This window comes from Equus przewalskii, chromosome 10, assembly GCF_037783145.1.
Source record: "Equus przewalskii isolate Varuska chromosome 10, EquPr2, whole genome shotgun sequence".
Classification (NCBI taxonomy): Eukaryota; Metazoa; Chordata; class Mammalia; order Perissodactyla; family Equidae; genus Equus; species Equus przewalskii.
This window is the reverse complement of record NC_091840.1, coordinates 44,027,855-44,170,324: the sequence shown is the minus strand read 5'-3', so window position 1 is coordinate 44,170,324 and position 142,470 is coordinate 44,027,855. Positions and strand designations below refer to the sequence as shown.

Here is a 142,470-nt window from a genome sequence, read left to right as displayed (position 1 = left end):
CACATCTCCCAGTGGAAAGGCTGGGAATACAGGCCCACAGACCCGCGTGCCTATCACGTGACAGCATCACGAGGCGAGAAAACCACACCCTGCAACTAACTCATCTTTCTCACTGGTTTGAAGCCTAGTGGTCACCATAGCAACAGGCTCCCGCTCCAGCCTGCCAGGCGGGGCTGATGCAATTCTCAGGGAGTGAGCAACTCCAGCTCAGCTCATACAGCTCCATTCCCACTCAGGAGTGGGTGAGGGGGAGAACAAATGCAGAGGGAGGAGATGGGCACACACCCCACAGAAATCTCTGCTCTCCCCCCAGTGCTGCTTCGAGGGCTGGACCTAAGGGATGTGGGCCCTGAAGCAAGCAGTGGATTCCCCCAACAAATAAGGTGTCGCTGCAGTGGCTGCCACTTCTGGGTGATTCATCTCCAAGGCCTTAGGAGATGTGGAGGAGGCGGACAGAGACTGCACCATGGGCCTCTACTACCACGTGGCCCCTTCCCTGCCTTCTGAGCCAGCACCCCACCAGCTGAGCACCCCCGCTTCCCTCAGCCCACAGGCAGCCCAGCTCTTCAGAATTCAACAGGTGCAGGTTTCCAGTGCTCTGCTCAGTTACGTTCTCCACATCAGTGGCACTAAAGCACCTAGAAATCCAGAACTCCCTGCAAGCTAAAACGTCCCATGAGACCATCCTCCCAGCTCTCTATCCCCCTCGGCAAGGGTTTCTGGCTGCCCTCGGGAAGTCTTATTCACCGGCTGGAGTCCATGTGACACAACAGTCCTACACCCAGGACATATTGGCCAAGAGCCACCTGACCTCTTTAAGCATCCAAGTTCCCTGACCTCATGGAACAAGCACGCAGAAAGGAGGGGGTCAGGTCACCCACTCCCACCCACCCACCACACACACACTAAGGACACTGGAAAGGAGCCATGTCAGAATGAGAGCTTGGCAATGCTGGTGGCCCTCTCTAGCCCCCCAGGCACCTACCCATAGATGCAGGGCTCTCCCTCCCAAGGCTGCTGTCCTGGTGAAGATGCCTCTAGTGCCAGGAACGCTTCCCTCCTGAGGGCCCCGCTCCCTTCTCCATCCCAACGGCCACCTCCTGCAGTATGCTCCCTCCTACCTGGCCCGCATCAAGGGCATCCACCCAATCAGGAGCTGGGCACAAACAGGCCCAGCTCTGGGACCTTGCACCCAGATGGATACGGGCAGTGATTAACTCCAGGGGCCACCTGGGAGATGGCGTTCAGCAGTGGGATGTCCCGGTAACGCTTCCTGCGGGAGCCTCCAGGACTCCGAGAGCAGGTGGGCAGAGACAGTAAACTGTTAGAGCTGGAGGTAGCATTCTAGATACAGAGGCCAACAGAGCAGATATGAGAGTCTAGAAATAAACACATCTTCCTATGGTCAACTGATTTTCAACAAGGGTGCCAAGACCATTCCATAGTTTTTTCAACAAATGGTGCTGAGACAACAAGATAGCCATCTACAAAAGAATGCAGTTGGACCCTTCCTTCACATCATACACAAGAATGAACTCAAAACGCATCAAAGACCTAAATGTAAGAGCTAAAACTATAAAACCCTTAGAATAAAACAGAGGCAAAGTTCATGACCTTGGATTTGGCTAAAGATTCTAAGACACCAAAAGCACAAAAACAAACGACAACATAGATAATTTGACATCATCAAAATTAAAAGCTTTTGTGCTTCAAAGGACACTATCGAGAAAGCGAGAAAACCCACAGAATGCGAGAAAATATTTTCAAGTTATATATCTGATAAGGGACTTGTAGCTAGAATATATAAAGAAATCTTACAGCTCAACAGTGAAAAGACATGTAACCCAACTAAGAAAGAGGCAAAGGATCTGAATAGACATTTCCCCAAGGAAGGTACAGGTGGCTTCCTTCATTCAATCAGCAGATATCTGATGTGGACCTACTATGTGCCAGGCACTGTGCTAGGTGATAGGGACTCAACTGGGAGGAAAGCAGACTCAGGCCCTGTCCTCATGAGGTTCACCTCCAGTGGACAGACAGCCCACATGGATTATGTGCCTGGTACATGTAGTAACTCAATCCTCACAATGTGGTAGAGACTCTGAGAGCCCCCATCTGACAGATGAGGAAACTGAGGCAGAGAGAGGTTAGGTAACTAGCTCAAGATCACACACCTAGTAGGTGGTGGGGCTGAGATTCACACCCAGGGCATTCTTCTTCAGAGTCTGTGCTCTGAACAACTACATGATATGGAGCAGCATCAAAAGTGAATTCATTCCATTGGGAGTCAGAGAGGGCTGCTTGGGGAGGTCATGGTGAGCGGGGTTTGAAGGTCTTCATCAGGCAAACAAATAGGGAAGGAGACTTGCAGAGGCACAGAGGCAAGAGTCAACACGGAGCTTGGGGAACACTGAGGGGGTCGGCCATACTAAAGCAGAGCAAGTGCGAGTGGGGTTGGGGAGCGCGATGTGGCTGGAGAAGCTGGCAGGCTGTGCTAGGTCGCAGGAGGGCAATGGGGAGCCATGGAAGGGCTTCAAGCTGGAGGGAGACCTGATCCGATTTTGTTTTATTTATTTATTTATTTATTTATTGGTGGGGAAGATTGGCCTTGAGCAAACATCTATGCTCATCTTCCTCTTTTTTATATGTGGGACGCCTGCCACAGCATGGCTGATGAGTGGTGTGTAGGTCCACGCCCAGGATCCGAACCTGCGAACCCCTGGCCTCCAAAGTGGAGTGTGCAAACTTAACCGATGTGCCACCGGGCTGGCCCTGATCCTATTTTGTTTTGCGGACACCCTAAGGTGGCTGGGAGGGGGTGTCCAGGGGAGACAGGTGGTCTGGCTGAACAGCTGTGGAGGTTTGGGGAGAGATGATGACTCAGGCGCATGTGGTGGCCAACAGTGACCTGGGAACATCCCATCCCATCCTCCTCCTCTTGCATCCATGTCTATAACAAGAATGGGGTGGGTGGGGTGGGCATCTGCTGGCCATCAGGGGACAGGAAAGGCATTCATTGTGGGGTGCTGCCTGTCTTGTGCCCAGATGACCCTCAGGTTCGATTCCAACATGATCCTCACTGAGGACAATGGGAGCCCTGTGGGGACCCGAATCAAGATGTCCATCCTTCCCAGCTGATCCCAGAAAGAAGGCGAGTATTCTAAGGTGCACACACTCTGTGAGGGGAGAGCCCAGGCCTCCGACTGCAGGGGGCCCAAGAATGGAGCAGTTCCAAGAAATGAGCCTTCACTAAAGAAATCTGGGCCCAGGTGGCTGCTCCCTTCAGATGGGGTAACAGCATCCTGTGAGAAGACAAACACCTTTTCACGTTTTAAAAACAAGAGCCATCTCCTGAGTTTCTGGCTGGGTAACCAGGTAGAAGGTGAAGCCAGATACTGTGCTAAAAGCTTCATGTGCCTTATCTTATTTAATCTTCTTAACGAGCAAGTGGTAAGTTCTATTACGGCCCCCATTTTGTAGATGAGTAAGTGGAGGCACAAGAAGGTTAAATAACTTGCTTATGGCCACATGGCTAGTTAATGGTGCAGCAGGGATCTGACTACAGTCACGCATCGCTCAATGACGGGGATACACTCTGAGAAATGCATCCTTAGGCAATTTCATCGTGTGTGAACACAGTAGAGTGTGCTTACACAAACCTAGACGGTCTAGCCTACTCCACACCGAGGCTACATGGTACTGATCTTATGGGACCACGGGCATACACGTGCTCTGCCATTGACTGAAACATACAGGCAGCCTGAGTCCAGAACCAGCTTTTCTATCCACCTCCAACTTCCTTTGAACCGAGCGCTTTGATCTCTTCCCAATACAGCCATTGTGTCCAGAGAGACTAGCAAAGAATTAGAGAGATTTCAGGCCCTGACTCACAGTTGGGCTCAGTAATAACAATCGCAGCCCACACTTACACAATAAATTAACTCATTTTATCCTCACACCACCCCATGAAGTAGGTACTATTAATAGCTCCATTTTACAGATGAGGAATCCAAGGCACAGAGAGGTCACATGTCTTGCCCAAGGTCACACAGCTGCTGAGTGGCCAAACTCGGAACCCAGACAGTCTGGTCCCAGACCCTACTCTCTCTCTTGCTCCCTGACTAAGTCAGTAATGCAACAGTGCATACACTTCTAACGTGCCCAGGGGTCTAGTCTCTCAGGCCACAGCCCGTGAGATGCAGCAACTGCAAAGACACGGCCACAGCCAGAACATGCTCAGTAGGAGCAGGGAGAAGCCAACAGTCAGGACAGATGGAAGGGTGAGAACCAGCAGGCACAGTGGTCTTGTGCCAATGGCTGTGCAGGCAGACAGCCCTGGCGAGAGCAGCAGGGCACATCCAGCCACTGCAGGTTGACCCGTGAGTGGACCTGCAATCCGTTTGGCAGGTCACCTCTTGGAATGGATTGAAAAGGGGCCTCACATACAAAAAGCAGGTATTGTTTTCTGAAGCTTGTCTCAGGGATATACACATATATAAAGCATGTGAGCCATGTTGTAGTGTAAAATGACTTTCCTACTATGGATTTTGTCCAGAAACGTAGGAGTACCATTGTTACTGCTAAGTAAGCTGTAGTTTATTCCTATGCAGCTTTGACAATGAATAATCTAGAGCTACAGGCAAGAACAAAGACGAATCTCAAAAACATAATTTTAAGCTGAAAAAGGCAAGTCACAGAAAAATACTTACACTATGATTCTACGTATATAAATTGTGGGAAAAAACTACACAGTTATATTATTTAGGAATACATATCTACGTAGGAAAACTCTAAAGAAAAGGAGGGAATGATTAACACAAACTTTATGATGGTGGTTACCTCTGTCTGCCATGGGGGGTGGGGGGGTGGGGGCACTGAGGGTGAGTGCGATAGGTTGAATTGTGTCCCCCTAGAAAAATACATTGGAGTCTTAAGCCCCAGTACCTCAGAATGTGACATATTTGGAAATAGAGTCTTTATCGAGCTAATCAAGTTAAAATGGGTCATTAGGGTGGGCCCTAATCCAACATGACTGGTTTCTTTATACAAAGGGGAAATTGGGGTGCAGAGACACAGGGGGAGAACGCTATGTGAAGATGAAGGCAGATGTCGGGTGATGCATCTATAAAGCAGGGAACGTCAAAGACTGCCAGCAACCCTCCAGAAGTAGGAGAGCGGCACGGAACGGATGCTTCCTCAGAGCCTCAGAAGGCAGCAACCCTGCTGACACCTTGATCTCGGACTTCTGGTCTCCAGCACTTATGGGACAGCCCGTCTCTGTTGTTTAAGTCCCCCCACTCTGTGGCGCTTTGAATTAGCAAACTGACACAGGAGGTGCTTGGCAGCTTCTCAGGACTGGCAATGGTCTCTTCAGGCTTAACCGAGGGCAGATGGTGTTTGTCTTATAAGTCTTTATTAAACCAAACCCAGGCATTTTATGCTTTTGTATATATATTTCACATATAAAATAGAAACTAAAACCATGTAAGGGTGGTCCAATCACTACATTGTACAGTTGAGGGCACTGAGGACCTGCCTAAGGTCGCACAGCCAGGTAGTGGGTGAGCTAGGAGAGGGGCCCAGGTCTTCCCCAGCCAGTTCAGTGAAGGCCACCATCGTAGCCATGCCCCAGAGTGACCCAGAAAAGGCCACATTCTGTTCAGAGTGCAGGACACCTGGAACTCGCCATCTCCTGGGAACAAGCAGGGACCTTTCACTCTTTTGTGCCATGGGTCCAGGGCAGTCTGGTGAAACCAATGGACCCTTCTCTGAAGAACGTTTTGAAACACATAGAAGACATAGGATTACAAAGGAAATCAGTTACACTGAAATGTTACTCTAGCCATAGGGACTCTGATGAGTCCAAGAGAATTAACTGATCCATGCCTGTACACAGTAAGCACTCAGTAAAAGTCAGTGATGGTTATTACTGTTATTATTAGGAGTTGCGTCCATGTCCCTGGGCCTGGGTCAGTGATGCTGGAGGGAGACCCAGGGGTCTGTGCCTTGGAGCCCGGGAACCACTGCAGGACCTGGACCCAGCTGAGGGATGAAGGATGCTGTCCCTGAACTGGAGGCCCCTGTGAGTGATGTCACCACCAGGGAGACGGGTGCTGTCCTGAGAGAATAGGTCCCTCAGAGCCGAGAGGAGAGGGACCCACAGCAGGCCTTGCCTGGGATCAGAGGCAAGCACAAATACTCCAGGAACAGAGCCTCGGGGGCCTGTGTCCACAGTGCCTCTGGTCACGTGTATTGCTAAAGGGCAGAAAGTGACACTTCACGGTGTCCCGATGGGCCTGGCACTCCCCACACATTATGTAATTGAACTTAACCAAATGCCAGTTTCGCAACTGCAAGGTACATATGAATTATACCCCAAATTTAAAAATGAGGAAACTGAGGCTCAAAGATGTAATGATTTCGTGGAATCAATATTCACATCCAAGCCTCTGGCTCTAAGGAGAGCCTTTAGTGCAGACCAACAATCAATCATTCATTCACTCAACAAATCTTCAGTTATACAGAAATCTCCCAAAGGGGGACACTTATCCAGTGAAGACACTGTCACTTGATGGAGTTGTCCTTGACCCTTTCAGCCTCTAGGGAATGCTGCTGACAAATGCATTGGCAGAGAGAAAGGGGCAGGCGTCAGGAGGCCTCACTGCCTTCTGGAGAACCAGGCGGACCCCCAGCGCAGGTACACATCCCTTCTCAGGTGCACAAAGGCTGGGGCCCTCAGACCTTGCCTCCTACTCAGCACCTACCCTGGGCCTTTCAGAAAGCCCCACTCACCCACAAGTCACGTCTTTACAACTGGGCTGAGGACGCCTCCACTATCCACTCCCCACGCAGTTGGCTAATAGTAATGACAGCATCCATTCTCCTCTGAACCCCAAACCAGCCCAATGAGGCACATTTCACAGCAGAGGCTCATTAAATGACTCATTTGATGCCACACAACGATTAAGCAGGGGCTCTGGGATTCAAATCCAGGCTTTCGCAATTTTGCAATTTCTTTTTCCTTTACCCACACATCCTCTGAAGATTAGTAGTTCCCCAGCAGAAGTGAGAATGTGTAAGACTCATTCTGTCGGGGGTACCCAGCAAGCATTTATCAATAATAGCAATTATCCCTTACTCTGGTATAAAACAGTATGATGAACACACATCCTCACCACTCATCATCTTAGCTGATTTTTTTTTTTTTGCTTGAGGAAGATTAGCCCTGAGTTAACATCTGTGCCACTCTCCCTCTATTTTATATGTGGGACGCCTGCCACAGCATGGCTGACAAGTGGTGTAGGTCTGCGCCTGGGATCTGAACCCACAAGCCCAGGCTGAGGAAGTAGAGCGAGCCAAAACACTAGGCCACTTTGACCACTAGGCCACAGGGCCAGCCACCACCTTTGCTGATTTTTACAACAACCCCAGGACATCCATGGGACAGGCATGTATAACTCTCATTCTGCAGACGGGGAAAGATTCAGAGAGAATGATTTTACCTGGACACAGGATAGTTTACCGGAGTGTGCCCCTTTGGTCCCTTCTCCCTGCTTCTCCACCCTGTTTTCTGCCCCAGCAGAGGTCAGAGGAAGGAAGGGATGTGAGGCTGAGATATTTCTACCCCCAGCTCATCCTTGTGGGCCACCCAGGCCGTGTGCTTCCATCGAAGGTTGTAGCTCCTGCCAAGAAGCCGCTCACACGGCCTCTGTGTCTCCTGCTGTGGGAACCAGAGCCTCCCCTCGTCCTGCCCACACTTTGGTCATAGTCTCCTTATAATGTCTCCCCAAACTCCCAATCTGAGTGTGCCATCTGTCTCCTGCGGACCCTGATGGACGCAGCAGTAAGTAACCAGGTTGGGAACTCCGGTGTCCTGATGGATGAACTCAGGCCTCTCTGAACCTGCCAACAAGCACTTACTGAACAGTCCCTTAGGGACCTGGGGGGAGGGGCCAGGGCAGAGAACTGGAGGGAGCCGGTAGCAGACAACAGGCCAAGCTCTTAGTCTCAGATTTTTCTTTGAAGTTAACCTTCCGAAAATGAGGAAAGACTACACCATGGAGAAGCTGGGCCTGGGGGTGGCCTGTGGTGGGAAAAGAGGGGAAGACTTGGATCGGGGCTTTGGGCCAAGCAGAATCACAAGTACATTCTGGAAATTGATCTCTGGCCACAAGCTAGGACAGGGCCGGGGCAGCCCCTTGTTAACAGCAGGCATGTCCACACTGCTCCTGGGATGGGCTGGTAGCGGGGACAGGTGGGCATGTGATGGCCTTGAGAGAGGGAAGCTGCAGGTATCTCATCCTCATCCTGTCTCAAAGAGCCAGCCGGAGAAAGGGAGATGCCAACTGTTGGTTTCCAGACCCTCTTTCCCATTTATCCTCCTTGACACAAGCATCCAGGGGTGGTGCTGGGATGTGGGGCTGTTCGAGGTTCCTGTCATGCTCTGGCCTCCAGCCTCACCTCAGCCAGGAGCACACAGTCAGGCTGCATGGCCAGACTCTGGGGCACAGAGAAGAACAAAGAGGAAGGATCCTCTTGGAGTGGGAAAGGGTACATGGATTTTCTTCCTTCTACTTTTAGGTATTTTTCTAGTCCTCAATAACTCCATGTATTCATTTTATAAAGGGGAAAAATGTCTATCCTGGAGAGTCATGAAGATTCTCAAGGAGAAGGAAGACACCACATCGTGGTACAATCATTTGGAATTAATAAGATTGAAAAGGACCTAGAATTAGGATTTGCAGGTATGGACCTCAGACAGGCCTGGAGCCAGCCTGTTAGGGACACTCACTCTATATAGTCACTCAGCAATCACTCAGGGATGCGCTGGGGTCTCTTGCACCTGGGGACAGGCTGGCACACAGCCAGTGTCACAACATTCAGGGGTGAGCGGCAGGAAGATGCAAACCCCAGTGTGAGCTCCTCATGCCTGGCTGAACTCTCTCTCGATGCGAGGATCTCGGGGCAACCCAGGAAGTCACACCTCCCTCTGGAGCACGCTGTGTTACCACCTGCTTTGTGAAGCCTTCCCTGTAGGTTTCCATGTCCTTGACCTTAAAGAAACTTTACATCTTTAACTGTGGCAGTTGGTAGGCAAGATGCAGCATAGTACCCTGTCTAAGACTGAGTACAGAGGGGCCAGATTGCTTGGGTTCGTACCCCAGCTTATCGTTTTCTAGCTATGTGTCCTTGAGCAAGTGACTTACCTAATTTGTGCCTCTGTGTTCTCATCTGTGAAGTGGAGAAAACTGCCTTCTTCATAGGATTGTTGCAAAGAGTAAGGGGATTCAAATACACAAAGTGCTTGTAATAGTGTGGGAGACAGAGCAAGTGCTAGGTAAGTGACAGCTATTATTATTGGCATTTTTCCATTAATCACATCATTCTTTCTTTCTTTTTTTATTTTATTTTTTTTAAGATTTTATTTTTTCCTTTTTCTCCCCAAAGCCCCCCGGTATATAGTTGTATATTCTTCGTTGTGGGTCCTTCTAGTTGTGGCATGTGGGATGCTGCCTCAGCGTGGCTTGACGAGCAGTGCCATGTCCGCGCCCAGGATTCGAACCAACGAAACACTGGGCTGCCTGCAGCGGAGCACGCAAACTTAACCACTCGGCCATGGGGTCAGCCCCTCTTTTTTTCTTTTTAAAGATTGGCACCTGAGCTAACATCTGTTGCCGCTTTTTTTTTCTTCTTCTTCTCCCCAAAGCCTCCCGGTACATAGTTGTATATTCTAGTTGTGAGTGCCTCTGGTGTGCTATGTGGGATGCTGCCTCGGTACGGCTTGATGAGTGGTGCTGTGTCCTCCCTCAGGATCCAAACTCCAAACCCTTGAAACCCTGGGCTGCCAAAGTGGAATGCGTGAACCTAACCACTCGGCCATGGGCCGGCCCCAACATCATTATTTATGTCAACTCTATAAAACCAATCTCAATATTTCTGTGACAACTCCACAGAAACTTCTCATCAGCTTGGCCTCCAGGGGTCAGGGAGAGCACAGAGAGCAGAAGAAAGTAATGAAATGAGCAAGGAACATCTAGATGGGTCCCTTGTTGATTGTCACATACACGCCATTTAATCTGGTGGTAGAGACACCAAATAAAACGCAAGACACCCAGTAAAATTTGAACTTCGGCTAAGTAACAAGTTTTTAGTATAAGTATATCCCAAATATTGCATAGGATATACTTATACTAAAAAAAAAATTATTCATTGTTTAAAATTCAAGTTTGACTGGGCATCTTATACTTTTATTTGCTAAAGAATTTGGCAGCCGATCCGTGGGGTTGGTGAGGTTGTTCCCATTTTACAGGTGAGGAAGACGAAGCTCAAAGGGGTTAAGAAAACTGCTGAAGGTTTCAAAGTCCGAGTTTCCTGTGAGCAGTAGGCTGCTTCCCTCCAGCTGTGCTCCTCATCTCAGAAGATGGGACAGGCCTAGAGCCAGAGAAACGAGTCCTCAGTGTCCCGCCTGCAAGCACAGCCTGCTCCTCAGCCCCTGAATGGGCAGCCTGTAGGCAAAGAGCCATTTTTCCCCAGAGGGAGGAAACTACTGCTCCCCAAAACCCATGCACCAGGGAGCCTTCCTGTGGGAGACGGGGGCGGGTGGCCAGCAGGTAGGAGGGCCCAGTCAGCCAGGGCAGCACGAACAGCCCTTCCAGGAGCTGTCCCCGCCAAGGCTGGAACCTGGAGGCAAAAATCCCAGGAGAAAACTCAGGAAGCGCCAAAGGAAACCCCTCCAGAAGTGCTGAAAAATTTCCGCAGCCAAGAGAGAAACTTTTAAAGTGAAAGCAGCTATGAAAGTGCTGGCGGAGGCGGGGAGGGGGTGCCTGGCCTCTCAGAGTTCAGGGCATGACCACAATGACCACAGCACCCTGGCCCAGGTCACAAGGCCCCCACCCCAGAGCTCTTGCAGATGGCCTCAGGCCTCCCCTGGCTCCAGAGGGCCCCCCACATCTGCCCTGGTTGGGGGGGAGGTCCCCTCCTCTGCTCTCCCAGGCTCCAAGGTAGGGTTTCACTTCAGTCATTCTCAGCTCTATTTTTACTCAAAAGTGGCAAGAAACAGCAAAAGTTCAAAGCAGGACAATTAAGTCACCTGATTCCAGGCCTCTGCAAGGCCAGGGATCATAGCTGACCCTTGCAGGGAGCAGGGAGAGGGAAGGGCGCCCAGAACCTCTGGAGGGCATCTCTCCGGGACCAGGAATCTAGGTCTAGACCACTCCCCCACCAGTCTGTGATGTCCCTAGGAGGTGACATTCAGCCTCATCAGCACCTGACCAAGAAAGGCCAAAGGGCATTCATCCAGGCAAAGAGCATATGCAAAAGACACGGGACTATGCCAGGGCAGGGTGCGTCTGGGGAACTGTGAAGAATTCAGTGTGGCAGGAAGCGCCAGGAGGTGAGGCTGGAGATGGGTTGGGGACACTATCTGTAAAGGCTCCAGGCTATGCAGGAGTTCAGATTTTGTCCTCCAGGAAGGAGGGGGGTGGGAAGATGCTACACTGGCAAGGGACTGAATCAGATCCTCCAGGAGGGCTTGGAGGAGTCTAGGTCCTTCCTGCTCAGCATGGGCATCACCTGGGAGCTTGTTAGAAACACCAAATTGGAGGTCCTGCCCAGACATGCTGGATCAGAATCTGTGTTTTCACAGGACACCGCAGCTGATTAATGTGCACTGGTCTAGAGGCCCTGAGGTATGGCTGGGGCAGAGAGGGGGTCACCGGTTTGATCTCTCCCAATCCTTTTCTGATTGCCCTTCTGCCCTCCTCATGCCCAGCTCTGCCTCTTTGCAGCCTCCCTGCTCCACAATTCTCTTAGGTGGCCCTTGTGCTAGAACAATGGGCCTCAGCCCCAGAACAGTTCCTTTCTTCGTACCCCCTCACTCAAACACAAAGCATTTAGAAGCTCCCGCACTGTAAGGAGATATCTGGTGTTATGGGAAAGAGAAGCACATAGTGATTGAGAGTCAGTCCCCAGTTGGACTGGGCACATGGAGGAGCTTTTCAAACATACAGAAGCCCAGGCCCCACCCCAGATTCTCATTCAGAGGCCCTGGTGTTTGGGCACCTGTGGTGAACAGCACAGGCTGGGCCGTCCACACAGATCTGGGTTTAGAGCCCAGCTCGGCTCTTTATAGGCTGTGTGGCCGTAGGAAAGCTGTTAAACCTCTCTAGAGTCTTGAAAAAAAAAGTTTTCTCATCCACAAAACTGGATAAAAATAGTTGGGACCTCTGCAGGAGGCTGAAGATTAAATGGGACATTGTTTGTAAAGTGCTTAAGGACAGTGTCTGGCACCCTATAAATGGCAGCCTTTGTTATTTTTCATGTCTCTAAAGAGTTTAGAGTCTGGCAGAGAAGAAATGACAAAAGGCGGGAAACACTACATAAGTAAACATTACAAAACAATAGATAAGAGAGTGCTCAGTGATGTGGCCCAGAGCAAGCAGTGTTCCAGGTTCTGAGCTGGGGATCTCACTGAGGCACGAGGGGCTTCCTGGAGGTGGTGGTAGCTGAGCCAGAGCACAGAGGTTGGCTGCGGGATAGTGAGAGGCCTCACGGACTAGAGTAGGGGGAGTGTGCTGGGGTGCCGGGAAATCTGAATGGATAGTGCGAGGGTCCCCCAGCCTGGGGGATCTTGAAGGCAATTTAGATCAGATGCGGAAAGAAAATGTCCCACTGAAGGTTTCTGAGCAAAGGCGAGGTGGATGGAAGTGGGTTTAGCGTAACCACAGCCCTGGAAAGGGGGTGGTGTCTCAGGCCAGAGAGGGCACTTGAGGACTCTCAGGCATCCGATGCAAAGGTCTGGCTGTGGTGGCAGCTGACCAGCAGTGCAGGGCCCCCAGGCCAGAAACAGCTCTTCTGACATCAAATTTGTGTCCCATCCTTCCTTTCCAGTGAGCAGGAAACAGAACCAGCTCCTGCTTTCGGTCTCTAAATGTTCTACACCCCAAAACGGCACACGGTGCCCACTGACCCATCCAGGTGGGCACCATCCAGGCCTCACAAGGGGGGAACGTGTGGTCAGGAGCTGCCATGGGGTGTGCAAAATGTTTGCCAGACAAAATCAAGGGAAAATGGCCCTTCCACCCGGCTGAGTAGCACAGCAGCTGGTCTCTCATTAACCCTCTCAATGATGCACGAGAAAATTAACAACCAAGGCATTCTGCTCCATTAACAGCCAAGTTGGCCCCCTGGGGCGGGGGGGGAGGGGAGGACACAGGTTTTGTCTAGACAGAGGCACTCATCAAGGCCAGATGCCTGAGCTTCTGCCACTCATGAAGGAGGGGGGGGGGGCAGAGGAGACCCAGTGTGTCCCCCATGGCAGGTGCCCCCCATGGTGGAAGTCACCAGCAGAGGCCCATCACAATGGCCGCTCCCTCTTCTCATCCTTAAAATAAGGGGAACAACCTTTCACAGGTTTACTGTGAGGCTTAAATGAGATCATGAATGTGAGAACACTAGCTGAAGTCTGGTACCCATTAGGTGTCCCATCAATTGCTTCATTATTTTTATTTTTATTGGGAAATGGGCTCCAAAGAGAGATGTGTCATAGGTTGCTTTTCGTCTGGCCAGAATCCAGAGTTACGGAAGGGTTTGACTGGGTTCAGGGTCTAAGGTCAGTCCCCTAGGAGTGGGAATAAAGGACCCTGGAGCCCTGCTACCCAAATCATGGTCCCTAGACCATCAGCAGCAAATTGGCATCACCTGGGCGCTTGCTAGAATGCAGAACCTCGGGCCTCAGACCTACAGAACGAGAACCTGCATCTTAAAAAGATCCCCAGGCGATTCAAATGCATAACAGAGTTTGAGACTCTGCTCCGGGAGAAAATCATCTTCTTCCCACTCCTCTCCCACCAAGGGAAATATGGGGCCCAGGGCACTGGAAGTAGAGGATGCCGATGCAGAAGGGCCCTTCAATTAGCACCTGCGTGCTTGTCATGCTGTGTTAAAGCACATTCAAGCACAAGTTGAGAAAATTGTTCCCTTCTTGATTCCTTTCAGTCTTTCCTGTTACTGAAGAAGGACTCTGTTTGATTCTGGTACGTCTTTAACATCCCTCTATCCTCTATCCTCTGTATGTTTCCCTTTAAACAAAGACACAGGAGGCTCAGATCTAGATCCTTCCAAGGGCAACAATGTATAACCAGAAGTAATAATACTGTTTAATCTTTAGTGCATTTATTTGTAAGGTAACTTTTCATTTATTGCAAGTGGTACAGATTTTCCATTAGTTTCCTTTCTAAGCAAGTTACATTTTAAACAATGAATCAAATTGAAGGAAAACATTAAGTCCCAAATAACAGAAGTGTGTGATTCTGGCAAAAATTGTAACAGTGACATATAAGGGACTGCAGTTTGGTAAATTATTATTTCTTATAGTTCATAAGAGCTCTTTGAGATCATCTCATCCACTGTTTTTCCCATTACAGGTCATAAAATCAATGTAGTAGGTCATGACCAGCACTTTTGGGGTTTGTTTTTAATGGAGTGGAGTGGAATAGAATAGGACAGAAGGGCACAAAAATATGAGTGCATTGCAAATGGGATAGAAAGGGTAAGTACTGTCCCATGAAACTTTTGTTTCAGTCTCTGTGTACTGGTTGGCGACGTAAAATGAATGTATTATGTTTGGATTGTTGTCCAAAGAGTTGGCAAGTCACTCATCTAGTCCAATCTCCCTTTGGCAGGTGCCCCCGGCCGCTGCTAACTTAATTCCAATGGTGAGGAGTTGACTCCTTTGGTCAGGCCACCCATGAGCAAATGTCCCCTAATGCTACCCCCTGGAGGCCCCATCACAGCTCTCTGGCTCCTCTCTTATGACACAGTCCTGACAACAGTAGTTACTGCCACGTGTTATTAAATGGGCGCTCCCCAGCCCTTCCGAGGTGAGGGAGGGCTCCGGGAGCTGGCACTGAGGCCCTGTTTCAACCAGCACAGAAAGAATTGTGGAGAAGCACTAGAATGAAAATATGTCCTTTTTGTAAAGAGAGACAGGATCTGCTCTCCTGGCCCTCTCAACTCTCTCGAGCTTGGCAGCCCCATTTCATTGGTCTTCCCTAAGAGATATCTCTTCCCTTGAGAGATGGGGAGAGGGAAGGAGGCTGGGAGGAAGAGCAGGAAGAGCAGGAGAAAGCTCTGGGTGGCGGAGGGGATAGAGGGCACCACAGGGTGGCACCTGGAGGATGGACCTTGTCAAGGCTGAGCCTCTGGTCTGGCTTCATCCTGGAACCACGGGGAGGGCAGGAGCATGGCAGGACAGCAGGAGGGAGAAGCCTGGCGCAGCAGGTTCAAGGTGGTGGGAGGAAGAGGTCAGGAGCAACTAAGGCCTTAGGGGCAACTGAAATTCCACAGTTGTCCACCTACAAAAAGAAGCGTAAGTGAGGGGAAGGGTTCCTGGATCCCTACTCTCAACCAAGCAGGGGTTCCTAAAAACGCCTGCAGACTCGGTGAAGGAAGTAAGCTGCCTGTGAAATTTTGAGCAGCAAAGGGAAAGGAAGAGAATGGAGTTGTGGGGCACCCTGATTCCCCCCCTTTTACTTTCCTGCTTTGGCTGTTGGCTCAGGGCAGGCTCTCATCGCCTTTATCATACCCAAAAAACTCACCACACACAAACCCTTCCTGCAACAAGCCCTCCAATATTGTTCCGGCCTTTCTGCCTCCAGCCAAAGAGGGATCTGCATTGGTGTAAGCTCCTGGGCACAGGCTTCCCCCAGAGGACTGACCTCTCTGCAGGGGACTCTCTGGGCTCCAGGCCTTAGTGGGTGTTGGGAGTGGGGCTGGAAGGTCTGCACCAAGCCACCCCATCATTAACATGCTGTGCGTGGGTGAGTTCAAATGCAGAAGCTGGATCTGCAGCCCAACTGGCCCTGGGCCTCAGCAAAGGACCTTGGTGCGCAGTGGCCTGATTTATAGCTGAGGGCTCTCTTCATTTTCCCTTGGAAACTGTGGAGGTGAATTTAAAAAGACCCGAGAGCAGGGCCAGCACACATGGGCTCCGCCAAGTCCTCTCTTCCTCCAGTGCCCACTTCCTTGCCCCTGGCCTGGCTCTGCTCTGGAAACTGGGCACTAGCTGTACCCCATCCCTACCTCCAAAGTCAGTGCTTCTTGCCAATAATCCCAGGGACACGGAAACACAGGGTTAGAGGTTCCAAGTGCCCATAAGGAGATCTCCTTGGGATCATCCTCAGGAAGAGGCAGCCCAGTTGGTGGGCCCTGGCAGGACACCTGGAGGCTGACAGCCGCCCGAATGCCATGGACGACAGTCTTCATAGTTGTCATTCTAGCTAGAGAGAGGAACCAGCTCAATCAACCTCTGTGAATTACCAGCTGCCAAGGGACCTTCACTGGCACCACGGTGAAAGTCAAGGGACTGTGGGACAAAGCACATGGTTTAGTCAGGCCAACCCTGTGCTCCATTCCTGGCTAGCACTCTAGCTCTAAGACCTTGAATTACTTACTTAACTTCCCTGAGCCTGCTTCTTCCCTACAAAATAGAAAAAGGAATTCCTGCAGAGCCGGAATAGGGGTTCTTAAGATAAGGACTGTTGAGGATAGGTGATAACACATGGGAAGCTTCTAGGACAGTGTTGACATACAGTAGGTACTCAATCGGTATTGGGTGTAATCAGTATTGCTGTCGGAAGCTGAATGGGCTACATACAGAGTCAGAGGGATCTGAGATCAGGCCCAGCTCAAACTGGGAGACCTTTGGCAATAACTCAACCTCTCTTGGCCTCAGTCTCCTCACCTATAAAATGGGATGATAACAGATATCTTGTTGGGTTGTTAGGATAATGTCAGGAAAGTACCCAGCACAGCATCTGGCACATAGTAGGGGTCGTTAAATATTTTGTTTTCTGTCATTCTTCCTATACCAAATAGAAAAATCTAATTTCTGTGAACCGAGCAGGACTGAAGAGCTTTCTTTTCATTGGGTGCAGTGGTTGTGAGAGACCCAAGGATGAAGTTTCATGCATCTTTGCAGAATCCAGACACTTTTCCCAAAGAGGTCCCAGTGCACAACTCCGGGTAGGCCACCCTACAGAACACACTGCCACCCTGGCCTCAAAACCCTCAGAACAGGGTCTTTCTCCCAAAACTGAACCTTCAACAGAGAAACTCATTCAAAAAGGTGGCCCTCAGGCTGTTTAGACGCAGGGTAACATGCAGCTGGACACGGTGACCACAAGCGAGGAAATCAATTGTTGCTGTGGGGAGGAATGTCCCCCAGCTGGGGAAATAACTGGGCTTAATTACATGGCATCTTCAGTCTCCGTAATCTTGCTCCATTAAACCCTTGCCGTTGGCCAGGAGGCAATGCCCAGGAGAAAGGGGTTAGCCCAGCACACTAATAGGATCAGCCCTGCAATCCCATGAAGGTAATTATGGCCACATCCTTCCCCAACAGCCTTGAGTAAACCCACAGATCCCTAGTCAACATGCGGCTTTTCTAGGCAGCTCTAGCTCTACTGACACGCTAGGGAAGCCGACAGCCACGCTGCCTGGAACAACAAGGACTCTGAACTCCAACAGCACTGGTCCACCTGAGGCCTCCCAGCCCCATAACCCCTTCTGGAGGCCTTGCTCACCTTAGGCAAAGTGCCTGACCACATATGCCACACCTACCTGTGGTCTAGAGGGACAAGACGGCATCAGAGGTGAGGGCAGAAGAAAGAGCATGGTACCTAACAGTTAGGTGACCACAGGGCCCACCCACCCATCTGCCCCATCTCCTGAGTGCCACAATGACCCTGTAAGGTTCTATATGGCCAGTAAACCCATACTCATCTTTCATTCTGGTGTGTGATGGGAAAGGAGGGGAAGGAAGAGGAGACAGGGGCAGAAAAGTGAGTGGGAGACCAAAATAAGGTCTGAATCTGGGGACAGAGAACTGGAAGCCCCATCCACAGTTAGTCACGGTACCAGTTGGCCCCTCTTCAAAGGGCTCTTTGCCAAATACCTTGGGCAGGGGATGGGGCTGGGCATCTATCCGCAACCCCCAGATGGGCATGCCTCTTATAGTTTACCTGTGCCTTGATTTCTTTCTTCTTCCCCATTTACAGGGTCTGACAGGTTCTCCCCAAGCTTCAGGGACAAGCAGAACACTCCCACTGCCAGTCAGGGGCATCCATGGCTCCACTTGACCCCATCCTGCCCAAATACATGCAAGCTGGGGCAGACCAAAGCCATAAGTCAAAATCAGCTTCTCCTATCCCCCGCTGGAAACAGGTAAGCATGCAGGCCTCTCCTCCTGGTACTCCGTGGAAAGTGCCAAGACCCTGCAGGTAGAATGCGGTGGGTACTCAAGCCCCACAGATCACCTTAGCCTACCAATAGAGGGGCCCAATAGAGGCAAACAACACGGAGATGACGTCAAGTTGTCCCAGAGCTGCCTAGTTCCTGGTTTGTTCCCAAAGGGCTCAAGCTGAGCCAAACAGCTACAGCACCAACACTGGCTGTGGAGTCTTCCAATCACACAATCACAAGCCCTAGCAATGCGTGGGACTCCCTTGGGGGTCTCCGACTCCACTACAAGCTACTACAATTACCACATCCACAACAGCCGGAAACTTGTGAATGGGCCAGCTAACGGGTTTCTGGGATTTCTGGTGGAGTAAAGCATCACAAGAGCCAAGAACCCAGAAGTTTTCTTCTCTCTCATACTCATGCAACCAAAAATTACCGAGGGCTTATTATGCACGAGGCACTGGGCTAGGCACCACCTGAGAACCTGGTCTAACACTCTGCTCCTGCCAGCCCCCTGCCCCTTCCCAGCCCCTTCCCAATTCCTCTGCAAGCCTTTCATGGATCCCTGTTCAGTGATGAGCTGGACAGCTGAGCAGTTCAACAACATTCCTCATCTTCAAAGCTTTATAAACGCTAATTAATCCACATGGTACCCACAAGAGACATCACAGCCTTGCCTCCCAGAGGGGTGTGTATAAGGAGTGGGCACCAGAATCGCCGGGGAAACAGACCAGACCTCAGAGAGCAGCCCAAGTCTTCCATCCTACTCGCGGGAGTGAGACAAAACGGGGTTTCCTCACCATCCCCCCATCTTCTCCCCACCTAACAGTATTCTCTAGCTAATTCTCCATGAACGTTCCTGTCATTTCTTCCTGTTTCCAAAGAACAACAACAGCAGCAATCACAACAACAACAAATTGTGTTTCTCTGAGTAGATGACAATTCTTCTGCCAGCCCCACCTCTGAGACTCCGGCAGCCATGACAACAGGGGCTGGTGTTATGCCTGGGGCTATTCCAAGGATAAGAAAACATTCATCTGCAGGTGTTCGCTAGCACATCAGGGTGGTCTGGGTGAGAAAGTTGCTCTGATCAAACCCACGCAGTCTGTCGGGTCAGTGGCTTGGTCCTTGGCATGGCTAATATAGGAACAAGATGGGAAACTGAGGCAGGGTCAGGATCATCTGGAGATGGGTTTGTATTCCCACAGCCCCAAATGCTTTCCTGGCCCTCGGACAGGGCATGGAGTCTATAAGGGGCATAAAAACATCCCAAGAGACTGAAATATCCCTTAGAAACGTTGCTTGGGGTAAGAGAAGTGAGCTCCAAAACGCAGGTTCTAGTAACAACAGACGATTGTATTCTGCGTTCTGTGAGGTTCAAGTAACTGCAGAGTTTTCCTTGGCTGGGTAGGGTAGGTATGCTTGAGGCCAGAGCTAAATTGCTTGAGACAAAAAAGAGGCTGAAATGGCAAAGGAAAAGAACTTACATGTAGCCCTCAGCTCTCTTTTAAAATAAATCCTGAACATATAAAGATTTTCTGTTTAAAGAGGTGCCAAATTATTAGCCGGCCTGGGGCACCTATACTTCTCATGTCAGATCTATCTGGAGGGCAGTCTCCACTCAGAGGGACAGAGACAGTTTCAGAGCAACCCCCCATTTTGAGATAGTTCCACAGAACTTAATTTAACCCAATCTAATCCCATGGTATAGGAGAAAACCAAGAGAAAGTCCTAAGTGTCTAGAGGAAAGGGTGGTGAAAGGAAGACACAGAGAAGATAAAATGAAGAACACAGCCCTGCAGAGAGCATCATATCAGCTCCAGGGAAAGAATCTCGGCAAGGCACTGAGGGGCGAAGTTGACGTTATTACATTAATGTCGGAAAACGAGCAGCAGAGACAGGATGTGGTGGCTGGAAGCCTCCTCTACCACTCCAGCTTATCATGGGCAAAGACCCTGCTCCCATCAGTCCCAGAGCACTGTGGCAGCTGGGAGCCAACCCATCTCCTGGAGTCAGACAAATCCCCATCACCACGAAACTTCAGGACTTCTACCATAGGGGAGAAAGGAGGTCCCCTTATCAAATGACCATCAACCTACAACGGAAGTGGGTGCACTCCTCCTGGCACAGATGCTGAAGCCAGAAAGAATGAGGTGACAAGTCCAAAGGCAGGAAGTGTGTGAGGGGAGGGGCCGGTTGGCAGTCTGGCACCTTAGGAGTAGAGAATCACTGGCCTCAGTGAGCTGAGAGCTTCAACCACTCCTGCCTTGGCTCCCGGACCAAGACCCAGTTCCTGCAAGACATGGACAGGGTGTGGTCAGAATCACTGAGGCCACTTACCCTCCTGGACCATTTCAGGGAGAACTCTGTGACAGAGGATCAAAGAGAGAGATGTTCCCCTTATTCCTTGAATAAGCTCAGACACATCCAGATGACATGCAGAGTCTCCCTGACAGTCCTAGGGTATGATCTGAATTCCAGCTTTGTCACTTATCAGTCATGGGACCTTGGGTAATGATTTGAGCTTCCTGAGCCTCTCTGCAGTGAGGAGATAAGACTACCTACTTTGCAGAGTTGTGTGGTTTGGAGGGAATAGACGGAGAGTTCCCAGCATAGTGTCTGGCATACAGTAGGTCTTCAGGAGATGCTATTACCACTCGTACCAGGAGCAGCCTCATCAGTGGGTCATCCACATCTCTAAAAAGTACACCAGCCACCCTACGCCCCGGGTATATCTCCTTTATAATTCCTGATGGATTTGGCTTTTGTGGTGACTTGCCACCCCAGGACTCTGAGCCCTGTAAGCAAACAGCTTCCAGAGAGGCAGAGGAACTTCCTCTGGGAGCCATAAAACCATGGTGCCAGGCAAATGACAGCCTGGGTATTTGTTTTAATTTAGGCTCTTGTCAAGAGGAAACTTCATGGCTAACAGCCCAAACATGACTGCACAGCACCTCCCCAGGAAGCCTCGTTCTACAGCTCTCAAATAAGCCATTTTCAAGAGAGAGGCAGGCACTCCTCACATTGCTGCCAAGTCAGCACCCTACCGCCCTACCCCTCCATCCAGGCTGCCCCAGGAGCTCAGAGGCCCGGGCAGCCGCAGCAGAGTAGACAGCTCAGATGCCAGGCTGCCCAGGTCAGGGCTGGTTAACAGGCACCCCTAAAGTGGCCTTCCGTCTAACTTCCTTTTCTGGTCTCACCTTCCTCTGGTCAGAAATTTTCAAGGCAGCCTCAGTGAATTTTGCTTCTCGGCTTCGGGGCGGAGGTGGGGGTGGGGAGGGGCTGCATTTAGGGGGCAGATGGAAAACTTGGAAATGATCAGGTCAGGGAGTCCACTTCAGGGCAATGGAGAGAAAGCCAGAGATAGGTTTCCATAGGATTCTATGCTTTGGGAAACAGGAAAACCAGTATTGGGTTTCTGCAAAGAGTCAAAAATATTCAGGAACATAAGCAGCACGTGAATATGAGGAATCGTGATGACTTGTTTGCAAATGCACGGCTGAGAGGAGGTCACTAATCCTTCCTTCGGGTCAGGGGCTGATCTGAGGCAGGGCTCTGAACAGATGTGCACCCCCATTCACACAGACACATGTGCACACACACGTCACACAGCCGTGGGCCCTGACCTTCACCCAACGATGCTGGCCTCTGCAGGGGAAAGAGCAGATGGAGCGGCGGGGCCAGTGCAGGACCAACACGGGGGGGAGGAGGGGGGGGGTTTCCAGCTTTGCCCCTTTGATGTTGAAAAACCAAAGCAGAATGAACCATCACAAGGAGAGTTCCTGGGAGGAGGATAGGAAGGAAAACAGGATGGTGGGGGGAGGGAGAAGAGGAAGAAGGTATGGTGAATGACGAGTACCCAAGGGGATACAGAGGTCAGAGGCTGGCTGCTGAGTACTGAGGAACCTCCGGGGCAAGACTTTGGGGTTCAAGGCTCTGTCCTTGTCCTAACCCTAACTCCCTTGCCTCCCTAATAGGACTGTTACTGAGGAATTTGAGCCAGGTTGACCCTTAGAAACGCCCTTGTCCCATGGCATCCAGTCTTCAGAGCCAGAACCTGGCTCCACCTGCCTCCCCGAACACCTTCCCCCTGCCTCTGCCCTGGGCTAGGAGACCCAGCAAGAGGGAGTGGGAGGGTCCCACTGGAGTGATCCGGAAGGGCGAAATCCACTTACTATCTTCTTCAGGGGCCAGCAGGACCCTCTTCCTACATCACTGAAAGGTTGGGGAAGGTCTCAAGGGAGGGGTCCGGAGAAGTGCAGCGCGTTAGCCAACCAAGCAAGGCAGGGTGGGATGGGGGCGCTCACGGATCGGCGCAAGCCCCCAGAAGGTTCAGTGATCAGTTACACATCCCCAGTGGCAGTGCAAGAGCAATCACATGATCGCGGCAGATTTGGGATCGAGGGGGTGGAGAAGTCGAGGTTTGTTTTTTTCTTTTTTGGGGGTGGGGAGGTGTGAGGGTGGGGGTGGAGATGAGGCTGGCAGGAAAGACTGCTGAGCGGGAGCTCCTCCATCCAAACGGCCCCCACGGAGATCTGCACCCACAGTCTCCCTTCCCACCAGACCCCACCCCCACCCCGAAACACACAACGGCCTCGGGGTGTCCCTGAGGTGGCAAATTCGGGCGCCAAGGACTTTGCCAAAATGGCCTTTCTGCTTCAGCGTGGACAGAAGGGCAGCCACTCGGGGTGCGGAGGCAGCACCCGACAAGGCTCTCACCCTCTTCCCGAGGAGTGTTCGCTTACACAACAGGTGGGCGAGGGGTGACAGAGCTCTCCCGGCCCCGTCGGCCCACTGCACCCACCCCCCCACCTGCTGGAAGTCCGCTCTGGGGACCCCCTTTGCGGCCGATACCGGGGGGCCCCACGCCGCTCCCCGCCTCCCGGCCCGCCGGGCACCTGGCCGGCCGTGCCCGCCGCCCCCAGCGCGCGCCCGGCTCCCCAGACAAGCCCAGCGTGTCTGCCCGGGGCCGTCGGGGCCCGTTCCCGGCCGCCCCCCGGCCCGAGCGCGCACGTACTGCTGTAGAGGGTGTCGATCCAGGACAGGCGCGGCAGGCCCCGGTGGCTGAGCGGCTCCATGCCCGCGGCTCCGCGCGGCGGCGGCGGCGGCGGCTCCGTCAGATCGGAAACCCGACCCTCATCGCACAACAAAGGAGGGAGGGCGCGGGCGGCGGGCGGGCTGCCGGGAGGGGCGGCCAGCCCGGGAGGCCGAAGTTGCCGAGCGCGGGGAGGAGGCGGGGGGGAGGCAGGGAAACAGGTAGCAGGGAGGAGCGAGCCGGAGCCGCCGGGAGGGCAGGGGCGGGCGGGCGAGGGCAGGCGAGCGCCCCCGGGAGCCCTTCCGGACCCTGCGGCCGCGACCGGCCCCGCTGCGGATCCCGGAACGGCGGCCCCGCAGCCCGCCCGCCAACTAGCAACTTCCCCGGGGCCGCGCGGCGCCCAGGGGCGGGGGGCGCGGGCCGCGACCAATCGGCGCCGGGCTCCCGCGCCCCCTCCCCCGCCGCAGCACGCCTCCGGACCCGGCGGGGGTGTGCGGAGCAGCCCCGGCCCCCACCGACGCCCGGCGAGAGGGGCTCCAGCCCGTGAGCCAGGAGTGGTCCCGCGGGGTTCTCCGGGCTGCGGCGCGGGCCCGGGCTCCCCTGCCTGCCCTCGCTGGGCTCGGCTGAATTCTGGTCACCCGCAGACTAGGTGCCGCGGGGAGACCTATGGGCCCGCAGGGGTGACATCACCTGCCACCCCAGGATCTCTAAGCGCAGTTTCGGGGGCCGGTGCGACTGCCAGGCCCCTCCCCTAGACAAGCCTGGGGGACGGCGCTGACAGGGTTAACGTCCTGCCCGCCCGCGGGAAGCCTTGGCTGCCCTGGGACTCTTTCCTTCCAAACCTTAACAGCGCCTCATCTATTTAAACACCCTTGACCTAAAAGCTCTACACACCAGGGGACGGCGCTGGAAAAAGGCGGAGGGCTGAGGGGTCAACGAGGGGCTGTGGAGGACAACCCGGGGTACAGGAGAGGCTCCAGGGTCTCCACTGGGTCCCCTCCAGGAGCCTTCTCTGGGGTCCTTAGGGGAGCCCAGGAGGCATTCCATGTATGCCTAATCACATACTACAAGTTGACAGAAGTCTGGGGTCAAGACTTCTGCTCTGAGAACAGAACCTTTAGAAACAAAATTCCTTCTAAGAGCCTCCAAGAGCAGTGAAGGGGTACAGGGGGGCTTTATGCCTCTCTTCCGGGTGCTAGTCGTGTGGGAGCTGAGGCAGCTCTGCCGCAGATTCGGTCCTGCAGGCCTCCTTGGGCCAAAGGACCCTGGAGAAGGGACTGGAGGAGAGGGGAGCGAGGCTAGGGTGGTCCAGGGCAGCAGGGGCTGAAGCTCCTCTCCTGAACCCGAGGGAAGGGAGGGAGTGGGTCCACCGAAGGAACGCTGCCCTGGGCCATTTATGCTGGTTTTACCTTAGATAGCGAGGTTTCTGATAACGGAGCAGACCCTGCCCCATCCCCAAGCAGCTTAAAGGGCAGAGCTCTCAGGGGACCCAGCTCCACAGACAGGTCTACAAGGTGAAGCTCACCTTGGCCTTTGTCAGGGGCAGTGTTGTCAGCATCCACAGAGCATGGGGTGGGGTGGGGGTGGGTGTTCCTCATCATTCATCATTCCAGACAACCACAGATCTAGGTTTTCCTAAGGGGAGGAGCAGACCCTCATCCACGATGCAGAAAGGTAGCTAGCACCCAGCCCCTGCAGCTGCTTGGGTAGTGGCCTCTAGGGCTACCCAAGGGGAGATGGTGGCCACTAGCTCACAGCAGGTCGGGCGAGCCCCTGGGAGGTGCAGGGAAGATGCTCTGGGGTGTGGAAGCCTCCCCAGGTGGCTAGAGCGGGTGTTTTTCAACTGTGAGGTTACATTGGCCGCATGGGCCCCTCCCTGCGTCCACTTTGCTCTCCCCCACTCAGCCCTCCAGGCTCAGGCTCTGGCTCTGTTTCTTGTGGCTCCTCCCTGCTCAGCTGTCACCCTCCCACCGTCTCTGACTTGCACACAAGACTGGGAGGACCAAGCAGGCACCTGGAGCTCAGCAGAGAGGAGGGCGTGCATCTCCAATGAGATGCTCCAGAAATAGAGCCAGGATGGGAGAGGGAGCAAATGGGCTCTTGGAGGAACCAGAGGGAGGATGGTGAGAGCGGAGGAGCCGAGCGGGGCCCAGGGCCTCTCTTCTTCCCACATGGAACAAGCAGAAGGCACAGAACCCAGAAGGGTGGAAACAGCAGCACTGCCCCCTCCCCAACCACCACCACCACCACCACCATCAAGGCAGCCTGGACCCTCTCTGCACTCTGCAAAGATTTTCCTGATGGCCACATCCGGGCACCGACTGTGAGGAGGCCATAGATGTATGTTTCTGTGTGAGTCACATACATTTGCATACATTTTACATTTTTATCACAAAAGCTTGAACAAGCTATTTTCAGCATTTTTCAAGCTAAAATGTTACAGTTGCTCTCCTTAGCGTTGCCATCGTTTGCTTTTTTCCTACATTCTGTCCATCCTGTCCTGGACCTCCCACTCCAGAACACAATATAGGGTAGAGGGAGCAAGGAACCCTGGAGGCAATAGGAGGAACACTTCTAATAATTAACAGAGAATGCCTGCTTGGATCTCAGCGCTTTGTTTACAAGATTATCTCACCAAGAACCTCACTGTTATCTCAGTCCCCTCCATTTTCCAGATGAGAAAACTGAGGCACTGAGCAGCTGAGGCATTGCCCAGACAGTAAGTGGAGGGCTGGGGCTTGAACTCTGGCTGTCTACTGATGCTCTTAAATGCCATGCATGCTGCCTCCACTGTCAGCTGACTGGTGAAAGCAGGGTGGCAAAGGTCTCTGGAAATCTGTGCTGGTCCATGGGTTAGAGACCACCTTCTAGGAAAACCTTCCAGCCTCTTCCAACACCATGCACCTGTCTCACACATATGTGTCCCAAGAAAGGTCAGTTACTTCAAGATTCCCTTGATGCCTTTACTGGATGGCTTCCAGTAGATGGTAACACCACACAGCCTGACTCTAACTTTGGCTACAGGACAAGTGTGTGAGCCTTTGAGCACCAGGGTTATTTGAGACTGGAGCAGAAACCTCCAGATTCCTGGCACTAAGGGTGGGGAGGAGCTTGGGGGAAACCCAATAACACATCCTAGGAAGGAAGGAGTTAAAGACTCATTCTCATCTGCATTTTGCCAAAAGTGAAGCGCTCTGCCAGCAACCCCAAGCTGTCAGGGCAGCAGCGGGGTCTTTCTGTGGACAGACCACTCTGATTCAGCTAGGTGCAGACATGTCCGTGCACCCCAAGCCACTGAATCAGCGCCCATCATGCCGAGTCCTCCAAGCCTGCACTAACCATTTGCTGTCCTGTCCTTTGGGTGAACACTCTCCACCTTCCCCAGCCCTCCCTCTGGCCTGTGCACACAGGCTGTCCTCAGCACACCCCCCCCCCACTCCCGTGGTGACCAGTGACCAGCCTGCTCCTGCCTCACCACCATATTTAAGGGGGATTTAAGGGTTGGTTGCCTTGCCGGGAGCACTGAGCTGATGATGAGGGCCTGAGTGGCAAGGAGATACATCCCATTCTGAAAGGTAGTACCCTTGCCCTTAATTCCAAGGGGTATGCTACTCCCTGCCTCTCCATCAACCAACCCTCGCTTCCACTAGCCACTTGGCCAGGATGGAAAAAGGGTGACTGTGCTTAGACCCCAAACTGGGTATCTCCACTCTTCTTCCCTCCTTGCTGTTAGCAACCCAGCTCCGCTGTGTGCCATAGGAAGACCCGGGGAGTCCCTGCTTCCTTGATCACCCAGAGGTCACTGTTGGTGAAAAGGATATCAATTCACCTCTCTCCATGCTGGGGCCAGCAGGGAGCACTAGTGTGCAGAGGCTGGATGTACAGGCAGTCGGGGGTAGGGTGGAGCCCTCCGCATTCCAATTAAAAAACAAAAAACAAACTGTGGTAGCCAAAAACCCAAGACTTTGTACCCTTGCTGGCAGATTGGCTCTTTAAAAGCTAGGACTGCATGCTTTTTCACTGGGGTATCCACCTCACTCAGCCCAGTGGAGGAAAGAAGCTCAGCAGACCCCGAAGCAGCTGTAACCACACTGTGCCCCCAGATCAGCTTTCTGCAAAAATCCCAACAGATGGGCATTCAACGATGTATATTGAATAAATAAAATTAATGACAACTAACATTTATCGAGTGCTTCTTAAGTGCCAGGCACTGCTCTATGTGCTTCATATAGATTATCTCATTTAATCCTCATAATAAGCCAAATTCCACAGGAGCAGAAAGGCTAAGCCGTTGGCCAGCTAGCAGGTGGTGACGCTTGGAAATGAACCGAGATTCTGAATCCAGAGTCCGCATGTGTCATCTCTGTATTGGGCTGCAAGGAGTGAATAAATGAATAAACAGAATGAAGTTAAACTTGGGGAGGAAGAAACTGGAGCTACAGGAAGAATGAAAGGCAGTGTAATTCTAGAACCCCCCGGGGCCACCAAATGATTAAGCAAAAACAGAACTGGCTCCCAAAGAAAACCTCGTCTGCTACAACAGGGCAGATGACCCTGGAGACAAGCCAGATGCAATCAACCCGATGGCAGTTCCCTGAACTCCAGTCTCTGCCAAAGCCCACTGCTTCTATGCCTTGGGCGTGTCTCGAGCCTTCCCACCCTCAGTTTTCACATCTGTAGGTGGGCACCCGGGTGGGTCAGGTGCATGACCTCCAGGCTTCCCATCTGCCCTAGTGGACTATAAACTTTGCTTCCTAGCAGACCCCGGGGTGGCCTGTTTCTGGCTCCTTGCTTCATCTCCTTTAGCAGCATTTACTGTTCTAAGATTCAGCTTTACTCTTTGGGCCTGGAAAAAAGAAAGTTCCCCAGGCCTTGACTGAGTCACCTCTAAGGCAGAAGGCGTGGCCTGACAATTCTGTCCTTTGCCCTCTTCCTACCTCTCTCTTCCCAGTCTCCTTGCTTTTCCAGCAAGACAGTGAGATCTACAGGCAGCACAGAGTGACTCAAAGCCCTCCCCGATTATTCATCTCTCGACCAAAGTTCTGTGTCAGTTTGAGTCATGGGAAAGATCTGCAGCCCTGGTAAGAGGTGAGCCAGAGAACTGCAGTCACCCCTTGTTGCCTCCCTTGGCACTATGGCCAGAAGGCATAGTGACATCCAGGCCCCTGAAGCCAGGAAGCTCCCCATACATTTCCCAGGGCCTGTGTTGAAGCCCCGCTCCCATGGCCAAGGACCACAGCAAGTCCAGCATCCTGGGCAGAGCCGCTGCCTTAGATTATGCTAAGCAAGCTGCAGTTTCAAGAGGGTCTCATGCCAAGCCCCAGAGAATGTGGCCAACAACATGACTCAACAACCTGGCTCAGATCGCGCCACCCGGGGGTCAACATAGGAGATTTCCTAGAGAGGATCAGAGAGCTCAACAGCAGGGTCTGGAGCCCCCATCCTAATTTACTTACCACAGCATCCCCATTGGCATTTGGAAAGAGGCCAGCATTAGAGACGGAAGGATCCTGTAAGTCCCCAAAACCCACAGACCAAGTTCAGTGGCTCCAACTTTATCAGCTCCCAGCGAAGCAGGGGCATGTCCGGCTGGAGTCTGAGCTTACAGGCTGGCCCTCTGCCTTTCTGTGGTCATCCTTCCCCTGAAGCTGGCTGTGCTTCTCGTTCTTTCAGCCAGAGTTCTGCAGATGCATCCCGGCCCTGCGTTGCTCTGCCAGAGCTCTGACGCCACCTGCCAGGCTGGCCCTGTCTGTCAGGCCCAGGAGTGGCCGCAGGGGCTGAGGGCAGGCTGTCAAGGAGACCGGCTCCAAGAGGTGGTGGCTCGACATTCAGGGAGGCAAGGACAATAGAGCATCAGAGCTTGGCCAGTGGTGCTTGTCATCAGTGGAGTCTCGCTTTGGGGTGACCGTTCAAGTTTGCGGTGTGTGGCGATGTCTCTTTAAGGACCAGGCCTCTTTAAGGCAAGTCCCGTCTGCAGTCACTCCTGCCACCAGTGGTCCTGCGGCAGACAGTGGGGGCTCCCAAGCGCCATCTGGTGGCCCAATAGAGCAGCACCTCGGCCACCAGAGGCGGTCCTGCCACCCTGGCCACAGTCCAGCCAAGAGGCCTGGAAATGCCTGCACTAAAATCTCAGCTTCACCCACCAGATTGTGCACAGGACTGTGGGTTATCATTGTGAGCAGCAAGGCTAGGGAAGTCGGGAGGAACTCCATTTGGGGTCAGGAGACAGCAGGAGCCCCCATGAGTGGTCACTGAACAAAAGCTTCCCTAAGATATTCTCAAGTGGGGGGATTTCTCCAGTCTCCCTGCTTGCCCGGTGTGGGACTTGAAGCGCAGCTGTACAATTCTGTCCCCGTAAACACTGGACCAGCGGTTCTCCATTAGGGGACGGGTAGTTTGTATTGCCCCACCAGGAAGTATTTTAAAATGTATAGGAGCTTTTTTTTTTTTTTTTGAGGAAGATTAGCCCTGAGCTAACATCTGCTGCCAATCCTCCTCTTTTTGCTGAGGAAGACTGGCTCTGAGCTAACATCCGTGCCCATCTTCCTCTACTTTATATGTGGGACGCCTACCACAGCATGGCTTGACAAGCGGTGCCATGTCTGCACCTGGGATCCAAACCGGCGAACCCTGGGCCGCCAAAGCGGAAAGTGTGCACTTAACCACTGCGCCACCGGGCAGGCCCCTATAGGAACATTTTAAAGCCAGAGATGTTAAAGTGTCCTGCAATATGCAGAAGTGTCCCAAAGAATGTCTGTCCCCAAATGCCAACAGATTTGAAAACACTACTTTGTTGGGAGGAACCGAGGATGGTTCCTTGGCAAGCTCATACTCCCTTGTTCTTTTCCCCATCATTCAGCCTTTGGTGCCTCCCTGAATTTCCCCTTTATCATCTTGGAGGTGAAGAGGGGGCATGATCTGGCCCAGGCCACCTTCACAAGGGACATCAGTGCCCCTGGCTGCCCCTCCCCAGAAGCTAGGCACACACCTGCCCCCAGCCTGCATCATGACCCTTGGAAGGAAGAGCAGACAGCCTGGCAGCCTGATTCAGACCGTTAGGAACCAGCAGATGGTCTCTGAGAAGAAATTGCAGAAGACCAGCCACCTCCTTCCCCCAAGGGACCACCCCACCCTCCTTCCCGCAAGGATGACTCAACCAAGCCCTGTTCTCTGTCCCCAAACTCTTGCAGGACACCCATCTTTTACATAAGGCACTTTCAGGTTCTGATCCTGAAACCTTGTGACTCCTAATTTCCTCTTCCCCAAGCCCACTGCACATTGTCCTGGGCTGGTCAGCTCAGTCTCATGAACACAGTCTGGCGCCAGCGGCTGCCATGAGAAACCAACACATGTGACATGTGTTCTAATGAAGGGAGAGTGGGAAAGAATGAAAATCTGGCTGCGGTGGTCAGTGAAAGGCACACAGTGGTCACATGTGAGCTGGGTCTGTTGGTCCGAGCCGTCCCAAGCTCACGAGTCTGACATCATCGTCAGAATGATCAATTGGAGGAAAAAGTTCCCCAGTACCCGACAGAAGCAGAGAACACTTCCCACTACTGTCAGAGTAAAGACCCACATCCTTTTGGTGGCACACAAGGCCCTGTGGGCTGGCCCCTCGCTTCCTTTCAGCTTCATCTGGCACATTCTCCTCTTTGCTCTCTCTGCTTTTTCAGAACTTTTGCACAAGATGATATCTCTGGCTAAAATGCTCTCCCCCTACTCTGCCTGGATATGGCCTCCTCTTCCCTCTGGTCTTAACTTAAATATCACTTCTGCCAGGAAGCTTTCCCTGCCCACCAGAGCAGGGAGGCCTGCGTTTCAGATTACTCAGTGCTCCCGTACATCATTCAATGCCTGTCTCTTCTGCTACACTGACAGCTCCCAGAGGGAGAACCACATCCCTCTTGTTCACCACTGTGACCCCTGCACCTCGAAATAATGGTTTCAATGGTTTCAAACGAATGACCAAATATGTTCCTGATCACAACGAGCCTGGAATGAGGGAGTACAGACTCTTCAGCCAGCCCAGCTCCAACAACCGTCTGGGCTGGTTGGGATGTCCTGTTGAGAATGGTCACGCTCTCCAGAAAAACTCAGGAAGAAAATCACAGGATCCTAGAACCAGATGTGGGGCAAGAGAACCACTGCTCCAATTCATTCTCTAATGGCTCACACAAAATCCCAGCTACAAACTCCCCAGTGCACAGGGCTCCCTCACTCAGCAGCCAGCATCTGAGGCTGTACTCTTTTTACCCAATCAGACTCCAACATGGAAATGGAATAGAAACCGAGAAATGGTTCAGCCGACCAAGAGAACTTTGGTCTCAATTCACAGAGTCCGTCTCCTGGGCCTGTCCCAAATTTGCAATTCAATTTGTTTTTAGAGGAGGGAGGCAAAGTGCAGCTCTCCTCTGGGGAAAAGCAGTCTTGGAGTGTGTGCCTGTCCTGTCTGTCCTCCCATTGTCTGGTAGGGTGCAGATGTTGAGAGTCTGAGAAAGAAGATGCTGGTTGCCGGCAGCAATGCTGAACTCCCCTGTCCCAGGGGGCTGTAGGCTGAAGCTGTCGCTCAGTGGCTGCCAGGGATGACGCTGGTGCCCCCCAACCAGACAGATGGAAAATCTTGCTTTCAGCTCAGTCACGGGAGAAGTATGATGGAAACTGATTCTGGGGACCTTGTCTTCCCAAGGACCTAGCTTGAGGGGGTCTGCAGGCTGCCTGACAGATGGACAGACAGACAGACAGGGCTCGAGCAGACCCTCGATGGCTGCTGCTTATACTGGGCAGGCCTGAGGCTCACCTTGTTTGCTGGGCACCATCAAAAAGAGAAGAAGGTTCCTTCTCATTTTCCCTTCACTGAAACAAAGAGACAAACAAAACACCCAATTTTTAGTCAAGGTCTGGTTTGTTGGGCCTTGAGTCTGTGATGGTCCAAAAATCACCCTAGGCCCCTAGGGTCAGTAACCCAGATGGTTAGTCCTCTAAGCTACCTGCCAGCTTCTCACCCACTGCCTAGTAAGGATGTCCTGGCATGGTTAATACTCTCAGGGTTCTCCTCTCCCCTGAAATGAAGAAATCTGGTAGGAGAAGATAGTAGTTGTCAAAGAAGGGCAGAGAAACAATGATAAAGGTGAGTGCAACACTCATATTTTGCTTACCATGCCTGGGCTGATCTAAGGACTCGGCATGTATTAAATTATTGCATTATCACAGTAAGCCCCGACTGCCCCCAGAATCCATGTCTTTGCCCCTCAACACACCACTACCTCTCTCCAACAGAAGGTAAGGAGCACTAAACTGAGCACACCCTGAACCCAGGTCCTGGTGCTGCCACTAACTTGCTGTGTGACCTTGAGAAACTCCCATTCCCTCTCTGGGTCTTGGTTTCCTCACCTTGACATGCAGGGATGAAAGTTATCCTATCTGTGATTCCTTCAGAGATAGATGACCATAAACAGCTGATAAAGGAGGGGAAAAACTTTCTTATTTCCTACGCCTCAGTTCCCCAATATATCAGGAAGTTCCACAGGTTTTGAGAGCTCGAAGTTTTTCAATAGCTCCTCAAATATTCCCTCAGCCCTATACTGTAGTCCCTCGGTAGCCAGGAGGGATTGGTTCCAGGAACCCCTGCAGATACCAAAAATTCGTGGATGCTCAAGTACCTTATATAAAATAGCGTAGTGTGTACCATGAATACAGTCTGCTCTCTGCATCTGCGAATTCACCAACTGCAAAATGTTGAACTTCGATTGGTTGAATCCGCAAATACGAAACCTGCAGAGACGAGGGCCAACTGTATAAGACTGCATTCCTTTGCCCCGGATGCTTGTGACAGCGGATTTGAGACATGCCCAGAAGTCACCAAGAGGTAAGGCAGAGCCTGGTGGGTTCCAAAAGTGGTCTGTTATGGAGGGTGGGCATCACCACTTCGAACTGAGTTGATGACTAAACGCTTCTTGGAGGAAGTGCCATTGGAACCTGGCCCAGAAGGACATTTCATTGGCAAAAATGGTGGGGTGGGAGGGCCTACCCAGTGGCGCAGGGGTGAAGTGCACATCCCACTTCGGCAGCCCGGGGTTTGACGGTTCTGATCCTGGGTGCGGACATGGCACCCCTTGGCAAGCCATGCTGTGGTAGGCGTCCCACATATAAAGTAGAGGAAGATGGGCATGGATGTTTAGCTCAGGGCTAATCTTTCTCAAAAAAAAAAAAAAAAATGGTGGGGTGGGGAGGCACATTCTAGGGGGAAGGAAAAGCATAAGCAATTACACAGGGGTAAAAATGGGGGTGAAGAAGGGAACTGGAATAGACGACCGACGCAGAAGGTTCTTCTGGAAACTGGGGGAAAATATAGATTGTTGCTAATATAATGTGTGGCCTCAGCATGAATTCAGAGACGCAACAGAATTTGCAGCTTTTCTTAGCCTGTCATTATAAAGAAGCCTTTCTGGGACACCTTCTCCCCCAAAACGCTCACAAAGGTTTAGGACCCCCCTCTCCTCCCTGCGAATTCGTGGGCGGAGGCATCCAGTTACTGAAAGCCCTTCAGTCAACATGTCCCTGGCTTCACAAATATTTGTGCTCTAGCCACTGTGTTAAGCACGTTATTTTCACTCTAACTTTTTTATTTCCAGCTTTATTGAGATATAATTGATAAATGACATTGCATAAGTTTAAAGTGTACAAAGTGATGATTTGATATAAGTGTGTACTATGAAATGATTACCACAATAAGGTTAGTTGACACATCTATTACCTCGCATAGTTATCTTTGGTGTGTGTGGTAAGAACATTTAAGAGGTACTCTCTGAGAAAATTTCAATTATACAACACAGTATTGGTAACAACAGTTGCCACACTGTTCATTAGATCTCCAGGACTCATTCATCTTATCACTGAAAGTTTGCACCCTTTGACCAACATCTCCCCATTTCCCCCACCCCCAGCCCCTGGTAACTATCAATCTACTCTCTGTTTTTATGTCACTCCAACTTTTAGTACATGACAGTTCTAAGTGGAAGACACGATCATTATCCGCACTTTATAGAAGAGGCTCAAGGTCACACCTCTGGTAAGTGGTGGAGCCAAGTTCACACTCAGATCTGACTGGGTCCAGAGCTCGTGCTCCCAACTGCTGTTATGGACTGAATGTTTGTCCCCCTCAAAATTCACAGGTCGAAGCCCTAATCCTCAGTGTGAAGGTATGTGGAGGTGGGGCCTTTGGGAGGTGATTAGGTTTAGATGAGGCTATGAGGGTAGGGTCCCCAGGAGGGGGATTATTGCCCTTATAAGAAGAGGAAGAGACCAGGGGCAGGCCTGGTGGCACAGCAGTTAAGTTCACACATTCCGCTTTGGCAGCCTGGGGTTTGCTGGTTCGGATCCCGGGTGCGGACATGGCACCGCTCATCAAGTCATGCTGTGGCAGGTGTCCCACATATACAGTAGAGGAGGATGGGCACGGATGTTAGCTCAGGGCCAGTCTTCCTCAGCAAAAAGAGGAGGATTGGCAGCAGTTGTTATCTCAGGGCTAATCGTCTTAAAAAAAAAGAAGAGGAAGAGACCAGAGTGCTCTCTCTCCACCATGTGAGGACACAGTGAGAAGTGGGCCAGCTGTAAGCCAGGAAGAGGGCCCTCACCAAGAACTCAACCATGCTGACACCCTGATCTCCCTGAAGCAGGACTTTCCAGCCTCCAGCATGGTAAGAAAGAAAGGTCTGTCGTTTAAGCCACCCAGTCTATGGTATTTCGTTACAGCAGCTTGAGCTAAGGCACCCACCACACCACTATGCCTGTCCACCAGTCACGACGCCTCAGGAAGCATCTTAGCCTTTGCCATCACAAGATTCTTCACCAGCAAGGGAGCTGAGGTCCCAGGCATCCCAGGCAGCACTGGCCCCTGACACTAATATGAATTTATCTGCAGAGCTCTTACAGCTACTCTCCAGGCGGAAGCAGCAGGGCAGAGAAGACACAGTGATGCATTTCCACCTTCTTTCTATGCACTGCAGACCGACAAGCTCTTGGATCTTCCGACTCCTCCTTGGGCATAAGGCCTGTATCTGGAGGGTTCCTGGTGTAAGGGTGGTCTCCAGGGCTGCAGGGGTCATCTGGACTCTGGCGTACAGCTCTCACAGCCCTGCCTGGTCCAGGGTGGGAAAATTATTCCTTAGCTAACCTCTCAGGGGAAGGCAGGAGAAAACGGGGTATCAGTTCTACCTCCTGCCTCATCCAGATTTTCCTGTCTCCACTGCCTGGACCCTGAGGAAGCGGACCAGTACACTCAGAACTTTCTCAAAAATTCTCTGTGCTCTGAACAGAGCTAGAGGCCCTCGGGGAAGATAGCACCACATGAGGAGGTATGAGAGATTCACTTTCCTAAGGAAGGGCCCTCTACTTCTGAGAAACATTCCCACAGAACCTCAAAGGGCAAAGACTCTGAGGAATTTCGGTTCCCCTGCAGTCCCACCTGGGCAGCGGCACTTTCCTGTGCTGCAGGGGTGACGGAATCTCTGGGGCATCTCTCCCACAAAGGAGTACTCAGGCTCAGCCGAGTACTGTCAGGAGCACTTCAAGAGAATCATTCTTTCTGGAGCCACCAGGAGCGGGGCCTGATCTCATGCCCCGGGTGGAGAGGGGGATGGCCGAGGACTCGAAGCTGCAGAAGCCCCAGCTTGATGTTGAATGATTTCTACTGTCTGCCCCTGCCCCGTTCCCCCTTCCAGAGGAAGCCCCCATGCCCAATTTCTAGTCTGACAGGTCACAGACAGGAAGACGCTGTCCCTCTGCCTCTGACCCTTGGAAGTCTCAAGCTCTAGAGACCTCCTTAGATCTCCGCCGTGGCTCAGACGAAACCTGGTTCCTCACCCTAACCCTCCTCTCACAGCCCAAAGTCTTCTAGACAAATCTTTGCGCAATCCCTTACATGCCCCACTGAGTTATTTTCCAGGTTCCTATTTCTGATTATGCAAGTTTCTTTCCTCCAGGAAGCCACGTGCTTGTCACATGAGGGTAGCCACAGGTCGCCAGCAGAGGGGGCAAGGGTGCTAGGAAGACTCCCCTTTCCTGGACCCCAGAGTTTTGGGTGGTGGCTCCCCACTCCCTGCAACCAACGTCCCAGACAACTTGGGACCACCTGGGGAGACCAGTGCAGCCCCAAATGAGATCACAACTTGGTTTTCAGTTTCCCCAGAGAGCAGTCCCTTTTGTGGGTGGCCCCACACATGGGCTCTGCACCAGGCAGCCCAAAGCAGAAGAGAGTAGCAACCACTCTGTACAGGCCAGGAAGGACACGGTGCCTCCTCTTAATACCAGCTGGACCTGGCTCCAGGCCTGCTCTGCCCCTGAGATCCCTGGCCCTCAGGGCAAATGCACCTACTGACTGTTGGAACAAAGCCATGCTAGAGGCCACCAAGACAGAAACCTTTGCTACAGCTGCACCTGGCCAGCCAGAGCCTCCACACAGGGTGTTAGTGCTTTGGGGGCCCTTAGGGAGGCTGAGCTGTTTTTTTCTGGAGGTAAGAGGGCTGCTTTCGTAAGAGACCCCATTTGCCTCCCGCCACAACTAACCACAGATGAGGAAGCAGCCACAGAGAAGCTCTGCCCCCGGGGCTCCTGCTTCCCTGCTGCTCTCTCTCAGAGGCCACACAGGGAGCTGCACACGCAAGCAGACCACATCTCCTTCCAGTCCTACAAGGAAGACTGACTTCCTAAAAAGACCACTAACCCCAACCTTAGTACACCTGTGGGCCCATCTACCCAAGGCAGCACTTCTGCCGATTTCTAATGTGGCTTTCAGGACCCAAAAGGAATAGGTTCTGTCTCACCAAGGAGAACATGGCCCAAGACACCAGGAGCAGCTGACTTCCCACCTGACCTGCCTGATCCTGCAAGCAAAGGGGCTGGCTCCCAGGACAAGGCACCATCCCCACGCAGACCCTTGTCCTCCTGAGAGAGCTGGTGAAGGTGTGGGAGCTTCGCTCAGGAGTGGTCAGAGTCACAGACACCTTGTTCTGGAAATGAGTTCTCTCTAGCTCTGCAGGCGGCAGGGCAGGAGGGGAAAACGTGAACTGTGTCTAGGTCCTGCTGTGAAGAACACCCAAGCCGTGACTCAGAAACCACACTGCAATTAGTTCCCTGCCACTTGCTCATTTGTATGCATTTCACATGCCATCAAAAGAGCCCATGGGAGGTGTGAAGCATATAGGCTGTTGAGTTGTTTGTTTGTTTTTTTTAACTATAAGTTTATTCAGCTTTTTTTCTGTTGTAAAATAAAGCCACAATAAAATTTTTTAGACAATAAAAGAGTAAATGTGATCTGTAAATGCACCACTCCATTAGCATTTTCCAGCCCTTTTTGGCAGGCGTGCAATAGAGGTCTCTACAGAGTCGTAATTGCAGCAGCTCTCCAGATGGTGCTCAGGCATTTCTCAGCCACTAATCCTTGGCCAGTCCAGGCTTCATTCTCTCCCCGTGTCCTGGGACGTCCAGCACAGCAGGTGCTACCTGCATGAGCTGTGATCTCACTTGCTCAGGGCCTCCTTGGCCCCAAATACAGAGATGAGCCTCTGGGGGAACTCTAGTTCATCATCTGAATTCATTCACCATGCAAGTGAGACGCCTCTGGTTCCTTCACCCCCTTGTCAGCCATCCAAGACACCAGAGAGAGTTTCATCTGTAGTGTCCTCAGTAGGAAGCTGAGAACTGCTCCTGACAGGCCTCAGGCCTCTTCCTTCCTCCGGGCTGGGTGACAGCTTTGAGATTAGAAGGAAGTCTTGGGGTTGGCCAGGGCTAGCCACCTGGCTCGAGGGGCTGTGGTAATGACATCGGTCCTTCAGCCGTGGAAACAGATGAGGAGGAGGGGAGGGAAGTGCAGGGAGAATTGGAAAGAGAAAGTTAGGTCTGAGTTCACTGCTCAGGGGACAAAGCGAGTGGAGGGCTGGGTTTGCCATTCCAATCTCAGAAGGGCAGGAGAGAGAAGTGCTTCCCAATCTTTGTCACGTGGTGCACATGCAGGAAATGCCAGTGTTTGCACAGCACACTGGGGTAAGCAGACAAAGCTGTCAGTGGTCAGAGGCCAGCGGGGGGCATCCCACTGCCCCATGACTTGCCCAGCCTCCCTGAGACTGAGACATCAGAATGTCCCCAGACCTTCAACCCATTCGAGGCACACTGGGATGGGGAGTGGGGAGACAACCTTCTGCTTCTAACAAACCCTCCTAAGTGGCCACAGGCTTCCTAAGCATTTCTCATTTTAGAAGCCCTCATGCTGTCAAGATAAAATCAATGAAAGCCCCTCTAAGGCAGGAATCCCAACCCCCATAGCAGATGAAATGAGGGAAAGTCCAGTTGAATTCACCTGCACACTCAGACAATGGGGGCTTCCCAGGAAGACACTCTATCTGTTGGGCACGGCTGCTGCAAAAGCAGAATTGATAGCCTGGAGGAGAACACCACGGCTTGGCCAGACATCGGCTATGCCAATCTTGTCGAAAGTTCCTGTTTCCCGGCCAAAGTGGAGACTGATATTTACTTTTACAAAAGCAGAACTACCAACACAGTAGTAGCTCTTCTCTGATGCTCCACGCTTGGGTTAACCCATCCTCCCATCCCAGGTGCCCGGGGGCAGGACACCTGCTAATTCCCCTGGGCACTGCTGCCAGGAGCTTCGGTCCCCTGCATGCAGCTGCATCTCCCAAAGCTGCTCGCATCAGCAGTAGCTTGGTGGGGCCAGTTTCTGGGCTGCTGCTCTTTCGGATGCAGAGTTTAATGGTTTAGGTCAGGATGTGGGTTCTGGAGACAGAACAGACTGGGGCTAGAGACCTGGTGTCCTTGAATAGTTTAACCTCTCTGAGTCTTGATTTCTTTCATGGCAAAATGAGGACAGTAATTCCACAACCCTTACATACCAGAATTACACACAATTAATTTCACTATTAAAACTCTTTTCCTAACTTCCTCAACTGAGATAGTTGAGAGGATCAAATGAGATAGTGGATGTAAGACACCCAGCACAGTGGCTGCTCCGCCACAAGCACTAAGGGAATGTTAGCTGTTATCATTATGTTGGCTGAGCTTTGCATGCACACACACACCTCTCTCTCCTGAGAGCCAAAACAAGGCAAAAAGTGAAACAGCCCCTTCCAGGCCGCCCCCCTCCCACACCCTGCGCAAACATTACAGCAAGCCTAGTGAAAAGATATTTTGAGTTGTGCTGAGGTTACCAAAGCCTAACCACACCCTTTGTTTTCTGTAGGTGTTCCATTGTCATTGCAGAGTTAACTCATTAGCACTTTTAAAAGAGTCAAAGCAACCCCCTCTTCCTCACAAATGTGCCCCCTCCATACTTTGCTATTCAATAGCAGGTAGAAGACAAAGAAGATCCATCTAGAAAAACAATCCACACACCTACAATTCCGGGCTCTCGTGCTTGAGAGAGGCCGCAGCTTCTAGATCGCTAAAGGTCCTTGAAAGATTTCAGGAACAATAGAAGTTGAAAGGTTGAGTACAGTATCAACTCTCTTGACAAACAGAATTTTCTCCAAGGCACCAAGCTAGAGCGCCCTCCTTGAGCACAAGGGGAAACTGAGGTCCAAAGTGTCTGTGTTCAAAGAAAAAATGATAGATGTGTAATTTTATGTAAAAATTGTAAACCTTGGATTATCCAGAGTAAATATTAAATCGAAATGTTGGACCAAGAAAGAAATTTTCTTAAAATTGGAAACCAGTGTACAACCATGCAAACACACACACTCACGCTGTATATACACACAATATATTTAGGGCTTGTCTGAGTATTCTAACAGGGACATGCTGCATGCAATCCAGAAGGACTTCTTACAATAACAGATCCAGCTCTGCTCGAGCCCCACAGCTCCCATTAAAAGGGAAATCTCCAGTCTATCTCTATTACTCATCTTGGACTTCAACGTGACAGCTCATTGTAAATTGCAAATTGAAGGGTATCCCAGCTGCCTTTTCATGTTCTCTTCAGCAAACAGTCCCCAAACACAAATGTGCCAGGAACACAGACACACACACACACACACACACACACACACACACACGTGATGAAGTCACATTTAAGGGCATTTCCCCCACAGCCAAGGAGGCCCAATTTCCCAAGCCTCTTCTGAGGGACTCCGCCACGGTGTGCCCACCAAAGTGTCTAAGGCCCTCGTCATGTTTCCGCATATTAGCCCTTGCTAAATGTTGCATGACATTCGATCCTGTTAGGAAGGGAAGATGATTCATAATCATCCATTCCTAATCCACACACCCTCGAGGAAAGCCCGCCTAGGTTTAGCGTTTAGGAACGCTGTGGCTGGAAATAGTTGGCTTGAAGACAAACAGCCCTCCCGTTTCATCGACTAGGCCCAGCTGCCTGCGAAAGGGGTAAATTCAGGCCTGCCAGCCCCCTGCTAGTTTCTCCATTAGCCCGCATGAGCAGCGGTTCTGGCGGAAGCCCCCGAGGATGCGAGGATCCGGCTTCTGACCCCAGCAGGGGTCCCCGACAGCTCCCAGGGGGCGGGCCGGATGGGGGCGGGGCCGCGGGCTCCTGGTCTCGTGACGGGGATGCAGTATTTAAATTTGAAACCGAGCCCCAGCAACCAAGCCTCGCGGGCGACCAGAGTTGCTTTCGCCTTGCACGCGTGATTAATCCAGCATCAAATCAGAAGCCCCGTAGCAGCCCACTGCTCAAGGAGCCGGGCGGGGGAGGCAGCCTCGGTTTCTGAGGTTTATACAGTTATTCCGATGCAAATGCATTCAGGGCCTGGGGCCTCGTTTCTGTGACTTGTGCAGGAAGGCAAGGCCGCAACGCTCCGGGGGTCTGTCTACACCCGCGGCACCGTGGGGGGTGAAGGGAGGCCCAGGCTCTCCCTAATACCGTGGGAAGGGACCGACCAGGGCGTGTGGCATTTGTGTGGGTCCTGCCACGCCTCAGCCAAATGACCAGAAGGAAGCGCTGGACATTCCGGGAGGCGCTGCCCGACGTGGGAGGTGAAAACAGCTCCAAGCCTTTATTCTGGCTTTAAAATAAATAAATAGATCAGAGAGTTTCCGTTTCCTGGCCTCGGTGGCGGGTCCACTGGGGAAATCCCTGGAGCGGAGGGGAGGTGAGCGAGAAAGCACAGGCCGGTCTGCTCCAGGCGTCGGGCCCGCCCACTTCCTCTTGTCTTCTTCCCCCAGCTCGTCCCAACTGAAGCCACGTCAGAGTCTCCCGGATTTCCCCTGGGGGCAACTGGGGAACCTGTTGGAGTCCCTGGCACCTGAAAGCCTTTCCTGGAGGCACTTCAGGGATGTCTTTTCACCGGGCTAAAACGTCCTAGCAAAAGGGAAGACCTGCAATCCAGAGGAGCGTCGCCTGAAACTCAGATTATCAGGCAAGGGCTTGCCCACTCAGCTCTCCGAAAGGACAGCTGCCGGAGGTGAGGGCAGCAGAGCTGAGAGCCCAGTGTTCCTTGGGACTCCGTCACACCATTTTGGGTTTGTAAGAAATACACCACTGAGCAAGACTCATTCATTCATTTAATTAAGAGTAGTGCCTCGATCTCCTGAAAAAGAGGCACTCGCTGTTTTCAAAATGAGAAATATTGGTTCAAACTTATTAGCTGTGGGCCGCTTGGCACGTTACCCAGCCGTCTTAGGCCTCAGTTGTCTCATCCATAAAATGGGGTTAATAATACTAACTTCTTATGGTTGTTGAGAGAATAAATGAAACAGTGCACAAATTAGATACACATATTTGTACCTGTGCCATAAAAGGACTGGAAGGATATATCGTCTACAACAAACTGTTAACTGCAGGTTCCTTCTGGAGAGAGGATGGAAAGTGACAGGGAGAGATGATCAGAACTGGCAAGTTTTATTCCAAAGACTGCAGTATTGTTTGCAGCTTTTATACTAAAAATACATCTATGCAGCATACAGGGACTGCTTCATGGTAGACACTCAGATGTTAATTTTTAAAACTGAGATCTTAGTTCTAACTTAATTTTCCTTTGGGGCTTCTGGTTCAAGGCGGAGGACTGAGTGCACGTAGTTTTTTGGTTTGTTTTATACCATTACGATAAACTTACAGGCATCTCCCTCTTAACCCAAATCTCTAGACATGATATAAATCATAGAGTAACATGACACCTCTGACAGCCCTGGAAGACGACCCAGGGTACTCTCAAAGACCAGGAATTCTAAGTAATGCCTGAAAGAAGGGGATGGGGCGTCAGATTGAAGGAGGAAACCACAGGCCACAACCTGCCCAGGAGAGGACGTTGCTGACGCATGGGGGGTGGTGCAGGGAAGCAGATCCTGGAGCGGAAGAGTCTCCAGGGGCAGCTGTCTGGGAGTCAGTGGGGAGGAAGCAGGAGGAACCCCCAGGGCTGTTCAGCCCCTAGATGTTCCTCCTGTCCCATCCCCATTCCCCAGACCCAGAGCCCAACAGGCTCTGGTTTCAGCTCCTTTTCACACTCGATTTATTCCATTTCTGGTTCATGGAGATGTAGATCTTACTTTTATAGCACACTTATACCTTTTTAATTTTAAAAAAAATGTCTTCTTTATCATGGCTTTGTTTCCAGCAGAGGGATCAGCTTAAAGCACAAATTCACACCATGAACTTGATCAAAAGTTCGAAGTGATTCATTTTCCAGGAAAATATAAAGTGCAAATATTGGTTTGAGGGGAACACTTGAACAAATTAACCTTTAAATACATGGACAAGTAGGCAAAGATCTAGACACGAGACCCAGCTGGTTATAAAGGCAATGGCTTCCAAACCTTTACGAACAGAAAATGCCCATATTATATAACCTGTTTCAGGGAATAGAAACAGATGGGAAGCTACCTAATTTCATGATGCGACCAGAATTCTGACACTAAAACTGGACAGAGGCAGTAAAAGGAAAGAGAACTATAAGTCAGTATTTCCTATGCCATAGATGCAAATGATCTTAATTGCAGCTGGCACGTTGAACCCAGCAATGTTTGGGTTTTTTTACATAGTACGTCTAAGGGACACTGTGCATGGTTGTGCAGGTTGTGCACTGCACAACTTGCTGCCATATGAATGAGTTGTTTAGTGCACAACTGAGCAGCCTGAAACCCTCTATATCAGGCCAAATAGGGTTTATCCCAGGAATATAAGCCTAGTTCAACATTAGAAAATCTGTTTGTGTAATTTACTACATTAATAGATTAAGCAAGACAAAAAGCATCTGATCATCTTAACATATTTGAGAAAAACATTTGTTAAAAGTTAACACCTATTTCTGCTTAAAAAGAACAGAAAAAATACTCCTGGAAGCTAGAAATAAAAAGAACAACAAGTTCCCTTAACTTAGTAAACCTATAATTAGCATACTATTCAATGTGGAAGTGTTAAATGTATTCACATTAAATCTAAAAACTGGGCAAATATCACAAAGAAGAGGAAATAGGAATAGCCAAAGAACATAAGAAAAAGATACAGTATCTTATTAGTAATCAGGGTCATACATACACTGAGATGCCATTTTTTGCCCATTAGATTGGTGCAAATGAAAAAAATGAATGTTGGTAAGAGAATGAACAGGTTCTCACAAAAAGTATGGTGAGAGTATAAAGTGGAACAGCATTTTTGGAGGACAATTTGACAATCTCTCTTTTTTTTTAAGATTGGCACCTGAGCTAACATCTGTTGCCAATCTTCTCTTTTTTTGCTTCTTCCCCCCAAAGCCCCCCAGTACATATTGTACATTCTAGCTGTAGGTCCTTCTGCTTGTGCTGTGTAGGATGCAGCCTCAGCATGGCCTGATGAGAGGTGCCATGTCTGCGCCCTGGATGCGAATTGACAAAACCCTGGGCCACCGAAGCGGAGCATGTGAACTTAACCACTCGGCCACGGGCTGGCCCCGACAATATCTATTAATATTTAAAATACACTGGGGCCAGCCCGGTGGTGCAGCGGTTAAGCGTGCACGTTCTGCTTTGGCAGCCAGGAGCTTGCTGGTTTGGATCCCGGGTGCAGACATGGCACCACTTGGCAAGCCATGCTGTGGCAGGCATCCCACATATAAAGTAGAGGAAGCTCAGGGCCAGTCTTCCTCAGCAAAAAGAGGAGGATTGGCAGCAGATGTTAGCTCAGGGCTAATCTTCCTCAAAAAAAAAATTGAAAATATACATATTTTTCAACTTTGCAATTCCATGTCTAGATATTCTCTAGAGAAATATTTGCGCCTCCGCACACATGGAGCATGTACTGTATGTGGTTTTTCACTGTGGCGTTGTGTGGAATAGCAGAAATTGGGACACCCTGCCAGGGATTAGATTGCTCCCTCCTGGCCAAAAAAATGCTCTTGGAATCACAGACCTTGTAACCATATAATTCCTTTGGCATCCGCTCTTAGAAGATCAACCGCTTTGGAGCCACTGACATGGGAGGTGGCCCCCCAGCTACAATTTGGGAAAGAAGGTGTAAGAAGACCCACTGTGTTCTGAGGGCTTCAAAAGAGAAGTTGCCAGACCCCCCAAATGGGTCCCCAGCGGTGGGAAGGAGATGATGGTGGATGCTAGAATTTGTCCCGCCCGGCCCTCCTGGGCAGATTGACACATGGGAAGCAGCTCTGTCTGTGACCTGAAGAAACCAGGAATCAGGAGCAGGTGCCCTCAGCCGAGCTTAGCACTGAGGAATCGATGTTTTCCTCTCTCCAAAAACAATGGCAGGCTGTGCTGGGTCTCCATCAGTGCACTCCCGCTCCACCTTCGTGGACCAGGGTCATCTGTGGGCCTGTGCTGGGAGAAGTCCTTACAGCCAACGAGACTCGAGTTCTCCGCCAACTGGGGTGTAGCGCCCCCAACCACTGCTCCCTCTTTGCCTCTGTAAAGGAGAGCTTCAGCAGGAGCTGCTGGACTTTCTGCTGGTGGACACGTGGGCACTGGAGCTGAAGAAATAAGGAAAAGTGGCAGAGGATGTGCCTTCGAGATGGTGGAGCAGGTGCTGCCGCTCTCATAACTACTGGTCGGCCAGCAAAGACGTGGTTGCTACTGTTCAGTGTTTGAACAACAGTGGCTGCCAACCGTTTGTAAAGACCCGCCTTGTGTCTTGTGAGCCGGTCAAGATGGCAAGCCCTTAGCATGGGTCGCTATGGTATACACATTGTGGAGTGAAGACCTGTTTATTAGCCTGGTCCCACAGGGAGCCGGAAGGCTCTGGACGCAGAGGTTTGAACCTTTCTCCTGGTGCACTGCTTGGCACAATTCAGGTGTCAATAAAGGTTGCTTTAATGTGCCTGCATCTCTTTCTCCTAGATAAGACTTTATGGCAGCCCAGAATTGATCTCTCATAGTCATAAAATCAGGCACACAATGCTTTATTCTTGGGAGCCTGCTGTGAAGTGGCAGGTGTTTCATTGTCCAGATCCTTCTCTTTTAACTTGGTGATTTAATTACTCCATAAACACCAAGAGAATTATAGTAAAGATATTTTGTTGACCTTTTTTTTTTTTTTAGGAAGATTAGCCCTGAGCTAACATCTGCCACCAATCCTCCCCTTTTTCCAGAGGAAGACTGGCCCTGAGCTAACATCCGTGCCCATCTTCCTCTACTTTATATGTAGGACACCTGCCACTGCATGGCTTGATAAGGGGTACATAGGTCGGTGCCCGGGGTTCCAAACCGGGGCCACAGAAATGGAACACGCGAACTTAACCGCTGCACCACTGGGCTGGCCCCTTGTTGACCTTTTTTATTGATCAGTTTGGAGGTTACAAGTACTTATGCTCTCCACAGTGACTTTAAAAAATAGAAGACAGGCCGGCCTGGTGGCACAATGGTTAAGTTCCAACACTCCGCTTCAGTGGCCCGGGGTCTGCCGGTTCAGATCCCGGGTGTGGACGTGGCACTGCTCGTCAAGCTGTGCTGTGGTAGGTGTCCCGTGTGTAAGGTGGAGGAAGATGGGCACGGATGTTGGCTTGAGGCCGGTCTTCCTCAGCAAAAAGAGGAGGATTGGCAGCGGATGTTGGCTCAGGGCTGATCTTCCTCAAAAAAAAAGAAAGAAAGAAAGAAAGAAAACAAGAAAAAGCTCCATTTATCAAAGTCCAGTAGGTTTGCTCAACTATTTACAAATTCAGCAAATTTACAACTCACAGCAAAGCTGTCATCTTAACTCCATGTTGATCTCTGCTTCCAAAGAAAACACACACATGCATTTCATGTCACCTACATCTAAGTCAGCGAAGGCTGATCTCTTGGAGAGAGAGGGAGAAAGTAGAGACAGAAGCTCAGCCTACCTGTGTTGGGACTTTGGGACTGTCACTTGTCACCTGGGCAGAAAGATGTGACCCCACCCCAGTGCTCTCCTTCCCCAGAGCTCAGCAGGGAGAATGAATGTGGGTGAGCATTCGAACCTGGAACCCGACATCTTCAAACACCATGATCACTATCTGGAGGCAGCAAGAAGGTCACTGACATGAGCCAAACCACCACTGGCCAAGTGTTTTGAAAGGACAGATCTCAGCGAACTTCTCTGTACCATCGTCCAATTGTCACTCAGCTTTCTGCTGCTGCTGCGTTCGCTCTCAGGCCAAAGGTCGCCTTAGGTTGCTTTCTCCCTCTGATTGCTTGCTGGCTCCTAACACAAATGGGTTCCTTTGTCAACTGTCTGGCAACTCCTATCTACTCACACACAAACTCAAAAGGGCTTCTTCCCTGCACATTTTGCTTCGAAGTACCTAAAGTTCTTAAGTACACTGAGGATTGATTTATTCACTTATTTTTGGCTTCCTTTTAATGTCAACCCTTGGGGCTGTATGCGCAAAAAAGGGGCCTCACCAGACACGATCCAGCAATTCCACTTCTGGGTATACACCCCAAAGAACTGAAAGCAGGGTCTCGAAAAGATATCTGTGCACCAAGTTCATAGCAGCATTATTCACAATAGATAAAATGTGGAAGAAAAGTAAGTGTCCGTGGACAGACAAATGGATAAGCAAAATGTGGTATGAACACAAAATGGAACATTATTCAGCCTTAAAAGGAAGGAAATTTTGACACATGTACAGCATGGGTGAACCTTGAGGACATTATGCTAAGTGAAATAAGCCAGCCACAAAAGGACAATACTGTATGATTCCACTTATATGAGATACTTACAGAGCAGTCAAATTCATAGAGAAAGAAAGTAGAGGGGGCCGGCCTGGTGGCACATCGGTTAAGTGCGCACATTCCACTTCGGTGGCCCAGGGTTCGCTGGTTCTGATCCCGGGTGTGGACATGGCACTGCTTGGCAAACCATGCTGTGGTAGGCGTCCCACATATAAAGTAGAGGAAGATGGGCACGGATGTTAGCTCAGGGCCAGTCTTCCTCAGCAAAAAGAGGAGGATTGGCAGCAGATGTTAGCTCAGGGCTAATCTTCCTTGGGGGGAGGGGGAAAGAAAGTAGAATGGTGGTTGCCAGAGGCAGTGTGAAGGGGGAATGGGGAGGTACTGTTTAATGGGTATAGAGTTCCAGTTTTAGAACATGAGAAGAGTTATGGAGACAGATGGTGGTGATGATTGCACAACATTGCAACTGCATTTAATGCCACTGAACTGTACACTTAAAAATGGTTAAGATGGTAAATTTTATGTTCTGTGTATTTTACCACAATAAAAAATTTTGGAAAAAAAGGGATGTAATGTACATAGCCTCACCTTATTTCCCATATTTGGTGGCAATTGTAATAAAATTTCTTTTTCAATAAAACAAATGATAAAAGTGCCCATGAAAAACAGCAACAAATGCCAGACATTGACCACCACCTCACCGGAAGCACTCAGCAAGGTCTGCCCAACTGTGGGGTACAGGACTGGCTGCTAGGAATCCCCCGGACTTGTTAAAAACATAGACTCCAGGTTTTGCACAGACCCACTGGGATTCCACTTCAGTGGGGCTAGGCACCAGGAATCTGTCATTTTACAGTGTTCCTGCGGAGGATTCTAACTTGCAGTTCTTTATCCAGATTATTCCAGAAGTAGAAGAATAATAGTTGAGTAATTTCCTCAATTGTTCATTTAGGTTAATCCGCAGACATGACCAAATCACCAAACATTAAGCAGGTAGACACATAAGCCACTGTGACAGATGCTAGGAAACCAGAGGGTGAACAATAGCATGTTATCAATCATGGAGTGCTCACTATGTGTCAGGCATCGTGCTGAAGGGATTACCTCATTTAATCCTCCCAACATTGCAGGAGGTAGATGCTATCAACACATCCATTTTACAGATAAGAAAACCAAGGCACAGAGAGGTGAAATAACTTTTTAAAGTCCTCACTGCTAGTAGCTCTGGCTCCAGAGCCTGCACTCTTAAGAGATTTTTTTTTTTTTTTTTTTGAGGAGGATTAGCCCTGAGCTAACTACTGCCAGTCCCCCTCTCTTTTGCTGAGGAAGCCTGGCCCTGAGCTAACATCCATGCCCATCTTCCTCTACTTTTATACGTGGGCTGCCTACCGCAGCACGGCTTGCCAAGCGGTGCCATGTCCGCACCCAGGATCCAAACCAGCGAACCCCAGGCCGCCAAGAAGCGGAACGTGCGAACTTAACCGCTGCGCCACTGGGCTGGCCCCAGAGCCTGCACTCTTTACCACCGTAAGCCAGTCCCTGCCTTCAGCAAGCCTTGTGAGGTCAGGGTGACATTGGAATCAGCATAATAAGAAGCAGAATGAAACAAATGTTAAATCGAGATAAAAAGACATGGAGAGAGTCAACATCCATTTATGATAAAAACCCTCAATAAAATGGATATGGAAGGAAAGTACCTCAACATAATAAAGGCCATATATGACAAACCCACAGCCAACTCAATGGACAAAAACGGAAAGCCATCCCTCTGAGAATAGGAACAAGACAAGGGTGCCCACTTTCACCACTCTTATTCAACATAGTACTGGAGGTGTTGGCCAGAGCAATTCGGCAGGAAAAAGAAATGAAAAGAACCCAAATAGGCAATGAAGAAGTAAAACTCTCACTGTTTGCAGATGACATGATCTTATATATAGAAAACCCCAAAGAATCCATAGGAAAACTATTAGAAATAATAAACAGCTACAGCAAAGTTGCAGGGTATAAAATCAACATACATAAATCAGTAGCATTTCTACACACTAACAATGAACTAACAGAAAATGAACTCAAGAACTCAATCCCATTCACAATCACAACAAAAAGAATAAAATACCTTGGGATAAATTTAACCAAGGAAGTGAAAGATCTATACAATGAAAGCTACAAGACTTTCCTGAAAGAAATTGATGACGACATAAAGAGATGGAAAGACATCCCATGCACATGGATTGGAAGAATAAATATAGTTAAAATGTCCATACTACCTAAAGCAATCTACAGATTCAATGCTATCCCAATCAGAATCCCAATGACATTCTTTACAGAAATTGAACAAAGAATCCTAAAATTCATGTGGGGCAACAAAAGACCCCAAATTGCTAAAGCAATCCTGAGAAAAAAGAACAAAGCCGGAGGCATCACAATCCCTGACTTCAAAGCATACTACAAAGCTACAGTAATCAAAACAGCATGGTACTGGTACAAAAACAGGTGCACAGATCAATAGAACAGAACTGAAAGCCCAGAAATAAAACCACACATCTATGGACAGCTAATCTTCAACAAAGGAGCTGAGGGCCTACAATGGAGAAAAGAAAGTCTCTTCAACAAATGGTGATGGGAAAACTGGACAGTCACATGTAAAAGAATGAAAATTGGCCATTCTTTTTCACCACACACCAAAATAAACTCAAAATGGATCAAAGACCTAAAGATTAGGCCTGAGACAAGAAGTCTTTTGGAAGAGAATATAGGCAGTACACTCTTTGACATCAGTTTCAAAAGAACCTTTTCGGACACCATAACTCCTCAGACGAGGCAAACAATAGAAAGCATAAACAAATGGGACTTCATCAGACTAAAGAGCTTCTTCAAGGTAAGGGAAAACAGGATTGAAACAAAAAAACAACCCACTAATTGGGAAAAGGTATTTACAAGTTATTTATCTGACAAAGGGTTAATCTCCATAATATATAAAGAACTCACACAGCTCAACAACAAAAAATCAAACAACCCGATCAAAAAATGGGCAGGGGACATGAATAGACATTTCTCCAAAGAAGATATATGAATGGTCAATAGACACATGAAAAGATGCTCATCATCACTGATCATCAGGGAAATGTAAGTCAAAACTACACTAAGATATCATCTTACACCTGTTAGAATGGCAAAAATATCCAAAACAAAAAGTGACAAATGTTGGAGAGGTTGTGGAGATAAAGGAACCCTCATACACTGTTGGTGGGAATGCAGACTGGTGCAGCCACTATGGAAAACAGTATGGAGATTTCTCAAAAAATTAAAAATAGAAATACCTTATGACCTAGCCATCCCACCACTACTGGGTATCTATCCAAAGAACTTGAAATCAGCAATTCCAAAAGTCCCATGCACCCCTATGTTCATCGCAGCATTATTTACAATAGCCAACACGTGGAAGCAACCTAAGTGCCCATCAACTGATGATTGGATAAAGAAGATACGGTATATATATACAATGGAATACTACTCAGCCATAAAACAGGATGAAATCGTCCCATTCACAACAACACGGATGGACCTTGAGGATATTATGTTAAGTGAAATAAGCCAGATAGAGAAAGACGAACTCTGTATGACTCCACTCATAGGTGGAAGTTAACATTTAGACAAAGAGAGCTGATTGGTGGTTACCAGGGGAAAGAGGGGGTGGGGGGAGGGCACAAAGGGTGAAAGGGTGCACCTGCAACGTGACTAACAATAACGTACAACTGAAGTTTCACAAGGCTGTAAACTATCATAATCTTAATTAAAAAAAAGTCAACATGATTGTTGATGGCTACATGGTATTGTGTGGTAATAATAAAATTTAAAAAAAAAAAGAAAAGACAGGAAGAGGAGCCATATCTGGGATGACGATTTCGACTCAGGAGATTTTTCACCCTTTTGCCAAACAGCTAAAGGAGTGTGAAATTCTCCAGCAAATCCTTGAATGGTGTCTCCAAGACTCAGCAAGAGTCAACCTATCTGACCACGAGACCGAGCCACAGAGTCTGTGCTAACATGGATCTTTCTCCAAGACATGGCACTAAACAAGTTGCCGCCCCGGGACGGAGGGAGAAAGCTGGCTACTTCCACTTCTCCGTTTCTAAAACCTCTTGATTTTGTAATGTGCCAGAGTGGCAGTCGAGTCAGGCTGGGAAGTGGTCAGACATGAAACTGCAGATTCTGGGTTCTCCTTCCACACTGTTCCTGTGACTGATTTCCCTAGAGACTGATTTGGGGGGACTGAGAAAGCTGTCAGTCAGAGAGATAATACTGAGTCTGAATTATGGTCACAGAGGTTGAAGGTCATTGTCCTAATTCATGTTTACTTCTTCTGTGCTAGTTTCCCCAGACTGTGTGAAAACTGCAGCCAAGATGCTGTCGTAACCCCACAGTGATCTTACTTCTTCAAAGACGACAGGCTCTGTGGTTCCAAAGAAACAAACTGGTTAAAAAAAGCAGGATAAGATTCTTTCTATTTTGAAGAGATGTGAAATGCTGTGTGGGACTTTTTATTATTACATTTTTTTATATTTATACATATAAATATATTTATATTTTTATATATTACACATAATATATATGTGTGTATATATGTATATATATTGTGTGATATAATATATATGTATATATGTGTATATATTGTGTGTATATATTTTATTACATACATATATATATACCCCATGAGTAACTGCCTTAACAAGTTTAAATTACCTACCTTAACAAGGATAAATGCTAAATATCTACAGTTAACCCAAATTAAAGGAAGAAAAAGGAGATTTAAGATTTGAATATAAAAACTATGATTGTAGACGTCTCTTTTCCTCTCATTTGGCAGCTATTGCAGTGTATATATAAGCACAATGGCTAAGTTGTATTTCTCGCCAGATAAGTAACTCAGGTGAATACTATTGCCCAAATCTAATTCTGATATCCTAAGTCAATGCTTTTGTGGTATATACAAATTTGAAGCATAAAATTAAAAATAAAATGGTTGTTTCTCTCCTTCTCCCCCAAATAAACCAAACGAAAAAGCAAACAAAAACAAGGCAGTCACCTTTAGAAACATTTCACAGAGTAAAAGTAGCAACAAGAAAACAGGTCCAGGGAGATGCTGATTTGGGGCTTACTTAATATGACTGTGGTGGCAAAGACAGCTGAGGGTCCACCAAAGATTCCTGCCCCAGCCCCCTCCCCAGAGTAGGGTTGTCACTGGGGAGCAGCTGCCCAGTTGGGGGCTACACTTGCCCAGACCCCTGCATCTGGGAGGGGACGTGTGCCTCGTCTTTCCCAGTGGAATATGAGCAGAAGAAAGGGGTATCAATTCTGGGCTAAGACAGTTCAGAAGCAAGCGTGTCTTCACTCTCTTATTCCCCCAGTGCCCTCTGACAGCTGAGAACCTAGAGGAGGGCAGATGCACAAGCGTGAGGAGCCTGGGTTCTGAGTGACCACAGGGAGGAAACCTGCCCACCTGGAACCCGACATTCATTGTCACGTGAACCAGATGAAACTTGGCCCAAGTCACTGACCTGCCGGAGTTGGTCTGTTACAGTGGGTAGCACTCCTCTGTTACAGTCCAAGGTGCTGAGAGGGGGGGCAGGAGGACGGAGTAAATGGTTTAGTGGGTTGAGGCACACTAGGAAAGAAATACATTTTTTTCTTCTAGGGAAGACTCTTTAACACAGGGATTATAACCTCAAATGCCTAAAACACTAGGCAGGTGGTGTAATACTAGTAGCTATTAACACCTACACAGCACTTATGATGTGACAGGCACTGTTCTAAGCACTTACGCTAACTCGTTTAGTTCTCACAAATATGTGAAATAGACTATTACAACCCCCATTTTGCAGATGAGGAAACTGGGGCCCACAGAGTGTAAGCAATTTGCCTAAGGCCACACAGCTAGTAAGTGGCAGAGCCAGGTTGCAAGGCCAGGCAGCCCAGCTCCAGGATCTTGCTCTGTTCACTAGACTATAAACACACCTCTCACAGTGTGAGCTGACAAAGGGACTAGGCAGAAGCAATTCGTGAAATCACGTCTGGGCTGAAAGGGTCAGCTATTCAGCACTAGCTGAGGATTTCTACATGTATTGTAGATCGTCCCATCTTTCAAGAAAAGCCAGAAATCTAGATTTTATGTAAAATCTCCTGATTTTAAATTGTTTCAATTTTGTTTTAACCCTCTGCAGCCCAAAACGAAGCATATCAGCAGACTACATGTAGCCCTGGGCCAGCCACTTGCCAACCCTGCTTTCAGAGCAGCTGTCTGCAAGGACCACACTGTCTTCTGCTTGTCCAAAGGCCCTGGGGAATTCTGGGTCTGGTCGCCAGAGGGGAGTCAACTCTGCACACAACAGCTCCTTCAGGCCGGCTGATAGGAATAATTAATTTCTGTTTCCTCTTGTCAGCCTACAAAGGTTACCAACAAGCCCAGCATTCAGGAAGCAAATCTGTGCCCTTCTGAGACAATGAGGACAGGCGTGGGGGATCCTGGGGGTGCTCAGGGAGCCCCATAATGAAGTCTGGCGCAGTGGCCTGTGTTCAAAGGGAGCCTGTGGATGCGGGCACGGGCCTGGCGGCCTCGGTGGGACCATCAGAGCGTCGGCGAGGCTCATTAGAGACAGGACGTTCTGTGGCTTTCCGCTGCTGTCAGCGGGAGAGGGCTCCGAATTCCACAAGATGCTTTAAAATAAAACAAAAAGGCGCAATTATGCAGCCAAACGAAGGCAAAGCAGCTGCATACAAAGCAGGGCTTTCTCCATAATAGAACCACAACCTCAGCCAGACAGTGGAGGCCTCACCTTCCTCCCCAGGCTGCAGCTGTGAGGCATCCGTAATTGGATGCTCCGCCAACCCAGCTCTTAGATTATTCAAACTGCAGGATTTCCAGAAGCCTCAGGTTTCAATTAAGGAGATGACCAGGCAACAGGATGAGCAAGATACCATTTTTCACCCTTACGGTCTATTTGAGCAACAGATGTGGCCAAACCAGTAATGACTGTGATGAAAATAACAATGAAATTAACCAACTCACACTGTTTACCGTGTGTCAGGTGCTGTTCTATATTGAGTTATTTAATCTTCGCATCCACTTAATTAGGTGTTGATATCATATTATTATCACCCTCAGTCTATAGATACGGAAACTGAGGCACAAAAAATTTAAGTTAGGGGCTGGCCCCATGGCCGAGTGGTTAAGTTCGTGCGCTCTGCTTCGGCAGCCCAGAGCTTCACCAGTTCGGATCCTGGGCACGGACATGGCACTACTCATCAAACCATGATGAGGTGGCATCCCACATCCCACAGCTAGAAGGACCCACAACTGAAATACACAACTATGTACTGGAGGGCTTTGGGGAGAAAAAGGAAGAATAAAAAAAATCTTAAAAAAATAAAAAATAAAATGAACTATTGAAAAAAAAATTTAAGTTAGCTCAAGATCACATGGCAGTTAAGTGGCAGAGCTGGGATTCGAAACCAGGCAATACGATCCTAGAAAAGCCTGCTCCCGACCACGATACCAGTGGCTGTCTACATTTACACAGAGCTTACCATATGCCAGGCCCTGTGCTGCATAGTTCCTGTATATTATTTCATTTAATCTTTACAACACCAGGTGAAGGATAATCATCTCCCTTGTACAGAAAAGAAAATAGATTTATAAAAAGGTGAAGTGACTTGGTTAAGGGCACAAAATAAACAAGCAGCCTACAGCCTGGATCCAAACCCAATTTCCTCTGATTCAAAGACAGGCTCTTAACCATTAGTCAGTAGAGCGTCCCAGCTCATTTCACTTATTGGTGCTCATAGAGTGAGGCCTGTAAAGCCATCTACTCTGATCACCTTATTTCAGAGATGAGGAGCTGCAGGAGGGAGAGAGTAAGAGTTGGTTGTGAGGGGCTGGCCTGGTGGTGCAGCAGTTAAGTTCGCATGTTCCGCTTCTTGGTGGCCCGGGGTTCACCTGCCTGGATCCTGGGTGTGGACATGGCACCGCTTGGCGCCATGCTGTGGCAGGCGTCCCACATATAAAGTAGAGGAAGATGGGCATGGATGTTAGCTCAGAGCCAGTCTTCCTCAGCAAAAAGAGGAGAATTGACAGTGGTTAGCTTAGGGCTAATCCTCCTCAAAAAAAAAAAAAAAAAAAGAGTTGGTGGTGAGAGGGAGTAGACCAACTTTGACCCCAAGAAGAGCTGGGTTCCAATCCTAGCTCAGTCCTTTAGTAGCTATGTGACTTGGGCAAGTGATTCCATGTTTCTAGACTTATTACTATAAATGGGAACACTAATACTTTGTCTCAGGTGCTGTACTGATTAAAGTATGTGAGTAATATAAACCTCTTCTCCTAAACACTAGTCAGATATCCCCAAATTACAGATCAATGGTCTCAAACTTTTGTTTACAAGCCTGTTCCTTATGATTTGAAATAATGGTGTAAATAGTGAGTAAGTTGTGAGGCTGGCCCCAAAAGCTAATTAACAAAGAACTTGGAGAATTGCATTGCACTTCCGGAACTTTTCTGAGTGTCACGCTGATTCCAAATGTGCAAAATCCCCAAGGAAACCACATTTCTCAGAGACTTGGGCAATCAGACATTTAGGCCTTCCACCCTGACAAATAAAGTTAATATGCTCCAGTACTAATAAATGACATCGCGGACAAAAAAAGGTTTCCATGGCTTTTAATTCTAGGATCCTTTTCACTACGTTAGTGATTTCATGATTTCGCCCCTGGAGCAGTGGACCGTGTTGTAAAGGCTTGTCAGGTTCCTTTGCGCAAACATCAAGATTGGTAATATACATCTGGTTTCATCTTGCAGGTTCTTAATTTTGGTTGCCATGGCTGGTGGTTTAGCAGATATGCCTATGTGACCAGCTCCCCACAAGAGTCTCAAACCCTGAGACTCAAACAGATTTTCTCTGCGGAAGACACTCCACATACGTCTTTGCAGTTTGCTAGTAGACAGAAAGCGCTCCTGTGTGGCCTCGGACAAGGAAGGACACCAAAAGCCTGGGCTAGCCCACTCTGGAGTCTGTAGATACAAAGATTTTTCTTGCTGCCTTTGCTCTGTAGCCTCTGTTAAAATCTTAGCCATGAATATAATCTGCTATTGAGTTTTATAAATCCTAGTAAATCACTGAATGAAACAATGGTGAATAATTTAGCCATTTCTAACACTTTTTTTTCACATTTTTGAGACCCACCCTCTCATATACACATACAAACAGCCATGGTTATCATTTGGCCTTAGTGAAACAGGAACTTAGAGGTTTTGAGGAAAATTATTTGATTTCTGAGGCTCAGAAGAGCCATTCTTCTGTATGAGTATGTCAGGTGTCTGTATCAGTCAGGATAAACTAGGTAATGCTGTAGTAACAAACAGCACCAAATGTTTCAGTGGCTTAAAATAACGATGCTTTATTTCTCACTCTACTACATGTCCATTGAGGGTTGACTGGGAGCCCTGCTCTGTACTGCCCTCCCTCTAGGACCTAGGCTGACAGAGCAGTCACCATCCGGAACATTGTACATTGCAGTAGCAAAGGGAAAAGGGAGCTCTAATGGGTCTCATACCAGCATTAAATGCTCTGGTCCAGAAGTTGCACACATCACTTTCATTGAAACTCATTGGTTAGAACTAGGCATATAGTCCTACCCACTTTCAAGGGAACCAGGAATGTAACCCTACCTACCATGTTCCTGGAAAGCAAAGGGGAACCAAAATATTCAGTTTACAGCCCTAAGGACTAGCACAGGCCTCCATTAGCTGGGGAGGCCAGGTTTGAAGTATCAGCCTTTTTCTGCATTGCCCACCTCAGTAAACATCATACTCCCATCAGGAAGACAGGCACAAAATGGCAAGTTCTCAACTGTCAGGCAGGCGGACATGGCAGCAAGCTAGAAGGGCACAGGTCAGAATCACCTTGAGGCTTATGAAGTTTGAAAAGCCCACCACAGCCCTTGAGAATCACAGCTCTGGAATACGTCCTATCAATTAGTCCTACTGGTCCAAAAAAAGAAGGGAATGGGGAGAAAGAGATGAAGATAAAGGCAAAGAAGGAGAAGAGGAGGAGGAGAAAAAGAAACGTTTCTTTAAAGAGACCCCCCCCATAGTCTGCCCAGGCATTCCAAATCCCACAGATTTCTTACTTGAAAATGTACAGTCATTCTTTCAATTGTTCAATAAATACAACACGCCGGCATCGTGCTAGGGGCAGGGAACGTAGAATTAAAAGCAGTGGTCCCCTTCTAACACACACACACTTGAAGGGCTTAGAATCCAGTGCGGGGGGGGGGGGGGGCGGGAAAGACAGGCAAACCATTTCAAACCGTTTTATAATTGCTCATTGAGTGCCTGTGCAAAGGTCAGGGGGCGGTCTGTGGGGTTGACGCTGGGCTGGTTTTCCAACAGCCATTCACAGGTCCCTCTCCCTTAACACTCTTTATAATAGAGGCTGAAGAGCTAAAACTCCTCATTCCCCAGTCCTCCTTGCAACTGATGATGGCCATGTGACGCGATGTTGGCCAGTAGTGTGAAAGTAGCAGTTGCTAGGTAGGGCTTGGTGTGGGGGTGGGGGCGGGGAGGAAGCTTTTTAAAGGGACAGAGAGCCTGTCCGATCACTTCAGTCTAATCTAATTAGATTTAGGAGCTGGAGAAACCACTTTGTCTTTAATGTGGGAGATAACCAGGGGCTGGAGGAGAAAAGCTGGAGGCAGAAGAATCGGTTAATGCAGTGGTTTAGGTCAGGGGTGATGAAATGACGTCTAGATATTCAGGAACATTTACGGAGTACTCCTATATGGCAGGCACTGTCACTTTCTGGGGCTACCAAGACAAACAAGACACAGGTCTGAACAGGGGACCCTCTCACCGTGCCAACCACAGCCACAGGGCAGGAAGGAGGCAGGCTTGTGGAACCTCAAGTTGGGGACGTTCTGCCCCCTGCCCCAAGTCCAGGAAACACAAAGAAGGCGGGGCGAGGCCCAGAGGACTTGAGGCCAGCCGGTTCTACAGCAATTCAAAGGGGCAGCTGGACCATCGCAGCGATGGGAAGTGACTGAAGGAGCGGATGGTCTTTTTATGTACATATCTCACCCAAACGGGCCCTGATGTTCCCCCACATCTGGTCTAATTTTTTTTTTTTTTTAAAGATTGGCACCTAAGCTAACATCTGTTGCCAATCTTCTTCTTTTTTCTTTTTTTCATTCTTCTCCCCCTAACAGATCGGTATATATTCTAGTTGTAGGTCCTTGTGGTTGTGCTATGTGGGACGCCGCCTCAGCACAGCCTGATGAGCCGTGCCATGTCCGTGCCGGGGGAACCCTGGGCCACTGAAGTGGAGCATGCGAACTTAACCACTCGGCCACGGGGCTGGCCCCTGGTCTAGTTATTTTAAATCACTGCATGTGGGAAATTAGAAAAGGAAACGGCACAGTCGTAAGAGAAGCCTAGACTCAAAAGCAGCCGCACCCCCTGCCCCATGAAAATGGTCCAAATTGGAGTGTGATGGCCGTACAACTTTGTGAATATACTAAACACCATGACTGTAGACTTTAACAGGGTAATTTTATAGTATGTGAATTACCTCTCAATAAAATTAATTAATTTTTAAAATAGGAGAAAAAAATAACCCCACCACTTTGCCCTAAGGAAACCTAGGCTTGTTAATTCACCAGTCAGAACCTTAGTTTCCTCTTCTGCAAAATGAGAACAGTAGTTCTTACTTTATAATAAGAACAGAACAGTTCTGAATATCAAATAGGATCATGGAGGTTAAGCATTAACACGGTGCCTTACAGGGAGTAGGTGCTAAATATATTCTGGGTCCTTTCCTCCTAAGCGCCAATAAAAATTTTGAAACAATCATTTTCTCAGCAGCGGCAAGATGTGACATGAGCTCTAGGCAACCTCCCTTCAGACAGTCTCGTCTCAAGCAGACTAGAGCAAGGATCAGATAGGAAGACAGGAACGCGGCCTGAAGCGGATGCTCTCTGCGGAAGACTGCAGACTTACTCTGCAGCTACACGACGCAGAATAACAAGGGAGATTCACGTGGTGTAAATACAGCTACACGGACAGAGCCATGGCCGAGTCAGCTGGGCACAGAGATTTCTGCTTAGAATTCTAGTTTGGTATACAAACAGAGCCCAGTTTCCAAAATAGCCAAATCCACCCCAACACCTGGACAAGTAAGTCCGTGTGGCTACAATGCAGCCCTGATGTTGAGAGATGACTTATGCCCCGCTCTCTTGGCTGTGGTGCCTCAAAACCAGAACGAACCAAAAACAAACCTGACACAACCGGGATTGTCTAGCACAGTACCAAGTCAAGGAATTTATTTTTTTCATTGAGTTTCTCACTTGTGACTATTCCAGAATCAGCCGGGTACTTATCAACAGCCTGCCACGTGGCCAGGAGGGAGAAAAAGAAGGATAAGCCATGATCTCTGCTTTCAAGGAGCCAGCTAACCTCTTGGTCTGAGAGCAACACTTCACAGTAAACATACAAAAGGCATCGTGCCTTGCACAGAGCAGTGGTTCAGTTGTTATTTGTTCGCTGGGTCAATGAATTAATAGACGGCACAATAAGACAATTGTGCGAGCGTGGGGCTCACTCTAAGAACCACAAGATGGGTTGTAGTAGTTGGAAAAGGCTTGTGCCAGAAGCTGCTAGTTGCCTACTCGATATCAATTCTTCCATTTTTCCTTGTAACAAAGCCTCTGTTTTATTTGAGGTGGCCCTATGCCTAGATAAAATACTACATCTCCCAGCCTCCCTTGTAGCTAGAGGTGGCTAATGAGATCTAAACAGAGATTGTCAAGAAAAGCATCCAGGAAAGTGTCTTAAAAGCCAGACCAATAGCTACCACTCACTCTCAAGTCCTTCTTCCCTTTCTTCTAATTCTTGTCTGAAACATAAATATGATGGCTGGACTTCCAGCAGCTATTTTGGACCTTGAGGCAATCTTGAGGCAGAAAAGCAGAAAGACAAAAGAAGCTTGAATTCCTGATGATCATGGAGTCACCATACTCTCCTTGGACTGCTTACCTCTGGAATTCTTTTACATGAGAGATAGATAAACCTCTATCTTACTCAAGCCATTTTTTTCAGTTTTGTCACATGCGGTAAACTCATATCTTAACCAATACAAGCTTCCACGGAAAAGCTAGGCCTTAAAGGAAGAGTTGGCTTTGCGATTGGGGAAGTGGAGGTGGGAGGGCATCTCAAATGCCAGAAAGAGCACAGGAAAAGACGCTACTAGGAATGAGCACTGATGAAAGCAAGTGGGTAGAGGGTAGGAAACAAAGAGAAGTCAGATGATGGTTTTGCAGACGTCAGAGGAGACAGTGCCTGACCGGGGAAGAACCACAAAGGACCAAGAAAGCTTGTCTCCCTCTGAGGAACAAAATATCTCTGGACCTGGAATGGGGTAAGAAAGGAGAGAAAGAGGCAGATGAAGAGGCTTGGAGAACTTCACTGGATGAAGAGACGTGAATAAGAGCTGTGGCCTGGACCGGCCGACTGAGAATTCCTGGACTTGGAACAGTAACAAGAACACCATCGAAGCTTTATTAAACACTGATTTTCCCGGCCGTGTGCTCTGCCCCTTACACACATCCTCTCACCCAGGCTTCACAAGTCTAGAACAGAGGCCTCTCATTATCACCCCCGCTCGGCAGACAGGGAACCCTGAGGCTTAGAGAGGGGCAGTAACTTGTTCCACAGAAGCTTCACAACCCTGCATGCTGGGTCACATCAACTCCATTTTTCAAATGTGGAAAATATCGTACCACTATTTCAAAGCCAGAAAAGTGTATGAAGATCCTGACTTTAAAACGTAAAGATCCGGAGTCCATTTGCTTTGTGAACAGTCTCTTAACAAGAAAAACAGACTAGAGGAGAATAGAAAAGTTTTCGGGCTTGGTTGCATTGACTACTCGTAGAGGAGGAAGGAATTGTTAAACAAACCTACCCACACCCTCCGGGCCGCTGGCGAAGTGCTCATGAGGTGTAGACGGTGCTAAGAGATGGGGGAGGGGGGAGGGAGGCACGCACGGAAGACTCAAGAAAACAGTGAGGCAACGTCCACTCCAGTTACAAATGATACACAGCCAACCACTGGCTCATGTGTCTCAAATAGTTTCTTAATATCTCTCCACAACAGGGAATGGAAAAAAATTACTCTATCACAGCTAAGGCTGAAAATTCAATACTTTGAATTAAGTTATTCAGACACATCCAGTGAACACAAGGAATGCTTCCTGGAGCCAAAATCTCATTAGTCACTACCAGGAAGGGGCAAAAACCCATCAGGATACAAATGAGCTAGGTAACATGAGTACCTCAGTAGGAAATGCATTTCCCAGGAAGATTAAAAATAAAAAGTCTCCATCTGCAACCGGGCAGAAGCTGACGGCAGGGTCTCCCAAGGAGAGAAGTCAGGAATTCTACAGCTGGCCTGGGACAGCATGATAGGCTGGAATTTAAAGAGTGTCAGGGGTCGGTCCCATGGCCGAATGGTTAAGTTCGCTGGCTCCGCTTCGGCGGCCCAGGGTTTTGTTGGTTCGGATCCTGGGCGCGGACACAGCACCGCTCATCAGGTGAGCATTCCACATGCCACAACTAGGAGGACCCACAGCTAAAATATACAACTACGCACCGGGGGGATTTGGGGAGATAAAAGCAGAAAAAAAAAAAAATTGGCAACAGTTCTTAGCTAGGGTGCCAATTTTAAAAATAAAATAAAATAAAGAGTGTCAGCTTTGTAAGACTAATCTGAGTTCAGATGCTGACTCCACCACCAGCTGTTTGACTTTGGATAAATTTCTTTAACTCTTCTAGCCTCGGCACCTTCATCTATAAAATGGGACTAATACTTTCCACCCACTGAGATGGCTGGGGCTAAATGAGGTGCTCTGCTGCTCGAGTGACTATGACTTTGATGGGACTCACATCTTTAGTGCTCTCTGCTTAACATTCCAGGCAAGAAAAGACTCTAGGAAATAAGGGAAAGAGCCTAAGTCTGGCTCCTAGCCCTGCCTTGAGGGCCATGAGCGTGTGACTTTGAGGTTACTTTTAGGGTTCCAGGGTCCTTATCTGTCTGAAGAGGGGCAGGAGTAGCCCCACTTCTCTTCTAGGCTCTCAAATGTCACTGAGGTTCTAAATAAGCCCTTAGTCACTCATTTCAGGATTTAACAAGTTACCTGCTGGAAAGTTGTTTCTTTATCTAAAAACCTATGGTTTCTACCCCAGGAGCCAAATAACCAGTGAGAACCTTAAAGGTGGGTCACTGACTTCTGCAGTTTTGGCCCCTTAACACAGACCTGGCATTAAGTAAGATCTCGATACGTCCTTGTTGAGTGGAACGGATGAGTGAATGAATTTCAAGGGCTAGCAAAAAGAGAGACCACTTGTCCTCCACTGAGCAAAGTTTAACGCAAGGAGAAAATGCTACCGATTTAAAATATTAATGATATTGACTTTGTCATCTGAACTAAAACCAGAATAGCAGATGAATAGTTGCTGCCAGTTGAAAGGATGCCTGACTCTAAAACCCACCTTTGGGCTTTGCTGGAAGAGAGCACCTTGGTCCACAAGGTGGGCACGTGTGCACAAGGAATGCATGGAACCCCGAAAAGGACATGTCATCCAACCTCTATGGCAGGCGTGGCACAGAAGCATGTCAACGTGAAAGGGAAAATACATGGTCTCTGTATGCAGACAGAGTGCCCAAAAGCACCCAGCTGATGAGGGGAGATCTAAAACCCAGCAGGCGGTCTGCTCACCTATGAGGCCACATCCACCCAGGAGCCCCATCGGCAGGCAGCTGCCCTAATGGTTGACCTCAGCAGCAGACAGACCGGGGTCTACTGGGGACTTTAGTGACAAAGAAAATAATAATGCATGCACATATGTAGACATACACACATACATTAAGTATGCACTTAATGGTCACTGTACACCAGGCGCTTAGCTAAACTTTTAAAATATTTTATTGTATTTAATCTTAATAACTACCCTGAGAAGTAGGTGCTATTATTTGAGGCAGCATAGCTTAGTATTTGAAAGCACGGACTCAGGAGTCAGACTGTCTGTGTTCAAATCCTTCTAAGCTGGTGACCGTAGGCAGGGTGGTTTAAGCTCTCTGGGCCTCAAGCTTCTCATATGTAACACGGAAATAAGAATAATGCCTGTTGCGTGGCATCAGTGAGTTAACTTGTGTAAAATGCTATGAACAGGAGCTGGCGCAAAGTAAGCCCTCAATAAGTGTTAGCTATATTCTCATTATGCCCATCTAACAGCCAGAGACTGAGGAGAGGTCAGTGGCTTGACCACACCCAGTCTCACACCCAGCGAGGGGCAGAGCCAGAGCGCACACACAGGATGTCTTCACAGCACGTGTGACCCAAACGTGGCCCCTTGTAGCTCTGCCAGCCCCACCACATTCACACCACCACCCTCAGCCTCCACTTCTAACCACACCAACACGGCCTAGTCTCTCCTGCTACCAAGGCTACAAGGTGCTAAAAGGAACATACTAAAAGAACTGGCATTCTAACTTATTTAAACTCTAACTTGGCTACAAGGGGTAGAAAAAAAAACCCAAATGTGTCTTGGGATGGGGATCTGCGCCTCATCTAAGAGAAACAGGCCCCTTTCCAAGGAGGGGAGCACCTCTGCCTCTGGGCCTTTTTATGAGAGGCCTCAGTGCGCTCTCTCCTTAAAACCCTGAGACAAACAAAGGCAAGCCTGGATTGCCCAATAAAACCTGACCTTCGGCTGAAGATCTCTGAACACAGATAATGCCCGTGATTGCTGGTGGAGAGAGAGGAACAACATCAGGGCCAATCCACCAAGAGATCCTCAAGAGCCAAGATTACACTCTGCCTCAGGTCCTGCCCTGCTGCCTGGAAGGTGCCAGAAAGAGCTGGAGCCTTGCTAGAAAAAACCACACACACCACAGAAAACCAACCCGTCTGTGATCCAGAATGACCCGGGAGGGGAAGCTCTGAACTGTCAACTCAAAGAAGACAACCTATAGTCGTGGTTAGTTAACATGAGGGGTGCTTGCTATGTGCCAGGACCTGTTCAAAGCCCTTTAGAAATAATATCCCATTTATTCCTCATGTCAATGGTACGAAGGAAGAGTGTTTATTAGCCCCATTTTACAGATGAGAAAACTGAGACACGGAAAATTCAAATAACTTTTCCCAACATCTCAAGCAGTCTAGCTTCAGAGCCCATGGTCTTTATCAGCATTTTCAATGCTTTTTGTCCAACCCATAGCAAGAACCTGTACGTAGAATATTCTACAACAGGACCCAGTATACACTCACATATTTTTGTATAATTAAACACAGATTTTAAAAAGAATAACATTCATCATTGCCATGCGCAGTGCACACTGATGTTTTCTATTCTATTCCATCCCATTTTAAAAAAGGATGTCATTCAACAAATACGTGGGGAGCAGCTAACATGTGTTAGACACTGTTCTAGGCTTTGGGGCTACATAGGTGAATGAAAGAGACAAAAATCTTTGCCCTCTTGAAGCTTGCATTTTACTGGAGAGAGAGTGAAAGAGCCACATGCAAAGTCTCAGCATCTGAGGTGGTAATTGGGTGCGTGCTTTGGAGACAAAGAATGCAGGCCAGCCACAGTGGCCGAGGAAGGCCTCACGATGCTTTCACTCCCCACTGCACTGATTTCAGTGGGCTGTCACCACCAGTGTGAAAACCCTTGCCCTTAATCCTTCTACTGTAGTGCCTTGTTGTATGTTTGAAGGCTCTTTCTCCTAGATTATGAGCACATGCACACATGTGTGTGAATATGTGCACATGTGCATACATGTACAGGCATGAGTGGATGTGTGTGCATGCACGTATGCATCTGCATGTCCACCCCCATTCACTTCCTCACTGGGGAGGTTCCGGAGACAGGAGGCGGGGCTCCCACAGGCAGCTGTCCAGAGGTTCCCTACACAAGCTTGCTCTGCACAGGGGTCCTGGAATGGGGCCTGAAACACAGCCCAGACGCTGCTAGCCAAAGACAGACATGTGCCCTGGCTGGAGTCTTCAGCCCAGAGGCGGGAGAATTTTTTTACCGTTGGTCCACCCTGAGGGGTCACGTTTTATAATTCGTTAGGACAGATGGAACACTAATTCCTGATCTGATCAACGTGCTCTGTGTGCTAGAGTGCCCTGAAGGAAAGAAGAGACAGCACAGAAATAAACATCACTCCCTAGGGAAAATCTAGTGCATTGGGATCACCTGGCAGGGTGATAGATGTGGGTCTGGGGGGAGGTGGGATTGGAGCCAGCTCGGAAGCACCTCTGGGCCACTTGGGTAGCCTCCACTGAGGGCATTTGGAACTTGGCACTAGAGTGAAATCTTCAGACTCTTCCTTTAAGTTAAAGGGGCACATAAAAATATTACTGGCATGGGCAGCAAAAGTATTACCTACGGGAAAAGCAGCCAATATCTGCTAATGAATAAGTGTAATTGATCACGACAGATGACTCAAGGAACCTTCAGAATGTGCTTTTAGCAAAATGGACAGTTTTTCATTCAAATGTAAACCCACCTAGATAAGATCTAATAATGGAGATTTTGGAACAATCCCAGCATCGGTGATTTCTTTTTTTTTTAATCTCCTTCACTGAGCAGGAAGGCATCTTAAGTTCCTGGTCATAGCTTCACCCAACCAGACACCAATTTATGCTTTCCCTGTGGCTGAGGAGGCCCTGACAGTCCCTGGGACAGCAAGGAAGGAGTCACAGGCCACCCCACATCCCTATCTGTCCTTTCCTCCTTAGCCTCATTCCTACTCCCCGACCTATGAGGAGCTGGCTGGCTGGGAGACATTCAGTTTAATGCAACCATCCATTTATTCAAGAAAAATTTATTGAGCTCTTACTATGTGCAAGTCACCATGGGGACTACCACAAGGGGATTCAAAGATGGCTAAGACCAGGTCCTGTCCTCAGAAGAGAGCGCAGACGTGAGGGGAAACAACCAACGACAGGAGCCCCCAGTGGAGGTCTCAGCTCACTCCACCAAGCACTTAATCTTTCTGAGCTTCGGTTTCCTCCTTTATCAAATGAAGGCACTGCACTAGATATGATCTCTGGGCACCAGGCCAGCTTGAAAACTCTATTCCCCTTCCCAGGCAGGCTCCTCGGCTCCTAGGAAGCTGAGGATCAGGTGCAGCCTTCTAGGAAGGGGGCAGTCAGCAAAGGGAGGGGCTGGTGAGGATGATGGACCTTTCCCTGAGTGAGAGGCTCTTTCAGCTTGACCTGCATGCAAAATACAGGCTGGAGAAAGATGAGAGAGAAGTTCAGAAAATTAAGTGCAAGATTTCGACTTCCGTATCAAGGAATCTGGGGGAAAATGGGGAGCCACTGGAGTTTGTGCACTGAAGGATGCTATCGGTGTGGCAAAGGAATCTGACCGACCTGTGGAGGATCAGCCGGAGGGGGACGGGGTGGTGATGTTGCAACAGCGCAGAAAGGCTGAGGCCTGAAGCGAAAGATTCCTTCCGTGCTCTGGTCCAGCGCACCATTCCATCACCCGTGCCAGCCGCACAGCGCTTGTTTTCATAAACTCGCCCAAGCCGAAATCACTTTGCAAGATCTTTTTTAAAGTCCCACAAGTGGCTTCAAGGTAAACAAGCAAATCTTATCTCCCTTCTTCCCAGGCGCCTGAGGTTAAACAGGACCAACAAGGTATGCCAGGGAGGGGTGTAGGAAGCGGCCATCAGCCACCGGGATGCCAAGGCAGGGATCTAGAGAGGGGCGCGCCTACCTGCAGAGGAGCCGTCCTCGTGGTCCGAGCTGTTGCGGCTGCAGTCGCTGCCCCTCTCGGGCGAGCTGTGGCTGGGCGAGTCCCGCTCCGGCACCCGCAGGAACCGCTTGCGCCGCCACGGGGGGAGGTGCTCGCGAGCCCCGCGCCGGGGGGGCTCCTCTGCCGCCAGGGGCGAGCTCCGCCCGTCCTTGGCCTCCGCCTCCAGCTGCTCCAGGTCGTGGCTCCGGCGTTGCTGCCGCCAGCCCCCGGGGAGCAGGTGCATCCAGCGATGGGGGCTGCACGCCCGCACCGGCTTTTCTGCCTCATCTCGGGTCCCGAGCCGGTAGGGGGCCACGAGCAAGTGGCTGAGGACGAATTTCTCGTTCAATTCCACCATCTCGAAGTCGTGGTCACTGCTGTCGCCCCCATCGTCCGCGCCGGAGGCGTCGGGCTCTCCCTCCTCCGAGCTCCGCCCCTCGTGGGTCCTGGAGGACAGCTCCTCGCCGGGGGCGCTGGGAACCGTGCCATCGTGGCCGGGGGGCGCACAGTCCTCCCGGGGAGTGAAGAGGAGGCGAGGCTGCAGCAGCTGCTGGTGGATGGCGGCGGTCAAGCTACGCACGGCGCCCCCTGTCCCCGCCGCCCCGGGCCAGGTGGGAAGGTCCAGGCACACGGAGGAGAGAGGCTCGGCTTTCGCGGCCGCCTCCGGGGGAGGGGGCGCAGGGCCCGGGGGGTCTCCGCCGCCGCCGCCGCCGCCTGCGGGGCCCTCCTCCCGGCGCGGTGGCGGCGCGCGCTCCGGCCCGGCAGGCGCCGGCCCCTCCGCCGCCTCTCCCGCGCTGCCGCCGCCCCCGCCCTCCAGGGGCCCGCCGGCGAGGTCCCGCTTCTCCCCGGCCAGGGCCGCCTGCAGGTAGGACACTTTGAACTTCTCCTCGGCCAGCACCTGTTGCAGCCGCTTCAGGTTGAGTTTGCAGCGCTCCAGCTCCCGCTCCATGTCCAGCACCGAGTCCAGCCGCATGACGGGGGCCTCCTCCCCGGGGAACTCGGCCCGCCAGTGGCGCTCAAAGTCCTGAGGGTCCCACATGCCGGGCGCCCCCTCGGGCCTCCGGGGCCCAGCTCGTCCGGCGCAGCGGGCTGGGGTCGCGCCCGCCTCTCTCCGGGAAGCCCGCGCTGGCGCAGTCGGCTGTCCTTCGCTTCAGCCCCAGCAGAGAATCAGAGAAAAAATAAAGTTTTTCCCCTTCCGCCCTCGTGCCTTTTTTTCTTCTTCTGGGTTTCGCCTCCCTGACGTAAGCGGCTACCCGCAGCGGAGGCGGGCGCCGGGGGCCCTGGGCCCGCCCTGGTCTGCAGCCCCCGCCGCCGGCCCGGGCGCCCCGCGGGCTCGGGCGTACGGAGAGCCGGGCGGGCGCGGAGCCTCAGGCGCCTGGCCGGGGCCCGCTGGCGCGCCTCGGAGCGGCGCCGGAGGCTGGGAGAGGGCCGCAGCGGGGCAGGCCCGCGGCGCTGCCCACCCCAGAGGCGCCGGCGACGCTCGGAGCTGGACGCGGGAGGCCCGGCTCGCCCCTTCCCGGCCAGGCGGGCTGCGCCGCTCCCGCCGCCGCGCGCTGTGGGCGCGGGCTCCCTGCACCCGAGCGCGGGCCCGCGCGGCCGAGGGAGGCGGGAGCCCCGGCGAGGGAGCGCGCGGGGGCGCCCTGGGCCCCAGCCAACCCGCCGCCGCCCGGCTTTCCGCAGCCTCGCCTGCCCGGGCTCCGGGCGGCGCCTCGGACCAAGAAGGAAAAGGTGGGGAAAGGCGATGTGGCGCGGCAACGAGGGCAGGTGTCGAAGGGAGCCGGCTGCTGACCGGCGGGGCTGTCCTTTGCCCGGATTATTGAGCGCCTTGAACTAACTTGTCCAAGATCGCAGAGTTGTCTGATCCAAAATCGAGGATAAACTTTGGCGTTTTGGAGTCCCTTTGAAGTATTCTCTCTGCTGCTCACTAGAGCTTCCCGGAGGAGAAATAGACAAGGGTGACAGATCCAAGGGGCCCTGCTAGAGGCCCCTGTGACTTCAAAGCTGATGGTACTCCCGTGTGACTGAGTCAAACCATGACTGCAAGGGCCTTAGACGCCTGGGCGTCTAAGAGGACCCTCCACTCCACCTCCTCCTTGTGGCCTGAACAATTCCTCTAGGCAGGGAAAGAAGGAGGAGCTGGGGACGGCCGTCTGGGCTGGCGCTCGCGGTGGGGTGGATGGTGGGGCTCGCGCTTCGCCCTCTCCTCCACACCTGGCTGCACCACACTTTTCCAGGATCTTGGGTGAGGTCCCACTGTCTGCCAGGAGAGGTCCTGATAAACTGTCTCGTGCTGGCCGCAAGAGGGGACCTTATCTGTCGTTCACATTTCCTTCATCTTAAGGATGAGGAAATTGATACTCTAAGAGACTAAGTGACTTGGAGCCGCATTCTTCCGGTCCACAATGCCCTTTGGGGACTGGAGCTAAACTCAGTGACTCCTTCTCTCCAGCCACCTGCCACTTGCTTTTCCCCTGAACCATCTGAAAAGGCCATCCTCCCACTTTTCAGCCCCTTTCAATCCGCCCCTCAAGGCTGGATATTGGGAAGATACCAGGAAGATATTTCTTAACCACAAGTAAGATAGTGCCTTGCTTTTGCTTAGAACCCTTCAGTGGCTTCTCATCACCTACAGGGTGGAATCCAGACTCCTCTGCATGACACAGGAAGTCCTCCCACATTAGGTCTCTGCCCACCTCACTCCCTTTCTTTTGTGCAACTCTATGCTGTCCCCAAAGACCTCTCGCTCTTTTCTGGTGCTTTGTCCTCTTCCTTGGAACTCCTGTCCCTACACACAGGCACAACTCCCCACTGCCTGGGGGACTCTAACCCTCCTTTAAAGACCCAGCTAAAGAATCTCCACCTCTGAGAAGCCTTTCCTGGCCCCTCCCCTCTTCTTTGTGTCACCCCTCCATCTTGTGTCTTAGTCTTTGCCCTTGTTCCACTTTATTCTAATTATTAGTGATATCTTCTGTTTCTCCTACTTTCAGAAGCCTTCAAGGGCAGGGCCTGTGGCTTTCCCACTTTTGTATTCCCGCTGCTTCTTGCAGTGTGTGATAGAGAGCTAACTGATAATTATTGAATGAAAGACATGAGTGAAGGAAGGAAGGAACAGACAGATGAAGGAATCCCCAGCTTGCAGTCTCAGATGTGCCTCCCACAGAGGCTTTTCAACTCTGGAATTTCCTTCCCTGACAAAGTCTGTGTTTACTCATTTTCCCAATATCCCTTTTTCCTCCTCCTTCTTTTTTTTTTTTTTTTAAATCTGGTATGCCACTGGCGTGACTCATCGCAGTGTCTGTTTTTGTGCCTGACTGCTGTGGGGGAATGGATATGTTTTAAAACACATTATTTGCATATTTCCCAGTTTGTCTGATTTCTCAATCCTTCACCTGGTTCCTTGTCAGTTTTCTCTCCCACCTTAGCATCATACTTTGTCCCTACCTCCCAGAGGCTGCCAGTCTCCTTTGTCCACTGGGAAGGACTGAGGAGCTCTCAATGCCTACAAACAGCCCGTACAGGGGTATTCCATCCAGAGGAGTCCACAAGCACCTTGGCCTCTGTTAAGATTTCAGGAGAGAGAAATGTGGCAGAGCAGGGATGGATGGCCATAGTCAACAGCATATTGATTGAAAGATGTTTCAATACGTATATTGAAAAGCACAAAGGGAAAAAAAAAACCCTATGAGTTACTATAAGTATCAATTTCTGAATTTGTAAGTTCCCTGGGAGCATAGTTTCAGCTCTGTCCTTTAATTAAAGCAGCAATATGATTCCCTTTGGTCCCAGGAAGTTGTTACCAATACCACTAATTTTTTCCATGAGGACCAATATAGCTGGAAATGCCAGCATACGTCTTCTGTGAACAGATCCCAAGAGCAAACTTCATTGTCTCCAGCTGGTGGATAGTTCAGCTTTATTACTTGGCTTTGGGTCATCACAGGGGCAGGGGCAGAGTGGCTGACAGTTATTGAGTCCACACTTCTAGTCACCATACAGTTTTGATCTCGTCTAATTCCTCACAACAACCCTGTGTAAAGAAGGTATTATTGTTGCTACTTCAGAGAGAGAGAGAGAGAGAGAGAAATGAAAGATCAAAGAGGTTAGAGGTCACATAGCTAATCTGCTGGGTGTTAAAGCCCAGCTTTGCAAGCGCTTGGCTCAGGTGCATCTGTCATTAGCATTCATTCATTCAATAAATATTTGTTGAGCACCTACTAGGTGCCAGGGCCTGGCAAATAAAGTTTAAACTTTGTAACCCAGCATGTATGACACTTCACAATGGATCCTCTGACCCCAGCCTACTTGTTCAACCCCGTTTCCTGAATTTCTTCCGCCTGCTGCACCCATTCAGCGCCTTAATCTGAGTGACCCTCTGAGCAGATGCCTTTTGTGTCCCATGCCACCTCCCTTTGGTCCATCTCGGATTTCTGCTGCAGCTGCAGCTGCATTGGACAGTTCCCATGGGCTGCAGGGGTCTCGCCTCAAGCACACCCCTACTACTCTCCACTTTTCTGTCCTAGGGTTTTTCTCAAAGTCACAAAGCTCTCAAGGGCATCCCAGATGGAAGCTTCCATGGGCACCCCATAACCAGTGGAAACGCGAGCTGGTTAGTAAGTGCCCCAGGCTCCTGTCTTCGGAGGGCATTTCTGAGGTGTGCTCTCTGTGGTTGCTCAGTGGTCTCCAACAGGAAGAGCCCCAGTTGTTCACAGTGATCGCCAATCCATAACAAGCTATTTATTGGCTTTCCCTTGTTGTCCGTCTCCCTCTCCTTCACTCCTGCTTCCTGGGATAATCTCCCGGCTAAAGCACTTGCATCAGGTCCTTGTGTCCATCCCTGCTTCCCTCTCTGGTTCCCCCACGAAGACACCCTCCAGCCTCCCCATGCCCTCGCTGACACAGCCGCACAAGGCACTTCACCATCCCCTGGTGACTCCTTAGTCTCTCATGACTTCCTTCATCGTGCTGCTTCCTCCTTTACCTGGTGAGGTTGCGGGGGAGGAAGAACATTTCCTCTACCCAGTGGGTCCTTCTGGCTGGGCTACGAATTAAATTGACATGAGACAGAATAACAGGAGAAAATCAAACAAAGCTTTATAACGTGTATACATAGGAGGGACTCAGGAAAACTGAGTACCTTGTCAAAATGGCAGAGGTTCTCATCTTAAATACCATCCTCAGCTACAGACAAAGGAGGATGTTGGGGGTGGGGGGAGTCAGTTACGGGAGATTACCAGAAAAGTACAGTAAATGAGAATAAGGTTATTATGCAGATTTAAGTCCTTGCTTTCTGCGTTGATAAGAGTTTCTAGAGATAAGGTCATCCCCCCTTCTTCCTGGTACTGAGAGAGACACCTTTACAGATGGAGATTTCCCCTACAAATGTAAATGTCTCTAACAAAGGGTAAATTCTACTTTTCAGAGCTTCTCCCATTTCTGTAGTTTTTAAAAGTAACCAGTGCCAAATAATCCTCATGCCAAAGAGACAGATTTTGGGGTGGCCAATTCTGATGTGCCACGAGATCCTTTTTCGTTTGTCAAAGCCCAGCTCACCTATGACTTTTGGCCCTGGGTCCAGTTAGGCATGCTTCTCTACAAAGGGATTCACCTTGGTTCCAGCACCAGTCATATCACACTACAATTAATTCCATGGCTCCTTGAAGAAATCCTGGCTCTGGCCAGCTTGCACCTCTCATTCCTTCAGCTGCCACAGACCCTAACAGAGTCAGTGCTTCATACGTGTCTGCTGAATGAATGACTGATGAATGAATGAATGATTAGGACTTCACCTGGACTTTTTTTTACCTCTACCTCATGCTGCCTTAAAGCTGGACCACTCTTACCCAAAGAAAGAGTGGAAAGACACCTCTGAAAGTCATGCTGCCCAGAGCTCCACTTTTTAAAATACTCCTTTAGATTAACAAGCAGCCTCTATGGAAATATAAAACTTGGCTATCAGTCATTCACACCTCAGTGTGAACTGTCCTCTCCCTCACTTTCTCTGGGGCTATCTGAGGTTAGTATGAAAGGGCTGGGGATTTGGACTAGAGAGGAGAATGGAAGCAGAGTGCAGCCAGGAGGAGGGTAACCTGGGGAGGAGTGAGCTGGCGTGGGATCTGCAACGGCCCCTCCCTTTGAGTACCTTCTCCACCGGGCAAGCCTCCTCTAATGGAGGAGTTCTCCTCACTACAGATTAGAATAACCTGGGATAGCTATTAAGACTAGCCAGGGAGCCAGCCAGGTGGCATGCAGTGGTTAAGTTTGCACATTCCGTTTGGGCGGCCTGGGGTTCGCCGGTTTGGATCCTGGGTGCAGACATGGTGCGGCTCATCAAGCCATGCTGTGGTAGGCGTCCCACATATAAAGTAGAGGAAGATGGGCACGGATGTTAGCTCAGGGCCAGTCTTCCTCAGCAAAAAGAGGAGGATTGGCTGCCGATGTTAGCTAAGGGCTGATCTTCCTCAAAAAAAAAGAAAAAGACTAGGCAATCTTGGGCTTCCTCCAATGCCAATTCATTCAGAATCTCAGGAATGGAACCCCCCATCAGCATTTTATTTATTTATTTTTTAGGTTTATTGAGGCATAATACAATAAATTTATTTATTTTAAGTATGCAGTCTGATAAACTTGGGTGATTGCAAGCAGTCGTGTAATCACCGCAATAAACAAGATATGGAACAACTCCATCACCTTAAAACATTCTCTCCTGCCCTCTTGCAGTCATTCCCTTTTCCTGACTCCCAGTCCCAAGCAACCATAGTTTTCTATAATTGCCATCACTACAGTTTTGCTTTTTCTAGAATTTTCTATGAATGAATGTAGTCTTTGGTGTTTGAATGCTGAAACTTAGCATAATGTTTTTGAGCTTCATCTATATTATGCATATTTATTTCTTTCCTTACCTCCCCCTCCCACCAGGGTCAAGAATAGTCATTTTAATGTACTTTATCGCATTCAACCTTCATCATAGTGCTGTGAGAGACCTATTATCACCATCTTGCAGAAAATCAATTATGGTTTGATGAGATTAAGAGAGTTGGTAAAGGTTACATAATTCCTTTCTTTTTATTGCTGAATAGTATTCCATACTATGAACACACCCTCATTTGTTTATCCATTCTCCAGTTGATGGACATTTGGGTTGTCTTTGTGTGGACATGTTTTCATTTCTGTCAAAGATATGTATAGGAATGGATTGTTGGGTTATAAGACAACTACATATTTAATTTTATAAGATACTGCTACACAGTGTTTTCTGAAGTGGCCGTACTTTTCTCCATTACCACCAGCAATGCATGAGAGTTCTGTTGCTGTACACCCTCATCAACACTTAATGTTGTCAATCTTTTCATTTTAGCCAATTTAGAAGATGTGTAATGGTATTTCATCATGGTTTTAATTTGCATTTCCCTGATGATTAGTGATGTATAGCATCTTTTCATGTGATTATTGGCTATTTGTATATCTTCTTTGTGAACTGTCTGTACAAATCTTTTTTTCATTTTTTATTGGATGTTTGTCTTCTTGTAATTAAGTTGTAATCGTTCTTTATATAGTTTTCTTTTTTTTTTTTTTTTGAGGAAGATTACCCCTGAGCTAACATCTGCCACCAATCCTCCTCTTTTTGCTGAGGAAGACTGGCCCTGAGCTAACATCCATAACCATCTTCCTCTACTTTATATGTAGGATGCCTGCCACAGCATGGCTTGACAAGCAGTGTGTAGGTCCACACCTGGGATCCGAACCAGCAAACCCCAGGCCGCCGAAGTGGAATGCTCAAACTTGACCACTGTGCCACCAGGCTGGCCCCTCTTTATACTCTTTATTCAAGCCTTTTGTCAGATATGTGTTTTGCAAACATTTTTCCCCTAGTTTGTAGCCTGCTTTTTCGTTTTCTCATCTGTGACTTTTGAACACTGAATGTTTTTTATTTTGATGAAGTACATTTTATTGATTTTTTAATAGTTTGCACTTTTTGTCTTGTTTAAGAAATCTTTGCTTAATCCAATGTCATAAAGATGTCTCCTATGTTTTCTTCTAGAATTTTAATAGTTTTAGGTCTTATATTTCAGTCTCTAATCCACTTTTACTTAATTTGGGGGTAGGATTTAGCATAAGGGTAAAGGCTATTTTTTTCCATGTGAATATCCAGTTGTTATAGCGCTATTCAGTTAAAAGACTCTTTTCCCCCAACAAATTACTTTGGCAGCTTTGTAAAAAGTCAATTGACCGTGTAAGTGTGGATCTATTTCTAGAGCCCGTTCTGTTCCGTTAGTGTACACATCTATCCTCACGACAATACCACACTGTCTTGGTTACCGTAGTTTTCTAGTAGTGTAAGTCTTCCAACAGTCCTTCTTTTAAAAAATTGTTTTGGCTATTTCTAGGTCCTTTGCCTTTTGATATAAATTTTGAAATCAGCCTGTCAATCTTTCAGAAAAGTCTGTTTGGATTTTGCTTGGGATTTCATTGCATGTGTAGATTAATTTGGAGAGAATTGCCATCTTAACAATAGTAACTCTTCCCAGCTGTGAACATGGTATATTTCCTCATTCATTAAGGTCTTTTTTAAGTTCCCTTAGCAATGTTTCAAGTTTCGGTGGGTAGGTTTGCACATCTTTTGCTCAATTCCTAACTGTTTTATTTTTCTTGATTCTATTGTAAATGAAATTTTTTTTTTTTAAAGATTGGCACCTGAGCTAAAAACTGTTGCCAATCTTTTTTTTTTTTTTTTTCTGCTTTATCTCCCCAAACCCCCCCGCACATAGTTGTATATCTTAGTTGTGGGTCCTTCTAGTTGTGGCACGTGGGACGCCGCCTCAACGTGACCTGACGAGCGGTGCCATGTCCGTACCCAGGATCCGAACCCTGGGCCGCTGCAGCGGAGCACACGAACTTAACCACTCGACCACGGAGCCGGCCCCTGAAATTGGTTTTAATTTCATTTTTTAATTGTTCATTGCTAGTATATGAAATTACAATTGGTTTTTATATATTGATCTGGTATCCTGAGACCTTGCTGAACTTACTGATTAGTTCTAGTATCTTTATTGTAGATTCGTTAGGGGTTTTCATGTTTTTATTTTGTTTTTTTATTCAGATACAATTCATACACCATAAATCTTGCCATTTTAAAGTGTGTAGTTCAGTGAGTTTAGTATATTTACTCGCTTTTATAACCAGCACCATTATTATTTAGTTCCAGAATACTTTCATCACCCCACAAAGAAATCCTGTACCCATTAGCAGCGACTCCCCCGATGCCACTAGCCCTGGGCAACCATTAATCTACTTCCTGTCTCTATGGATTTGCCACTTCTGGACCTTTCACGTAAATTGAATTACACAAGATGTGGGCCTTTGTGTCTGACTTCTTTCATCTAACATAATGTTTCCTAGATTTATTCACGTTGTAGCGTGTATCAGTACTTCATTCCTTTGTACAGCTGAATAATATTCCATTGTGTGGCTATACTACATTTTGTTTATCCGTTCATCAGTTGATGGCCGTTTGGGTTCTTTCCATTTTTTAGCTATTATGGAATAACGCTGTTATGAACATTCATGTACAAGTTTTTGTGTGGACATATGTTTTCAATCTAGACGTGGATCATATGTAACTGTTTAACTTATTGAGGAACTCCCAGTTTCCTGAAGGGGCTGCCCCATTTTACATTCCCACCAGGAATGTATGAGTGTTCCAAATTATTCCATATTCTCACCAATTCTTATTATTTTCCTTTTTTTAAAAAAAATCATAGCCATTCTAGTGGACATGAAGAATTATCTCATTGTTGCTTCGATTTATTTTTGTTTTCCTAATGATTAATGATATTGAACATCTTTTCAAGTGTTTCTTGGCCATTTGTATATCTTCGTGTGTTTGCCGGCCATTGAAAAACATCTATTCAAATCCTTTGCTCATTTTTTAGTTGAGTTATTTGTCTTTTTATTATTGAGTTGTAAGAATTCTTTATACACTCTGGATACTAGACCATTGTCAGATACACGATTTGTAAATATTTTTTCACATCCTATAGGTAGTCTTTTCACTTTCTTGATAGTGTTCTTTGATGCTCAGAAATTTAAAATTTTCATGGAGTCCAGTTTATCTATTTTTCCTTCGGTTGCTTGTGCTTTTGGTGTCATATCTAAGAAACCATTGCCTAACCCAAGATCATGAAGATTTACCCTCATGTTTTCTTCTAACAATTTTATAGTTTTAGTTCTTGTATTTAGGTCTTTGATCCATTTTGAGTTAATTTTTGTATATGGTGTGAGTTACAGGTCCAATTTCATTCTTTTTTTCCACTGGCTTTATTGACTTACAACATTGTGTACATTTAACGTGTACGACACGATCATTTGATACATGTATACATTGCGAAATGATTACCACAATAAGGTTACTTGATACCTCCGTCATCTCACATAATTACCTTTTTTTTCATGGTAAGAGCATTTAAGATTTAATTTCTTAGCACTTTTCAAGTATGTAGCACGGTATTGTTAACTATAGCAACCATGCTGTACAATTAGATCCCAGAACTTATTCAGCTTATCACTGGAAATTTGTACCCGTTGACCAACATCTTCCCATTTCCTCCATTCCCAAGCCCCTGGCAACCACCATTCTACTCTCTGTTTCTATGAGTTTGGCTTTTTTAGATTCCACATATAAGTGAGATCATACAGTATTTGTCTTTCTCTGTCTGCCTTATTTCACTTAGCATAATGCCCTCAAGATCCATCCATAGCAAAATGGCAGGATTTCCTTCTTTCTCATGGCTGAATAACATTCCCTTGTATACATATATATATATATACACACCACATTTTCTCTATTCATTCATCCATAGATGGACACTTAGGTTGTTTCCATATCTTGGCTATTGTGAATAATGCTGCAATGAATATAGGGGGTGCAGATATTTCTTCAAGACAGTGGTTTCATTTCCTTTGGATATATACCCAGAAGTGGGATTGCTGGATCACATGGTAACTCTATTTTTTATTTTTTTAGGAAACATTCATCCTTTTTTTCCATAGTGGCTGCACCAACTTCCATTCTCATCGCTAAGGCACCAGGGATTCCTTTTCTCCACATTCTAACCAACACTTGTTGGCTCTTGTCTTTTTGGTAACAGACATCCTAACAGGTGTGAGGTGATATCTCATTGTGGTTTTGATTTGCATTTCCCTGATACTTAATGATGTTGAACACCTTTTAATTTACCTATTGGCCATTTGAATATCTTCTTTGGAAAAATATCTCTTCAGGTCCTTTGTCTACTTTTTGATCAGATTATACGTTTTTTTGCTACTGAGTTGTATGAGTTCCTTGTGTATTTCAGATATTAACCCCTTATCAGTTATATGGTTTGCAAATATTTTCTCCCATTCTGTAGGTTGCCTTTTCATTTTGTTGCTTGCTTCTTTTGCTATGCAAAAGCTTTTTAGGTTGATGTAGTGCCATTTACTTATTTTGCTTCTGTTGCTTGTGCTTTTATATCATATTCAAAAAACTGCTGTCAAGACCAATGTCAAGGAGCCTTATCCTTATGTATTCTTCTAGTTTTATGGTTCCAGGGCTTATTTTTAAGCTTTAATCCATTTGATTTTGTGAGTGATGTAAGATAGGGGCCCAATTTCATTCTCCTGCATGTGATGATCCAGTGTTCCCAATGCTGTCTATTAAAGAGGCTATCCTTTCCCCACAGAGTATTCTTGGCTCCCTCATCAAACACTAATTGACCATACATGCAAGGATTTATGACTGGGCTCTTAACTCTGTTCTGTTGGTCTATGTGTCTATTTTTATGTCAGTGCCATACTGTTTTTGTTACTGTGGTTTGCAACATTTTTTTTTTTTTTATTGAGGAAGATTAGCCCTGAGCTAACATCTGCTGCCAATCCTCCTCTTTTTGCTGGGGAAGACCGGCCCTGAGCTAACATCTGTGCCCATCTTCCTCTACTTTATATGTGGGACACCTGCCACAGCATGGCTTGCCAAGCGATGCCATGTCCACACTTGGGATCCGAACCGGCAAACCCTGGGCTGCCGAAGCAGAACGTGAGAACTTAACCACTTCGATACTGGGCCGTGCCCCTGCAATATGTTTTGAAATCAAGAAATGTGAGGCCTTCAGCTTTGTTCTTTTTCAAAATTATTTTGGAAATTTTGGTTCCCTTAAGATTCCATGTGAATTTTAGGGTAGTTTTTTCTATTTTTGTGAAAAATGCCATTGGGATTTTGACAGGGATTGCATTGAATCTGTAGATCGCTTTGTGTAGTATGGACATTTAAACAATATTAAGTCTTTCAATCCATGAGCATAGGATGTCTTTCCATTTATTTGTATCTTTAATTTTTTTCAGCAACGTTTTATAGTTTTCCGTGTATAGATCTTTCACCTCCTTGGTTAAGTTTATTCCTAAGTATTTTATTCTTTATGATACTGTTGTAAATGGGATTATTTTCTTAATTTCATTTCATTACTAGTATACAGAAACACAACTGATTTTGTATATTGTATTAAAAAATGTGAACAAAGTTCACATCACACATAGCATTTGTTGTCCTGTCCCTTTATTCTCCTTCAACCTGGAGTAGTCTCCTTTCCTTCCTCCTTCCCTCTCTTTCTTTCTTTTTTTCTTCCTTCCTTTCCTTCTCTCTCTCTCTCTTTCTTTCTTTCTTCCACGGCGTTGCCATTTTGGAAAATTCCAGGCCAGTCATCACATAGAACACCGTGCCTTGTCTGGGTTTGCCTTATTGTTTCTTCGTGATTAGATTCGGGTTAAGCGTTTCTGGCAGGTGATGGTGTATGCTTCCCACCGCCCCACATCAGGAGGCACATACGACGTTTTCTCATTATACTCATGTTAAGTTTGATCACTTGGTTCAGGTAGTGTCCACCAGTTGTAAGCTGGGTGCCTTTTCTGTTTTGTCATAAGAAGTACTCTGTAGGGTGATTTTTGAGTTCCATATATGTACTGAATTCTCTGACAACCTTTATCCAATGGCTTTAGCCTCTATTAATGATTCTTGCTGGAATCAGTTATTACATTAGTTTTCTTGATGCTCAAATTATTCCAAAATTTGGTCAATAGAAGTGAAAAAAATGTGCTTTTTTCTTTGTGTTTGTGAGACCTGGAACTGTAAAATACATAGAAGAAAACATAGGGGAGAAGCTCCTTGACATCAGGCTTAGTGATGTTTTTGTGGATTTGGCTCCAATGGCAACGGAAATAAAAGCAAAAATAAACAAATGGGACTACATCAAACTAAAAAGCTTCTGCACAGCAAAGGAAACTATCAACAAAATGAAAAGGCAACCTACTGAATGGGAGAGGATATTTGCAAACCGGATATACAATAAGGGGTTAATATCCAAAATATGTAAAGAACTCATACGACTCAACAACAAATAAAAAAACAACCCAGGGGCCTGCCTGGTGGTGTAGTGGTTGGGTTTGTGTGATCTGCCTCTGCAGTCCAGGGCTCACTGGTTCAGATCTTGGGTGCAGACCTGCACACCACTCATCGAGCCACGCTGTGGCAGCATCCCATATACAAAGTAGAGGAAGATTGGCACAGAGGTTAGCTTGGGGACCATCTTCCTCAAGCAAAAAGAGGAAGATTGGCAACAGATATTAGCTCAGGGTCAATCTTCCTTCCTGGAAAAACAAAAAACAAACAACCCAATTAAAAACTGGGCAGAAGACCTAAATAGACATTTTTCCAAAGAAGACATACAGATGGCCAACAGGTATATGAAAAGATATTCAACATCACTAATTATTAGGGAAATGCCAATCAAAACCACAATTACATATCACCTCACTCCTGTTAGAGCGGCTATTATCAAAGAAACAACAGGTGTTGGAGAGGATGTGGAGAAAAGAGAACCATCGTACCCTGTTGGTGGGAATGTAAACTGGTGCAGCCACTAGGGAAGACAGACTGGAGATTCATCAAAAATTGAGAATAGAATTCCCTTAATATCCGACTATTCTACTTCTGGGTATTTATCCAAAGAATTCAAAAATACCAATTCAAAAAGATATGCACACGCTTCCGTTCATTGCAGCTTTATTTACAATAGCCAAGATACAGAAACAACCTAAGTGCCCATCAATGGATGAAAGGATAAAGAAGATGTGGTGTATACAGTCATGGGTCACTTAACAATGGGGACATGTTCTGAGAAATGTGTCTGTTAGGTGATTTTTCCCTTGTGCAAACATCGCACAGTGTACTTACACAAACCTAGACGATATAACCTACTATACGCCTAAGCTATGTGGTACTAATCTTATAGGACCACCATTGTATATGTGGTCCTTTGTTGGCCGAAACCTCCTTATGTGGCACATGATTGTATACGCAATGGAATAATAGCCATAAAAAAAGATTTCATCTTGCCATTTGTGACAACATGGATGGACCTTGAGGGTATTATGCTAACTGAAATAAGTTAGATAGAGAAAGACAAATACTGTACGATTTCACTCATAACTGGAATATAAAAAACGAAACAAACAAAACAAAACAAAAACTAACTCATAGATACAGACAACAGATTAGTAGTTACCAGAGGGGAACAGGGTTGGAGGATGGGTAAAATGGGTAAATAGGGTCAATTGTATGGTGATGGATGGAAACTAGACTTTTGATGGTAAGCGTGCTATAGTGTGTATAGATGTTGAATTATGACGTTGTTCACTTGAAGCATGTAGAATGTCATAATATTACCTCAATTTACAAAAAGTGTATGAGAGAAACCATTTCTCTAAACCCTTGCTAAAACTGGATTTTTAAACTCTTAAAAAATTTTGTTGTGGAAAATTTCACATACAAAAGAAAGGGGAAAATTTTAAGGACTTCATGTGCTCATCACCCAGCTTGAACTCATTCATGGCCAACCTTGTTTCATCTATACTCCCACCTTCTGCCCCACCTCCACTGGAGTATCGTGAAGGGAATCCCAGACGGAAGACATTTCATGTGTAAATATTTCAGTTTTTTTTTTTTTTTTAAAGATTGGCACCTAGGTTAACAACTGTTGCCAATCTTCCTTTTTTTTTTTCCCCAAAGATTGGCACCTGGGCTAACAACTGTTGCCAATCTTTTTTTTTTTTTTTCTGCTTTTATCTCCCCAAACCCCGCCTGTACACAGTTGTATGTCTTAGTTGCATGTCCTTCTAGCTGTGGGATGTGGGACGCCACCTCAACGTGGCCTGACAAGCAGTGCCGTGTCCATGCCCAGGATCCGAACCCTGGGCTGCCGCAGCAGAGTGCGCAAACTTAACCACTCAGCCATGGAGCCGGCCCCTAACTATTTCAGGTTTTAATAAAGGAATTTCTAATAAAGGATTTTAAAAATCCTTTTATTTCTAATAAAGGATTTATAATAATAATAAATTAATAATATTAATAAATACATAATACAGGGTTATTATGTGCTTCTAATAAAGGAATTTTTAAAAACATAATCCCAACCCCATGATGACAACTCAATCAATGAACAATAGTTCCTTAATATCATCAAATATCAGTCTTCAATTTCCCAATTGTCTCGTAATTTTATTAGTAGTTTGTTTGAATCACGATTCAAAAGAATTCCATAGATTATAGTCTCTAAGCCTTTTTTAATGTATAGTTTTCCTTCCATGTCTCCCCCAACCTCCACCTTCGTTTGTCCTTGTAGTCCATTTGTTGAAGAAATTAGATGGTTTGTCCTGTAGAGTTTCTCACAGTCTGTGTTTTGCTGATTGTAACCTCGTGGTATCTTTTAACCCGTCCCTCCAGTGACTTGGTAGTTAGATCTAGAGTCTCCTATGGGGAGGGGTAAGACCGCTTCGTAGGCAGAGTTGTGTTCTTCCCTCAGAAGGCACATTGCGCCTTCGCGTCTAGTCATGTCCCTTCTTGTGATGTTCGCCGCCATTGAAGAGGATTGCAAATGGTGGTATGCCCTCATTCCTTCTTCATTTAGTAGCTGGAAAATGTCCATAAAGAGAAACTTCCCCATGTCAGCTATTTGGTGACATCACACTAGCGGTCTTTGACAGCTTCATTGCTTTCTAGTTTGACAAAGTGTTCCAGGCTTATCTTATATATTTCCTGCCCCAGAGACAAAATCAGCCGTTTCTCCAATGAGCCCTGGTTCCTTTTAGTGGGAAATGGCATTTGGAGACCTCAGTCAGGGTATTAGAGGTGTTTATTTCTATTGGGTTGATCATCGTTTATAAGTCCTTTCAATGGAAAAAGCTAGGAAATATATATATTTAAAGTATGTCATGAGTTTATAGTGAATTTTTGCATTAATATTCAGAAAGAGAATTTTTACTTACTCTCAAAGATTTCACTTTCTCCTTCTCCTTCCTCCTCAAAAAAGAGCCCCTGTTTTCAATAACGCTAACTTGATTACTCACACGACAGCCTCACGGGATTTGTCATTCATTTGCATGTCATCTGGGCCCAGGGACCGTGCTAATCCTCTCTGTGTCGTTCTCAATTTAGCATGCGTGCTGCCGAGGTGAGAACAAACTTTATAACCTTTACCAATCTGAAAGGTGAAAAATTGTATCTCATTCTAGTTTTATTCTGCATTCCTTTGGTAATTAATGAGGCTGAGGGTGTGTCTTTTCGTTACCGGCAAGTCCCTGGTTTAAGCCTCTTTCAACAAATTGTTGGTATTCTTTAGAATAGCGTTTCCCAAACTTCAGTCCTCTGTGTAGTATATTTTTTCCCAATTAACAAATCCCCCGTGCTATTATTTACTATATGTATTATTAGTTACTGAGTCCCCTCCTCAGCAGTCATATACAAGCATAATAAACATTCGTAGATTTGGTGTCTACTTGTACACTTCCCTAGGGCACATTGACATAAATCTATTACTCTTAAAATTAAAAAGTGAATTTTTACCACCTGACATCATCTCATGCACTACCCACGTGTGGCGTGAGCGCCAAGCTCTGGGAACCACTGCCCGAGGGGCTTTGGCATTCTGCGACGGAGATGGAATGAGAGATGGCGGTCATGGCCCCATGTCAACATGTCTTTCCTAAGAGAGACCATGTCCCCAGGAAAGCCAGATCAGATACCTGCCATGGTTTGATGCCAGAGGCAGCCGCGCAGTAACAATAATGTACTTTTCACCATTTGATGTGGAGGGGAACCTGGGACAGGATTGGCAGCACTGCTGGGATCCAGAAGGCTGTCTTGGGGAAACCACGTTGCCACTCTAGCCCTCAGTTTTCTCATCCGTAAAATGGGGAAGTTGGAGAAAATGATTTGAAATCCCTTCCAGGTTTGAAGGCAAGGTTTGTAAGCGCTTCCATCTTTGTGCACTCAGAGTTCCTAGGCTAGAAGAGAGAATGTTGCTCCCTTATTACCATCCCTTTTCTCTCATCTGGGTCCCTGGGGTCAGGACTGGTGGTAGGTGTCCCAGTCTGTACCAGCGAGTCTCTCTCTGGTGTCACAGAGGACTACACCTAAGGAGCTCACCGGCTCCTCATCACAGGAGGTGCCAAAGGGTAGCTGAGGAGTTAAAGTGGCCCTGCCCAGATCCTGGAGGAGCTGAGGTTAGGGCAATGCAGGCTGTGTGATCATCACAAGAGGGCGAGACTTGCCATCAGGCAGCTTGGGCAGCCCTGGGCAGGGGCAGAGCCCAGCAGGAAAGGGCACTGTGAAGTCCAGGACAGGCAATTCACCCGACCGGGAAGCCAGGGCATGCCCTGCTTCTAGTGGCCGGGTCCAGATCCCTGGGGATCAGGAGCATATGTGTGTGTGTGTGTGTGTGTGTGTGTCTAGAGAAGCAGAAAAGCACAGTGGTTATGACCCAGAGATCCTGGGCTTGACTGTCACCCTTGCCCCTTACTAGCTGTGTGGCCTTGGACAAGTCATGTAACCACCTGTGCCTCAGTTTCCTCATCTGTAAAATAAGGATCATGGTATTGCCAACTTTATAAGATAGTGATAAGGATGAAAAGAGTTAACACATGAAAAACAGACTGGTCAGTTCATGATCAGTTTATTTGTGTCTAGGAGAGAGAAAAAGAAAGGAAAAGAAAGAAGGAGAAAGAACAAGTTAAGCAAAGCCACTTCTCTAGTGGGGTGGAGGTGATGGGGTGGAGGACTGTGCTGGGAAGCTGGAGCTGACCTATTGAATCAAGAATATGCTGAGTGAGGAGGCACAAGCCACACACAGGGGAGGCAGGGAGCTCCTCCAGCGTCTGAGCTCCCGCTTTGGGGAAATGAAACCCCGGGGTCCTTTTGATTGAAGGCGCAGTTTCAATACACCCACACAAAGGAAACAGAGTCGCAAGACTTCTTACTTACAGATCCCAGAAGCAATGGGGCACAATGAGCCTGAGAGGGGAAGGGCAGTCCTCCATCCCAGATCAGGAGGAGGCAGGAGACAGAGCCCTCGGGAGCAAGCACCTACTACCTATAAGGTGGTGGGCGCAGAGGTCACTAACTTTTCTTGGGCTCAACTCTAAGTGGTTATTTGAAAAGATGCCCCAGTATGCGGACATTGCACCACTTGGCAAGCCAAGCTGTGGCAGACGTCCCACATATAAAAGTAGAGGAAGATGGGCACAGATGTTAGCTCAGGGCCAGTCTTCCTCAGCAAAAAGAGGAGGATTGGCAGCAGATATTAGCTCAGGGCTAATCTTCCTAAAAAAAAAAAAGTAAAAAATAGATGCCCTGGGAAAAGTAAAGTGGGAACTTACGGCGGGCATCCTAAAGTCAAATCCTTACCGAAATGTCCAGGCTCTGGAGGTGAGCAAGGTTGTCAGACTGTAGAATGCCTAGGTAGCAACTCTGGAGAAGAAAAGTTGTTTTCCCAAGAGTTGTGTTCTCATCATGGGGAGCGATCTCCAGCCCCAAGTTCTGGGAACAAAATGGGATACACAGAGGCGAGCTTCTCTCACAAAGCAGAGGCTAAGAGAACCCCCCAAAACAAGCAAGCAAATTGCCGAGAGGTATCTTGTCACTCAGACAGGGCCCAGAACTGAGGCCCCTGACCTTACCCAACAAGATGTGTCTTGCTAAGAAAACCAACACATTGTTCCGTGGCCTGGGTAGCTCCTGTTGTCTGAGGAGGGAGCCGAGCTACCAGTGAGGGTGTCTTCTGTGAAGACCAACGTGCAGCTCAGAGGAGAGCAAACTGCACTCAATCTGCAGAGGCAGTCATAGTGAGGCAACGTGGGTTGTACCACGTAGAAAAGCAACAGATAAATCGGGAGAGTGTGCCATTTGCTCAGACAGTAACACGTGCAGAGAAAGCCGTAAATAGTTTCAGACAGCCGGTCAGGTAGCCTGCTTGGGGCACTACACTCAGCTCCAGATGATCAGCGCCAGGGCTGTCCAACCACGCCAAGATCAACTAATGTTTATGACCTGGGCATCAATAATCCCTTCCAGATCCCACACCCACCGAAAATGCTGCCCCAAAAGGAAGTGGTGTGTTCTTTGCGTCAGAACAGAACCTGAGACCTATGCAACATTTACTTTTTTTTTGTACTTAAAGAAAATACTCATAATTTCCTTGAATCAGTGTGTCTGTGTATGTGTGTGTATGTGTGTGTGTGTTATGTCTACAGAAACATCCTTCCTTTTGGCCCCATTCCTCAAATGCTGGGGAGAGTTTGAATCTTGGACAGCTTTCCATTATTTCACTGGGATTTTTTCCTGCTGTGGTGCATTCTCCTCAGGGACTGGTCACTGCCCTCAGAATGAAGGCTCACGAGTCCCCAGAGTCAGCATGAAAGACTCAAAGGGCATCAAGAAGTTCTTTCATACCTTCTCAATTTCCCCTGCCTGCTAACAATTGAATTTTTTTTTTTTTTTTTTTTTTTTTTTTTTTTTGGTGAGGAAGATTGGCCCTGAGCTAACATCTGTTGCTAATCATCCTCTTTTTGCTTGAGGAAGATTGTCCCCGAGTTAACATCTGTGCCAATCTTCCTCTATTTTGTATGTGGGATGCTGCCACAGCATGGCTTGATGAACAGCGTGTAGGTCCATGCCCAGGATCCAAAACTGCAAACCCCAGGCCACTGAAGTGGAGAGCACGAACTTAATCACTACACCACTGGGCCAGCCCCACGACTGAAATTCTTAAAACCAGTTCAGGTCCTATGTTCTACATCAAGAGTCAGCAAGCTTACTCTGTAAAGGTCCAGAGAGTAAATATTTCAGGTTTCATGGGCCACACAGTCTCTCTCCTGGCTACTCAACTCTCCTCTTGTAGCTAGAAAGCAGCCATAGAGAATAAGTAAATGAAAGAGCACAGTTGTGTTCCAATAAAGTTTTCTTTACAAAAGCAGGAGCCAGCCTTGGCCCACTGGCCAGAGGTGGCCAACTCCTTGTTCTACATTTACAGAGAAGGGTGGTGGGATGGGGTAGGGAGAGCTGACATTTAAAGGATATATGTCACATGCCAGGCATTGTGCTATCACCTTGATAGATGACATTTCATTTAGTCCTCACAAAAAGCACTGTGTGGAAGGTACATTCAATATGCGCATTTTATAGCTGAGGAAGCTGAGGCTCAGAGAGGTTAAGTAACTTGATTGAGGTTGCTCAGCTGATGCTGGCAGGATGTGACCGCAGGTATGTGACGTTCCAAAGCTCGTGCTCTTTCTGCAGAAATGCGGATGTGTAGAATGCTGGAGCTGGATAAGCCTTGAACCTCACCAAACCCAACATCCTCACTTTATAGAGAGGAAATGGAAATAGTAGGGGGAGATCAGACTGAGACAAACTAGTCTACCTTCTCCAATTCATAGAGGGATGGCCCTAATGCCATCACTTGGGGCACAGCGTCTCCCCTCAGGAAAAAGTGGTCTTCAGCCGGGACTCTGACTCCTTCTGGGCAGATAACAAACTCCTTCCTTACAGCCTCCCATTCTCCTGCCCGTATCCCCTGCCGGACATCTAGTTACACGTCACAGAAACAGGTAACCGTTTCCTCTCACTGGAGGATCTATAGCTTTGATTACAGAGGCTTGAATTAGCGGCACAACTTTATCTTGCAAATAACAGAAACTCCAGTTCACACTGGCTTAAAAAAAATACAGGTAATTTTATGGCTCGCATAACTGAACAGTTGAGAGAGGGGGCTAAGTTCAGGTGGGGCTTGATATGGACTCAAACAATGTGCCCAGGACCCAACTTCTCTCTGCTGCGTTCTCATCATCCTCAGCATTGGTTCTAATGTCAGGTATGCTCTCTCTCATGGTTGCAAAATGGCTGCCAGCAACTCCTGAGGCAAAATCCTTGCTTATTTGCATACTTCCCCCAAAGAAAGGCGCTTTTTTTTTTTTTTAAGATTCTATTTTTTTCCTTTTTCTCCCCAAAGCCCCCCAGTACATAGTTGTATATTCTTCATTGTGGGTCCTTCTAGTTGTGGCATGTGGGACACTGCCTCAGCGTGGCTCAATGAGCGGTGCCATGTCCGTGCCCAGGATTTGAACCATGAAACACTGGGCCACCTGCAGCAAGCGTGGGAACTTAACCACTAGGCCACAGGGCCGGCCCCAAGGGGCTTTTCTTTCCCAGAAATCCCAGCAAACATTTCCTTGCATCTGATTGGCTCGGGTTAGCTATTCATTCTAAACCAATCGCCACGTCTGGGGGTTGGGACAGTCTGTCTTAAGCCAATTATGATTCATCCTTGGAGCTGGAGGTGGAGTTAATTGCACCTAAACCACATGCTGAGAACCAGGGAAGGGTTTAATCCTCCCCGGGAGAAATCCAAGTGGTGTTTGCAGGAGAAAAGGCAAAAAAAACCAACAACCCAAAAAAACCCTGTGATATTAAGAGGCACGGCTCAGGTTCCAGTTTACCTGTGAGCAGGCAGAAGCTGCAGACCCATCTGTGTTTCCCTGGGGGTGGAGAGGGGAGGCAGGCATCCTTTGAGATCCTTCTAGCCCTAGGATGAAGACTGACATGAGATACAAACACGACTGTGGAGTGCTTGTGAAAACAAAGCAGAGATGTTAAAGCCTGTGGCTACTTGGTGGCCTCACAGTCCTGTTTCACCACCATTTGGGTTGTGTCACATTTGCACATAGAAGGTACTTGGCTGTCTTACATTGTTTGTATTTTAACTTTCTTCCAGGTTTTCCTTGCAGTCAAGGGTCTTAACATCCAGTCCTTAATCTTTGAGAAGTGTTGCTCTCGTTAGCTCAGTTGGTTAAAAGCCAAAATTAGAACAATTCCACCCCCAGGAATATGTTCCCAAAAGAACTGAAAGCAGGGACTCAAACGGATATGTGGACACCAATGTTCATAGCAGCATCATCCACAAGAGCCAAAAAAGTGGAGACAGCCCGAATATCCATCAACAGATGAATGAATAAATAAAATGTGGTATATCCATACAATGAATATTATTCAGGCGCAAAAAAGAATGAAATTCCAGTACCTGCTACAACGTGGATGAACCTTCCAACAATTATGCTAAATGAAATAAGCCAGACACAAAAGGACAAATAGTGTGTGATTCCACTCATATGAGGTATCTAGAACAGGCAAATTCATAGAGACAGAAAGTAGAATAGGGGGCTCTTCTACTGGGGAGAGGGAGGAACGGGAAATTATTGTTTAATGGGTAGAGTTTCTGTTTGGAATGATGAAAAAGTTCTGGAGATGGATGGTGGTGATGGTTGCACAACACTGTGACTGTACTTAATGCCATTGAATTATACACTTAAAAATCGTTAAAATGGTAAATTTTATATTATGTTTATTTTACCACAATAAAAAATAATCTAGATTAAAATTAGGGGCAAATTCTAAGAAGGGGCCGGTTAGGCTCATTCTGTCTACAAACCACCTCGGCCCCATCCTAAGCCCAGCTGGTGATGAGAAGTCAATGGCTTTGGCCAGAAGAGTCTGGCTCAGGGCCACCTCTTCTGGTTTCTGGGAAATATGGTCCATCTGCTCCTCTGATAGTGGGTTGGGAGAGTTGGCCATGACACTCAAGGCTACACCCCAGAGGTGTAATGAATAAGACATCCATATTGTTCAAACACAAAAAAAAAAATGTAGAAAAAGTCTCCCTCCCACCCCTTTCCCCATCTGTTCCATTCCTGTGTGCCCCAACAGGTGACTTCTGTTTTAGTAGTTTCTTGTTTATCCTTCTAGAAAACTCTTCTGTATATACAAGCTACTATGGATATATGTTATTTTCCCCTCTCCTTTTTTTATCCAAATGTAGCAAATTGTTCTGTACCTTGCCTTTTTTGGTTAAAATGAATCTTGTTGATCTTTCCGTAAAATACATAAGGAGATTCCTTACTCTCTTTTTACAGCTGTATAATATTGCAACATACGAAGACATTATAATTTATTTAACCAATCCTTTACTGTTGAACATTTAGCTGTTTCCAATCTTTTTTTTTTTTAAGATTTTATTTTTTTCCTTTTTCTCCCCAAAGCCCTCCAGTACACAGTTGTATATTCTTCGTTGTGGGTCATTCTGGTTGTGGCATGTGGGACGCTGCCTCAGCGTGGTCTGATGAGCAGTGCCATGTCCACACCCAGGATTCAAACCAACGAAACACTGGGCCGCCTGCAGCGGAGCGTGGGAACTTAACCACTCGGCAACAGGGCCAGCCCCCAGCTGTTTCCAATCTCTTGCCATTACATAATTATAATAGATAACCTGGTATGAATGTTATTTTGAACATGTATAAAAATATCTATAGGAGGGGCTGGCCCCGTGGCTGAGTGGTTAAGTTCACGCGCTCTGCTGCAGGCGGCCCAGTGTTTCGTTGGTTCGAATCCTGGGCACGGACATGGCACTGCTCATCAGACCACGCTGAGGCAGCGTCCCACATGGCACAACTAGAAGGACCCACAACAAAGAATATACAACTATGTACCGGGGGGCTTTGGGGAGAAAAAGGAAAAAATAAAATCTTAAAAAAAAAAAAATCTATAGGAAAAAATCCTGGGAATGGAATTACTGGATCAGAGGGTGTATATATTTGTAATTTTGATAAATATTGACAAATTGCCCTCAATACAGGTGTCAATTTACCTTCCTACCAAGAATGCATGAGAATGTTTGATTTCTTATAGCCTGGCCTACATAGTATGATATCAAATTTTTGGATTTTTACTAGTACAAAGGGTGAAAAATTATACCTCAATATGGCTTTAATTTGCATTTATCTTATGACTGGGGTTGAGCATCTTTTCATAATAAGAGCCGTTTTTCTTTTCTGTGGATCATCTGTTTATATCTTTTGCCCATTTTCCTCTTGTGTTATTAATCTTTTTCTTGTCAACTTTGCCTCTGCTATGAGTTGAAAATATTTTTCCAAGTTTGTCACTCGTCTTTTGACTTTGTTTATGTTATTTGCCTTGCAGAATTTTTTATGTAGCCAAATTTATCAATTTCTTTTTAGTGGCTTTTGGATTTTGTGATGTAAGGAGAAAGGCCTTACTCCCTCTGGAGTTATAAGAGAATCCTCTCATATCTTCTATTACTTTCATGGTTTCATTTTTTTTTTCCATTTCAAACTTTGATCCAGTTGGAATTTATCCTCATTTGCAGTGTGAAGTATGGATCCAATTTTGTTTTTCCAGTGACTACCCAGTTGTTCCGATAATACATACTTATTGAGAAATCAGTCAATTCCTCCATTGGTTTTAGATTCTATCTGAATTAAATACTGTGGGATGGAGTGATTTACCAGAGTCCCTACCAAGGTGGGTTCCACATTTTGTCCCTCATCCCTGTGGGACTGCCAAAGTATGTCTTAGACTCTCAGCAAATGTTTCTGGAAAGAGTGGCCCCAAGTGCTTCACTGACTAATCTGTATTCCCAGACTCTCCTGGATCTCAACCAGTAATTGATCCCTAGCTTATTAACTCTTTGGTGCCTTAAAAAATATGTTTGTTATCCTTTGTCCAGCTTCGTAATTTTTCTTCATGGAGAGGATTTTTCTAAGTTACCCAGTCCACTACCACTAAAGAGGAAGTTCTGGGTTATGTTGAACCATCCTTGAATTCCTGCAATAAACTCCATATGGTCATGATATATTAACTTTAATATGCTATAGTCTATTTACTAATATTGCATTTGGACTTCTTCCATTAATATCAATTAGTGAGATATATCTATATTTATATATTTAGTGAAGTCTTTACTGTTTTGGTGTGTCTTGTACTCACATTTTCAAAAGATTTTGGAAATTTTCCTTCTTTTTCTATAGTATGTAACAGTTTAAACTGCCCTGGGATTATCTCCTCTTTAAAGGTTTGGAAGAATTCCCCTGTGAAACCACATCGTGTAGTGGTTCTCTTTGTAATCATCGGGACCCTTGCTGGGGGCTATGGAGGGGAGAAGTGTATCTAAATGACAGACAGTATTTGATTCACATGAGTGCACACAGCTGGAGCTGGAGCAATTGTATGATTAAAATTTCTTTTTTTAATTCTAGGAAATTTTCAGTACCACAAAAGGATAAAGATTAAATTTTTGTTGTCTGTTGTTGCAAGAACGAAAAGCTTTGTCTTTTCCTTTACTCATTTCACGCTCTAACCTTTTTCAGAGACCAAAATATGTGCACTGAACCACTTCCCAAACATTTATTCTGACTTTCTCAGCCATCAGAGCTCTAGAGATGCATCTAGTTGCTTCAGGCCATAATGATAACGCTCCCTCCAATCCCCAAAGCTAATCTCCTATAAAATCTGACATTTGCTCATCAAAAATCAATTCCTATTCCAGGGCCTCCTATCTGTGTTGCTCTCCCCTACAGGGAAAGGGTTTCATTACTTTGATTACTCCTGTAAGTGGAGTAAATGTGATCATTAAGAATAAAGATGAAAGCAAGATGGGGAGGCGGAGCATCAAATCCACACTCTACAGCAAAATGGAAACAAACAAGCAAAATCCCAATAGCAGCAAAAGCCCGAAACTCCTTTAAGACAAAGTGCTATTTATTAATGAGCTGTTTTCTCATCTCTCCTTCTGAGGGAAAAATCAGTGAGAGAGACCTTCATGCACAGCCAACGGGTCAAAAGTGACCTTTGCGAAGTGGCCTGGTTTCATAGGAAGTATGGGATGTAGAGGGCAATTTGGGACTTCAAAGAGATAGGAGGCTGAGGGCATCTAACTGGAAACCCGCCCTGTCCCCACAACCCGGGGAAAGGGTAGGAGTCAAGTTCACCGCCAAGATAGAAGTGGTTTAATTTCAGAAGGATATTGTGGGTCAGCCAGTGTACCCCTACTAGGTGACTGCTGTGATTTTTGCTGGCTAAATGAAGTTAGTTGGCCACTAACCAGGGGTAGCTAGAAATTCCAGTTGCCCAGATTCACGTCTGTCTCCACCTCCAGACTGTAATCTCTTTAAGGACAGGGGTTATATTTTTAATCTCTGATTCCCCAGTGCCTGGCACAGCATACATGCTCAGGACCTGAAAGAAAGAATTATATCATTAAAACAACGGTTTACATGAATTTATTTATCCATTCACTGAGTATTTATTGTGTATGCGTCAGGCCCTGTGCTGGGGGTCCCTAATACATCAGACGACAACCCTGGTCTCCGTCCTAATGGGGATTGTGGTCCAGGGGCACGAGGCGTGGAAGCGCCAGAGGAGGTCGGAGGAGGGGACGGTGGCCGCGGGCTCGCCCGGCGCGCGCTCTACAGAGGCTTTCCTCTCGCTGTCGGTGGGACCTGCAGAGCACACAGCAAGAGGCTGGGGCCACATGGCTCAAATCCGGGGGGCCTCTCGCTGGCCCCCGCCCCCCACGGTGTGTGCCGAAAGATGAAGAAAAGCGGGGCGCCCACCTTGACAGCCGCTCAAAGCCCAAGACCCAACGCGCAGAGAACGTCATCTGCATCCTTGCTCTTATCAGAGAAGGAAAACCAACAGGGAGACGCGAAGAAAAGCCCACGGCTCGCGCCGAGGGCGGGGGCGCGCTTTCCCGAGGGAAGGAGGCGACGGCTCTCAATCCGGCGGCGGCGCGCCCCCTGCTGGACCAGAGGCCGTTCTGCAGCAGCGGAGCGTGGGCTAAGGCAGGCGGGGGAAGCCAGCTCAGCACCAGTCGGAACACGGAACGAGGTACGTTCCTCGTTCCTCTCAAAGCCAGAAACCAAGTCCCCAAGGGGAAAAATCTACCAAGGCTGCCCCCCTTCCCTACCTTCCGGGAGAACAGGAATGGGGAAGTGGTAAACAAAACTCCATCTGAGCCAGCGCCTTGGCTACCCACTCTGCTGGCCAGCTCACTACTTCGTTGGGGCCTCGTTTCCCGTCTGGGCTTACCCTGGGAAAAAGCATATAAATTATTATAGAACATCCATGCCTCTCTTTTTCTGCAAATACAAGGACACTGGGCATGGATAATAATACAGATAACATGACTTGTAACGTCTATATCTAGCTTACTGGCTTCTCCCTTCACCCCCTCCCCCAACAGCATATAATTTGAGGATTTTCTTAAAAGAAAGACTTTAACGCCCCCAAACTAATCTTTTCCAAACAGCGATAATTATAAATTCCAAACAAAAACTTAGAGGCATGCAAACCTCTGTCAGGCTTTTCATTTCAATAGATCCTCTAATTAAAAGCTATAATTTAACAAATAATGACCTAACCATCTCACTTTGAAATCAAACAAAAAACCCACCCGTAAAATGTTGGACTAGATAAAGATAATGAATCCAGGCGCAATTCAGACTCCTGCTGGGCCCATCCTGGCCGGCTTCCAGCCACGGGCCTGCCGCCTGTCATTAGCCGCAATGGTTTTCCAAACCATTTGGAGCAAACTCACTACAGGGAGGATAAGTGAGCAATTTGTGAGGCTAAGTGTCTTTTTGGACCCACTCCCGCTGCTGACGGGGCAGAATGGGACATTTATCCCTGCCTTGCCCTCATTCATTGTCACTTGGTCAATTTCATTTTCTCCCTGACCCCTATGTGGGCCCTGGGGGAGCATGCTGTTTCTGAAGTCATAAGCAGGAAGGAACGTGAAAAGGAAGCAAGGAAACCAGGTGATGTTCACTGCAGGCAGCGTCCTAAGTGGTTAATAAAATAATCAACGATGAAAGCAAGATTGCTTCCCACCTACCATGCCCTCTCCCTTAGCTGGGAATTGGGCATCTGTGCCAGGCTAAAAATAGCCTCATGTTCTGGAACCTCCCCCGCAGCCCAAGCTCACGCTGGTCACCTGTGTGTGCCACCCGGCCGCTCTGCAAGAGCGCGAATTCTCCGTGGCAGGAGGGCCTCAAATACTGGCCCCTTCCTGGAGTCCTGGGATGAAGAGAGAATCAACTACCTCGAACAAGTCATCAGGGATGGCAAAGTCTCCCCAGGGAGCCAAGGTAGGAAGAGTGGGCACTGGGTGAGACCCCAGGAGAGTACAAAGCTTAGGCACTCTGAATCTGTCTGCAGACTCAGGGAGGAAGGAGCTGCTGGGTGTACCAGTGTCACACTCTCGCCTCCAGGACCTCAGCCTGGCCTGTTACATCCCCAGGAACTGCTCTTGCTTTGAAACCTTAGGGTTTTTATCTCCCTCTCCCCGTTATTCTGTACCTGTTCTTCAACCTCAAATAGACCTGATAACAGCCATCAGCTTCAACATCGTCATCATCATCATCACCCTCAATGCTACCATATATTGAGCGCTCTCAATGTGCCCAGCACTTTGCTGAGTACTCTCTGTGGATGGATTCAATCAATGCTCCCAACAAGCCTAAAACAATAATAATAGATTTGTTATCCCTTGTTCCTTCATTTTCTTTCAGGCTCTTCCTGGGTTCTTTTCCTTTCTTAACCAATGGTACTGCACAGGCCAACCAGTTTTGAGTGCCTGCTACACCCAGAGTCCTCCTCTGAGGAAAGTGGTTACTTTGGGAGGCGGGGGGCACCGTGCTCTTGCTTCACCTGGTATCATGTGACTAGATTATTCTTCTGCTGCCATTGGGTCAGTCCTGGGATGGAGACCCAAGCCCAAAGTGGCAATGGATAGGCTGGACGTAAGCATGACCAGTCACTGGTGATACGGGCCTGTGAGAGTCTGTCCAATAGGGATGCTCCATACAGGATGGTACAATGTCACCCCAGCAGATTTTCTCTGGAGGTATGAATGTAAGATGCACGCTGGGACAATGGAAGGCTGCTTCATGGAAATGACAAGTAACTGGATGTAGGTTGAATCTTTCAGCAGTCTTACAACATAGATACTATTAGCAACCCCACTTTAGAAATGAGAAAACAGAGGCTTAAGCAAGTTGATCAACTTGCCATGGGTCACACAGCCATGGGAAGGAGACTCAAACCCCGGCAGTGGGACTGAAGAAACTGTGTCCAAATTTCCCCTTTTTATAAGGACACCAGTCATATAGGATTAGGGACCATCTTAATGGCTTCATTTTGACTTGATTACCTTTGTAAAGACCCTATTTCCAAATAAGGTCACATTCTGAGGTATCGGAGTTAGGACTCCAACATATCTTTCTAGGGGGACACAATTCAACCCATAACAAAATGAAAAGCAACATTATATCTGAACGATCTGTTTTTGGGTCTGTCGTCTCTAAGATCCTCAAGCGCAGGGTTCGTCTCTTCTTCAGCTCTGTAGCCTCCATGTGCTGGCACGTGACTTTTCCAACCATGTGGTTTTTTCTTATTATGAAGACCCAGCTCCCGTAAGTAATGGTAGTTTTGTAAATCACTCAGCGATATTGCAATACAAAGGGCTGAAGGACTCTCAGGCAGGCCAGTGGTTACTAAATAGCTTTCAATGGATCCCACATTCTAGAATGCAGGGCAGGGTAGAGTAACCTCTGGCATCTGTGCCAAAGGTGACATGATTGAGGGACATGACAAGGATATCTGCTGTGACTTCTTCCCGCCAAATTCCCGGCCCGTCTGTTCACTCTCCTTTCCCAACTTCCACCAGCCCTTCCCTTACCAGGCAGGTGATGTGTCAACTTAACTGGGTCAAGGGATGCACAGATATCTGGTTAAACATTCTGGGTGTGTCTGTGAGGGTGCTTCTGGAGGAGGTTAGCATTTGAATCAGTGGACTGAGTCCAGCAGATGGCCCTCCCCAATGTGGGTGGGCATCACCCAACCCATCGAGGGCCTGAGTAGAACAAAAAGGCAGAGGGAAGGTTGAAGTCTTTCTCTCTCCCTGACTATGGAGCTGGTCTTCTGCCCCTACATCATCGGCTTCCCTGGTTCTTAGGCCTTCGGATTCAGACTGAATTGCACCACTGGCTTTCCTGGGTCCCCAGCTTGCAGATGAGAGATTGTGGAACTTAGCGTCCGTCATCACATGAGCCAGTTCCTCATAATACATCTCTTTATATCTGTGCCTCTCTATTTATCTAGATTTCCTATTGGTTCTCTCTCTGGAGGACCCGACTGATACAAGGCACCTCCTTGGGTCTCTCCTATTTTCCTAATCAGATTCTTATTTGATCCCAGGGAACGGGTTGCCTTAAGAAAGAAAAAAAAAAAAAAAGAGCAAAATATCCATTTTCACTGTTATGAATTCATCAGAAACAGGAACAAGAGCAAAACTTTGTAATGCCTAGGGGTTCCGGCAACTGTTTTACATTATTTTGTGTCCTCAAGTGAGAGGAAGGGTAGCTCGATGGCATTTTGTTTGTTTTTATGGTGATGTCTTTTTCCTTTTATTTTTTAATTTGTTTGTATATTTTAAATAAAAATGGTATACATTTAAGGTGTACAACATGATTTGATATACATATGCACAGTGACATGACTACAGGCAAGCTAGTTAACTTATCTCCTCACGTAGTTATCATTTTTTGTGCGTGATGAGTGTACCTGAAAAATGCGGGACGCTTCATGAATTTGTGTATCTTTCTTGCCCAGGGGCCATGCTAATTTTCCCTGCGTCGTTCCAATTTTAGCGTCTGTGCTGCCGAAGGGCACTTGATGGCATTCATTTTGTGTCGCATCTCTTCATGCTTTAGGCTGTTTCCAGGAGACAAACAGCTGGGTCCCGTAGAGCTGAAATTTTTCTTAACATTTGATGTCTTTTTTTTAATTGAAGATTTTCTTTCTTTCTTTTTTATTTTAAATAAGATTGGCACCTGAGCTAACATCTGTTGCCAATCTTTTCTTCTTCTCCTCCTCTTCCTCCTCCTCCTCTTTCTTCTCCCCAAAGCCCCCAGTACACGGCTGTATATTCTAGTTGTGAGTGCCTCTGGTTGTGTTATGTGGGACGCTGCCTCAGCATGGCCTGACGAGCGGTGCCATGTCTGCGCCCAGGGTCCGAACCAGCGAAACCCTGGGCCGCTGAAGCAGAGCGCGCGAACTTAACCACTCAGCCACAGGGCCGGCCCCAATACTTGATCTTTTAAAAGACCGAGCTGGGTTATAATCTGTAATGACAGTCTTAACCTAACCGCCTCTATCTCATCGAGGCGGATTGCAGCTGTGAGTGGATGCTCTTGATTTTGCTGTTTAGCAAGGTCAAACTTGGCAGCTGTTAGGGGCAAAATTGGAGGCTTGTTTTTTAAAATCAAAGGCAAAGTCTGGCAAACCACATTTAATGATGTGGGATTTGCATTTTCAAAGTCTGCTACGTATTTCATTAATGGGCACTTGGACTTACTGAGTTCCAAATCCTTAGAGCAAAACTATCAGCTATCAGTTCTTGGTGTTGAAGTGTGTCCAGCAATGATGGGAGATGGGCGTTCATGGCTGGGCCGCTGAGGGTGAGTCTATTAACTGATTATAGGATTCGTATGATCTCCTCTTAGGGATATTTGCATTTCATGTGAGGCAGAGGTTAAGTTCAAGGTGTCCTTCTCATCTCTCTTCCTCTCCTTCAGACTGAAAAGGGGCTCTTTAAGGACAGGAGCCCATCTTGCTTATCTTTGTGTCTCCCCAGCACCTCATGCAAAGCCTGATTAAATAGAATCCAATGGAACTGGACCATCTGTCTTCATTAGGACGTTTTACATTGCGAACAACCTCTACGACTAAATGCACTGCTTCAATAATAAAGAGACTCTTTCGGCTTATGTAACTGAACAGTGTAGGGGTAGAGCTTCAGGTATGGTTTGATCTAGTCCTCAAATAATATGTTCAGGAACCTGGTTTTTCTCTTACTATACTTCCTGGCTCCCCTTCTTTGGTACTAGCTCCATTCTCAGGCCTGCTCTCCGCTCATGGTGGCCAGATGGAAATAGCCATCTCCCAGGGCATGAGCCGTGCTCATGCCTCTCCAGCAGGCAAGAGTCTATTCAATTTCCACCAAGGAAGATGGAGGGTTTGTATTTCTGGAGGTTCCAGCAAACATCTCTTGGCATCTTATTGGTTTTGATTGGCAGCCACCCACACCCAAACCATGTACTGTAGCCAACAGGATCAGATGCCCTGCTGGGTTTAAGCTGATCCCACCCAGTGCGCTGAGAATGAATGAGCAGTGACTCCCCAGCAGAAAGTTAAGATCATTTTGGTGGGATGGATGCCAAGAAAACCATCAGAAATCTAAATCACACCAGCCAGCTCCTCTGTGGGTGGAGGTGGCAGCTTGGAGCAGCGTTTCCTTCCTGGGACCTGCCCACAGCTCTCTCGCCAGCTCTGTGGCCCCTTCACGTTGGAACAGCTACAGGCATGAGAGTGGGAGCCCACATGGCCCTGGGCCATCCAGCCGTGGGAAGGAGAGGAGGAATGAAGGCTGCCTCCCCATCACGCGTCCCCCCTGACTTGCCGCGTTTCACCAGCCAGTCAAGACCTCTTTGACTTTCCCTCACCTCCCAGACTCTGAGGCAGTTTGTCCACCCTTGAGAATATCCACTTGGCTCAAATTCATGCACGTGGGGGACATTTTTCTGTTTTTAGGAAAAGGTTCGTTTATATATATAACCATATAAGCAATGTATATAAATACATATAGATAGCTATAACAGACATTAGTGGAGCAAGTGATGAAATTTGAATGTGGACTGTGGGTTAGATAATAGCATTGATTATTTTGACAGTTGTGCTGGGGTTATACAAGAGAATGTCTCTATTCACAGGAAATACACACTGAAGTCTTTAGGGATAAAGGACCGTGATGTCTGCAACTTACAAATTGTTCAGGCGAAAAAACATATACATACATATATATATATATATATATATATATATATATATATATATATACACATATATAGATAAAGCAAATGAATAATGATGTAAATGGGACAAAATGCTATAAATTGGTGAGTCTGGGTAAAGGACTGTGGAAGGTCTAACTGCCTGGGTTTGCGTCCTTGCTCCATGCTTGCTGGCTAGCTCTAAACTTAACCTCTGTAAGCCGCACCTTCCCCATCTGTACGTGGAGGTAATGGTAGCACCTACTGCATAGGTTTATCGGGAGAAATAAATGGAAAGAATCCATGAAAAGAGCTTAGCACAGGGTCCAGCTCATGGTAAGAGCCAAGAGTAACGAATGTTAGCTATTTTTATTGCTATTACTGTCCCACAGTAATAGAGTCCCTGGGATAAAGAGGCATAAGTAGAAACTTCCTTCTAGGAGCATGGTGGCAGACACAGGGTGGAGGGAGGTCTTTTTCCCCCACAGGGAAAATGCTTGATGACGTCTCACATTTTGCATACATTTGGTGTTACATATTATTGTGTATTATGTCATACATATGGGTTACATATGGTGCTACACTGTATTTTTTGCAACTTGCCTTTTTCATTCAATGCAATGTCTTAGAGATCTTTCCATAATAATACTACTAATAATTAATATTTATTGAAGCTTACCATGTGCCAGGCACAGTTCTGGGCACTTTATGTGCATTATTTGATTCTCACAACAATCCTATGAAACAGATCCTCTTGTAATCACCATTTATGGATACAGAAACAGAGGCTCAGAGAGGGTAAGTAACTCCCCAAGGCCCTAGCACCAAAACTTGAACTCAGCTGGTCTCCAGAGCCTGTAGTCTTAATCACTACATTTTTCCATGCAAGTACATGAAGAGCTATTTCCTGGAAAGAAAGCAGTGGGGAGTGAGGAGAGAGCTACACAGTACTCCATGCAGTGGGTATACCAAAATCATTTAATCGTTCCCCAATCGATGGACATTTAGGTTATTTCCAATATTTGCTATTGAAAACAATGCTGCAATAAACATCTTTGAGCAAGCCTTGATAATATTACTATGTGTCCGACACCAAAGAAGAAAAAGAAGTTAAAAATATTGGAGGGAGAACCATTTTAGCAATAAAATAAATATAGTATTAGATTATAACCCCAAATTACATTAAATTCGTATTAGATAAATATCCACAAGTCCATAATGACATAAATAAATGATTGAATAATTAAATGGGGGAGAAAAGACAAATTTCCAATGTAGAATTCCAAATAATTTGAAATTCCAAATAAATGTGATGTGTTATCCTGGATGGGATTCTGGAACAGAAAAAGGACATTAGGCAAAAACTAAGGAAATCTGAATAAACTATGGACTTTAGTTAATGATAATAATGTATCAATATCAGTTCATTAATTGTAACACATGTGCCATGGCCATGTAAGATGTTAATAGTAAGAGAAACTGGGTGCAGAGTACATGGGAACTCTCTGTACCATCCTCTCAATTTTTCTGTAACTCTAAAATACTTTTTAAAAATAGTCTACTAAAAAAAAGTAAAAGAAAAAAATTACTGGAGAGACAGGGAACAGGTGTAGAGCAACGTCTGGGTTTTGTAAGAGATGGGAGAGGGCCTCCCCAGCCCAGCAGGAGGGTTCGCTTCCGACAGCGGGAGGAAAGGAGGCGCGGATGCGTGCAGTCCTATTTTGGGGTCCAGGCCGGAAGTTGAGGAGTCACCTCTGGGGGCCTCAGTTTTTCCTCCCTGACGCAGGAGGTAAAGGTGGCTACCTGCTGAGAGAAGGCCGATGGAAAAACTGTGGGTTGCAAGTGGTGACAATCTGGAGAGTCCCTGAGAGCAGTGCAGGAGGGAGCTAGCTGCTCAGGGGCAGAAAAGAGCAATTTCCTCTCAGGTCACGGATTTGCGCTGCGGGCAGCCCCCCCCAAGAGCAGGGTCCCCAGGCCAGGAAGCCTAGGTTGCCTGTCTCCTTGGAGTTCCACGTCTTGACCAGCAGAGGGCGCCAAGACACCACTCAACTTTTCTGCCGCCTCTCCACACCCCTCGCCTAGATCCCCTAGTTTTCTCTTTCCAAAGTTGCAAAGTCTTTGATTCTAGGAGTAAACAGTTTTTTTTCTGAGTTAGCCGTGTTTGAAGGATGAGAAATTCTTTGAAATAGCCCAAAGGAACTCCTTTGAGGAGGAAGAATCCAATGATGCTTCTGAGAGCTAGTTTCTTGTGCTTGCCTCCCTCAAGGAATCGCTGGCGGAGTACACGACCGCCATCACTGAGTACCTACTGTGTGTCGTGATCTTCCAAGTGCTGCCTCACTTAATCCTCACACCCGCCTCTGTGGTGGGGGTTGTTATCACCCCTTTTTTGCAGACAATAAACAGAGCCTCACAGAGGTTAAGGAGGTTACCCAAAGATCATTCCTATCGAGCGAAACTGCGTTCCTCTTAGGCTTCAACCGGTTGGAAATTATTCAATAGGCGTGTGCGCTGGGATGCTTGTCCTGGGAGATGCTCTGGGAGCAAAGGCTCCTGTGTCAGTGAGCTTGGCAAAGCTGCAGACTATCTCTGGGTCTGTGCGTACCAGCACATTGGAGAATCCTAGGAGGCAGGTGGCAAAGAAACCTGCCTGGTTTTGTTCAAACCCATCATTTTCCAAATGTATTTGTCTGGAGAACTTTTGTGGTGGTTCTTGTTAACATCCACAGAGCAAACTTTGTGAAACGCTGTGCTCAGCACTGTTGTCATGAGCCGCCAGACTTCTTTGGGAGAGGTAACATGGGGAGCGGGGTGGAGATTGGTGTGGAACAAGGAGAGATGACAGGTAGAGAAACTGAGGCAAGAAGACCAGTGAGAGCAGTGTGGGGACTCTTCTACCATCAGACCTGAACAGAGCAACAGCCATGAGGGTGAAGGGGGGCGGGACACACTGGAGAGCGAACCAGGATGGAAAGGTGACAAGCTTGGTGGACCATCAGGTTGGGGGCATATGGGAGGGTGGTGGGCAATGAGAGTGGGAGGCGTGTAGAAAGGTTCCTGGGTTTTTGTCTGGAGCAACCAGGTAAACAATGGTTTTGTTCATTCATACCAACATGACGGGGAGCCAAGGAGAAGGGTTTTAATTTGGGTTGAGATGTCCACAGAACAGTCATCCAGAAGTTAGGAATATGGGTCTGAAACTCAGGAGAGAGCTTCAGCTGGAAATAGAGATTTGACATTTCAGGGGTTGGTGGAAGAAGGGGCGCTAACACAGGAGACGGAAGAGGAGTGGGACGAGACTCAAAAGAGAGGAGCACACAGGAAGCAGGAGCACCGTTTCCAGGAAGAGGGGGCGGTCAGCAGCTTCAGAGGCCATGAGTAGGGCAGGCATGGTGAGAACTGAAGGTGGACATTGTGGCAGCCAGTTAGGAGGTCATTGATGAGGGGCGTTTCAGGAGAGTGGAGAGAGGCTGATCCAGATGATTATGGGATGCATAAACGAGGGGGGAGTGAGGCAGGGAGGGGATTTCTGGGGTGAAGCAGGGTCAAGGCAAGGTTTTCTTATATTCAGGACTGGACACTTGAACATTTCTGGTAGATAGTCTCCAAATTCTGCTGCAAACGATTCCTCTGATCTGCGGACACACATTTTGTTCCATCTATCAAGAAACGGAGTCTATTTTCCCTCCCTCTGAACCTGCAGTGGCCTCGACACTTGCTTTGACCAAGAGAGTAGGCAGAAGTGGTGTTCCGGGTCTTCCAAGCTCGGTCCTTAAGAGAACTGGCCGTTTCCTTTTGCTTCCTCTTAGAACCGGGAAGCCATGCTGTAAGGAAGCCCAAGTTCTCCTGCCAGGGAGATGCCCAGTGTGGAGAGGCCCTGGAGAAGGCAAGAGAGCCCTTCCTGGGCATTCCAGCTTCAGAGAAGCTCCCAGGTGAGTGAAGTCATGTCAGTGACCCTGCCTGACATCACAGAAGAACTGCCAAATCGACCCACAGAATCATGAGAAATAATACACTGGTGTTTCAAGCCCCCAGGTGGAGTGGTTTGTCACTCAGCAACAGATAACTGAAATAGCACCATATTTATGGGCCAAGGGGAAGGAACCAGGGGAGAGATGCTGATTCAAGACAGAGGAGGAATAACTGATGGAGTGAGTTTGTCCAGGAGGCTGAAGGGCTGGTCCTGAGCAGACAGATGGCTGCCTCATCTTCTGACATAAAAGCAAAGAAGAGTGTGGCCACAGAAGTGTCACAATGTGGGAAGGGAGACCAGAGCAGAGGATTACCTTCTGCTTTCTTTGTGGATAGAGAGGGTGGGGCCTTGCTAAGAATGAAGTGCCAGGATGAGGTGGGGGTGTAGGTGAGCCCTGGAGGGTTGGCTCTGTGATAAAACCCACCAACAAAAACATGAACCCACAGGACACATGGCACCTGGTGGGTCTCAGGTCAGCTGCTCTTTTTTTTTGTTTTTTGTTCTTGGAAGATTAGCCCTGAGCTAACATCGGCTGTCAATCCTCCTCTTTTTTGCTGAGGAAGACTGGCCCTGAGCTAACATCCATGCCCATCTTCCTCTACTTTATATGTGGGACGCCTACCAATGCATGGCTTGCCAAGCGGTGCCATGTCCGCACCCAGCATCCGAACCGGCGAACCCTGGGCCACCGAAGTGGAACATGGGCACTTCACTGCTGCGCCACCGGCCAGCTCCTCAACTGCTCTTTGGGCAAAATGGTGCAGTGGACAGAGGGATACTGAGGAGTGGGAGATTCTGATTCAAGTCCTGGCTGGTCCTATGATTTTGGGTTCCCCTCTTGGGGGATTGGACTAGATTAGTGATTCTTAACCTTTTTTGGATTATGGATTCCCCTGACAACCATTTTTAGATACACAATATATATTGTATTTATTTGTCTGTCTCCACCCACTAGAGTGTAAGCTCCATGAGGACAGGTTTGTTGTGTGTTTTGTTTACTGCCATATAGACTAGAACAGTGCCTGACCCATAGCAGATGTTCATAAATCCTGATGACGGATTCAGAAGGATTCAGTGGAATCTCCCCTGCCCCCACCTGGAGTTAGCCGAGGTTCAGAATCCTGGAATAAGACCATCTCTTTCTGTCTCAAGATTCTTGGAGTCTATGCAATTCCATCCTGAGTCCTTCTCTTTTTTTTTTTGGGAAGAAGATTAGCCCTGAGCTACCATCTGCCAATCCTCCTCTTTTCGCTGAGGAAGACTGGCCCTGAGCTAACATCGTGCCCATCTTCCTCTACTTTCTATGTGGGACGCCTGCCACAGCATGGCTTGCCAAGCGGTGCCATGTCCGCACTGGGATCTGAACCGGTGAACCCCAATGCACCAAAGCAGAACGTGCAAACTTAACCGCTGCCACTGGGCCCGCCCCCGAGTCCTTCTGACACAGACTATATAGCTCACTCTAACAAAAGCAAGCAAACAAAATGCCAGCCCCGCACCCTGGGAGGAAATATTTGCTAGACAGCTCCTTTGTGCTAGGAGGCCAGTTGTTGCTTTAAATGCATTCCATATTTTACCTTATTTAACCTTCGCACCACCCAATGAGGAGGATTTTATTATCCTAATTTTTTAAATGAGGAATCCAAGGCTCAGAGAGGTTAGGCAACTTACCTACAGTTACCCAGCTGATCACAGACAGACTCAGGATTTGAGCCTGAGTCTGTCTGGCTCAAAATCCATTGAAAGGTCTTTCTTCCAAGTCCTGGTGACCCTGAGGTAAGGGTTACACTTATTCCTTCCAGCCTAAGTATTGAGGGGAGCCCCAATACTCTCAGGAGCTGAAACACACCACAGTGGGGGTGTGGGGGGGCCAGTATGAGGACAGGCCTCACATCCCACCAGAGGAGTGGCTGGAATGTCACCACTGGCTGTCAGGAATATTCCCAAGAGAGGGAGACCTGGTTACACCTGCCTGGGTGGCCTCCTCATGTGCTGACAGGCCCCTGAGGTCCAAGCCCCCTTCCTCACTGAAGCCCCCTTGAATCCCTGTGAAGACGGTGAACTCAGTCGCGCTCCCGTCGGTCCTCCCCCAACCCCACAACGAAAACTAATCCAGGTACCCGACCTCCCGCGAGCTGCTAAACCCTCTGTTTCCACATCCACGAAATGGGCATAAGCTAAGGGCTGTCCTCAAGCTGGAGGAGACCTCTGCAGCGCCTGGAGAACGCCGCTCCTTCCCCTCTCCCTGACCCACCCCAGGTAGGTGCCCTGCCCCCGAAGCTTTGGAGCCCGGGCAAACTCGAGTCTTGGGGACTTCACTTTCTCATCTGAAAAACAGGCGACAGATAGGAAAACCCTCCAGGATGCCGTGAAGAATCAGCGAGCTCGTGGAACCCAAGCTCAGAGCCCGGCCCTCGGAGACAGGGTGAGGGAGGCGCCCAGACCTGGGGGTCTGCAAGCCCCCAGCCTCTCCCGCCAGCCGGACTCGTGGCCCGACGTGCGCAGGGTCCACGCAGGTGACCGCCGGCCTCCCCGCCCCTGGGCGCCCCGCTCCCCGCGCCCCCCGACACCGGCGGGGCTCCGGGTCTTAGCTCGTAAATCTCCTTCACACACAGGGCGATAAATCAGCCGGCCGTGGGGACCCCCCAGCTCCCTGCGCCCTCGCTCCCCCTCTGCAGAGGGCGGGGGCGCAGGAAGCCCCTGGGACAGGGAGGCGGGGACGCCCCAGACCCGCCCACCGCGGCGCGTAGATTACAGGCCCGGCTCCGGGCCCTGATTTACTGCGGGGCGGGCCGCGTCCGGGTCGGCGGCGGGGGAGGGGCAGGGGGAGTGGGTGTTGGGGGGGGGCGGCGTGCAGGAGACCTGAGGGGCTCCCAAATTCTTGATAGCAATAAACTGTAATGTATGTACATATAAATAAAATATAGTAACAGCAATAGCTAACATTGAGAGACTGTGCACCAAGGCGGGGTAAACACTTTATTAATTCATTCATCAAATATCTATTGAGTGCCTATGTGGTGCCAGGAATCTTGCATATTTTATCTCAAGAACTTCTCCAAACAGCCCTGCAAGTTAGTCCTTATGGTTCCCATTTTGCAGATGGAGAAATTCAAGCACGAAGCAAATGACTTGTCCAAGGTCACCAGGCTAGTGAATAGTGGGTCCAGGACTCACTCGTACCTCTGGCTATCTGTCCCGAAGCTTAAAGGTTTTTGACCAGGTTATACTGTATCTTTGCTACCACGTGTCTCACTGTCTTCCTGCTCCATCCATGAGCTGTGTGACCCTGGGCAAATGCCTTCGCCTTGCTGAGTTTCAGTCCTCCTTACTGGCAAGATAGGCACTTCTGCCCTGCTCCCTCACAAGGAGTTAGGAGGATCAAATTAAACTGAAGCTTAGGGGTCGGCTCCGTGGCTGAGTGGTTAAGTTGGCACGCTCCATTTCAGGGCCCAGGGTTGCGCCTGTTGGGATCCTGGGCGCAGACATGGTACCACTCATCAGGCCATGCTGAGGTGGCGTCCCACATGGCACGACTAGAAGGACCCACAACTAAAATATACAACTATGTACCAGGGGGATTTGGGAGAGAAAAAGCATAAACTGAAGCTTATGGAAACACTTTTCAAAATACTCTGTAGACTAAAGCACCAGTAAGGAGAACAGATGTGAAGGAGACAGTGAGAAATTCTATCCTATGTGTGACTGGAGAATCATAGACGAGGAAAAATGTGCAACAGAAGCAATATTTGAAAAGATGAAGGTGAGGAATCTTACCGCTTTGAGAAGACATAACAAACCACGAATTCGAGAAGCCCAACAAATTCTAGAAGATAAATTCTTTTAAAACCCACACACTTAGGGGCCAGCCCGGTGGTGCAGCGGTTAAGTGTGCACATTCCATTTAGGCGGCCCGGGGTTCACTGGTTCGGATCCCGGGTGCAGACATGGCACCGCTTGGCACACCATGCTGTGGTAGGCGTCCCACATATAAAAAAAGTAGAGGAAGATGGGCACGGATGTTAGCTCAGGGCCAGTCTTCCTCAGCAAAAAGAGGAGGATTGGCAGCAGATGTTAGCTCAGGGCTAATCTTCCTAAAAAAAAAAAAAAAACCAAAAACCCCCCACACACTTAAATGCGTCATAGTGAAATATCAAAAACCAAAAACAAGAGGTTTCAAAACCGATCTGAAAAAAAAATTATCTTCAAAGGAGCAACAGTTACTCTGAAGCCGACATCTCAACAACAATGAAAATAAGAAGACAGCATCATATCTTCAAAGAGATTTAAGAAAAATAACCCACACTTGTATGGGAGAACGAAAGGTGAGAACAGTCTGTCACTAGAGAAAATTCTAAAGAACATAATTCAGGCAGAAAAAACATGATCCCCCTTGGAATGTCTGAGATGCAGGAGGTAATGCAAAGCAAAGAAATTAGTAAATATATGAACAACTTTAAACATTGTATAGAAAACTTGTCTGTGAAGCCCTGTATGACAGTGTATCAGTTAGAGTGACGTTGGATGCTATAGTAGATAAAGCTACAAATCTCCGGGGCTTAACCATAGATGTTTATGTCTCGCTCGTGTCATCCTTCAGTTGGGTGTTCCTGGTCAAGCAGTTTTCCTGGGCCCCTCGCCTCCAGGCGTGATGGAGGGCCCAGGCTGCCTCTCTCTTTCGGCTCTGCCTTTTTTAGCTTGTGGTTCCCATGGCTGCGCTAGATCTTCAAGCCAGGAGGAAGCGGAAGGGGAAGGGAAGGGAGGCTGCATGTGGGAAGTTATTACGGGCAGGCCTGGAAGTGGCACACATCAGTTCTGCTCATCTTCACGGGAGAACTCAGCCAACGGCAGGAAAGGCTGGGAAATGGTGTAACGCCTGTATTCATTATCCGTTGCTGTATACCAAATGACCTCAAAAGTTATTGGCTTAAACAACTATGAGCATTTGTTATTTCACAGTTCCTATGGGTCAGGATTTCAAGAGCAGCCTACTTGGAGGTTCTCTTCCCCTTTTGTACATTATGGAGTATGCATGTGACTCCTAGAACTCCTGCAGCCATTTTGCCACCATGAGGAGAAGCCACCTTGAGAAAGAAACATACCTAGATGAGGTATGAAAGAATCACAGGAGAATAATCCCAGGGATGATTAAACTAAACAAAAGGATTCTAAAATCCCCATGGAAGTATAAAGGGCCAAGAAGGCCTGAGACAATTCTGAAAATCAACAAGGAGGCCAAGGGATCGTCAGATCAGACAGGCATTAAACGGAGATAGCTGGAGGTGGCATTACAGAGAGGCAGCATTACACATCGTTCAAGACAGAATAAACTATTCACCAATGGAGTTGCAAAAACTGGCACCTGGATTCCAATAATAATAATTTAAAACTCCTATAATAATGAAAGCAGTAACAACAACAATAAAAATGGCTACCATTTATGACATCTAGAAAGTGCTAGAAATTTACATTTGACTTACCTAATTTTATCCTTGCACCAACTCTCCGAGGTGGGTATTATCATTTCTTATTCCCACTTGACAGATGAGAAAACTGAACCCCAGGAGGGCAGAGATGGTTCCTTGAGACCACACAAGGCTCTCAGCCTCCTGGGCACTGGGTGGGAGCCCTGATTCCCCTCCCCACAATAGCAGGGCTGCCTCTGCCAGGAGACAGGGAGACAGCCCTCCATCTACAGGAGCCAGGCCCCAGGCCCCAGAATTCCTGCTTTACCCTGCGTTGACCCTGGGGCAGATCTACCAGACCGGCTAGGACCACAGAGGCCTCTTTGTCATCGCTCTAATGAGAAGCCAATCACCAGGTCATTAGTGGGAGGAGGTGATGAGGAGTTTGGTACTGAGGTGGGTGGGAGGAGGATGCTCTTGGTTCCTGGATGATTTACAGCTGCGGTGGCCAGGCTGGCCGGGGAAGGGAACAGAGCAGCAGCAGGAGACGAGAAGGACAGTATTCACAGAGCACCTGAGAGGAGCCGGGCCCTGGGCTGAGAGCGTCACATGCTCTGATCTACTTATTAATCCTCCCAAGAAATCTGATGAGGCAGGACTGTTGCACATCCCCATTTTACAGACAAGGACACAGACTCAGAGAGATTAACTAGGCATCTTGCCCAAGGCTATACAGCTAATCAATGCTGGTCTCATTCCAGAGCCCAACCAACCAACCACCCCTGCTGTTCAGCGTTATAGGCACAGCAGAGGGGAGAGTAGGTGAAGGGCCTACGCAGAAATATTCTGGCTGTAGATGAACAAGGAACCAGCTGTCAGGAGCTGCTTGATGGAGGGCTGTGCGCTGGGAGGCGGGGAAGGGGAGGGGGCTGCATGTCTGCATGAGCCTGGAAGGAAGAACCCCCAGGTGCTGAGGGAGTCTGCCAGAAAGAGGAAAATAATAATAATTAACTATTAATAAGTGCCCACTACGTGCCAGGACTGCACCAAGGGGTTTCTGTGCATGGTGTCTAATTCTCACAACCTGGTTAGAGGTAGTCACCAATCCATCTTATAGATGAGGAAACCGGGACTCAGAGAGGGTAAGTCACCTGGCCCAGGTCTCAAAGCTGGCAAATGGCAGGTACAGGGATTGGCTTGGGAGTAAGAGAGGAGAAACAGGATGGTTACCTACTCTCTGCCCTGTGTTGTCAGAGTTTCTGGTTGTAAGTAACAAAATCCAACTTGGTTCGCTTACACGGAAGAGGAAGTTATCGACTGCCGGGAGGTGGCGCACAAGATCACGGGGAAGAAAGGCTGGGATCAAGTTTGGGAAACTCATAGGAATTACAGGAAACTGAGTGGCTGGACCCACAGTCTAACCAGCATCCTCCTGTGGAGGCCCTCACAGGACACTGGAGGCCGTTGGCCCTGGGAGTGGCAGAGCAGACGCCGGCTCCACACTCAAGTGAAGGAGTTGAGCACCCAGACTCCTGTCTGTCCTACTGCCGGGAATCTCCCCCCAGAGCCCCCAGGAGCGCCCCTCCCCCAGAGAGGGAGACTGTTCAAATGCTGCAAAGCAAACAACGGTCACAACAAAAACCTGTCACCACAAGCCCCTCATGCCCCAGGTGCCCCAGCCCCCCAGGGAGAGGGGCCCCTCACACCCTCAGCTCTCCGCCCTTCCTGGCATTCTCCCACGTGCATACTTGGACCCCAGTTCAGGGAGCCCATCACTAGGGGCTGCTCAGGAATCTCAGGCCTCGGGTCCTTGCAGGAGGATGTGGAGATGATAAGACTTCCCTTTTCGTCATGTGCTCCATCCACTTGGTCTCCCCCAGGTGCCAATTCTACTTTCCAAACAGCTGTTGACTCCGGCCCCACTCTCCCTTGACCACCGCATAGCTCAGGCCCCCCTCTCACCTGGACCCTTGCAGCAGCCTCCTAACCGGGGCTTGTCTTAGAGCCGTCCTCCACGCCGTTCAAAGGACCTCCAGCTGTGATCCAAATAGGACTGTGCCACTCCTCAGCTTAACACCCTCTTGTGGGACCCAGTCACCTAAGGACAAAACCCAAGCCTTTTGGCATGATGCCCTGTGATCCCCAGCCTCATCTCCCATCACTCCCTGGTCTCACATATCGTGGCTTGGTAAAGTCAACTTACTATATTTTCCTCATCATACTATGGTGGCTTATACTTCCAGACCTTGGCACATGCTGTTCCCTCCATCTTCAATGCCCTTCCACCCCTTGTCTGTTTGGTAAACTCCTATTCATCCTTTGCAACCCAGTTCAGGCATCGCTTCCTCTATCAAAGATTTCCTGACCCCTCAGAGAAATGCACACTCCATCCTCTGCACCACTGCCAGACCTTGCACGTTCTTTTGTCCCACGCCGTTGAAAGAATCTGTTGACGAGGTGGCCTCCCTCACTAGATGGCAAGCTCCACGAGCACAGGAACCAGGTGGGTTTTGTTCATCATTGTTTCTTCAGTACCTAACCCAAGACCTGGCAAACAGTAGGTGCACAATAAATGCATGACTTACCTGACCAGGAAAGGCATGCTGAGATCATGGGGATGGATGAAAGAGAAGAGGGTCTCAATAGACTGGGGGCTGGGGGGGGGGGGAGAGGCAGGCTTGCTTTATGAGGGGTGAGGATTGAGGCAGGAGATGAAAGGAAGGGGAGAGGATTTGACTCCAGGATGTAGGGAAAGACTAAGTTGGAGAAAGCAGCCTGAGCACACTCGTGTTTCTGAGGAAGGAGCCAGTGGAGAGAGAGAGCCTTAATACCAAGGGAGGGGCCGCTGATGAGGCAAGGTCCCAGGCAGAGATGGCATGGAGGCAGGAGAGGGGAGAAGAGGACACGACCCCAGAGCACAGGCAGGGATACCTGGGGAGGGAGGAAGGACCCTAAGACAAAGAGATGGGTGCTGCCTCGAGAGGGTTGGGGTGGCGGGAGTGCTCATCCAGCAGTCAGAGAAAGAGAAAGCTAATGGGTTTTCTTTTGTTTTTAAAGATCCACGAAGTGAGGAGAGGAAATAAATATTTAATGGCTTCCCATCTCTTGCCAAGTAAAAGTAGAAGATATTGCAGATATTGCAGTAGCCTAAGCAATCACGTCACCAACTTGCGCTCACCTTTTACTCTGCCCCAGCCCCACTGGCCACCTTGTTGTTCCTGGAACTTGTAGACACCCTCCCGCCTCAGGGCCTTTGCACATGCTGTTCCCTCTGCCTGGAAGCTTTTCCCCAATGTGGCCACAATGCCTTGTCTCATTCAAGTTCTTACTCAGATGTCACGTTCTCAAGCGGGCTTTCCCTGACCCCTTCCCCCCCTACCCCATATGCACTTTCTCCACTTTATATGTTTTCTGGTGTTATCTTTTCTCTAGCATTTTTCACCTTCTAATATACTTCTAATGGTAATTACTGTATAAATTATTATTGTCCTTGTTATTTGCTCTCTTCACCAGAATGTGACTTCCATGAGGACAGGATTTTATCTGTTTTATTCACTACCCTCACCAGAAACTAGAACAGTCGGCAGTCAATACATCTTTGTTGAACCAATGAATGAATGAATGAATGAAGGGGCAGAGCCTGAAACGGAGCCCACGTCTTCCAGATTCCCAACTTCCCTCCACTAAGCCTGTGTCTAAGTGCAGCTGCTGAGGGTCTGGGCCTGAGAGAGAAGGGAGGCTGCCGGCCTTCCTGGAGGCCAGCTCTCGGGGGATGCTCGCGCTCTCAGGACCGCACGGGCCCGGTGTCTCCGCAAAGCCTCGGCCCCCGGCTTCCTCTCCAAGGCGGGCGTTCGGTCCTCCCTCGGGGGAGCGACGCCGGAACCGCCAGAGGACGAGCAGGAATTTCTGAAATCCGGGCCGGCGGAGCGCTAATAGGCACCTTCGCGCCGCCGGCGGCACCGCCCGGCCCTAAATCACGGCCGCGGCCCCTCCTCCCCGCGCGCTCCCGGGCGGGGGCGGGGGCGGAGCGCAGCGGGAGGGGCGGGCGGCGGCGCAGGTGCCGCGGAAGTGCCGGCCCGCGGGGGCCTTTGAAGCTGGCCCGCGGTCCCCGCGCCCCCCGCGCCCCCCGCGATCGCAGCCGGGATCCCACTGACACCCCTCGGATTCCCGGAATGCGCGGGAAGGGGCCAAGCGGGGCGGGGGGCGCTTCCCTCTGGGAGCACCCGCGATTTGTCAAAGAGTGTGGCCTGCGAATTATTAATTTGGGGCCGTGAGCCATTTCCTGACATGGGCGGGTAAGGGCGTGGGAGCCGGCCTGGAACAGTATGAAACGCGGAAAGGAAAAGCCAGAAGTGTTTGGGGTGATGGCAGGGGAGGGTAGGCCTCCTCCCAGCAGTGGGAAACTTGTGCTGTTTGGGCATTTTCCTTGCTTTTGCTAACCTCATTTTAATTTGAATTTGAGGGTTCGTGGTAGGGGGGCAGCAGAGAAAGCAGGGGTTCAATCTCATTTTTTTTCGCTTGCTGATTTTCTATGACTATTTTGTTCCTTTTGAGCCCCACAGTTGTCATCGCGATGAATTTTCCCCTCTTATCCAACATATGGGTAGTGATGTTCTAAAGTTAATATGAGAGAAGAAAATTGTGTGCAGTCAAAATTATCCTTGAGTAAGATTTAAATTGCAGTATACAAGGCATTCTGTATGTAACCCGGAGCAGTCATTCTTATGCAAGCTGAAACTTAATAACCACTGAGCTGGGCTCTGGAGGAACAAAGATACATCTTTCTGAACATTCGAACCACTTTGCTGTTAAGACTGAATTTTGAATTCGATAGACCTGGGTGGGGTCGGAGAAGTTTTAAAATGCCACTGCAACCACACTTTGAGAACAACACCTTTGACAACTGTCAAACCACCCCCCACCCCCCCCACCCCACCGCCACCCCCCGGGTGGCGGTGGGGTGGGTGGGGAATTCTGAAGATTTCTATTTGGCTGCAAGGTTTACTTCCTTCTATTTTAATATTGAAGCTCTGTAGACTTAACTTAATACACGTGTTTGTGGCTGTTGACGCATGTGAAAGCCTATAGCACCGGGCCTGGTATTTAATAGATGATCAATATATGTTGACTGGATTTGAATATAGAGCTTATTTCATCAGACTGGTGTGGAACTTCCAGAATTTCATGAACGTCTTCACGTCAGGGATTGTGCCATTGATTCAACATTCAGCGAATATTTCCTTGTACCTACTAGGTACCAGGCACTGTGCTGGGACCCTCCCCTCCCGACCTCCCCCTGTCCAAGTTTTCCCTGTGTCAGCCAGGTTCTCTTTATTCTTCACACTCGGTTGAAACCATCTGAATATCTTACTGACTTTTGTATCAAAGGGCAGAGGCCAGGCTCTCAGACCCACAGGTGGTCAGTGGGGCTGTTGGTACTGGGGGGTGGGGGAGAGCCCGCTGAGTCGAGCATGCAAGCACAGCCCAGAGTTAAGAGCTTGGTGCTCTAACAGGAGCCACACCACCTGGTTTGAAATCCTGGCCCAGCAACAGCTCAGCCCTCTGACTTGGGGCAAGTTACTCAACTCTCTGAGTCTCGGTTTCCAGTCTGTAAAATGGGCATTATAATAGTGGGGCCTTCTGTATAGGATTGTTGGGAGGCTAAGATAATGTATGTTAACAAAAGCACTTAGCACCATGCCTGGCTTATAATAAGCACTCCATAGAAGCCAGTAGCAATAGCATTAAGATGATTTTTGTTATTATTACTAATTATGACCAAGCAGCATCCTGCCCATGGCGGACTGTGAGCCCTCACTACAGGAAGGAAAGGTGCTGGAAGCCGTTTAATCTTGTTAACACCCGACCAGCACCCTCCCCTCAGCTCCTGCTCTGCCCCAGGCAGATTCTCCCCTTCGTGAGGCTGCCTGGGGGTCAATGGGAAGGGAAGGCCTCCTTGGATGGGTCGTCTCCATCCTTCGTGGAGATGCGGGTGCTCTGGGCTTGCCCATCTATTTCCTCCGGATCATGGGTCGTGGACTTCCCGGGAACACCGCAGGGGAGGGAAAGCCTGTTAATAACCACACTCAAGTTGAGGTAACCCTTCAGAGAACCAGATGCAGTATTTCTTGAGGCCCACTCTGCACCAGGTTCCATTCCATTGTGTCCTCTGAGGCTGGCGTCACTCCCATTTTGCAGGTAGACAACTGAGGTTCACAGCTTTTCCCAAGGTCTTCATGAAAGTGGCAAATATCAGAGGAGTTTAGATCCAAAGCTTCTGTTTGTGACCCTTGCACTGCTCTGTCCTACACTCAGGGCCAGCTTCACAGGTGTGGGACCTGTGCAGCGGCACAGGCCCCAAGCCTAGAAGGCCCCAAGCTCAGTTTGATGCTCTGCTGTCACCACCTTCAAATTCTTAATAATTTGGAGCGAAAAGCCCCACATTTTCGTTTTGCACCGGCTTCTGCAAATTATGTAGCCGGTCCTGCCTACTCTCTTTTGTATCGAGGATGTCTTCAGTGCAAAGGAAAGGAAACTGAAGTGCAGACAGAGGGACATGACTGGCACAAGGCCATGTAGCAAGCTGGTGGCAGAACTAGAACCAGGTCTCTTGAGCCCCTGTCCAGTGGAATTCTCTGGAAACACTCATGTGTCCAACTGTGCCCTCGATGGGGAAAGCTTCGGAAGGAGCCAGTGGCTGGGCATGGGTGGGGGTGGGGGTTGGGAAGAGCTCCCACCCACCAAACCACCTCTCCCCCGTGGCCCTTCTGGGACTGCAAGGTCCACCTGCTCCCTCCTGGTCTGCCCACCTTTGACCCCAGGGCCCGGCTTTCCTAAATGGCTGAGCGAGGCTGATGAGCAGGGCAGTGACTCAGCTCTCTCTAGCATGGCACTGAGGGGCTAAGTGACATGGGATGGGGTGGAAGCACAGGTGGCTGTGGACTGCGACACTCAGGAGCTGGACTGTCTGCTCTTTGACCTAATTCCTTGCCCCTCGTCTGAGACCCAGTGAGACTGACATCCTGCAACTCGAGCTGGGTGGGTGGACACGAGCGCTCAGACATCTTGACCCATGCTCTGTGTAGAATCCTGCTGGAGGCATGCAATCTGTGTGACTGTGTGTGTGTCTGTATGTTGTGGGGACGATGGAAAACGGATTGAGTAGAGAGAAAACATCCAGTCCTAGCTGCTTCCTTTCACTTTTTAATTTCCTAGATACTGCAGATTTGGGGACGAGAGCCCCAGAAATACAAATGTCCTTAGGATGCTTTACAGTCTAGTGGGCAAGACAGACAATAAAACAAATAATCACACAAATGAATACCTATACTTGTTTCCTAGCGCCCTGTTCTTTTTCTCCATGGAGCACTTTATAGTTTGAAATAATGGGGTTATTTGTATACTCTTTGGCAAGATGGACACGAACTCCATACCCATCCCAGCGGACGCCCCAGCAGGCCTTGGCTGTTTGGAAGCATTCAGATTGTGGCTGGGAGTGAGACTGACGTCTGTGCTCCAAATAAGTCTCTGTGGACGCCTGAAGTTTCACTGGGGGGCTTTCTCTAGGATTAAGCAGTATTCCTTTTCTGAGACCCTGTTTAAAATTCAAATCCTTGTGGATGGGGATGGTGGGTGGGTTCACTGAGTTCATAACATGGCAGGGCTGTCTCATGAGACAGGGCTGCCCAAAGGTCTTGGACCCCAAAAGACACTCCTGATGGGTACCACGAGGGGAGCCAGAGGGCCACAAGATGATCTCCATCATCCTCTGCTGCTGACTCAGCCCAGCTCTGTCTGCAGAAAGAGGAGCCGGAGGGAGGTAGGGGAGAGGAAGGCCCAGTCAAAACCCAAACCCGGAATCCTAGCGGCCTTTCTGGTAGCTGACGAAGCTGAAGCTCCAGGTCTGTCTTACCTGCAGGGCCCTGCCTGTCACCTCTGCTCCTCCCTCATCCATCCTGCTTTCCTCAGTGACAGCTCTGTGGTTGCCCACAGGACTTGACAAGAACTTTCCAGGTTCTTGAAACTCAGCTACCATCTCCACAACCTTTCTGCGTGCCTATCAGCTCCCCTGCCCAGAGGCCAAACTCGGCAGTCTCTTTGGGGTTAGAGGAAGAATGTGGAACCCAGCCACCCCAGAGAGGCCTGGAGTAGGCAGAGCAAGTTCTGCCTGGCTGCTGGAGCACTGCCCCGGGCGTGGCCGGGCTGCCCGTCTGGTCCCCTCGCACAAGAATCTGCATGCTTCTTCCCTTCCCTGCTTCCTTCCTCTTGTTCCTCCCTCGCCAACCTACCTGGAGGCAGGTAATAAAGCAAGAGGAGGGAGATGGATGGATGGGGAGGGCAGAGAGCCACGTGGTGCCATAAAGCCCAGCTATTGAGGGGGCCGTCTGGGGAGTGTCCAGCCTGCAGGAGTCAACGCTCAGAAGGTGGACTGTCAGCCTTGTGAGCCGGAGCTGGAGCATCAAGGCCCGGGAGGAGGCCATGCACCGAGGCACACCAGGACCAGGCCTCAAAGGCCTGAAGGGGGCCGAATGCTCCGCTGAAGACTTGGGGGACTCTTGCCTGGAGGCCGGGAGAGATTTCGGGGTGCTGAGAGAGAACGGCGCGCCCCGCGGCCTGGGCGAGGCAGAGGAGGTGGCGAGCAGCAGAAAGCGCGCGCGGCCGGTGCGGTCCAAGGCTCGGCGCATGGCGGCCAACGTGCGGGAGCGCAAGCGCATCCTGGACTATAACGAAGCTTTTAACGCGCTGCGCCGGGCGCTGCGGCACGACTTGGGCGGCAAGAGGCTCTCCAAGATCGCCACGCTGCGCAGGGCCATCCACCGCATCACGGCGCTCTCCCTCGTCCTGCGCGCCAGCCCCGCGCCCTGCTGGCCCTGCGGACACCTGGAGTGCCACAGCCAGGGCGCGCGCGCCGAGGGCGCGGGGGATGCGGGTTCCAGCTCGCCGCGGCCCATGCCGCTGCCCGCCGGGCCCAGCCTTGCGCGCCGGGACCCCTCCGGCCCTTTCGTGCCGCGCTGCGCCTCGTGCTCCCCACACACGCTCCTGGGACAGCCCAGGGCGGTGGGCGAGGCTCAGGGCTTGGCCCAGACCTCCCCCGGAAATTGGCGCCGGTGTCCGGGGGCTCCCTGTGCCTGGCCGCGGGGATACCTGTGAGCAGGCCCTGGCCTGGGCTCCCAGCACTCCTGACCTGGCCACCGAGCGCACCCGAGAGCCTCGAGGGAGGCCGGCTTGGGAGGAGCCAATGGCAGGATGCCTACAAAAGAGAAGACTGCGGAAAAACGTCCCTAGCTGAGCAAAACTGAATGGGCTGAGGCCTGAGGGAGAAAGGAAGCAGCCTTGGCAGTAGGAAGGAACTCCGGAGCCAGGGGCAGCACTCCCTAGCCCCCCACAATCCGAAATAGAGGCGGCAGCTCCGAGAACGGAGCGGGACCCTCCTGGGCTTTCATAGGATTGGACTTGATGAACGCTTCTTGGAAAGTGACCTTTGCATTCTTGCGCCTTTGAGTCCTATTTTCTCTTGCTGCTTTTTAGGAGAATGGGGGCTTTTGGACAAGGGGACTTGTGTGTATGGGAGTGTGGGTGGCCCCTGGTGCGATGTGATGGCACAGTGTGGGGTCCCTGCCTGTGCTGATGCCCCAAGTCTGTGATTTGGGAGGGGCAATCAGAAGCAGCTAAAATAAAAAAGAAAACCTATCATGTCTCTCTGCTCCAAGGACTCCACCGGGCTCAGTGGCCCAGGGTGGCAAGAAGGTCTGCTGGGTTGGGGCCTGGGGCTCATCCTGAAAGGCTGGGCCCAGGCCTGGAGCCCACAGGTAGGTACTTGGGGGCTCTGGTTCATGGCAAGACCCCAGGTATGGCTGAGCACTGTGAGGGGCGCTGTGGGAGGGGACATTATTTGGAGAGGAAGTGCTGAGCCGGGAGACTAAGGATGTGGTCAGCCTCATCTCTAGACCCCCTGCAGAACTGCTGTCTGTGGTGAGCCACAGAGAGGGTGGCAATGAAAGCAGAGTCAGGGCTAGTCTCAGAGAAGGAAGCTGAGGGCAGGGCCTAAGATTCGGGGCCAGTAATTCTTGCCTGTATCTCGAGTGATGGGTTCATGGAGCTCCTAGAGAAGAGTGGGCCACTGTAGCCAGGGTCTCTGTCATGAGGGGCAGACTTGGAATCCAGGAAAGAGTGTGAAGAGGGGATTGAGGAAAGTGGGGCCTTGGGCCAAGGCTGCTGAGGAAGTGGGAGGCACAGCCAGCCCCCGGAGAAGTCTGGAGAGCTGCTCTGCATCAAAGATGAGCACGCCTGAGCTGGTGTCTGGCCTCACTCGGGCTGACCGGGCTGATGTTGTAGGTGCTGCTTTCTGGGGTGAGGACCCAGATGTGCCAGGAGAGGGCTGAGGGCTCTCTGATCTCCTTAGAGAGCTGCGCTCTTCACAGCTTGGGGAAAAGTTACACAGCTCAGAACAGAGGACCCCACAGAAGCTGGAGAGACACCCATAGACGCCCAGGAGAAGTGAGGGGTCCCCAGAACAGTCGAGGTGAGGCTCACCACCGTAATTAAAGATGTCTTTGCTTTCTGCAAGCAAGACACTGGCTGGCACACTTGGCATCCTGTCCCCAGCCCACAGGCCTTAGGGCTCCCCATTTCACAGGGCAGGTGGCTGTGACACAGATCACAGGAAAGCTTTGACTCTGGTGCAGTTGGGTCATTGGGTCCAGCCGGGAGCAAAACATGGGACTCTGGCCCCTGGCCTGCGCACTGAGCTCTCTTTCTCATGGAGAGGCAGTGCCACAGTCTGACAGTGGAAAGGAAAGAGCTGGACCAGCCTGGGACCCAGTCTCTGTTCTGCCACTTACCACATGTGCGACCCATGGCGTCACTTAACCTCTCTAAGCCTGCAGTTCCTCACCTCTGACACAGACAATTCCACCTCAGGGTGGCTGTGAGCATTAAGATTCGTTCATAATGTACAGTTTCCGGCAATTAGGTGTTCCACAAATTGTTACTCTTCCTATATTATTGTAATTTTATGACAGACCAGCCTGGACAGTGCTTCTGCCTTGCTTCAGCCTCAGGTTTTTATTCTCTGGAAACATGATAAAATGACCAGCAAGTCCTGCTTTCCTAAGTTCCAAGATGGAAAGAAACAGAATTCTTCCCGCCCAGTTGCGCGCCCTGCACAGGAGTGGTGAGGGTGCCCCCTGCAGGTGGAAGCGTGAGTGTGCAGGGCCTGCCAGGTCAGCTGGAGGGATGGGAGAGTATGTGTCCCCTCACTTACCACCTAGGGAACCTTGGCAAATCTCCGAGCGGCTTTGAGCCTTGGTGTTCCCATCTGTAGAATGGGCTAAAATTAGTACTTACATCATGGGCTAGATGATGCATTTAAAGCGTAGTGCCTGGCTCACGCCAGCTCTCCCTAAGTGGAAGCTATTAAGACATATTCTAGTCACAAGGTTGTCAGAAGGAGAGAATGCAAGGGAAGGTGTTTTATAAACCAAAGTCCACAACACATTTGTTATTATCATTGTTTTATCAGGGCTATTTGTTTGAGTGCACACGTCTGTATATTTGCATTATGATATGTATTTGTCCAGCATTCTGAGATTTTTTGACATGCACGCATTGCATGCATACTTGTATAGATGTGTGAATGTGTGAATGTTTGTGGGTGCATACATGTGTACATACATGCGTGTAACAGGTACCCCCTCCTCCTGCTGATTCTTTAGGTGATCCTAGGCCAGAATACTTTTAATTATGTGCTTTCCAGTTTTCCTGGAACGCTTCCTTGACATTTTTATCTGCTTCTGAAGACCATACCTGTTCTCTAAGATGGCTGATTTGCAGTGGAGAAAAGATAAACCTGTGATTATTAAAGAAATGGAAGTTATCAACCGAGACCAGGTAGATTTGTCCAAGTATAGAGAAAAGTAGTTAGTATAAGGATAAGTATTAAACGAATATAAAAAGGAAAGTACTAGAAAGAGAAAATACATATGTAAGACAGAGCTGCTAAAACTTATGGCCAAAAGGTACGAAGGACTGATATATATAAAGACAGAAATTATCTATCTATCGGGTTAGTACCAACAGTCCACTCACATAGTGTTCAAAGGAGAGAGAGAGTTAACATGTAAAGGGCAGGGAGCAGTAACGATCCCAGAACCTTTGCCCAGGGCTCTCCTACACTCGGCCTCTTGGCCTCTCTTAGGAGGTCTGTGCCTTCCCACTCCCCCCTCTTGTTCTCTCTGCCTCCCCCACAGGGAACAGGACCTCACCTCTTTAGCAATGAATGAGACATACTAATAAATATAAAAACAAATAGCAACTGTAAGACCCAATGTCGTCAGGGATGTGGAGACAAGGGCACATCGACAGATTTCTGGTTGTACTGTGTACCTGTCCCTTTTTGGTAGAGAACAATTTGGCAAAATCACAATAAAAATATTCCAAGGGAGGAGTCCAAAAGGAAAAACAAATTTGCAAAAAGATGGTCCCAGCAGCACTGTACACAACAGTGAAAGATTTGAAACAGCACAAATGCCCAACCCCAGAGGCCTGGCAAAGCAAACTGTGGGATTCCAATGGAATGAAAATAATGGCGAGTTAGAAGAGCAGATCACAAAATGGTCTGCGCCCACTGATTCTAACCGTAGACAAACGTATGGGTGGGTGAACGGACCTACGGAGAATTGGAGGGATGTAAACAGGGTTAATATCTGTTAGGTTCTTCATAATTGTTTTTTAAAGGTGAAAGATTTGTCTCCTTAGGGCACCTTCAAAGATGAACAGGGAAATGTTTGAGCAAGGACAGCAAGGACCAAGCGTCTTGAGTGGATTCCTTTGGAGGGACCCCACCTCGCTGGATGTGAAACTAGGGTGCTTGCTGATGGGCACACGATCACATCGTTTCCCTCACACTTTGCACGTGTGTGTGTGTGTGTGTGTGCGCAGACACCTGAAGGCTGCTGTTACCCCTGGAGCAGGTGGGCCGGGCCCAGGAACGCCTCAGTGAGGAGAGGAATTTGCTTAATTACTTCTGCCTCGTTAGCCCCCGTAGGGTTTCCTGGCACCCTGACCCGGAAGGTAAAAGAGCTGTGGGGCATAAGGGGCTTGTTACCTGTCCCCCTTGGACTAGGCTCCAGTTTACCCACCCTTCTGAGGTTTCCTTCCCTGCCCACTCCACTCCTCAAAGGACACCCCCAGTACGCAGGTCCACTTTCCCCTCCACTGTTTACATCTCAGCATCCTTCGTGCTCAGGATGCGCTAAGGTTGGGGGCCGGCGGAGGTGGAATTAGCGTCGGTGTGGACGCGCCCTGGGTGCTTGGTTGGTGCTTCATCTTCCTCTGGTTCATCCAGCCATTCTCAACCACCTGCCAGGCACTGGGCTAGGGAGCTATGGGTATGCCTGCCCCCTCCAGGACCTCACAGTCCAGTGGGGAAGGTGGAAAGAGAGGGGGTGACTTTCTTCGGTTCTCTGTGTCCACACCAGAGAGCAGCAAGGCCAGCCAGCTGTGGAACAGGAAGGCCAATCCATCTGTCTAGCTGCAGGGCCTCACGGCTCAGACCCCTGAGGCAGGCAGGCCCTGTGATGGTGGAGGAGGAGGCAGAGCTCAGCGACCCGCTCTGAAGGCTGCAGCTGGCCCGGCTGCTTGCTGCTCTGCGGAAAATGGGCCCAGGGTTCCCAGATCTTCATGTTAAATGTCTGAAACCCCAATTTTTATGTGAAATGGATTTCTAAAAAAATACGTGTTGGGTCAACCCTGTGCAGGCCAAACTCACTTTGTATGATGGGTATGGCCCAGGGGCCTCCATTTAAGACCTCAAGTGGGGAGGCAGCACATGCAGGTTGGAGCAGAAGCAGCTGGCTGGGTAGGCTGAGCAGCCCTGGAGCCCAAATAGGATGCTTCTCCCCACTTGTCCCTGCTCCCCCAGTCCCCTCTCCCACTTCCGCTCATTCCCCTTATCACCATCAGCCGCTAGATGGCACTGTGAGCCCAACATCTTGCAGTGGCAGAGCAAACCTAGGTCCCCAAGCCCCTGAACCCCAGCCCACCTGGTAACCTCACTGCCATGAGCCACCCTGAGGTCTTCTTTTTCTTTTCTCTTCGAGTTTTTATTAAGCCAAAAACGGTCCTTTATGTCAGGTTCATTCTGTCCTCTAGGCCAGTGCTGCCCAATAGGAGCATAATGCAAGCCACCTTTTAAATTTTGTAATTTTCTAGTAAGCACATTTTTAAAAAGTAAAAAAGACAGGTGACGTTAAGTTTAATAATGTTTTATTTAGCCCAATGTATATAAAATATCATTTCTACATGTAATCAATATGCAATGTATTTACGAGATACTTTACATTCCTTTTTTTGCACTAAGTGTTTGAAATTCGGTGTGTTTTATACTCACCGCACATCTCAGTTTGGAATAGCCACATTTCAGGGGCTCAATAGCCACAGTTGGCTAGAGGCTATGGCATAGGGCTGGGCAGCTGCAGGCCCCATGGAAGGCCTGAGTGCCCCCACCCAGCGTCAGCTTCCAGGTTGTATCAGGGAATTCTGTCCATGCTGGGTACTGACTTTGAGCGCAGGGGTCTTGGGGACCCAATTTGCCACCCTCTGCATGAGGTCTCATATTTAACAAGGCATGAGCACATTTCTGGAAGTTCCTAGGCAGGGGAGCCCAGCTCACCCCCCCCCCCACACACACCCTGGCCTGGGGTGGGCAAGAGCCCCCCTGATGACAGAGCTGAGGGCAGGAGGCCTCAATCTCACTGCCCTGGAGGCCTGCATTCTGTGAATAACAGTGGGTTTCCTTTATTGAGCAAAAATTCTTGCTTTAAAATAGTCAAATGATCAAACCAGAAAATTTGCCCCAAAGCCACACTGTTTTACTGTTTTGGAAGCTTATTTCCCTCCAGGTGTCCTTTCAGCTCCCAGGTGCCCCCTGGGCCCCAGCCTGTGGCTCCTGCTGCTCTCCTGCCGTCTCCTTCCTTCCTCCCCTCCGTGGCCAGTGCTTCTTCTCTTTGTCTGGTCTCACTGCCTTGCTGGAAGCAGCGTCTCTGAAGCCAGCTTGATACACAACCCAAAGCCATTTCGTTCCACTAACATGGCTCATTTTACTTCAAGCCAGCCCCCGAACCCAGACCAGGGGTTGAGGTCCAGTTGGGATACAGTTTGAGATGTGTCTCTCCATTTCCAGGCCTTGGTTTTCTCATCTGTGATATCAAAGGATTTGGACTCCATGCCCTCTGAGACTCCTTCCCACCCCCCACCCCGTCGTGCATGACTCTAGGGTTTAAACTCTTTCCAGCACCCTCCTCCAAACCACACACACCCTGGTGGCTCCAAGTCCCCCTTGTAAAACAAGGAGAGAGAGAAAGGGATGCAAGGAATAGCGAAGGAGGCAGAAACCAAGGGAGGAGACATAAGAGGACAAAGACAGAGCAAGAATCAGAGAGGACAGGCAGCCAAACAGAGGCCCTTCAGATCTGGCAGCTGCCTGGAGGAGCTCCCAAACAGGAGGGATCTTGGCCAGCTCTTTAGCATAGCAGAAGAGCTCTAATGGGCATGAGATGGGGCCAACGCTTCCTTCCTTAGCCTACTCTGCCCCGCCCCTTGCTGAGCTGCTCAGAAACCCATTCAGAGGGCCCTCCTGGTCCAGGCAGGATCCTCCAGGGGCCACACTGGTGCTCACGCCTCTCCCTCCCTCCTGGAGCCAGGAGCCAGGAACCAGGGTCTGGCCCCCTGTGGGGGTGGGAGGTCAGGGTTGAGGTGGGATGCCATAGGTCCAGAGCCCAGCGTTTCCCCGACAGATAGGAGGAAGCGCGAGCTGCTCCAGTGGAAGAGAGGTGGAGGGCTGTTTCCCAGGACAGTTGGAGACACAGCCCTTAGTGACTCACTTTGTCTTTTTCCCCATGCAGAGCCCCCAGGCTAGAGCAGCAGGTCCTGGGACCACAATGGAACCAGAAGCAGCCCCGAGTCCCTCAGGGCTGACCTGGGCTGGGCAGAGCTGGGCTGAGCTGGGCTGGGCACAGGGAGAACGCTGCTGGGCGGTTCTCAGGGGAGAGGGGAATTGAAAAGGAAAAGCATCTTTGAGGAGGGCAGGGGGGAGGGAGGCTCTGTGGCGCACGCGCGCGCGCGCGCGCGCGCGCGCGCGCACACACACACACACACACACACACACACACAGAGCCTCCCTGACTTAGCCTAAGCCTCACTCGGGAGAGGAGCATTCTTCTCTCTGCTCTTGGAGCTGCTTTCTGTTGCTTCCCCACCCATCTGTGCTGTCAGCAGCACCGGCAAAGTTGGCCTCAAACTTGAACCAGGCTGAGCTTGATTCCAGCTTCCAAGCTTCCAGCTTCCAGGAGCTCCGTGGGGGCAGCAGGCAGGCCCCAGCCTCCAAACTCAGCTGGCCTGGAGGAGCTGACCCTTGCTCCCCTAGGTGATACTTCTGCCCCTGACCTGTAGGCCCCTAGTCTGGGCTGAGGAATGGTGCGCTGAGGTCCTTCTGGAGCCCCTCGTGCCTACTTGGAGCTTGAGCAGCCCGAGGCTCAGGCCAACATGGCCAACCCTGTGCAGCCTCAGTTTCCCTCCGCACGGGAGCCAGGCACCACCTCACCCCTGGACCTGCAAGAGATGGAAAAGCTGCTCATCAAGGTGGACGACAAGGATGACAAGTCCCTGAAGCTGTCCAAGTCCCTCTCGGGGGCTCTGGACCTGGAGCAGAATGGCCATGGCCTGCCATTCAAGGTGATATCCGAGGGGCACCGGGAGGTGACACTCCCCCGGTCACCCTCTAGGGCCAGCTCAAGGCGGGCATCCTCCATTGCCACCACCTCCTATGCCCAGGACCAAGAAGTCCCCAAAGATTATCTCATCCTTGCCATCGCCTCCTGCTTCTGCCCTGTCTGGCCTCTCAACCTCATCCCCCTCATCTTTTCTATCATGGTAAGTGGTTCACTTGGTTCCAGGGGCAGGGACGGGCCCAGGGGGCAGCAGGAACCCCACGCCCTGCCTGCGGTGTAGAGGAGGGAGAGCCGGGTGCCGGGGTCTGAGGAAGACCCCCTGCCTCAGCTGGCTACCACTCCCCCTTGGAGAGGGGGTCGGGGGCCAGGAGAGCTCCTTCATCTTTGCTCCTGGCCAACACAGCTTGACTTTGCACACATCCCTGCTGGGGAGGGGACCCCAGGGAACTGCCTAGAGCTAAATTCTGATTGCAGAAAGAGAGCCAAGTTGAGAGTCTTGCCTTTTGGGTGGGTAGGGTTGTCCCGAGGAGGCATTTCTGAGTGGGAGTGTGTATCAGCAGAAGTTGCAGCCGGCATGGGGTCCCAGGGCTCCGTGTTCTCAGGAGGGGAGCCAACCCCTCCTTCCCTGGGGCCACCTGGGCATTCTAACAGCCTCTGCCAGCTCTGGTTTCCAAGGGCCAGCAGTGGCTTCCCTCCCATGCACGGAGGGCCCCTGGGCCTGGCTCCCGGGAGGGGCTCATGGGGAGGGGTGTTCGCAGGCTGCTCCTCTGTGGGGGAGTTCCCACTGGGGCCTTCTGGGACTCGTGGTTGCCCTGATTTCAGCATTTGTCTGCAGGGTAGGAGAGGTTTGGATCAGGGGTGGAAAATGTGAGTGTGGGAGGCCATGGTTGGCCTTGCCAAGGAGGGGCATAGGGGCTAGTCTTTGCTCCTCACACTCTTGTACTGTAGGGTTTTGAGCAAATTGTCTTGGATTGTCCTCAAACCAAGCCATTTGGATAGAGCTATTTACAGAAGATCCACAGAAAATTTTGGTAGAGGTCAGCAAGTGACTTTTGAGGTCCAGGAAGGAGAGAGACTGGGCAGGCAATGACTTTCAGGATGAGGTTGGAGCAGGGGAGAGAAAATTGCTGGCCCCAGGACTGAGGACTGGGCAGAGAGGACCGTCTGCCTCCCTCTGGAGTGACTCCACCGCTGAGTCATCTGTCACCGAACCCCCAGGAGCTGTGGTCACTCCCGCTGCCCCCAGGCTGTGCTCCGAGAGACCCCCTATTTCCTCATACATGTCCGTCCACTCCACTGAGCCCAGTCTGCAGCCAGGGAAGGCTTTCCGACTCCCATCAAATCCAGTACCACCTACCGGGGCGTCGGGGGACACTGGCATCATTTCTGAGTCTGAGGGACTTGGCACGGGTGCAAGAGCCAGGGCTGGGCAGGACGCAGGGCGAGGCCTTTGAGGGACTCCTGTGCTGTCTGCTTCACTTGAGGATACCTGGGGCCAGAGCCAGACCCCAAGGGTGCAGCCAGTGGCTCTGGGCAGGGCCAACCTCTTGGTTACGGGGAGAAGCCCCAGGAGGGGAGACAGGCTTTGGGGAGGGAAACCACACAAGAGCCCAGAAGAAAACAGTCACTAGAATCTGTCTCTTGGGGGTGGGGGGGTGGCAGGGGACAGGCTGCGTAGGGGCTGCCTTTGTCCAAAGAAACCTCGGCCCAAGGCTGTGAGACCACTGAACCCACCCCTAGGGCATTTCTACATCCTTTGCAGGTCCTTGAGTCAGGTCTCACGGTCACTGGGCCCTGGGTAGGGAGTACAGCACTAAACCAGACACCTTGGCCCGTTCCCAGGAGCCTCCAGTCCAGTGGGGAGAAACTCGTAAACAGATTCTGAGAACACGTGGCAGGAAGCGCCCATGCTAGTCAAAACCATAACGTATTGTGTGGCCTCAGGCAAGTCACTCAACCCTCCCTTCTCCTCAGTATTCCCATCTGCAAAATGGGTGTCACCATAACCCCTACGTTATAGAGCTGTGTGAGGGCAAAATGAGATGAGCCACACAAAGTGCTGAGGAACGACACCCAGCACATAGTAAGCGCTGTTATACGGCAGGTCCCAGTGATGCAGTGGCAGCTGAGTGTCCCCCTGGTGGGGGAGGGGAAGCCATCACAGGTTTGTTGTTCTTTTTTAGAACTTTAGATATAGTTCACATATACAATTCACCCATCTAAAGTGTACAATGCAATGGTTTTTAGTATATTCACAAAGTGCAACCATAACCACAGTCAACTTTAGAATATTTTCCTCACCTCCAAAAGAAACCCCGTATCTTTTTTCTATCATCCCCCTCTCTCCTTGTCCCTCCCAGACCTAAACAACCACTAATCTTCTTTCTGTCTCTATGGACTTGCTTCTTCTGGACGTTTCATGTACGTGGGATCGTACAACATGTGGTCCTTTGGGACTGGCTTCTTTCCCCGGGCAGCACGATTTCAAGCTTTGCCCCTGCTGCAGCGTGTACGTTGTAGGGTTTGGAGCCAGCGAGGGGCGCAGTCAGATTTCCATCTTGGTGGATCAGTCTGGTGCAGGGTGAGAGGAGGGTCTGAAGGGGCCCCTCTGAGCCTGGCATTTGGGAGAGGGGACCTTTGCAGGAGCACAGGTGAGAGATGAAGAGGTCTGGACCATGGCCATGGCAAGGGACAGAGCAGGTTTCTGGAAACCTTCTAAGAGTTGGTAACACAGACATTCAGTCAGTCGACCATTCACTTGCTATTTTGGATGGAACTAAGTGGTAGAGGCTGACTAGGCTTCCTCGTGAACGAATGTGCCTCTTTTATGAACCAGGCACCCTGCTAGGCATTTGGGGAGTGGATGGATAAGACCCAGTCTGTCTGGCATGGCAGAAGGATGTGGGACTGTGATGTAGGGGAGATGGGCAGGGGCCTGTTCTAGGAATCTAAGTTTTATCCTAGTGGCTCTGAGGAGCCCCTGAAAAATTTCAAGCAGAGGCATGATGTGGTCAGTTCACATTTTAAAATGAACACCCAAATGCATTGTGGGATATGAGCTAGAGCAGTTAGGACTGAGAGCAGGAAGACCCCACAGGAGGCTCTTGAGGTAGTCCAGGCAGGGGTGGTGGGGGCCTGGACCAAGGAGCGGCTTAGAAAGTAGGGCCCTGGTGAGAGAACTGTCAAGGAGGCAGGAGCGGTTCTTGCTCTAGACTCCTGGTTAGCCAACTCAGAAACAGCGGAGCTCTGGGGACTATGGCATTTAAGCGGTGAGAAGAGGAGAGAAAAGAGTTTTGAAAATAAGATTCCAGAAGGTGGGAGGAAAACTGGAAAAGAAAGAGACACCTAGGGAGGAGCGAGTTTGAAGGAGGGAGCAGTCAAATGCGGCAGAGAGATCAGGTTCAATAAGGATGGGACAGTCCACTGGCTTGGCCATTTACAGACCCCTGGTGACCCTGGTGATGGAGAGACTTAGGCCAAAAGGAGAGAGGTGATTGGGGAGGCCAGTTTCCTGAAGAGTGGAGAGATGCAATCTAGAAGAAGGACTCCTTCCCCGGGAGCCTGGAGGAGAGGCCGTGAGGAAAAAGCAGATAGAAATACTCAAAGGAAAGGGCGTAGTACATGCCGTTTGGGCTCCATGCCACCAGGGGCGTGGAGGGCAGGGTCATTGGCTGAGAAATAAGGGCTTGATGGGAGAGGAGAGGTGACTAGGGGCAGACAGGTCAATGGCTTGAAGGCTGTGCTGAGGCTGGAGACCAGGCTCTGAGTTGTTATCAGTCTGCATGGTGATGTGGGTTTTTTCTGGCTATAGGTATAGAGTCACAGATGTGACATTGGGCCCACCCAAGGCTGGGGATGGCAGAGTTGCCATGAGGGCAGGGCCAGGTGGCACAGAAGATGCTGGCGAAGGTGGCTGAGATGATGCACCAAAGGATCAGTCTGGACTGGGAGGGAGTGAGGCCGGGAAGATGGCCATAGCCTTGGAGGAGACGGTCACAGGTCTCAGAGAAGTCAAAGGGCAGGTGCAGGGGATGAGAGAGATATTGGGGGTTTGAGATTTCAAAGGAGGAGCCAGGTGGGGTGATGGTGAGGGTGGAGTATAGTTGTGGAAATGAATTTCTAAAGGGAACTGTTAGGAGCCTGGGAGAAGGAACCTGAGAGAGCCCAGTGTTGAGGGATAATATTCCTACCATTCACTACATGCTTGCTAAATATTAGGAGCAGGTCCAAATTCTTTACATATATCATCTCATTTCATCCAGACTCTGAACCTATGAGGCCTAGGTATTGTTATTCTCATTTTACAGATGAGAAAATTGAAGCACAGAGATGTGAAATGACTGCTGGTAACTGGGAGCCCAGGATCAGACGCCTAGGACCAGAGCTCACGTTCCCACCCATTACACTAACCTGCCTCCTGGGAATCGGGGAGCCCAAGTGGGGAGCGTTATTGGGTGTGCCCACAGCTGTCTCCCCTCTTCTGGGAGCCAGTCTAGTTCACAGGACCCTCCATTCCCCAAGGAAGGAAGGGGTCAGTTATTCATCTAGGGCTGAAACACTCGGTCCCATGCAGGGGTGAAGGGTGGACAGAGAGCATGGAAAGAGAGTAAGTCTCCTGTGCTGGTGTCTCCAGGTCCTGGGGACAGACTTCAGAACTCCTTATCTGAGGTCCCCCCGCCGGTTACCAAGTGAAGGGTCAGGCCCTTGACCCCAGGGTGGAAGGAGACCCACAGCCCTGACAGCCTCTCTAGAGCTTCCCGTCTGCAGAGCACGCCCTGATAGAGACTGGCAGAGTCTGGTTAATTGTTCCTATTTAACAAGCAAGGCAACTGAGGCATGCAGAACGGTGCCTTGCCCATGGTCACACAACTGGTGAGAGGCAGGTCAGCTGGATGCTCAGTTCATTGTTCTCTGCATGGCCCCACACTGCACCTGCCTCGAGGGGCAGGGATGCTGTGTCCCTCTCAGGAAAGCCAAACCTTTCAGGCACTTGTGCCGGGAGGGAAGAATTCCACTTCCTTCTCGTTTTCTCTCTCCCTCCACCCCCTGCCACCAACCGTTCCCTCTGCTCCACTAACTCTGTCAGTGGAAGACTAGTGGACCAGTAGCATCCTTCCCACTGTGGCTTTGACAGGGGCCTCCTGTGAGCAGGGCTGGCCGACCAGGACCTCTACCTGAGGAGCTGTGATCACAGGCGTCCAGGCCCACCATAGCCTTCTGTGAGCCTCTTGGCATGGCCAGGGCAAGGCTGGCTTCATCCATTTTACTTCTGGGTCAGGCTGGGAAGTGGCCATGTTCCTCAATGCCAGCGAGGTCTCCTGTCAATGAGAAGAGCTGGACCCCAGGCGGTAGGCCTTCCGTAGAGGACAGTGATAAAACAAGCTTCAGATAGACCTGGGTGTGCATCCCAGCTCTATCCCTTGTAAGCCACGTGACTGTGTCCAAATCACTCAGCCTCCTTCTTTAGCCTCAGTTTCCTCATCTATAAAATAGGTGTAAGAAAACCATCGACCTCATTGGGCCATTGGGAGGATTAAATGAGCTGATGTGTGAAAGCACCTGGCATAGAGTAAATGCTCAATAAATGGAAGTGGTTGCTGTTATGATTAATGCTAAATGAAACCTGGCAATGTCAGAGGAAAGGGCAAATCTCCCATGGACAGGCAGTTCTGACTTCAATCAATTTTGGTTTAATGGAGTCTCACCCCTCGTTATACTCCCCAGGGGAGGTGTGCAGCCCTGTCTTTGGTTTTGGGGGAAGGCTCTGAGCAGTCCCTTCTCTGCAAGTTGTTCCTGCCCCACCTGGAGTGCCGCAGAGATCTAGAGCAGCTTCAGTGCTCCCTGTCTTAGGATTTTTGGTTACCTAATTATTTAACCGATGTGTTGCAGGCTGACTTTCAATCATTTGTGCATCTATCCATTCACTCAGTAAGAGCGCGGAGCCCCAACTGGGGTTGACGGTCAGCTGGTACACAGACATATGGCTTAAAATACTGACACACTGCTGAATTGGCTGCTAAATGGCTGTTATCTCAAGCCCCTAAGCATCCCCAATCCCTTGTATCCACCACTGCAGCTGCTCTGACTCCTTTCCTGTGACCCCCCACCCGGCCTCCCCAGTCTTCAGCAACTTGGGGGTTAACTTGTAGTCAGGGTATTCCAGAAACAATTGCAGTGTTGCAAAGAGAGGGATGTGAAGGGGCATGGGGAAGCACATCCCTTTGCTTTGACCTTCTGGGAGATGCTTGAGCTCTGTGGAAGGACTGGTCGCTGATCGGCCCTGGCACGTCTTGTCCCTTCTCCTCAGATCTGCTGGGCTTGGCTTGAAACTCGTGGGTGGAGGAAGCTCTTTCCTGAGAAGTTCTGTTGCCACTTTCCTCTGGCTGGTTTCAGCCTCGAGCAGCTCTCTCCAGCATCTTCCCCACCTCTCCCCCTCTTCCTACTCCCTCCCTGCTCTCAGACTTTTATCAATGTCTGTCAATGATCTATTAACCTGAATTCATTTTTTCCCCTCACCATTCCCACAGCCATTGCAATCAGAAGTGATCTATTAATTTACAGTCATTACAACCATTCCTGCAATTATTACTATTATGCTTTCAACTTGAGCCATTTTGTATAAGGGGAAGATGATGCCACTAAGTGGGGATGGGAGAGCAGCTGGTAATTTGCTCATAAAAAGAAGTGAAGGGTCTTTCATCCCTAGAGTCAAAGGATGGTTCTTTCATTTGGTAACTGATGAGGGGACTTCAGAAATGAGTGCCAGCTAGCAGCGAGGAACTTCTATGTCTAAAATTAGGGCTCTACTCTTAGAGACAGGGTACAGATTGTACTCCCTCCATTGTACAGATCAGAAGTTTACACTGCACAGTGTGTATAAAATGTCTGACACAAGAAAGCAGCCACAATCTGGTCTGCTCTGTTCCATCAGGCCATTTCCACTGCATCTCCTTCAACAGTGTCTCTTGGACGCGAAGGAACATGTGTGACCGGGATGCAGGACTGAGGGCTCTGTGGATGAAGAAGAGAGATTGGGCTTCGTGTGACTGGAAAAATTACCTCTCACTCTCACCTCCCCCACCCTGCTTCTCATGCCCAGGCAACCACTCGTGCGCCTCTCTCCATGGTCCTGAATCACTACTGCGTGCACAAGTATTTCTTTGGAAAGTGGGGGACAGGACTCATCTCAAACCCTGAGCCCTTCTGCCTGCATGCCATGCTTACATCTAATGAGTCCCTTGACTCACGGTAGACCCAGAATTTCTAAAGTCACGCTTCCTAGAAATCCCTGAAACCTTTCAGTATGTTGCCCCCTCTTCCTTCAATGTTGCTTTGGTGTTGAATTCCTGAGTTCAGTGACCTGGGCTGGCCATGCAGAAAGCTGTAAGTGGCATGGGTTAGTGGGTGGGGCCAAAGCCCAGAAACCAGTTACCTGTCCTATGGGACCTATTGCCCTTATTTCTTTCATGAATCTTCTATTTTCATGAACCTCCTTTAACTTTGAGCATTCCACTGGCTAAGATCAGTGATTAGAAAACAGTCTCTCTTCTCATTCTTTTTCTCTCTTCTTTTAGTCTTTACTTCCTCAAACATTTACTGAATACCTATGGGGGCCTGTTCCTAGGTTACATAAGAGGGATACCAAGACTGAGGCTGCATGGTCCCTGACTTCAAGGAGCTTATAGTCCAGAGAAGGAGACTGACACAGCCACAAGAAATAATAACACAAGGTGGTAAGGGAGAAAAAGAGAGTAATGCAAGATCCTTGGAGCCCCAAGGAGGAGATGATTAATTGCTTGTGGGAACAAAGGAAAGTTTTACTAGAGGTGACTCTTGGAGGATGAGGAGGAGCTGTTGAAGTGGCAATATGGTAATGAGGAAAGGCATTCCAGCAGAGATATGGTACATGCAAAGACACTGAGACATAAAGATGTATCCCTTTTATGAGGAGTCACGTGACCAGGCTTGCATTTGAAAGACCTCACCTTGGCTGTTAAGAAGAGGTTGGATGGGGGCAAGGCTGGAGCAGAGAGACCAGTGAGGATGAGGCTGATGCAATCTCCAGAAGAAACAAGTTGAGGGAGGTGGCTAGGGCAGTGTAGTTAGGGCTGGAGAGGTAGGGATGGACCTGAGGGACATCAGAAAGGTCAGAAATTCATACCTGATTGTATTTGATGGTAGGGAGAGACAGAGAGGAAGTCCAGGAGGAGAGATGCTAGGATTCCCTCCCGGAAATTGGAGCTGTAGGAAACAGCCCTGTGATGAGGCTTTGCTATTCATGGTGCACCCTGCCAGAGAGAGGAGCCTTGCACACTGCTGCATCCTGGGGACCTAGCACAGTGCCTGGCGTACATATCTGTGGAGTGACATGGTCGGGTGGGCAGTAGAATGGAGAGGAGGAGAGCTTAGAGGCAGGGGGATCCTCAGGAGGCTGTTGTCCCAGCTTAAGAGACAAATGGTGCCTGGAACTATTAGGGCAAGTGCCAGGGACCTAGAGAAGAGAGTTGCAATGGAATTGACAAGGAGAGGATACTGATGAGTTGGGTAGGATGGGAGAGGAGTTGTCACGGAGCAGGAGGACTCCAGGCTGTTGCCAATAATTGGCGCTCTGGCACGTGGAAGGAGGAGCACAAGGCCAGGAGCAGATCTGGGAAGTAGGAAGCTATGGTTTGGGGCAAAGCGAGTTTGATGCCATGCTGTGGCAGAGAGGTGGCACTGGTGGCAGAGAGATGGCGCTGGCCTGGAAGGAGCTTGGAACAGGGAACCACGGGGTAGGGGTGGGGGATCAGTTAGAATTCTGAGAGGTAAAGAGGACAGGAGCCTGGCGAGGGGGACACCCCCATAAAGAGAACAGAGAAGAGAAGGGTCCCTTCTTTGGACTTTAGCTTCTTTAAAGGTGGGCAACACTGCCAACCTCATAGGATGATTCTGACGTTAAATGAGATAATTTGAATACAGTCCTTAGAAAGCTGCCCGACACAAACTAAGGGCTCAGCGAATCATCGTCGTCGTCATCATCATCATCATCAAAGTCCTTCATTACTTTTCCATGCTGAATCAGGAGCCTCAAAGGAAGTAAAATAACCAAATAAGTGGCCTGAGGCCTTAAAGCCCTTCAGTGGACTCCTGCCTGTGCCCGTTCTAGAAGTCCAAGAAGCATCAGGGAGTTCTACAGCGGGAGGAATCTGGAGGTCACGGGCCAGCCCTGGCCAGCAGGTGACACCTGAACCATCACAGGGGTGCCGGGCTTCAGATCCTTGGGACTTATCTCCTGCAGAGCCACCCCAGGCTCCTCTCTGTCCCCTCCCTCACCCAACCTGATTTCACCAAATTAAATAGGGCCAAGAAAAACCGAGCTCACTGAGAAGGAGCGAGTATCAAATAGGGCCCCTGCGAAGCCACATGTAGCTCCCCGCCCGCCCAGGCCCAGGCTTCCCCCTTCAAACCCCAAACACCTCGCCTTTCTGGTGTGATTCGACAGTGGGCTCGGTTGAATGAGGATGTGGTCCCTGATGGGAAACAGGGGGAGGGAGGAACACTGTGATTTTTTTTCTTTTGTGGCAAGAGGGGGCTCAGAGAGGAAAGGAGGCAGGAACATCAGGCCATAGAAAAAGCCACAGGAGCTGCCTGAGGATCTCAGTGAGGCCGCAGCAGCGAGCCTCTGGGGCTGGCTTATCTGCTCCAGGCAGCTCAGCATGGCCTGGACCTGGTCCGTCCTCTCAGGCCCTCGGTCTCCACTGTACTACCCTGCCCCGTCACTGTCCTGAGACAATGCCCTGCATTGCTTGGTTCTGCATCCAGCTGTCCCCAGCCAGGGAGGGGCAGGCTTGGTTAGGGGTCCCCACAAGAGGTCTGGGCCACTGGAGTCCAAGCCACTTCTCCAAGAGGATCCCACTTCCTCTCCCCGAGGGCGGATGCTGGAGTGTGGGCTGCAGTGGGGAGTGGGTGTGTTCCGGAGGCCCAGGCAAGGGACCCCCGTGGGGCTGCTGAGACACCTTCCTGAGGTCTCTGCCATCCTCTCTCTGCAGTCTCGAAGTAGCGTGCAACAGGGGGACCTGGACGGGGCCCGGAGGCTGGGCCGCCTGGCCCGGCTGCTCAGCATCACCTTCATCATCATGGGCATCATCATCATCATCGTGGCTGTGACTGTCAACTTCGCAGGTGAGGTCCAGCTGCACAGAATGGAGGGAGCCAGCTTGCTTGGTGTGAGGACTGTGGAACGGGGTAGCCCACCCCTGTGGGACAGGGGGCGGGGGAGGTAAAGTGAGTGGGGGCCACAGGCCGGCCTCTCGCTCTACAAAAGCAAGCCAGTCCCCGGCAGTCACCAGCTGCGTGGGACTGACTATCACACCTGGAGAGTAGGTCAGTAGGAACGGATGGGGGAAGAGCATGGGCCTAGGAGTCAGAGGCGAGGAGCTTGGCCGGCTCTGTGGCCCTGGGACCTGGGCCAGTGTCCGTCTGGCTGAGCCTCAGGGGTTTTCATGGCTACGGTGTAAGAGGAAACCTCCAGCACACAGGCTTTTGTGAGCCATCACCCAAGACAATGGATGTGACACTGTATAAACTGCACGCTGGCCACACAAGCTTCCCTGCCAAGACAGCCAGGACATGCCGGACGTGGTGTGTGTGGTGGCATGTGGTGGAAGTCAGGAAGTAAGACTTCTGTGAGCATCCAGAGGTGGCCTGGGGAAGTTATCCAAGCAGGGGAGCCATTTTCAAAGGTGCCTCTCAGCCACTCACAAGGCCCGTGCAGCTTCATGAGTTTCTGGGCTTGTTAGGTCAGGGTTGTCTGTCCCCCTGCCTCCACACACTCGCCTTGAGAGAGCCCCCCAGCATCTCTGCTCCTGCAGTGATCAATCTAGGCTTTTCCCCTAGAGACCTGCTCCTCCAAATGTGCCCCACGGACCAGCATCAGGGACAGCTGACACCAGGAACCAGAAACGCAGAATCTCAGGCCCCACCCAGACCCAGAGAAACAGAATCTGCATTTTCATAAGATTCCTGGCCCAATCATTAAAGTTTGGGAGACACTGACCTAAAACATGGGATGTTCAACTTGAGACAGAAAGCTGGGGACTCCGGGGTCACGGGCCACCTCGGCCACCTAGGAGAAGGAAGACTTCAGGTTTCTAACCAGCCTTCCTGGGTTCAAAATCCACGTCCTCCACTTTCTATCTGAACTGAAGCACGTTCCATAACCTGAGTCTGATAGACGTGCAGGCACGTGAGAGGCGGGAACCCACCAGCCCGGGGCATCCGCCTCACTCAGAACCTCCTGATGGTCCTGCTCTTCATCCTTTGAGCTGTGATTTTTTCGATGGCAAGTGACAACCGAATTCAAATTGGCAGAGGGAATTGTTTAGCTTTCACTAAAAAATGCAAGCATAGATGGTTCTGTGTTCAGGGGTCACATGCCCCGCTCTGAATCAATCAGCCAGGCTGTGGTCCTCACACTGGCAGGAGTTGAGTCCCACCAAGAGCCCAAACCAAATGATCCCCGTCACCTTTCCCCACAAGGAAACAGAAACCCAGGTCCACGAGGACTTGAAGACTCGTGTTCTGAGCTCGCTTCTGCCATAACTGTTCTTTCCTTTACAGTTCAGCAGAAGTAGAAGGAACCAGGGCGCTGTGCTCACGGAGGCAGGCCCAGGCCAGCTGGAATGCTCCAAACCCACACACCCCACGCCCCACGGGAGGACAGGGCCGTGACCGCCAAGCACCCACCTATCCCCAAGCTCCAAAAGCACAAACTCGGAGGAAAACCCCCAAGTCACCCTACTGTCAGCCCACATCAGATAGGAAAAGTGAGAGGAAGAAAGGAAGGAAGGAAATTAAATTAACTGTGAAACCGATGAATAATGTGGCGTAATCTCATGGGCTCGTCCCCACAGTTTGACCCCAGTGTTCTGGCTTGTTCCTCATTCCCGTGATTTCCTGGGATCTACCAAGCAGCATCTACTGCCAGAATGAGAAGAAACTAGCCCCACAAAGGAGACGAAGCATGGTGGGGAGAGAAGCAGCACCCTCCCTGTGTGTCCGATGCCCGGGAGCAAAGACATGGGACATTATCTTTTGTATTTTTCTTGCGGGGATAAAAAAGACCGTTTGCACGCCCTGTGCCACATACCTGCCGCGTTCCCAGCCAGTGTCCAGAGCTCAGACGCTGAGCTGCCCCTCAGCACACACCCTGGACCCCCTCAGGCACATGGGATGTGCAGCTACCCCGGAAAGAGGTGACAGTGACATTCATCGCAGGGCAGAGGCACAGAGAGGGATGTTGGTGAAGACAAGAACAGGGTCAGCACGACCCTTGGATGCTTCCCAAACTTTTCAGCCTCGGAAATATCTCTGCTGAGAACTCTGGTCCTGGAGCGTCTCCCAGGATGACCTAGGCCTCCTCTTGCTCCTTACCTGTGTGTAGCCTGGGCCACCAACCAACTGCCCTGGCCTCACCCCGCCCCCTGCTCTGCCAGTGAGGAGGAGCCTGGGCGTGAGCTCTTGCTCTGCCATGGCCTCCCCCATGGTCTGGGGTACAAACTTGGGGCCCTATGCAGAATGGCTCAGGTCCCCATGCAGAGCGGCTGAGGGTCTCCATGCAGAGGCTCAGGCAGGGCCTGGGCTCCAGCTCCCAGCCCAGCTGCATTTGAAGCTTCGTGCCTCACCCTGTGCCTCTGGCCCTCCACACACAGCTGAGGCTTTCCGTGGAGGAGGCTTTGGGACAACCCCGGCGGGGACTTCCCACGGGCTCCCAGGCTCTTAGCAGTGTTTGTACTGCCCGCAGGGGAGTGGGCTGGAGAGTTTTTCTGGAAGTTTATTGTTTATTGGGTCCAGAGAGTTCCAAGACAGAGGGAAGAGCTTGGCCGAAGGGTCCTGTCTACAGGAGAGTGGGGAGCCCGGGGTTTGGGGATACACTCACATGCCCGGCGGCAGGGGCTGGACATATGGCCTCTGTCTCAGGACCTAATGGGATGCCTGAAAGGAGCTGAGCAAGAACCCTCGGGCTTCTGCCTGGTTTTCGGCCCCAAGATTCTCCCCGGACTTCTCCCTGGTGCAGGCTGTGCCCACGGGGCCCTCTCCTGCTCCGGCCTCCCCTGCTGGCTTCAGCTCCCAGACCCTCGGGGAGGGATGCTCCAGGTTTCCCGCCCTGGCAGGCCCCGCCCAGCAGCCGGGTTTACTGTGCATCGTGGGAGGGCAGGTTCTCAGCCACAGCCAGAGTGGCCTCAGGTTGGCAAGGAATGTTTCCCCTCACCCGTTCCGGACCCTTGTGCCTCCTCTCAGGTCCCCCGCCCATCTCCCCCCACTTCTCAGAGGCTCCTGGGAGGGAGCCTGTTAGCACAGAGGCTCTGTCTGCCAGGAGGGGCTCTGAGTCCCGAGTGCAGCTCTAAGCCTTCTAGGAGGGGCTGCGTGACAGGGGAGGTCTGCAGGGCCCAGGGCCACTGGGTAGATCCCTCTTGGGCTGGTGGTCCTGTGTCAGTCCCCTACCTGGGGAATAAACTCCAACCGCTCCCAACCCTAAAGGAGGGGCTGGCTGGGTTTGCTTTATGGGGCCTTTGAGGCCTAAATCGACATGCCTCTCTTTGTCGGGGGAGGGAGGGAGTGAGCCCAAAATATTTGTGTCACTTCTGAGGTCAGGTCAGGCCAGGGGAGATGTGAGGTCTATGGAGCTGGTGGTTGTTCCCGGGCTCTGGAAGGAGGGATCATGAATTGGCAGTTTCCCGGCAGGCCCCAGGGTTTCCCAGCTTCAGCACCCCCGGGAGAAGAGAGAAACGAGCAGACGGGTTAAGCCTGGTCTCCTGGGAAATGACGGCAGAGGTAGGACTGTGGCCTCTGAGTGCACAGGGCCTCTCACACACCCAGACCTGCCCCGCTCCCCCCAGGATCACACCCACACACACTTGTTCATACCCAAAACCCAGAAGAGTTGAGAAAGACAGAAGCCACCAGCAGAGCCGAAGAAACAGGCACAGCTGGGACATCCTTCCATTCAGGCAAGAACGACTTGAGAGTTTAGTACCAAGGATGGAGCTCAGAGGCCTCGAGGTGTGTGGAAGGAGTAGAGGCCCCAAGAGCCCGGCCCCTCTGGTAGAGAGGAGCACAAGCCCAAGGACCAGAAACCCTTCAAAGATAAGCCTGGGAGGGAGGGCCCCGCCGCCCTGCCCACAGCAGCCTGGCTGCCCCAGGCCTCCTTGAAGCTGGAAGGAACAGTGGCCCTGCTGTCCCAACTCCATCTCAGTCCAGCCACTGGCTGCATGAGCACCACGGCCCGGCTTGGGGCGCTGACCCAGCCTCTCCAGCGTCCCACAGGGAGCAGCAAGCGCTGCCCCTCACCACCCTGGCACCACCCTCACCAGTTCACTGCTCTGTAGTTCTTGGCATGGAAAGAAATAAAGCTGACCGTATGTGCACACTGTGGGCCTGTGTTTATGCTGCTGGGGTCAAGGGGTTCCAACAACTGGGGGGTGTCCACTCAGCCTGTCAGTCCCAGGGTCAGGCTGGGAGCTGGGCACTGGGAAGCCTGGAAACACTGGGGCCCCATGGCCACCTCAAGGCTTTCCCCTGGGCAAGTCATTTGTTCTCTCTGTGCCTCAGTTTCTCCAGTGAGTAATGCCAGTCCCACCTCCCCTCAGTTGTTCTTTGGCATATGAACAAAGAATTTAAGAGCGGAGAGAAGAGGGCAGGAAACTGGCACTTGCTGACAGCCTGGAGCATGCTGGGCGTTTTACACACATTGGCAAATGCACACGGCACTCCTGGGGGTTACTAGTGTTGTCCCTGGGTTCAGATTGGTAAACTGAGGCCCAGAGAGGTTCAGGGACTTGCCCCAGGTCACACCATGCCTGGCACACAGAAGGTACTGAATGAATGTTGGTGAACTGACCCCCTCCCTAGGTCTGACCCCAGACTTGGCTTCTTGCTGCCAAGCTCTGCTGCCCAGAGAGGAAAGCCCTATGGGGCTGAAGCCCTGTGGAAGGCAGGGGAGAGTTTGTTGTGTTGGGGAGGGGGAGGTGAGGGGCGGGCTCCATTTCCCAGGCTGCAGGATGAAGCAGGTCGCTTGCTGTGGAAGGTGGCGGGGCCTCAGCAGGGCAGGCCAAGGGGGAGGTGCTGCGGGCAGAGCCACATCCTCCCCCACCTCTTTCATAAAGGCACTAATCCCAACCGTGAGACCTGTGCCCTCATGACCTAACCACCTCCCAAACGCCTCACCTCCTGATACCGTCTCCTTGAGGGTTAAGATTTCAACATACAAATCTGGGGGACACAACATTCAGACCACAGCAGCATGTAAGGGCTTCAGTGGGCGCTCACCAGGGGAGCTGGAAGGGAGCAGCAAGCTTTGCCTGGGAGGGGGAGGGGAGGCGTCCCTGAGGGACCTGAGGCAGGGCCCCCTCCCTCTCTCCTTCCACAACCTTGTACTAAGCACCTACTATGTAAAGGCTCTGAACTGGACCCTGAGGCCACAAAGATGAAAAAGGACAGGCTTCCTGGACCATGGGAACTTCAACCTGGAGGAAAAGCTCTGGAAGGAAGGGGGGAGTTGGTTGTTGGGGGCGGGGTGAGCAATGCGCCCTGGGAAGATGGGGTAGCAGGGAGGGCACCTGGTGGTCCAGAGGGCTGCCCCACGAGGTCGGGGAGCCCAAAGCAGGAGGGCGGCCTCCACCGGAAGCCTCTCGTGATCTTTCCAAAGGCATTTAAAGCACCACTCGGGGGACCAAATTAAGATGAAATGCTGTCAGTGTAACGCTATCAATTTAATAACACTCAGACGAATGGACACCTTGTCCACGTGGGCACTGTGAGTGCCAACCACTTTACCGCTCGGCTTGGTGGCCTGAAAATTTCTTTGGCGTCATTTCTCGGACGCAACTCAATGTTAGAAACTTTAAAACGGGGGAGGGGAGGACACGTGTCAGAATCAGCAAGTGAAAAGTCGGAGTTTCCACAGTGCAAGAGGCCTCAAATGACAGACGTCTGTGCCCTGGGACAAGGGGCCTGGCCTCTCTGAACCTCGACTCCTCATCTATAAACAGGGTGACAATCTGATCTGCACACCCACAGGCCTGTTGGAAGCC

General features: G+C 49.5%; 3 protein-coding genes, 1 long non-coding RNA gene and 2 other non-coding genes across 10 annotated transcripts in view; 3 read left to right on the top strand and 3 right to left on the bottom strand.

The window, feature by feature from the left end:
- Positions 1-68,360, bottom strand: part of ABR (ABR activator of RhoGEF and GTPase) — a 179,159-nt gene extending 110,799 nt beyond the window's left edge. The window contains exon 1 of one of the 3 annotated variants that reach the window (XM_070560867.1): positions 67,182-68,360. In XM_070560867.1, the coding sequence (XP_070416968.1) occupies positions 67,182-68,238 (1,057 nt within the window). In that variant the 5' untranslated portion in view covers positions 68,239-68,360. Of the gene's footprint in view, positions 1-23,257; positions 23,730-28,731; positions 29,294-67,181 lie in introns of those variants that run through there. The other 2 variants (XM_070560869.1, XM_070560868.1) reach the window with 2 other exon arrangements.
- A 15,275-nt stretch (positions 68,361-83,635) lies between these two features.
- LOC139074251 (U6 spliceosomal RNA) lies at positions 83,636-83,742 on the bottom strand. Its single transcript, XR_011523787.1, has one exon. It is a non-coding gene; the product is annotated as a U6 spliceosomal RNA (small nuclear RNA).
- Positions 83,743-95,280: 11,538 nt separating this feature from the next.
- Positions 95,281-114,997, top strand: LOC139073946 (uncharacterized). Of its 2 annotated transcripts, none has more exons than XR_011523155.1 (3): positions 95,281-95,552; positions 104,105-104,227; positions 108,480-110,442. It is a non-coding gene; the product is annotated as an uncharacterized lncRNA (long non-coding RNA). The 2 variants fall into 2 exon arrangements; XR_011523154.1 differs by lacking the exon at positions 108,480-110,442 and adding an exon at positions 113,187-114,997 and having other exon boundaries at positions 95,283-95,552.
- On the bottom strand, positions 98,032-98,136 carry LOC139074244 (U6 spliceosomal RNA). The gene has a single exon (XR_011523780.1). It is a non-coding gene; the product is annotated as a U6 spliceosomal RNA (small nuclear RNA).
- Positions 114,998-116,396: 1,399 nt separating the features above from the next.
- Positions 116,397-119,354, top strand: BHLHA9 (basic helix-loop-helix family member a9). The gene has a single exon (XM_070563753.1). It carries the CDS (start codon positions 118,152-118,154, stop codon positions 118,821-118,823), a length of 672 nt encoding a protein of 223 aa, XP_070419854.1. The 5' UTR covers positions 116,397-118,151; the 3' UTR covers positions 118,824-119,354.
- Positions 119,355-125,292: 5,938 nt separating this feature from the next.
- Positions 125,293-140,805, top strand: TRARG1 (trafficking regulator of GLUT4 (SLC2A4) 1). 2 transcript variants are annotated; one of them, XM_008526829.2, is made up of 3 exons: positions 125,293-126,602; positions 136,429-136,561; positions 137,999-140,805. In XM_008526829.2, exons 1-3 carry the CDS (start codon positions 126,216-126,218, stop codon positions 138,010-138,012), a joined length of 534 nt encoding a protein of 177 aa, XP_008525051.2. In that variant the 5' UTR covers positions 125,293-126,215; the 3' UTR covers positions 138,013-140,805. The 2 variants fall into 2 exon arrangements, with proteins under 2 accessions (XP_008525051.2, XP_070418941.1); XM_070562840.1 differs by lacking the exons at positions 136,429-136,561; positions 137,999-140,805 and adding an exon at positions 133,332-133,543 and having other exon boundaries at positions 126,074-126,602.
- The last annotated feature ends 1,665 nt before the right edge of the window (positions 140,806-142,470 follow it).

Bases quoted from the DNA above. Each gene is read 5' to 3' on its own strand.
- BHLHA9 (XM_070563753.1), top strand. From the start codon at position 118,152: ATGCACCGAGGCACACCAGGACCAGGCCTCAAAGGCCTGAAGGGGGCC.
- TRARG1 (XM_008526829.2), top strand. From the start codon at position 126,216: ATGGCCAACCCTGTGCAGCCTCAGTTTCCCTCCGCACGGGAGCCAGGC. The intron at 126,603-136,428 runs GTAAGTGGTTCA...CTCTCTCTGCAG, and splicing joins CCCTCATCTTTTCTATCATG to TCTCGAAGTAGCGTGCAACA.